The sequence below is a fragment of the Cibotium barometz genome, chromosome 11, assembly GCF_041138505.1.
Source record: "Cibotium barometz isolate CiBa-2024 chromosome 11, ASM4113850v1, whole genome shotgun sequence".
Lineage (NCBI taxonomy): Eukaryota > Viridiplantae > Streptophyta > Polypodiopsida > Cyatheales > Cibotiaceae > Cibotium > Cibotium barometz.
Genome location: NC_141056.1, coordinates 36,216,991 through 36,361,169, shown reverse-complemented (window position 1 = coordinate 36,361,169; position 144,179 = coordinate 36,216,991). Strand labels below are relative to the sequence as shown.

The window sequence follows — 144,179 nt, the reverse complement described above, 5'->3', positions numbered from 1 at the left end:
TTGGCCAGGAACCCAGTATTTCATGCTCGCACGAAGCATATAGAGGTCCACTACCATTTCGTCAGAGAGAAGGTCTTGGTGGCAGGAGACCTTGACCTTGTTTATGTCAGCACACAGAGGATCAGGTAGCTGACATCTTCACCAAAGCATTGGGTACAGAGAAGCTCTGCAGATTCAGGGCTTCGCTTGGTGTACATGAGATGGAGTTGAGCTCGAGGGGGAGTGTTGAGATATCGAGCTCGTCTAGTGAGGCGGTGGACACTGATGACCCGCCTGGGGGATAGGCCCCACACTTACACCACTGGCATGGTTGGTGAAATCATTGGGAGATATGCGGCCAGTGGGATGATAGGTTGTGTGACAGCCATTCTAGAGACTGGCATAGTTATAGCGCCAGCTCATTTAGTTGGGTTCACACTATAGAGAACCCGTGTATGTATTGGTTGAGTACCTTTCATATTATGAGTACTCTTATCTTGTATATGGTGTGTTGAGTGTTGAGTGAAGAAGAAGAAGATATTCAGCCTCTCACCTTGTGTGTTCTCTATTAGGGTTTTGTATGTGTGTGTGTGCTTGCAAGAGCTCAAGCTCTCTTCCCCCTTGCATCTTTTCAATAGCTTGGTAGATAATGAGACAAGAAAGAGGCTAAAGAAGTTTTGAATAGGTCAAGAAGGAGAATTCATATCAAGTGAGTTTAATACTACTGCAAGGAGCACGGGATTAAGAGAGATTTAACATTTCATTCTTTGCACAATAAAATGGTGTGGCAGAGAATCACCACATAGTTGTGGAGAGAATCACCACATAGTTGTGGAGATGGCACATAGTATGCTCAAAGGTAAAGGGTTACAGGTGGCACATAGTATGCTCAAAGGTAAAGGGTTACATAGTTGTGGAGATGGCACATAGTATGCTCAAAGGTAAAGGGTTACAGGTGGGCCGTGGTAATTAACACTATAGTGCATATCCTTTAAGAGTTACATAAAGGAAATAAAGGACATGACACATTAAGAACCTTATTCGTGTAATAAACCCTCAGCTGCATATTTAAGGACATTTGGTGGTGACTATTTTGTGCATATTCTAGACTCATCTAGAACCAAGTGGGATTCTAAGAGTAGAAAGCATATCTTCTTAGGGTACAATATGGAGTCAAAGAGTTACCAACTATATATATATATATATATATATATATATATATATATATATATATATATATATACACACACACACACACACACACACAATATGGAGTCAAAGAGTTACCAACTATATATATATATATATATATATATATATATATATATATATATATATATATATATATGGCCCAGATGTAAGGAAGATAATTATCAGTTGTCATAATGTGGTGTTCGAGGAACAACCTCATCAAGTGGAGGAGAAGGCTAAGTCCACATAATATTTCAAACAAAGAAGTATCCCAACAAACACAACCACTAGTGACAGTAACTCCATAGAGGTGGATTCATTACATGATGAAGAAGAGTGTAAGGTTCCTGTTATAGGTATTTCAAGGACTCATAAATGTTTTTGTTTGTATTATATTCTAGAGAGATGGAGATTAATTATGTGCTTAAATCCCTCCAAAAAATCATAAACTCAAGTTAATGTTGGCCTAGAATAAGTAAATAAATCATTTTTTGTGAAATTAATAATAATTAAAAATTTATACCTAGGGCATGTGCATGCATATGTAGTCTAGTTAGACTATAAGGAGTTAATTAACTTTTGTAGACTCCCTCCTCATAGAAAACCTAAGGTAAATTAGTCAAATTAATGGGAATATTAAATAAAAAATTCATATATGTGCTTTTAAGTCTAAATGTGCAAAATGTGCACGTGTATATGTCAGTTGTACCTAAATTCATGATAGTATGGAGAAGACTAGTATCTAGATCATACTTTCTCTTGAGCACAGATAAGTTTTATACCAATACACGTTTCTAGACTACGTGTTGTATGTAGCGTGTTATCTACAAACTGATAAGTGGTAAAATTGACGTTACTTTTAGACCCAATATAATTTGATAAAACTCTCTTACATGATGGGACTAGTGCATTATTTAAGAAAATAAATTTTCTTTGTATACAAAGTTGATCCAATGGTTGAATTTAAGCATATTTTGATATTAAGGTAGGTAGGTATATGGAGTCCATGGCCATAGAAGAGGTTTATTAAAGACAAAGATATCTCTAGATTTAGATAGAAATCCAATGATCTAAACGGTCAATTTTCAGATGGTAGTGAGTATTACAATTTATCACTTTACTTTATTTTGATCTAATAGTTCGATTGTGAGTTATAGTCTTTGCAAAAACACAGTTTTTAGTTTATAATAGTTAAATTTTAAGCCATGAAAATGACAATAGTTGTTGGTTTGAAAAATTGATGAAAATTAATCCATTTTGTTGATTCTGGAATCCAAACTTCCGAGACAAACTGATGTTTGTATTGTGATAGTGAAATTTTCATCCAAAAAAAGGAGAAATTTTGGTCCATAATAATTTTACTTTTATAAGACAAAAAATTTAGGCCATCGGTGGAAAACATTTTGGTCGACGGAATTTTTTTCGTTGATCAGAATTTGGATTCAGAAAATGTTTTCCTTCAAAAATTTCATTGATGACAGGAAAATTCCATCGAACGAAAACAAATTCGTTAAAAATTCCATCAACGAAAAAAAATTTCGTCAAAAATTTTGTCGACGAAAAAAATTTCGTGGACGAAAACAAATTCTGTCAAACTTTTTTTCCGTATGGAAAAAATTTCCCTCCAAATGATGAAAATTTCCCTCCAAATGATGAAAATTTGGATTCTAGAATCCAAATTTTGTCAACAGAATTTTTTTTCGTATAAACGGGAAAAAAAATCCATTGATAAGGATTTGGATTCTAGAATCTAAGTGGATTCTAGAATCCAAATTTTTGTCGACAAATTGAAATTTTCGTCAATGAAAATTTGGATTCCAAAATCCAAGTGAATTGTGGAATCTAAATTCTCATCGATGGAATTTTTTTCCCATCGATGGTTTTTTTTCATCGACGAACTAAATTTTTCGTCTTATAAAAAAGAAATTTTTGTTCATTATGGACCAAAATTTCTCTTTTTCAGATGAAAATTTCACTGTCTCATGATAGAAATGTCAGTCTTTTGGATTCCAGAGTCTACTTTGTTAACAAAGTGGATTCTAGAAACCAAATTTCCATCAATTTTTCAAAATGACAACTGTTGTCATTTTCATGGTTCAAAATCTAAATATTATAAACTATAACTCTAAATTGAACTACTAGATCAAAATAAAGTAAACTAATAAATTGTAGTACTCACTACCATCTAAAATTTGACCGTTTGGATCGTTGGTTTTCTATCTGAATCTAGAGAAATCGTTTCTTTCAATAAGCCTCTTCTATGGCCATGGACTCCATATACCTTCTTATCTTAATATCAAATATATGCTCTAATTCCATAATTGGGATAAAGTGCAATGATTAGAATGAAGTTAGTTAAATTCTTGTAGAAGAAAAAGCACATTTTTGTAATTCTAAGTAAAGAATGTATTATAGATTACATAGACATGTGTGAATTATTAGTAGTTTTAAAGAATATTAGATCTTGTCATTGACCTTGTTTTTTCCATTTTGTTATTTGACATGAAAAGTGGAAAAAATTTCACCTTTAAATTAGCAATATGTACATTTTTTTTAAAAGAAGTTTGAAACTATGCTTATTTTACAAAAGTTATAAAAAAAGTTCTCTTCAATGTCTCTAAAAGATTGTAAAATTGATCAATATTTAGGACTAGTGAAAAATCAAGCAAATGACTACTCACCACTCGTGAACATTTTTCATGACTCGCTATTTTAGGAACAACGCAAAATCCAGGGGATTCTTCAAAATGTCAAAATCAAGACCTTTGGATTGAGTTAGCACAACTCGTTTATGGTGGACTTCTAAAAAGAATGGGGTCTTCAATCCTCAAAAGGCCTTACAAGATGCTAATCACATTTACATACACAAAGGCAACCAGACCTTGAAAGTGAAATTAAAATTAAAAAGGAATCACCCCATGGGTCAAGGTATTATTATAGAGAGACAACTTTGATCAAATGTCTATAGATCCTATAAAAAAAAGTTATTGGTGGAGAGTAAAGATGAGGACCCGGAATATAATACTACCTAGAATATGATCCACTCCTTGATCCTAATGTCTCTGAGGACTAGATTCATGTCTTCGCAATCATGGAAACTCTCCCACATGTGAAAAGTGTGGCCATTAAACAAACCTTAACATGCACAAATATCCAGCCACCAAATGTGACAAGAGTGGCCCAACAAACGTGACAAGAGTGGCCCACCAAACGTGACAAGAGTGGCCATCAAACGTAGTAAGAGTGGCCTACCAAATAAACTTTAACACAGTCATACACCAAGACAATTGTGGCCAACCAAACATGACAAGAGTGGCCCACCACCACCACTAAATCGACCAAAAATGACCAGAGCTGAGTAGCTTTGAACAAGCAATCTTTGCCAAATCATTAAGATGAAAGCTCAACAAGCTTAAGGAAGAGGTAGCTAGAATCAAAAGAGCTTGTTATAAAGAAGATCTGAGATAAGTTTTTTATTATCTCAAGCTTTATAACATTAGGAACAAATTAGTACCTGGTAAAGGTCTTAAACAAGCTTGAGAAGAGAGTCTCATACCTCATATGATGACCCCACTAAGGTTAACGTTGTTGGTCCTCAAGGAGTAGTTAGGATAGAGAACCTACATGGAGTAGTTAGGATAGAGAACCTACATGGAGTTGAAACAAAAGGTTATCTTAATGGTAGCAAACTCAAGTGCTACCATGGACCTCTCACCTAGAATTCTCTACAAGATTTATAAGAAAAAATAAGAGAAATAAATAATATCTTAATGGTTCTAAACTCAAATGCTACTAGGACATGCTATATCACATTCATAAGAAAAAACAGGCTAGAAAACAGAAAACACAACGCTTTCCTTGAGCCAATTGCTTAGCATAAAAAGAACCACATGTACAAATTTCAAATTTATGTACACACAAAGCCAACCTTCAAGGTGCACGACTGAAATAAAAACCACAGTGAAGCATGCTCATCTCAAGCTGGACATTGTGTGGCCACCCTTTGTTGACACTAGGGCCAATCACAAAATTACTTTCTTGGGAGATGTGGACCTCAATAGATACCATTATTATAGAAAACAATTGCCAATCCTTAACTATCAAATTGTTTTGAAACTGAATTTTACAATGGAGTTAAGCTTGTTTCTTGCAAGCTCTATGTGACTCTAGTAGCACAATAATGGATAAAAGAATCCTCATTGGTCAAGGATGGATCACTGCTAATTGATGCGTTAGTATAGGCAAAAAGTACCACAATTCTTGAGCTTCACAATGGAGAAGCTATATCATATGGACAAGGATATCCTAAATCCATTAACATCTAATGCCTCAATGCATTCTATAAACTCATGTAACTCCCAAAAACCAACAAACTTCTCACCTTGCCATGCTGACTACCGAGTATATTTTTTTGACAAGCATTTTTTGGCGAGCGCTTTTTGGTGTTTAGGCGAGCATTTTTTTAGCGAGCGCTTTTTGGTGTTTAGGCGAGCGCTATTTGGTGTTTAGACGAGTGGTGTCTCTCTCTACACTTCTAAGTGTCTATCAGCTCTCTATAGTCTCGAACATTATGGTGTCAGTAGAGCAAAGGAGTGGATGGATATAAGAGCACTATACACATTGCAACTCATTTACAATTATCAATGCATATCAAGTTATAAGTACCATTGCAACTCATTTACAAAGTAACCATATTATGATCTTAAACTTCCATTTTATACTCCCTCAAAAACTTACAAGGCCACAACATTACATGGCAAACATCTACGCCTTTTCCATCTACCCTAGCTTGCGAATGAAGGTGAAAAGTTCAACTCTTAGAGGATTCTCCTTTGCCTCTTCATCACAATGATGCCAAAAGCTCTCCACATCCCAATTGGCTAAAGCTGCTTTCACCTCTAGCATGTTCTTGTCTGCAAGGTCTATTGCTTGGCATGTTTTCAGCTTCTTGTAGAGCTCATTTATTCAGAAGTTGTTGTCCATGCCTCCAAAATGGTATCCAATCTAGGTTCCTTTTCTTTGAGTTGTGTGTTTTGGTTTCCCATAAGGGCGCGACGGAGGTGATCACTGTTCGAGCTCAAAACTAAGTGCAGGGGCTTCACCACCACGATGGGATGGTAGTCTACATTTACACAACACCAAATACATGTTATGAGCGTTGATGAATAAATGATCTAATGAATGCTTTAACATGCTAAGCTTACGTACTAGATCCCAAGAGGTCCGCCTCATCTTGAGTGATAGATAGGGAGTGATCTTGCCTATTTCATTGGGAGCAAAGCATGGTTGCCCACACAACAAAGTATGTGTGTGTTACATCTCAAGGAGAGCACAAAGAAATGTGTGAGAAGTGGCGCATGGCTCCTACCAGTGAAGTTGCATTAGTGGAGGCTCGATTGATACGTCAATTTGGTGGCGCAATCACCTCATTGTAGAGGGTTCTATTTTGCAATGTCTCCTTCAAATACATGCTTGCTCTTTCCCAAATAAGTTCAAAATATGCATTTTTTATTGTGGTGCCAAAATTTGAGGAAAGAAACCTTTATAACCCTTATAAATAACAAATTAAAAAAAACAAATATAGTTTTTTATTTTGAGTGTTGAACCTCTCCCACTACTATAAATATAGAGGCAAGCTCCAAAGCAATTTGTTATACAACATTGCCACTAAGCCTTGTTTAGAAGAGTAAAACAACCCAAACCCTCCTTCTTTTTGTTTGTGATGGCCTCATCAAATGTTAGCATTGAAGTTGTTGCTACTACGCGTAGTATCGAGAGAGAGGCCACTGATGTGGAGATCAAGCAAAAGACCATAGATGGTGCACAAGCATGGAAATGTCTTACATCCTTTCCACTTCCTGAAAATGATGAAAAAAATTCTCAAGTTAAGAACAAAGTGATGGGCTTAATTTCAATAATTTGTAGGCCCTCTTTGTCTTAGGGGGGAATCTTTTTGGAGTCCGTTCGCCCGATTCCCAAAAAGCGCTCGCTCAAAAATGCTCACAAAAAAATATCCCTTGGCTACCCCCTTAAACCATTATAGAGACACAAAACCTTGCCAATGGAGATGAAGGCTACCTCCCAAATACCAACCTTAACAACACCCAAGAGGCACCACCAAGTGTGCTAGAAACTATGTCCTAGAAACCAACTGCAATCGGCACCACCAACTGCATTCCCAAGGTACTAGTGAAGCACCAAGGTTCCATAAAAACCCCATGTGCCATAGCACAATACTAGTTTGCTAGCTAGAAGACTAAGACAATGCATGATGATCATGATCCTAAGTTCACTCAACATTTCTGGCACAAGATATTCAAGAAATTGGACACTAAGTTGAGTATGAGTTTATATGACCATCTTGAGTTAGATGGGAAGATTGAACATATGAGAAACCATAAGCTAAGTATAACCATCTTGAGTAGGATGATGGGAAGATTGAACACATGAATCAAACCATCGACGAGTACATGCTACGTGCATATGTCTTTGTGAGACAATCTAATTGGGAAGAGCATCTTCCATTACAATAGTTCTAAGCATTTTGTATTGAGATGAGCCCTTTTATTCTAATGTATGGATATCAGCCTAAAGCCCCATGGATGATTAGCTTAAAGAAACTCTAGATTGGTATTACAGTTGAGACCCTTCCTGTTGCATCCTCACATCAACCCAAGTTGGTGGTGAAGTTATTACCAGGGTGGAAAGGTGTGGATGGTTCAAGATATGCCATGAAATACAAGCTTAAGTAGTATGGTTTCAGGACCAATCCACAAGTGGATGTAAGGCATATTAGTGAGAAGCTTTGGGTAGCCCTAGTGTGGCAGTAGGCATCTTGTTGAGTGGCATGAAAGGTATAGGCAATGTAGAAGTTCTTTAAGCGAGGTCTCCCTCTATTATGGAAATAATTTAGACCCTTCAAAATTAGTTAGTTTGGTAGAAGTGATCTGCACCCTGTGATTGGCAAAATGAGTGCCCGGACCACCATGGAATGATTTGAATGGGTAGATGATGGCAATCTGAATCGTCTTGGTGTAACATCATATTATACCTTGAGCTCATAGTCAGATGCCTAGAGATTGGGCTTCTTCATGGCAAATACATTCGCTAAGGCAAGGTTGTGTTGATGTTGAATTAGAGTCAAAGCAAAGTTACATGCATTGAAGACCTTTGGAGGTACTTAGAAGGTCAAGGGTTCTCTAAGTGATGGGTTATACCACGGGCCAAGCTTGTTTCTACCATGCTTCCCCTCCCATCTAGAGATGTACCTAGAGGGTTGGCATTGACAAGATTATTTACAGAGCTGCATATGTGTTTGTGTGTGCTGTAAGATGTGAGATATGAAAAAACATGTGATGCTCGTAGTAAAATATGTGATGCACGACATGACATGAATGGGCAATGGAGCAAAGGTGTGCCCTATGCTCCTCCACTCCTTTATTCGACTTTCTTTGTTGCTTTCTTTGACATTTTCTTGACATCATTTTTCTTAAAAAATCAAGATAATTAGATTGTTGATGGATGGCAGTGGACTCTACCCATAGCTCTAGGATAGAGATAGCAGTCTCTGTGGCTCAAGAGATTTGGTGTTTAGCGAGCACTGGTGGGGATAGAGACAATGTGGATCAATGGGTGGTGGGATCGAATACAAGTCTATCAAAGGTTCTTGCTTATTTGTGTTAACCCATTCCTAAGGTTAACAAGAGCTACCGCCATTATCTTACATCAAGGAGTCACTGTAGATACACTAAAGGGTCATACATTCAATATATGAAGCAATGGTGTTCAAAGCTACAACTTGGACGGGCGCCCGTAATGGTGTAACGGAGTATTTATGGCAATTTCCACTTCAAGAGCATGTCGTAGCAAGTTAGGATGAAGTCCTAAGTGATGTACTTCATGGATGTATTATGAGAGTAGTCATTGTAATAGCATTAGGCCTCTTATAAGCCTAGAGTGCCCGGTCGGCCATAGTTTAAGTGAGTGTGAACATTTATGGCCATGTATATAAGTGTATCTCTCTCATAATACATCATACTCTCCCATTGTGCAATTGAGTCTTGCTCTTGCTAATCCTCTTGCTACTCTGTCTCCCTAATGCATGCTAGTGAGTGTGTGTGAGCGAAGTGAGGTGAGAGAAGGGACGAGTACCTGTAGAGAGTGCAACGCGGTGGTGTGACAACACTCGTGCTGGAGGCGCGATGGAATTACTTCTCAAGGAGTTGTAGAGCTTGGAGACCTCAAGGGTTACAAGCTCGGCCATTGGTAATATCCTCACACGACGGTTGCGGTTCACCAGGTAATCTCTTATTGGATGTGTTTCAAGGAGGGGGATTAGGGTGAGCCATAACATTTTTGACGCCATTGGCAAGAAGCCATCCCTTGGCTTTTTCCATCATTTTTCCTCTAATCTACGCATTACTCATTGCCCATTGACTTGATTAATGGTTTTCCATTAAAAATATGTGGATTTGATGATGATTAGTGTGATTTAGTGTAGAATAGCTCTCTTTTTTTGTTTTTGTAAAGAATATTTTTTGCTTAATTTGTTATTTTTGTTAATGTTATTGTGGTTTTTATGTTCTTAGGACTTGCACATAGGTTGTATTAGGCTTATGTGTTTTTGAGTGTTTTGAGAGCATCTAAATGCATCAAAACACTTAATTACACCAATTTCTTTATCAAGTGGAGGAATTTGACTCTCTTTGCTTAATTTTACCTTAAAAGAGGAGATAAAATTAAGAGTCTAATTAATCTCCTATTTTAGATTAATTTACACATTTGTTGATGCACATAGATTAGCATTTCCTTGCTCTATCCAATGATGTGCTCAATTATGTGAATTAATTAGAGATTAGTGGTTAATTAGAGTCTTTGATTAGTATAAAAGAGATAAAGATTAGTGAAATAATTAATCTTTGATTAATTTTTAATCACTTTTTTACATAACTCTTTAAAGCTAAATGAGCATTCAATGAGTAGATTCTCATGAGTTGTCAAATTGTCTATTTTGGGAGTCATTTATGAAAGGGTGTAAGGGGTGTCATAAAAAGGTTGACTTTTTTTATTTCCACTTACCTTTTTGGAAAATACCCATATCTCCTTAATTTTAAATTCAAAAAATATTCCCCTCAACAAAGAAAATTCATATTTTTCACTAGACTCCAAAAAAAAATAAAAAAATGGTTCACACCGTGAACCATTTCTGCACTTTCATGGCCTAAGGTTTCACACCCTAAGAGTCCGTGCCAAAAAAAAACAAAAAAATGGTTCACATCATGAACCATTTCTGCACTTCCACGCCTCAGGAGTCTGAAAATTTAATTTTCCCGTGAAACCCTAAGGTTTCACGGCATAAAGGAAGGTTCACGCAAAAAAAAAACAAATTTAATTTTCCCATGAAGTCCGATTTTATGGCATGAAAGAAGGTTCATGCTAGAAAAAAAAATCAAATTTAATTTTTTCGTGAATAAAGGTTCACGCCCGGAAAAAAAATCAAATTTAATTTTTCCATAAAGTTCAGTTCATGGCGTGAAAGGGGGCTCGTCGGCAAAAAAAAAAACACCCTTATTTGAAGACTCGTATCTCCTAAACTGTAAATCCGATGAAGGCGCTCTAGGACTCATCGAAAAGCTGACACCGAGCTATTCAACTTTGTTCTTGGCCGTACGTAGTTAAAATTGATCGTTTTGGCCTCCAACCAGTAGCCTAAAAATTCGACTAGAAAATCGAGGCAAAAACCGGCTCGAAATGCACAAAAAACATGAAAGAGACTTCGAACCATATTCGGGCTACTTTTTGAGGATCTAAATGATAAAATCACGAACTACTCAAGCAGACAAAGTTGTAGTACTCCAAAAATACTACAACTCTCTTCCTTTTGGGATGAACACCCTCAAAAACGTGTTGCAAAACAAGAAAAAAATTCTTAAAATTTTTTTCGTCTTAAAACAGTGATGGAAAAAAGGTTTTAGGACCTCCTCTTCCATCTGGGAAGTTACTAGCATGAACTTTTTTCAAAAAATATCTGTAAGGTTCACTTGTCGTGTAGAGCGCCTAAGCTAATTAGGGCAAACGGACACTCGTTTGACCCAAAGAAGAGTACGCCAGGCTTCTTGAGGTTGTAACGGGCCATGAGAAAATATAAAAAGCAAAAAAAAAAACATTTGCTTGCTTATTAAGGAGAAAATAGGCAATCAGACATGGCAACGATAGAGAGATTACCAGCGATCACACAAAGACTGAACCCAATGGTTGACATTTTTGAGCCATTGAGATTTATGTCCCAAATGCATCTCCTAATACCATTGGCCATGCCTATAACAAGCGTGTCATTAGGTTTTACACCCCCTGTCACTTCAATCCCACCGGGCGGCATTAGTCCCTTATCTAACATTTCCACCAATCTTATAGGTACCAATCCTTTTTAACCCTTGGATGCCCACACCTTAGATATACTGACTAGTCTAGGAAGGGGGGTTGTCCAAGGACTGAGTAAGTCCCTACCATCAAGAGCACTCACATATGGCCTCAGTGATTCATACAGAAATACGACCGTATAAATTTTCACAATCATGGGTAAATACGACAGAACAACAGATCCTGTTCAATTTATACAAATGTTTGAACAAAGATGTGAAGCCTTTGGAAATCCCAACTGTCTCACCAAGGTACATACGTTGAACCTATGTTTAAAGGGAAAGGCTAGTCGATGGTTCATCACATTAATGCCGGAGATCAAGACCAACTTCAAAACCTTGAAAACACCCTTTATCCACAGCTTTTCAAGACAAAGTGATTGGTAGAGTGTAGCAAAAGAACTCTATTCAATTGAGTGGAGTGTAGCAAAAGAACTCAATTGAGTGTAAACCAAATGAATCCATTAGAGACTTTATCTTATGGATAAAACTCTTGGACTCACGATGTAAGTCATGAAAGAAATTAAACGATTTTCAATTAAATAGATGTTTTATGATGGGCTTAAAGAACAGCTTACACAACTTGATCATTATATCCAACCCAGAAACATTTGATCAATATTGTAAAGAGGCAGTACGTTTAAATGACAACATGCTAGAAGATTATTATGCTACGAGGTGTCCCTCATCTAAACCAAGTGCAGCAATGGCAAAAGAAAGATTAATCTCAGAATTGTCATTCCCTGAATTCTATGCAGCCTTGCTTAAAAGTTTTCAATCGGCATCTCTAAGAGAAGACGAGCTCCTTCAAAAACCAACCATCCTTATTGCCTCTACAAGTGAGGAGCAAAATGCCTTATGTGTTGAGTGCAATCACTATGACCATCCCAATCCCCATTATACATACAAGGCACCTGTTTTTCTATATTGCATATATTGTAAGTCCTTTGATCATGATACTAAAAAGTGTCCCAATTCATCAACAGTTGACTCAAAACCTCTATCTCTTGTACACAAACACAAACAATCCAAAGGGTAGAAACCACTAAAGAGGCAGTTAATCAAACACTTCAGTGTTTCTATTGTCGTGGACCTCGCAAAGTGGCAGACTGCACAGTTTGGAATACTTCCATGTCCATAGTCACTGACACTTTGCAACCCATGTGTGAACGATGTGGCATTGATCACATGTACCAAGATTGTCCAAGACGAGCTGCTTCAATGCAACTTGTCTCACAAAATACAACTCTTAACATCTTAAGTGTACAAAACGGCCACACGGTACCCTTGAAGAATGTTCTTACACGCTTACAAGCCAAGGCACGAGAAACAATAAAAAAGAACGTAAAAGATAATACCTCAACATGGGTAGAAGAACATTCTTTAAAGCAAAAACCAAAGGAGAAAACAAAACCTTCTAAATCCAAGAAAAACAAGAGACAACAAACTATCGAAACCAAGGTTGAATTAAAGGACAGAGAAAAGGAGCCTGTGGAGAAAAAGAGAAATAAACCCAAAAGCTACACATGATGCAGAAGCATCCACATCAAAAGCCACCACATAAACCACAAAATCCATATGTGCGACACAAGATACAAAAGTCAAAAAAAAAATTTCAATCTCGTCGCATGGGCAAACATAATAAAAAACTGATGATCCAAAGAAAGTCAGAAGATGAAACAAGTTCTAGTATGTCACTTAGTGAGGATAAAACAAGTTTTGACTCTTCACTCAGTGCGCCTCATAAACTAATCAAGAAACTAGAACCCACCCAACCACCCCAAATTGAAAATCATGATCACGTGATATATACGTAACGCAAAAAGCAAGCTAGGAGAGCATGCTTAGCATGGTTAAGTGTCTTACAGGATCACCGGTTGTGATTGAGCCTAATAATGCCAAACCAAAAGAAGCAACCAAAATACAAAACCCAGAGGAGTATCGCTTCCCCTTTCAAAGAGGAAGACATACTCTTTACAAAAGATTCATTTGAGACAGATTGCACGAATTATGCGGTTAAGAAAGCACGTGAGGAATTCAACAATTCCCTTACCAAATTAAAGCAGTCTCTTAAAATCTCATTTAGAGGAATGCTCTTCTCTCATGGGTGAAGCCAGCATAACATCAGCACTTGAACGCTTAAGGGCTCAACATGAGTTATACCAAGAAATAAAGAACTGCATAGAACAAGACTATCAGGATTCCTAAGTTTTTAAACAGACCTCATTTAGAATTGTCAGAGGACCAAGTGTGCCAGTGTACACATTGGGTACTCTTGAAAAAGCCAAGAGCCAAAAAGAGGATAAAAGTAAATGGGAATATGAAACAGAAATGGGATTTGAAGCTCAAACAAAAACTAAAACATCCATGGTTCCTCTTGAAGATTCTATCATGATATGATTGGATTTTCCTACAGACAATGATGTTAAGTGCAAACGCGTATTAATTAGCCCTCGAGCTAGTCATAACATTATGACAATATACACTTGGGTGTCATTGTTGGACAACCTAAACTTATCCCTACACAGACAGACAATGGTCTTGCAAGAGGAACCAATGGACAAAACATTGAAGTTCTAGGTTACTTTAGCTATGCTACTCAAATAATCGGTGGAGATGTGGAATTTACATTCCATGTTACCTTAGATTCCCTTGAGTATTATGTCATCTTCTTGGTGGAACTTGGATAGGTGAATCATTGTATTCAATAATGAATCCATATAAATAGTCACCTTGAACACTCCTGCGAGCATTGTACAATTGCTATTACGAGAGGAAGAGACCTTGGAGGAGTTGGAACTTTCAACATATCTTACTGAAAAGATCCCGGGAATTCTGGTTAGATTGAAACTTTCCAATAAAATCACCACAGCTCAAGCACAACTTTATCCAACAACATGAGAACATAATCTCATGACCCTCGAGTTATGGGATTTGTTAGATCAACCAACACTCACGGCGGCTCATCCTAAAAGAATTCCCTTTACACCAAGACTTGAACATGCTATGTTTGGGGTACTGTGAACATACAATGTATATTGAAACTAACCCCCTTACTTGTAAGTTTTTTTGTGGTTGAGTATGTGTTGGAAGCAGATTTGATCTTGGGGTATAAATAGACTATTGCTTCCCAAGCACCACTGTACTTTGCTATAGCGATAGAGTCATCATGATGATCAACGATAAAAAGTTGACAATACCATACTACAAGGAAGAAGATCCAACTTTAATGGATTTCTATGATGCTGAACGCAAAAGGTTACAAGCCTCCATGAAAGCCCCTCTACACAATGACTTACTATCTGCGTCAACGACCAACTCCGATAAAGCATCTACTCCTTCAATCCCATCATCAATGAAGTTCGAGGCAAAACCTCGCAATCAATACTTATTCTCGTGGAAGAAGTTCTCCCCACACAACCATCTATGCTCGAAAGCCTCATCATCGACAGCCACTCCATATAAGAGACTCTAGCCTCATTATCATCAACAAGGCACATGAGTCCCAAATCGGTAGCCTCAGCGCCACAACCAATGTGAAGGAAGGCCCAAAACCTTCCACTTCCACCAAAAAGAAAAATCCACCAAGACAACACAAATCAAGGTATCTTAATGGTATCAAAATGTGGGTGGAGGAGCAGCTACTTGTTGCTCAAGGCTACTACAAAGGTGCCAATCAAATTTGGGTGCCTTGATCATTAAAGCCTCTTCCTCAACGCAGCACTTAGAGTCTAAGGAAAATAAAAGTACTCAACACTGTCTCCAAAAACCTATGCAAGTTCCTCAAAGAACTCCACCAAGTCAACAAGTATGGGTACCCAAAAGATTACTACAAGCATAAGGGTACTACAAAGTAATACCAAATCTTGGATTCCCAAGCACATCATAAAGTCCCCTCAGCTTGCACAAACAATGAAGCCTCAGTACCAAAAGCATCAGCCACCCATCACATTATGATGTTCATCAAAGATGGGTGCCTATGGAAGTGCTTCAACAACAAGGATACTATGATGGTAATCCCATCATATCATTGCCAAAATTGAACAAAGTGAAGACAGCCTTGCTATCGACAAGAATGGAGACCCAAACAGCACCAAGCAAGTCATTCAGACACTCTTGTGCATTCAGCACTTTATAAAAGAGCTTGTGTGTTCAAGCAATCCCAATGGTAACGAATCAGTAGTCTTACCTACCGCCTCGACAACATTTGAGCCAAAAATTCAAGAATCAATTCCCATGTCTATAACAACGGAGACTTATGAGCGCATCAAAGACAAACTTACAATTCTCTTTTCACCCCTCTGGATGTGAAACATAAGTGCAAAAGCTACGCGACAGACATAAGACCTATTCTCTCAAAATGGAGAGTAGCCACAAGATCCTGTTGCGCGCGCAAGGAGGTAATTAAAAAAAACACACAAAAACAAGAGAGTAACACATATTACAACTCCCAAGGATCTTCAATAGCCATTATATCTTGTTAAGCTTATCCCTTACTATTCTTTTGGCTAAGTTAATGTAGCAGCTACTCCATGAGTACATATCCATACTCATGCATTAGAGGACATTTGCACCCAAGCCTCACCATCAACAACTTTTAGGTACATCTCTAGATGGGGGAGCCATGGTGGGTGAAAGCCTGGTCAATGATGGTACAACCTAGTGCCTAGAAATTTTTTTCAAATTTCACCTCTCCAAACGATGCTACTGTCTTCACAAATTAATGATCTCCAATCCTTAGTGAAGATATCTATATATTAGCCTTGTAAATCGATTTAATTCTTTCAATCCTCACTAACTAATGGCTACTTCAACACACAGAGCAATTCAATAGGAGTCTATTTGACTCAATTCTTGTACTTCATGTATATCTGATTCATAAGAGCACTTAAATATATATAAAAACATAAAAAGCATATGGAAAGAAGCATGTAAGAACAAGTCCTAAATAACATTTGACAAGAATCCTGCCACACAAAGGGACATCATCGAAGGCTAATTTCTTTAAATGATGAATGTTGCGTCAATGTTACAAATGAGGAATTGAGAACCATCTCGTTCTGATGGTTATGTCTACATTTATCCGGATCCTTGCCTCTCTTCTCTCCCATTATTAACATCTCTTAGCGTCCCTACTAACACAAATCGCATGTAACTTTGCATATGATTGCCAAAAAAAAGGGTGAGCAAAAAAAAACATGCTCACACAAATATAAAAATGCAATCACTCGCAAAAAACCCCATCCCCCTCCACCCCGTTAGGAATTCCCAATAAGCAACTAACCTTTTCATTTGCTAACTATCTTTTCTTATTCCTTCCAGAGGAACAAAGACCATTGAGCGCGTCAATCAGCATCAAAGCCATCGACAAAGCTTGTCCATTCTCTCCACAAACACAAAGGTCTTTAACGCGATCGCCATCATCACGAGTCCGAGCCTAGGCAATGGGCATTATAGGCATTAACCGAGTCCAGTAGTTTGAGAGTCGAAACTAAGAGTTTGTAATATGTACACGTGGTGAGAGAGAGAGAGAGAGAGAGAGAGAGAGAGAGATTTTATTAATGTCTTCCAAAAGACTGAACTCGGCCTATGAGACAAATCATTGTACCTGTGTGGGGTATCCTCTGTCATCCCAACAAAATGAAAAAGTGCTAAACTAAAAAGCTGAATCTGGGTGTGCAATAAGTATAATGAGTGGGGGAGGGGATGGAGCTCTACTACTAGGAGAATGCAAAGCTATATGCATGGTATACAATCATGATATGCAACCTAGCTAGCTCCATCCTGTACCACCATATTGGGTGTATAAAATGGCATACATCAATGAAGGGGGTGTCCACAGCTCCCTGAAGAACATGCTTGGGTCTGCTCTAAAGTGAGCCAGTCGTCGTTCCGCACCCTCCTTGTGAAACTGAGCTATGATCTTTGTCATCTCTCTCTTAGGCGTGGTGTCCGAAAGCCAGGTGTCCTCTGTCAACTACGGGCTCTGAGTGTCTCTGCTCTCTGGAGAGTAATTCCCTGCTGTGTAGGGGCTGGTAGTGGGATGGATCTCTGAAAAAATGTAGTGATCTATGTTTGTCATCCCCCCTCTCTGGAGTTGTCTGAGCCTGTAGTAACGAATGTTAACCCATTCCTTGGATCAACAAGAGCTACCACCATTATCTTACGTTAAGAAGTCACGGTAGATACACCAAAGGGTGATACATTCAAGATATGAAGCAATGGTGTCCAAAGCTACAACTTGGACGAGCGCCCGTAATGGTGTAACGGAGTATTTATGGTAATTCCCACTTTAAGAGCGTGTGGTAGCAAGTTAGGATGAAGTCCTAAGTGATGTATTTCATGGATATATTATGAGAGTAGTCATTGTACTAGAGTGCCCGACCGACCACAGTTTGAGTGTGTGAACACTTATGGCCATGTATATAGATAAATATCTCTCATAATACAACATACTCTCCCATTTTGGAATTGAGTCTTGCTCTTGCTACTCTCTCTCCCTAACGCATGCTGGTGAGTGTGTGTGAGTGATGTGAGGTAAGTGGAGGGACAAGTACCCATAGTGTAATGCGGCGGTGTGACAATGCTCGGGAGGCGTAGTGGAATTACTTCTCAAGGAGTTGTAGAGCTTGGAGACCTCAAGGGTTACGAGCTTGGCCATTGGAAAGATCCTTACAACAGTTGCGGTTCACCAGGTAATCTCTTGTTGGATGTATTTCAAGGGGGGTTAGGGTGAGCCATAACAATTTGACGAAGGTCGTACCATGGACCATGCGATGGGTTGTACCATGGGCCAAACTTATGCTTACCATGGTCTCCCCATCCAGAAATGTACCTAGATAACTCAACGATCAAACTTAATGTCGGTGCTTGAGATAACAGTGCCCTATTAGTGTGTCTACTAGATGTAGAGCCTGTGTGTATATTATAGGTGTCGTGCATGGGCATTGGAAAAAAGGTGGGCCCATGTAGAAGCTCCTTTTAAATAAAAACACATCGCTTTCTTGGAAATGTATTTGTCTCCTTTCTTTAACACTTACACATCGTTTTAGATAGGTAATTAAGGGTTGATGGGTCACGCGAGGTTGGCAGATAAGGCAGGTGTGAATAAGGTTGGGTTATCCATGATAATAGACGAATTTAGAATACCCAATATGACATGTAGGTTGGTAAACAATGAGTGTGATGGGTGGCCTACTTGACAATGCCGATTGTGGGATGCAGCTTTGCAGTGACCTCTAGGCATATCTACCTCGTTTGATTAGAAAGGTTGAGCCTGGTTGTGATTCTTGGGCTTTTTTTTCACCTCGATTGCATTGCTAGCTCTTCTCCCTGGTTAGGTTCTTCTCAGGGAATTTTTTAATGCACCCTCTCTCACTCTCACTCTCACTCTCTTTCTCTCTCTATGTCTCTCTTCTTCTCTTCTTTTCTCTGTCTCTCTTCTTCTCTTCTTTTCGCTTTCTCTCTTTCTCTCTCTTTCTTTCTCCTCTTTCTAATTTTTACTTTTTTTAAATTTTTTTTAAAAATTAAGTCTATTATTTTTTACCTTTTAATTTTTTGACATGCTACACACGTGTAATTTATTTTTTTCTCATATTTTTTTAAAACGCGTCGTACACATGAGCCTACGACACCACATGTGGCACGCGTGAGCCTTAAGACAACTAGCAAGTTAGTGTTGTCGTGTGGCGCACATGGGTGTTGTGGGGTTGTGGGTGATCTTTTTGATGGAGCTTCAGAGAGTGGTTGCACAAAACCCTATGTTTCAGGCTTTGGGATTTCTTGTCTCATAGGGTTGGGTTGTGTGGTTTCCAATGGCACCTATCCTCCGTCGGCCAGGCATTGAGGTTGTAGGCTTACTGCTATGGCACATTATATGAATGATCTTAAGGAACCCATGGGTTTGAGATAGTCCTTGACATCATTAGCTCTTTATTCTTCCCTGTATTCCATGTTCCTCGTCCAGAATAGATAATAACTAGAACTTGGTTCTATGATAAAGATGCTTTTACAGTGAGCTCCTATGGAAAGTGGGGTGCATGCTTGCATTGTGTGTGCTTATTATGTCTGTTTTGAGAAACACTTGTCCTAATGTTATAGCAAGAGAGATATATTGCAGTTGTCGTAAATTGTGATTGTTGAGTTGTGCGGTTGTTGTGGTTGGTCAGCTTAGGATAATCCCATCTCAAGATCAACACCAAATGTTTAAAACATTATGGCATGACATAGTTTGGTCTACTTCTTGAGCGTCATGATCCTGCTCCCACTCTTTCACTAGAGTCTTTCCCAAAAATAGAGCAGCTTAATGTCATTTTCATGAAGTTTATGGCAATGTTTACAGAGTTAGTTGGTGAATTTGGGACTCGACGTACCACTGACGGCTCTTTCCTCCACTCACGTATGTGTTTAGTTAGCTCGTATCATCCCAAAGCTCCTTACTTGAGGTGGATCCAAAGGAGTTTTTCATTCTTAACAAGGAAGCCCTCTATTGAGTACATTGGTCATTTTGTAGAACCAAAGACAAGGTGGGTTTGATACAGTGTTATTTCATGCACTACAGTCAATTGTATTATCGTTTTCAACACTTAGTCTGAGTTTGCATCAAGGGTTTCACTCTAGTGAAACGATCCTTGAAGAAGTTCTGAAACTGATTTTATGGAATGACTCTTTTTCTAAAGAAGTGTGTGTGTTTGAACTCTTGTTTTTAAGTGGTGTGTGTGTGAGGAAAGTGACAAATTTCAATTACGGGTGTGTGTCACACCGGCTACATAGTCGTGGAGGAGGGCAGAAGGCTAGAGCCATGGGATTGGATGGGAATAGGCTGAGCTTATGGATCTAGTCAAACTAGAAAAAGAAATAAACATTGAAAAGTGGGTGGTTGGGTGTACCCGAGATGCAAGTACGTTTCAAAATGAAACAAATCTATGATATTAGAATGATAAAAACCTGGGACGAATAACTTAGCTAGCAAATCATGAATAAAAAAGAAAACCTGGACAAATAATTCACCTTTCTTGCGTAAGGATTATTCTAGTAAGAGTGAGGAACTAAAGTAATAGCCATGCATTACGACATTGTGATATGAGGCCCCGAGTGAGTCACTCTACCTTTAGTGTGATTCCGTTGTTGCCATACCTAGAGTGGCAGGGGTCTCACAAAGGCTCATGTAGTCTTAATAAAGCATGTACATGAAGTCCTTAGATTTTTCCTATTTGATATTAAGCACAAATTTTCCAATGTTATCTTACAAAAGATAAGCGCCCATTCAAACGGGTAAGATATAAAAGCATGTTACGATAGGCTAAGCAAATCAAAACAAGCTCACCTATGGTAAGAGCATGCATAAAGCATGTATGAGGCTGATATTTGTCTCCTATATGACATGAAGTCTTATAGCATACATAATTTATTTATAATAAGAATGTGGCAGTCCTAAAGCAAGAGTGACTATTATAAAAGCAAAAGCAAACAAGAAATTACTATAAAGCAATCATAGAGAATGTGCATCACCTGTTACATGTCAAGTAGCATGCACGATTGCTATAAAAGTCAAAGAATACAAGAGACCATTATTTGTTGCTATGAAAGAGACTACTATATTTGATTGTTATAAAAGTCAAAGCATGCAAGAGACTACTATTTGATTGTTATGAAAGTCAAAGCATTCATTCAAAAAGCAAGAATGCTTGCAATTAAAGTAGAAGCAAGCAAGTAACTACTTTAAAGAAATCAGAGAGTATGTATATGATTGCTCCTTTATCGCTATATAGCATGCATGACTGCTACAAAATTTAAAGCACGTAAGAGAGTGTTGTGTTTCACTATTATAAACGTTAAAGCAATTATAGAGTAGGAATGATAACTGCTTAATAGTAAAAGCAAGAGAGAAATTGTTATAAAGCAATCAATGAGTTTGTATATGATTACTCTTTTACTACTAGTCAAAGCAAGTAAGAGACTATTTACTAAAAAACAACCATAGAACATGCATATGACTACTTTCAGTACTATATAAATAACAGCCATAAAGCAGGTAGAACCACTATAAGTAGAAAAAATACTTATATTTGACTATTTGAAGGTGAGCTACAATGGCTCCGAGAACACGAGTCGCGAGAGAGTGAGAGGGAGATAGAAAGAAAGATATGTTAATGTCTACAAAAGACCCGAGGGGCCTATGAGACAGTGTATAGTACAATGATACGATGGGTATATAGTGTCATGGAAATGATACGATGGACGTGAAAACTTGAAATTGAAAGATGACTCTATAAGCCTCGTGATGGAAGATGTGGTTATAGTAGTGAGGGCATGCCATGTCATCCAAGAATCTCATGATCTAACTATGTGGTGGTTGGAGATTCTCAGTGCTCAAGAATCTCATGATCTAACTATGTGGTGGTTGGAGATTCTCAGTGCTCGGGAGTGGGAACCCTACCACGTAAGAGAGAGAGAGAGAGAGAGAGAGAGAGAGAGAGAGAGAGAGAGATTTACATCTTTCAAATTGCCCAACAGGTCTGAGACAAAAGGTCTAGGATGTGTCCATGGACCCTACCACGTAAGAGAGAGAGAGAGAGAGAGAGAGAGAGAGAGAGAGAAGAAGGAGATATATATTTACATCTTTCAAATTGCCCAACAGGTCTGAGACAAAAGGTCTAGGATGTGTCCATGGAATCTCATCATGGAAAAAAATCCCTAGGTAAATGTAAGAGATCATTCCCCAACTTCACATATTTGGTACCAATGCTGATCATTAAAGAGAAGAATTTAGGTAAAGATCAACAGTCTTCACAAAACAAAAACAGTTCAGAACAATAGGCGGTAGAGAACGAGGTAGAGGTCGTGGACATGGCCAAGGTGGTGGCCGAACAAGTAATCAGAATTATGATCAGCAGCAACAACAATCCTAAGATTCGCAACAATACACGAGTGGAAGAGGCCACTTTAGAGGCAGGGGGAGTCAACGAGGTCATGGTAATTAGCAAAGGCAGCATGATGATATACGAGGTTGTTTTTACTGTGGGTAAGCCTGGACATATGCAGACATATTGCTATAAGAAGCAAAGTGACATGCACAATAGAAGAGTGCAGTAAAATAACTATGCGTCCTCTAGCAGAAATAATGAGGATAATGAGAGGTTATTTGTTATGCAACATGTAGTTAATGTTGTCTGAAAATGATGTAGCAGCATGTAAGAATGATGTATGGTATGTTGATTCATGTGCATCGAATCACATGACAAGTCATGGGGTGAGTGGTTTAAGAAAATGTAGAGTCTTGAAAGACCAGGTTTTGTTGAAACATGAGATGACACTGCTCATCCGATTGTCCATGTTGGAGATGTGCCATTGTCTATATATGCAAGATGGTAAGGTGAAGTACCTTGTAGATGTACTTCATGTTCCGAACGTTACAAAGAATCTGATTTCAGTTGGCTAGATAATTGAGTACGGTTTGCAGGTCCGATTTAATCGTGATGATTGTTATGTAGAAGACTTTAAAGATAAGTGAGGCAACATAGTGAACTTCTGTTTACATTGAATGTAAATATGCCTCAAGAAGTGAGTACTGCAATATTTGCAAATTGTTCAGGAGTTGTTGCAGATACAGACATTTGGCATAAGAGAATTGGGTAAGTAAATGTGCAAAGAATGAAGCCTGTGTAGACTAAAGAAATTGTGACAAATTTGCCTAAGTTTAAGATTGAAGGTATGCAGAAAGTATGTGAAGCGTGTCAATTTGGAAAGCAAACAAAGAATGTATTTCCACATGATAGAAATGTGAGCAGGAATGTACTAAATGTTGTGCATTCAGATGTATGGGATCCTGCGAAGACTATATCTATGTGAGTGGCTACAGGTACTACGGAACATTCATAAGGAAAGTGTGGGTGTATTTCATGAAAGGAGAAGAGTGAAGTGTTCACTCATTTTCATAATTTCAGAGAGTGATGACTGAAAAACATACAAGAAAGCATGTGAAGTGCCTAAGGTCATATGGAGAGGGAGAATACTTCTCCAATGAGCTCTCTGAATTCTTGCAAAAGAATGGTATTCAGAGACAATTTACATATAGATACATTCTGCAATAAAATGGAGTTGCTGAAGCAAAAAAATAAGCACATTGCAGAGATAGCATAAGAATTAATGACAGAGGAGAATATGCCACATATAGCTATTGGACTCAGGCTATGTCTATAGCAGATTATATCATGAATAGACTCCTACTGCATCCATACATGATGTAATGCCAGAGGAGAAGATTACTCACAATAAACCTGATTTATCTCACTTGAAAGTTTTCGAAAGTATTGCAGATGTGCATGTGTTAGATGAGTTACGTACTAAGCTAGATCCAAAGGCAGAAAAATGTGTGTTTATTGGGTATTCCCTTGAGTAAAAGAAATATAGATGCTATAATCCTGCTACACGTGAATTGAGGGTAACCATGGATGTTGTATTTGATGAGATGAGTAGTTGGTATGCTGCTGACAAAGATGTTGAAACTGATGTAAGTGAAAACCTGATTGCACAGAATGCAAGTTAGCAATCACACTCATTGAGTGGACGAGGAGAGTCCTCTTCCAGCACAGCTCTGTTGATAGACCATGGAGTGGAAGGCTGCTTCATGATACCAGTCCTGAAAATGTAGTTGAAACATCACATAAAGGCAAAGAGAAAGTGGTTGAACCCCTTGGTATGATATTTCTGGCAGGGCATTCTCTTGTTGGATAGAGAGTCTAGTGGCTCCGAGATGAGCCTTGATGAGAAGCTTGGGATTCCAACAATAAGGACACCTAGTGTGAAGAAGGCTATGAAAGCCATGAATGCATAGTCATGAAGATCTGGAAGAGTCAAAAACCGTGTGCACATGTTGATTTATGATGATTATGTGAGACATCATTATGCTTGTATGTGGCAAAAAATGTGCAGGTTATAAAACCCACATGTTTTGATGAGGCTATTGAAAATGTGTGTTGGAAGAAAGCTATGGATGAGGACATGGATACATTGTATGGAAATGAGACTTGGGATTTGGTCATTGCTTGAAGACAAGAAAGTTATTGGTTGTAAGTGGGTGTATAAGGTGAAACATAACAATGATGATAGCGTAAGCAAATACAAGGCTAGATTGGTAGCCAAAGGATATGCGCAGACACATGGGATTGATTATTATGAGAAGACATTTGCCTCGGTTGCAAAGATGACAACTATGAGAGGTGGCTGCAACCAAAGGCTGGTTTTTACATCAGATAGATCTAAAAAATGCGTTCTTGCATGGTGACTTGCCAGAAGAAGTGTATCAACCATCTAGTTTTGAGGATACAAGTCACTCGAAGTATGTATGTAAGCTTCGTAAGGCCTTGTATGGACTGAAGCAAGCTCCACGAGCATGGCATGACAAGATTGCTCAGTACTTTCTCACTATTGATTTTCATATGACAGATGCATATCACTCTTTGTATGTGCACGAGTGATAAGAATATTATGATCATCACCATCTATGTAGATGATCTTATTGTTGGGGGTGACAACTTGGATGAGATTGTGGGGAGTTTTATCTGTCTCACGATTAGCAGGCCAGATTTGACATGTTGTCCAATACATACTGTAAAAGAGATAGTATGTATTAGACATGTTGTCCAAGTATGGGATGGCATATTGTACGTCAATCTCGGTTCCATTAGATCAAAATGGCAAGCTTAGTGCGGATGCAGGTTATGTATTATTGGAGGATCCTACTATGTACAGGAAGATTGTGGGAAGTTTGATCTATGTCCCGATCATCAGCAGGCCAGATTTGAGTTACACTATTGGCTTAGAGAGCCAATTTATGCAGGTTCCCTACAAACCACATCTTGACAGTGTGCGACGCACATCGATATTTGAGGGCCATGTTGATTATGAATTGTTTTATGCAGCACGTGTACTATTGAAGCTATATGGGTACACAGATGCAAATCAGGCAGATAGCATCTTAGACATGAAATCTACCAATGGATTTATGATTTCATTAGAGAGTGCTATTGTGACATGCAGAGTAGCAAGAAGCAGTCCACAGTTGCCTTGTCGAGTACAGAGCCAGAGTACAGAGGAGCTACGGTGACAGCCTGTGAGGTAGCTTAGTTACGCAAGCTACTTGGCTGATTTGGGATTGCATGTGGAGATAAAGGTTGTCATATATTTTGACATTTTTAGCAATATACAGTTACCAAGAACCCAATTTTCCATGCACGAACAAAACACATTGAGATACATTACCACGTTATTAGGGAGCAAGTCTTGGCATGCGACATCGACTTGGTCTATGTCAACACACAGGATTAGGTCACTAAGATCTTCACGAACGCCTTAAGAACTGAGAAGCTCCGCAGATTTCCAGATACGCTTGGAGTTCATGAGCTAGAGTTGAGCTTGAGGAGGAGTGTTGAGATGTCAAGCTCAACATGAGTTGACACTCACGAGACGCCTACATGACCATTCAAAATTTAGATCACTAGCGGGTTTGGTAGCTGGCACTAAGATATCTTCGCCAAAAATTCTACAACTGGACTACACCGACTAGTCCACAGCTACCCACTCCACTTAGCGTGTTCACATTTAGGACCACTTGTATATACTCTATTATGTGTGTTAGTCACTTTATCTTCTTTGTAGACCTCTTTTGTTGTGTGAAGAAGAAAAAGAATTTTCAACCTCACCTTGTGTGTTCTCTTCTACGATTTGTGTGAGTGTGTGTGCTTGCATCTTGCTCAAGCTCCCTTCCCCCCTACATCTTTTCAAACAGGACGAGTCCAAGACCTCTAAGAGTCTTGGCTCCTCACCCTCCCAACCACTGACTCATATAAAGCAAGAATGCCCCAAATCATGTCCGATGGAACCTTGAGGATCTGTAGTTTCTGTACTAGGCGATCACGTGGCACCGTATCAAAGGCTTCACGAAAATCCGCAAAGCAATAGTAGACATCACCCATCAGCCTTGGCGTGCTCAACAAGGCTCTTGCGTGTGCAGATCTAATCCAAGGTAGAGATGCCACTCTATCAATAAAGTTTAAGACCTCCTCAATCTATACGGGGAAGAGGGTGGGGGATAGTGGGCAACCCTCTTTCACCCTAATAGTTCTAGATATCTCATCTAAGAGTCCTCCAGGGCATCTCATCCTCCCAACCATTGACTCATATAAAGCAATAATGACCCAAATCATGTTTGATCGATCACTAGGCATTTGTAGGCATTGTAGTAGGTGGTCATGTGGCACCGTATCAAAGGCTTTGAGAAAATCCACAAAGCAACAATAGAGGCATCGGCCATCATCCTTGGCTTGCTCAATGAGGCTCCTACATGAGAAGACTTGATCCAAGGTGGATAAGGTCCGCCTAAACCTTGCCTGGCCTCATGTGCTACGCTCCTCTTTGCCATTGAGAGACTGTCTCCACCACGGATCCATATAGCTTGGCCAAGGTATAGATAATCATGATGGTCTTGTAGTTATTGGGCTCCATAGTGTCCCTAGCTTTATAGGTGAGATGGTGTGAGAACCAAGTGTGGGAAAAGCCCTCGGCCAATGCATTATTAAACATCTAAGCGAAGACGAGTGCAAGGGTGTTGGCTGCATGTTATAGGTGCTCCGAACAAATCCCCTCATGATCTTGGGAGCAACTCTTTTGGAGTTTCCGGATGGACCTTTTCACCATGATTGATGTGAAAAAAGTTGTACTGGGGCGAGGCTCGGGTGGGTGCAGGAGTCGAGGCTGATTGGGAATTTCGCAAAGTGAGTGTGCATAAGTGTGCCAAATATAACGATATATGATGTGTGGGTGGGCATCATTTCCTCAACCCATGCCAAGCCTCCCTCATAGTTGCCGCTCAAGAAGAGTTGGTGTATCTCCCAACATTGCTCTTATCACATACGCACATTGTAGACGAGTGCTCCGAAATGTTTGTTATAAAGTGTATGATTAAATCCCTGAGCATCATGCTCAAGGATTTGACCAGTCGCTACCTCTGGCTTGAGATGAGCAGGTGTGGTGTGGCACTCGTCATAGCAACCATTTAGGAGCATGTCCGTTCGAGGCTTAGGACTGGAGGAGCGAGGGGTGTATGGACAGTCACCTATGGCTGCAAAATGTATGGTGTCAATGAGTTGGGAGGTGAGGGTGGCAAGGGGAGCTGATGGGGCCATATCTTCCAAACCACGATCAATGTTGGCATATATGTGGTCACACTCGTGTGTGAAGTGGATTTTGGTACAGTAGAAGGTGTGTGGGGCTAGCAGTGGACTAGGCGAGACTGGGTGGTGTACAAGCAATGGAGAAGGAGACAGGTGTGGTCAGCTCCAAGAAGACGTGTGGGGATGATGAACTCAAAGATCGTCTTTATATGAAAGCCAAAAAGTTCCTCCTCTTTACAACAGCTCCAGATTCCAAACTCACTCAAGCCCCATAAAAGCACCACACAAGGTGAACATTGATACTATGTACTCTGTTCATGGGGATTGTAAGACATGATGAAATCTGCCTATTTCATCGTATATACAAGGTTCAAGTAGTACGAAGCACCTGTTCCTGAGGGTAAATGGGTATTCTTTTTCTTTCCATGTTTTTAGACATTCAGTCTACCTCATGGATCACATATATATTACAATTCGGCCTAACAAGCCCTTTGGGCCTTTACTAGATTTAAATATTATGTTTCTTCTTTTTCTAGGCCACTCGTGATCCCACCACTCATATTTGTACCTAGACAACAACTTTAATAGATTTAAATATTATGTTTCTTCTTTTTCTAGACCACTCGTGATCCCACCACTCATATTTCTAGGCAAAGTGTACCTTTCTAGGTACACTTTGCCTTGGTGGTTAGGCCTTTGACACCCCTAAAAAATGCAGGAGGGTACCCTAGGTATCAACAAGTACAAAAGCGCTCGTGTTTGCCATAGGATATTCCTGCCTTAGGATATCCCCTCACTACTACAAGAACATATGGCACATCCAAGATTCTATAATTGCATGATTTCTCTCGAGACACTATGAACTATCTGTAAATGGGGATTACAAACTACATAAAAGAAAACAAGAACCTCAACCAGCAAAAAATGTAAAACTATAAATAGTTGCAGGTTTCACAAACTAAACACAAGCTTGGCCAAAAAGGACACTTCTAACTGACCTTTCTTATCCTAAGAGTTGGTGAATTCCCACAGAAGGTTTCAGGAAGAGAAATTCTATGCAACTAAAACTCAGGGTGCAGCCTCCAATACATCAGCTCCCTCCTTTAAAAACTCAAGTGAGGGATGTCCTCAGAAATGAATGAATTTTTTAGAGAGAACTATTATACACCAGGGCACCCATTTTTTGATCTCACTACACAGTGCGCCCTACGATGAATGAGAGCTTATAAGTGAACATAAAACCGAAACAAATTATAAGCATGCAGGCAAGGACAAGGCAGAAGATGACGCGATCTCTTCTTGGCTTGCGGTCAATAGCTGCTCAAATCTAAAGTTAGTAAAGCATTCTGTCTCATGATTGGAGAGGACTAGGAAGCAAGCATCAACCTCGTTGTTGCTGCTGCTCATGATGACTATACTTCAGTGACTGACTGGCTGTAATCGCTTCTCCAATAATTAACATCATTGAAATCGAGATCTCCGTTCACATCCACATTGGTCCTAGGTTCAAGGTCATTTTGGGAGAGACTCTTCGCTGGATGTATCGGCCCAGCCTCCCCAACTATGCCTTCCCGTAGCGCATGCTCCATAGCTTTTGCCGTACCCTCAACCTCCACTCCTACAAACTGTACACAACCATCAAATAGAGGTTTAGATATTTGGTCACACCCGCTGTCATCCTCGGGGTCTGGGAGAATGCCCCCATCCACATGATTGGAGAAGGTGCCCACTGCACCCGTCTGTTGCATTCGCTCTTCATCCTGTTCAGTTTCTTCCCCTGGTAAAGGCACCGAGCTTGAGGTGCCCAATGCTTTAAGCTGGCCCTCTGAGTCGTCTTTGAATGGGTTATTGTCACTAAAAGCTATCCTTCCAGACGTTCCTTCCAAAGTGGAAGGCTCTTTCCAGCTTGCCCAGCCAAGTGGCCTTGCAGAAAACGAATCCGCACTTAAGTTCTCATCTTGAAAAAATGATAGATTATCTGAGACTCCGAGTTTTTCCATGTTCAAAGATAAGTCATCTACTGAATTGGCCCCCCCATCTTCATGTGTGACTCCTACCTCTGCACTGTTTGCATTCAGACTTTTTCCAAGACCAGCTGAGAAATATGCATTATCAGATGAGGTGGCTGTATCCACCAGATCATCATCCTCACCGACCACTACTTCATCATCACTGCTGCTGCTATTAGGAGAAGACACGTTGTTTCCTTGCCCATCTTCGAAACGTGGTGCTGGATTAGAAACCAGAAAAGAACCCATAGATTGACTGGACCTGTCATCTGGAAATGCAAACCAATTGGGCCCAGAAAGGAAACTGTCCTTCGACCTCCCACTGCATGGAAAAAAAAACATCTATATAAGCTTTGTATAGACCAGAAACAAATTCAACAAAAAGAACTTATACAGCACGATTTGCTTGACAGGAATTACATACATATACGCATAGTATGTATGTGTATACATGCATGCATACATACATACGTATGTATGTATGTGTGTATGTGTATATCCATACACACATACACACCATAGTTGCATGAAACGGAATCCATTGAAGTCTATGCAACAGAGAAACGGCTAGGATATGGCAATTCTCTAACATATAAGTTATACACTAGGGGTAAAATTGTAAAGTTGAATGGAAACCTGAGAAAAAGTTGAGAGAATAGAGTAACATGAGGTGAATCACAATTGGGAGGAGATGGCGATAAAATTTGCAGGGAATTCTTAAAAGGATATTAGGAAACGGGAATCAGTAACACAAAAGAAACGGCGTTTCTGCATCTTTGGCTAGGAAACGCCCGTTTCATACATTACACACGCACAACCCTCTCTCTCTCTCTCTCTCTCTCTCTCTCTCTCTCTCTCTCTCTGGGGCTCAGGTGGCACACCTGCTGGAAGCAATGGTGACAGTTCATGAGGCCCACAAGGCAGGCAAGTGGGTGTTGTCAAGACATGGTCGGATCATTCTCACTAAGCGTCGCCCCAAATAGCGGCACAAGCCTATGAGACCAACCGCTGGAGGTCCGCAGTAATGGCAGCCTGTAGTCAGATCCAGGATGGATTCATCCAACAGCCGAGCTATCTGACAATGCGCCGTGCGGATTGCAATTGGCCAAATACGGGTTTCATCCCACAGCCTCAGAGTGGAGACAACATGTAGAGCTAAGCGTGTCTTCAAAGCCACAAAGCTCATACAGAGAATCGGGGAGGAGAGGATCTGCCGATTATGCCACACAGAGGTTGAGACAAAGGAGCATTACATATGTCACTATACTATGAGCTCCTCCGGAGGTTTCATTGTCTGGTCAATGAGGGGTTTGGCTCACTTTCCGGGATCATTGACTTCCTAGAGTACTGTTGCCTAGGGCTCTTCCTACTCAAGCTTCACAAACACGGACACATTCTTGAGAGAGCTTAGGCCCCATGCACTCCGCCCCCTCCCTCACCAACCAACCAGCATCAACTTCTTCCAGATCCACGAGGAGGACACCCACACAGTGGATCCCGTGTTGCAGACCCACCTCGCGTGAGAGGAGTTAACCTCAAACCAAGCATGTGCACTCTAGCATGCCAGGTGCCCACGGCCTCTCCCGACAGCAACCACGATCCAAATTCCACTCATGAGCTCATGATCCAGGACATGCTCCACGGCCATCGAACTACCTTTCCACATGATGCAGCTGAGGGAGACCTCTCGGCCATACTCGTTAGCCCCATGCTTGAACCTGGACATCTATTGGGGGCTAATGCTCCTCTCATGATTAATGTTCCTTGTATTATATAATGAGATTTCCATGGACATTTTTGTATCACTCCAGTGAGCTAGTTTTCATTTGTTATATTTTATTTTATATTCCATGATGAGATATGTCATGGACATTATTGCACCACTTAGGTCTCATAGGCCCATTGGGTCTTCAATAGACACTTAATCTCTCTCTCTCTCTCCCTCTCTCTCTCTCCACACTAGATCATATCTTTACACTATGAGGGATCATTGAGGGGGGGGGGGGGGGGGGGGAGAGAGAGCTCACGGGCATCGGATGTACTGCTGCTTTGTGGATTTCCGCAAAGCTTTTGATACCGTCCCATGGGCCAGTCTGATGAGGAGATTGATGAGGAGACTGCAGGATATGGGAGTGCCAGCAGAGATGCTTTGGGGGATCATTACACTCTATGAGTCAGTCACACAGGCAGATTACGGGCTCCAGAAGGTGACTAAAAGATCATACACAGCACTATTGGGGTGAAGCAAGGCTGCCCCTTGTCTCCTACTCTATTTGGTCTATACATTGATGAGATCTCGGATTACATAGACAGACAGGAAGGACCAGGAGCACATTTAGTAGGAGTCCTGATACCGATCCTCTTGTATGCAGATGATATTGTTCTTATTTCTGATTCACCAGAGGGGCTGCAGAGGCATTTGGATGCATTACAGGCCTTTTGTGTGAGGACTGGGACCTCACTGTGAACCTTGAAAAGATCAAGGTCATGATCTTTAACACCTCCTTGCACTGGATAAGTAGATCTGCAGTACAGTAATTGACTAAAGTTATGCTAAAAATATTAAAAGACATTGGCCCCTTCGGTGCAGTGAAGTTGTTTGCTTGGCTACGTGTGCAGAGATCTCTTCTCGATTTGTTGTGGTGGCTAAATTTATCTCAATTTTGTCAGTTTCTTGCAAAGCTATTAAATCTTCACACTATTCCCCCATATGCAAAGAATTAAGTACTTGCAAGGGGCTTACACAAAGGAAAACGATTACCCATCTCTCTCTTTCTTTTTTATAACACCGTATGTGTCTCTTTCACATTCCCTACATGCATAAACCATTTATAAGCTTGATTTTCTTGCCAAGGGCACAATCCTCTTCATCATACACTTATCAAATCGTGCAACTAACATTTTACATAGCTGCATAAAACTACCTTGAGTAACACTTCTTTCTTCATAATACAGTGGAGAACCTGTGGAGTATGTTACCTCATATGTATACCTTGGGATCACTTTTGCTGGACCTCAGTTCTCCATGTGAAAGGCGGCCGAAGCTAGATTGAAGAGCAAATATGCAGCCCTTGGCTCGCTAGAGAGGCAATGCTCACAGACACAGTTTCAGGAGATGAGGATGAAGCTTTGGCTATTTGATACTCTAGTTACACTGCACTACTGTATGGTGCCCCCATCTGGGGTCCCAGCTTATACCACAAGAGGAGAGAGAGGAGAGCTGGCAGAGACAAATACAGAGGAGGTATATGATGGGTGGAAGCCGATGAAGAGACCCCTAGTGGCGATCATTTCATGCATGATTAGGAGTAAGCCATCAGTACCACACGAGATTGTGCGGGTAGAGATGGGGGCTACACCGATAGTGACAGAGGCTCTATTCCAGACAATGAAATACTGGCACAGGCTATGGGAGCTTCCACTAGATAGATACCCTCGGCTAGCCTTTAATACGATACCGTACAGGAATTTTTCGTACGATATAAAATTTTCGTATACCATAAGATAAAAAACGATTTTTTTTTTTCACTTACAAACTATGGAGCTTCAAGCTTGAATGTGAGGAAAGGTTGGGGGAGGAGGAGTCTACAGTGCTTGAGGAACCAAAACATGGAGATGTGTCTCTCCAAGTTGGATCTCCCAATTGTCTCCAAAAAAGAACTTGCATGGGTAATGCAATACCAAACGTCTCCCAGTGTAGCGTTTATGACTAAGGGACCGTCCTTGCACAAACACGAGCAGTGCATCTAGGGTGATAGGTTTGGGGACTCCTCTCTAGATCAAAATGGCCATGTCCAAATCTTCTCCCTCGTACATAACTTGAGGATCCGACTATCTAGCCTACCTATACCAGGGATCTTCAAAAGATGTAGCAAGATTCTCTTCAAGTGCACACTACCAGTCTACCTTGCCAGATTTTTTAGGTCTCTCAGCAAACCCATATGGAATACTGAGTGGGCACAAAAGTTACGAAGTATTGCAACCATTTGGGAACTCTTCTTAAAGCAAGATTGGTGGCCGCACCAAAGGACTGGATATGCCAGCTCTATCACATAGAGCCCGAGACAAAGGATTATTACATATGCCTATGCCCTGTATACTATGAGAATCGGGAGAGGTTCCATTGCCTCTTCCGAGCTGGGTTCGGACCACTTTCCAAGATCATGAACTTCCCGGATTAGAGATGCCTCGGACTTTTTCTTCTAGAGCTCCGTAGACACAAGGAGTCCTTAGTGAGATATAGATCAGCTATACTTGCTCGAGGACCAGCCTAGAGAGCGCTCACCAATTTCTTCCATACCAGCACTCTGAGGGTCGATCCACCCATCATACCTGGACCACAGGCTAGTGCAGGAGCTCAACCGAGAGGTGTGACACTCGACAGAGCCATTGAGTTATGCAGAGCTTGACACCACAGACCCCATGGCCCTCGCCCACAGCCACGCCACCACAGGAGGATCTGGGCCATCATCTCCCATCGCAGGACCTTCTCGTGCCAGCTCAATTTTACCAGCTTGAGCACCATGTCACAGCGGCCCATGAGGGATGTATTAGGGTGATATGAGAGCTCTCTGCTCATGTACCTAGATCAGATTTTATAGTTCTAGATTTTTGTTATCTTTCTTTATTACTATTTTGTACCCAAGATGATGTACCTCATGGATATGATGTAACCTTTTAGTCTCATAGGTCATTTTGGCTTTTTGAAGACATTAATACAACTTTCTTTCTTTCTTCTTTCTCCAACTTCACTATGTGGCCGGCAACCCACGCTCCTTTGACAAGGGCATATGCTAGCCTGTTTGGAGAAACAATGCTTTCACGCTCAGTTTCAAGATGGCTTTTCCTGTTGTGATGTATGGGGCCTGCTAACCATACGTTGTGGAGGATGACTGGAGGACATAAATATTCAAGGTCATGAGATGTTCTATTTCCACCCTACCCACGCTCCGGTGACAAGGGAATATGCAATTTTGGCCCGTTTGGAGAAACAACGCTTTCACTCTTGCGTTTAGGAGCCTAACACTAAGGGATGACTTTTTGACACACTTGTGACACCTATTGTGATGAATGGAACCTGCTTTAAGCACCATACGTTGTGGAGAATGATTGGAGGAGGAGAAAATATTGCATGTTCTCATAGATGATTTCCGTGTAAGCCCTAAGTGCCTCACCCTATTATTCTTGCAGAGTTTGACAGCCCCCTTGGTAGTGAATGTCCTCTTCCCCACAATGACTTTCAACTACCACATCTACACCCCACACAGAGACAAGAACATTGAAGTCGTCTAGGTGATTTGCAGAGATATGACATGTTAAAGTTTGGTATTCCAGTAGTTCCTCTCACACAAGCTTCATATGGATCGACTGCCTGCTTTCCACTACAGCCAGGATGCACCTCTACTACATCTCACCCAATAGGACATCGACCAACTCGTTTCCGCCAACCTCTAGAGACCCACCTTACATGGCTGGACCCGTCACCTATTAGGATTCGGAACTCAAGTCTCTAAACACCCTCTTAACGTGTGAACGCCCTCTTATGAGAGGATAGGGTAAGTGTGCCATTATGGGGGAAAAAATGCAGCATAGCAGAGGGATGATGGTGACATCTCTGATGAGCAACACATGGAGGACAAGTGAAGCATAGACAAGGTCGCTATGGTGGCTCTAATACCATGTGAGCATTCATGGTGCCAAGATGGAGCATGTGCAAAGAGAGGGATGAACAACGAAACCATGATTATAGTGGTTGGAGGATAGCCATCGTGAGTGTGTGAAGAGAGAGAGAGAGAGAGAGAGATGTGACAAAGTTCGAGAGAGAGACTGTACAACTCAAATAATACTCCATGCTATTAGAACCACCCAAGTACATGCTTTTAGATGCATCAAGCCTTATTTTTTGACCAAAACCTAATAAGGGCTATTCACACCCTAACTCTCAAATACCCAACAAACACTAATGTGCGGGTGTCACCAGCCTACACATTTCCTAGAATGAAAGGGGTCTGGTGGACTCCAGGACATCCAAATATTTAGAAAGAATAAGCTTTGAGAATGGGAGATTATCCTAGAATACAAACAATCACAGTCCTAAAATTTAGGAGAGTTGCTATTTTTGGCCCAACTCCGATCGAAATTATGTTCGCGTCATTACGTCTGGAATTGAGTAGATACCAAGAGTTGCCAAAGTACCTACGACAAATGGACTACCAGTTGGGATATTTTTAGAGAGAAAAGATTATAGGAGAACCCATCTCTTAGATTGAGACATGTGGCAAGAAAGTGGATCAAAGTGAGACAAGTGGCCTCACACTTGTCATTATAGCCTTCTCTTGCCATTTTAGCTCATGAGAGGCCCAAACCTATAAATTGGAGCCCTCTCTCTTCATTTGAAGGAGGCTCTCTTGTTGCTGCTCTAATGATGGCTACTCTCTTTCTCTCTCTCTTGAAGGTTACCCATGAAGAATACCGGCTGTTGGGGACTGTTTTGGAGGCTTCCATCGCGACGAAATACTTAAGGCAAGGGTATTTAATCATTTTATTATGATTTCTAGCAAATGTACTTGTTGTACCAAACCCGGTACTTGCTGCATCTGTTGTACCAGTCCTTGTACTTGATGTACCAACCACTGTACCTATTGTACCAACCCGTGTACTTGTTGTACCAACCATTGTACCTTCTGTACCAACCCTTGTAAATGTACCAGCTGAGTGGAGGGTGTGATTTTTGAGACTCTCTCGTCTTGCCCACTTAATGGGACATGCTAATATCTTGAATATATGGCTTGAAGCTTAAAATTGCGGACAACTTTCAAGAAGTTGGGGAGGATGTCTACATGGGTTTAGATAAAACCCATGATATTGTATCCTTTTTAAAATTTTCAGGTTCATCTAGTAGTCTAGAAAGTAGCTTAAATCTTTGGTTTTGGATAACCAACTGGTGTGACCAGTCAATAATAAATAATCTTTTTGGCTATTTTCCTTGTGCATGTCTATGCAGGATTAATGTTATCACAAGGGCTTAAAGCCAAATCCTGAAGTATTATTCAATATATTATCCATTGTTCTATTGGAAGAATGTTCTATCCAAATGAATTTTTAATATGAAGGATTCTCTATATGGCCAAGTGGAGCTGATTTATGTAGTGGATTTGTTTTGACTCAAATATCTTTCTCATACCTTGGCTATATCTACAGTATTTGTTATACTATGTCTCTTGCGAAGTGGCTTGGGTGTATGGTTGTGAGACTCGATATTGACCTGAGAGTTCCACTCAAGCAAGGCTTGCGTGAGACTTGATAATACTCCAAGAGGCTCCACAACCAATGTTATCCTTCACTGATGTGATCAGTGAGTACTGATATGATCAGTAACTTTGACATGTGACTTGAGCCCAGCTCTTTCTCTACAAAGTGATATAGATGTCCACCTGGGAGTTAAATGGTATATAGTCATTGTTTAAGGCTGGATGGCCTTCATTTGAGGACTCTAGTATGACTAGATCCGGGCTCATCCTTTTGGATGAGAACAACCTTGCTTTCCCGCAAGGGAGCTATCACAATTGCGGTCAACTAATCGAAAAGGTTGGGAAGATGTCACCAGCCTAGACATTTCCCAGTATGAAAGGGGTCTGGTGGACACTAGGATGTCCAAATATTTCGAAAGAACAAGCTTTGGGAATGGGGGATTATTCAAGAATACAAACGATCACAGCCCTAAAATTTAGGAGAGTTGCTATTTTTGGCCCAACTCCGATCGAAATTCTGTTCGCGTCATTATGTATGGATTTGAGTAAATACCAAGAGTTGCCAAAGTACCTATGAAAAATGGGCTGCCAGTTGGGATATTTTTAGAGATAAAAGATTTGAGAGAATCCATCTCTTAGATTGGGACATGTGGCAAGAAAGTGGATCAAAGTGAGACAAGTGGCCTCACACTTGTCAAGAAAGTGGATCGAAGTGAAACAAGTGGCCTCACACTTGTCATTATAGTCTTCTCTTGCCATTTTAGCTCATGAGAGGCCCAAATCTATAAATTGGAGTCCTCTCTCTTCATTTGAAGGAGGCTCTCTTGCTGCACACTAGCCTGTACCACCATTACACACTGCTCTAATGATGGCTACTCTCTTTCTATAACTTTTGAAGACTGCCCATGAAGAATACCAACTGTTGGGGACTGTTTTGGAGGCTTCCATGGCAAAGAAATACTTAAGGCAAGGGTATTTAATCATTTTATTATGATTTCTAGCAAATGTACTTGTTTGTACCAACCCTTGTACTTGTTGTACCTATTGTACCAACCATTGCACCGGCTGCACTTGTTGTACCTGCTGTACCAGCCATTGTACCCGATGTACCAGCCCTTGTACATGCCGTACCAACCATTGTACCTCCGTACCAGCCACTGTACCTGTTGTACCGGCTGAGTGGAGGGTGTACCCACTGCTTCAGATTCTGTAGTTGCTGCTGTACCAGCTCTATTGGTGCTGCCCCGACTTGTTTTGGTTGCCCATGGTGCTGCCTGACTTGTTCATGGTGATGTATATGGTATATTATTTGCTTCAGCTGAGTTTTTCACATATTGCATCTTGAAGACCCGTGGTGATGGAGGAGATCAGTACCCTCACGGGAAGAGGTGGTTTACACACATTCATCGTATTTAGGGGCTTCTTTTAATGATAGCCCGTGTGTTTGGTCCAACGATGGTTGTATATGGATAATCCGGCATCTCCCGTAGGGAGAGTAAGGCCCTCAAAGCTTGTATCTGATATTATTCTCTTTGGGTAATAAAATACTCCAAGGGGGGGGGGGGGGGGGGGGGGTCGGCCCATTCTGACCTCTATGCGGTGTCACATGTGCAAGCTCCACTTTTAGCATTTGTGGATGTTTTGTCCAGCTTTCTATGTTTTATGCAAAGTGATGATGGATATGTGTTAAGGTTATGGCCATGTTTAAACGTTTTAATATGCATTGATGGTATCAACAAGTGTCAAAGGCCCTAGTTCCCCAGGCACCGCGAGCTTCATCACCCATCTCCGCCTGCTTGCAAAGGGCTGCAGCTCACTTGGGTTCGCTGCATTTTTCTGCATCCAACAACTGTACCTACTTGTTGCCACCCAACACTTGTCAATTGTACCTGCACCATGGTGCCCACAGTAATGCAATTCAACATAGATTTGGGGCTTTCCATAACTCAGGTGACATTTGTCTAATTACCCACTCAACATTTATAAAATTTGGGGCCTTTTCAAGTAGAGCATCATGGAGGGATGGGGTCTAGAACGTGGTCAACGGCACATACCTCAAACCAAGCGACGGAGTCGCACATAAAATGACCATAACGACAAGGCCCCAGTGCTCATCGAGCTTGGGTTGTCTGACAACCTCATTCATCACGTGGATTTCACCACGAGCTCAAAGGAGGTGTGGAACAAGCTAGAAAACTTGTTTGGAAATAAAATCATAAATTCCAAATCCTTTCATAAGAAAAAAAATCCCACTTAAAAATAAATGAAAGACAGAAACTTTCTGAGAACATTTGAGTAATCTAGGCTCTATAATACAACAACTCTCTGGATTGGGAGTTTCAATGGATGAAGATGATAAGAAAGGTATGCTTCTATTGAGTATAAAAGAGGTTTCAAAATGTTCTAAAACCTTGACTGTACTAAGGGTGGCTTGGGAAATGACTTATCATGAGATGATTGCAATCCTCATAGACAAAGACCACCGCAAAGAGTAATCCAAGATTTCCTTTGAGTCAAATAGAGTCATGTTCATAAAGGGGAAAGGCAAACAAACTATAAGTTGCAACTTCTCCAAGAATCTCGAACAATGCTTCAAGAAGATGGGCAGAGAGCAAGAGAAGGTGGCATGGAAACTTGGTGGCAGAAGATGAAGAAGAAGTCCATGAAGCATAAGCATCCTCAACAAAAGAACAAGCAGCCAATATCATGCATAATCTTCCTCTAAAAGAGGAAGATTGTGATGGGGCTTTCTAGAAGTGCGTTACGGGTCTCCGAAAATTAATTGTAATAAATATTGTGCGTGTGTGTGTCAGTCTTTCCTACTATGTGTGTGTTCCAACTTTGAAATAAGCCTTGAATCTTATACAAGGCTCCATTTTTCAAACTCACGCAAGCTATCATTTGTGGTCAAGCTCTTATATCACAACTAACATGAGAGTTCGGGTGTTGGTGCCATTGTGTCTCCATTGCGCACATCGTGCAGTCTAGAGTGCAACACACAATGACTATTGGGGGTTTTTCACACATCTCCACCTTCGCTCTAAAGGGGGTTTTGTTAGGATTCGGAGCTCAATGGTGTGAACAACCTCTTAAGGTGTGAACGCTCTCTTATGAGAGAATAGCATAAGTGTGCCATGTGTCATCAGTATAGTGTTAACGCTCTCTTATGAGAGGATACCATAAGTGTGTCATGTATCATCAGTATAGTGTGTGTGTGTGTGTGTGTGTGTGTGTGTGTGTGTGTGTGTGAGAGAGAGAGAGTTCTATGGGTCAAAAGATACGACTACTGGCCATGTACTCCTGATGAAGGGTTTCAACATCAATCAACCAATCATCATTGAGTCGTTCAACACTTTCTCTCTTGAGCTTTGTCGTATCTCTCTTTCTACGTGCACACCATGAAACCTTCTATCCACCATAGCTTCAGCCTATCCTTTGTACCGCAAATGCCATCATTGATGGCTAATGTCATTAGTGCAGCCACACAATACTGAGGAGAAGAGGGAGATGAGATGATAACAAGATAATCAACACAACACTAAAGGGATTGTGGGAGTACAAGATGTAGTGGAAAGCATAAATTCATTATACAAGTTGGTCCTTTTTATAGGAGAGACCTATTCTAAGCATATGCTTGATTTGATGCCACCACATATGCTAAATAAGATTCCACCAAATATTATAAGTATGATGCCACCACATATGCTAAATATGATGCCACCACAGATGTCTTTTAAGAGGCTGCTCCTACACAAGAGACTTATACATACGATCGGTTGTTCACACACATTGAAACCGCTTTATTTAAGGCTTACATTCAGTGCTAGTTTACTCAACCACCTAGCACTTGTTTACTCCCTCATTAATCACTATTAATATTTAACATTCCCCCTCCCCCCATAGTGATAATGTGGCTAGAATTCCAATCATCTAGGACTAGGTTTACTTTCTCTTTTGGCTGCTGCTTCTTGTTGTCGGAGATAGAGGAAGCGGACTTTGCAGAGTCTTCATTAGCCTTTAGCTTTGCAAGCCTCTTCCAACACTCTTCAATGTAGTGTCTTGGCTTGTGGCAGTAGTGACACTTTCCTTTCTTCTTCTTGGTGTCACCCTATGACGAGTCCACTTTGTGGTTAGAGGCTGTAAAAGAGAATTTGTAAATGTGAGAGAACCTGTGAAAAGGTGAGAAGAATCTACTGGGAGAGAATAAAGGGTAGCATGAGAAGATTTAGGAAGTGTGGAGATATTCTGGGAGAGGTGGAGAGAATCAAGCAAAAGAGGTGGAGTGAATCAAGGAGAAATCAGTGGGATTAGATGCTTGGATGTAAACTCTATAAATTGAGGCATTGGCCTAATGAGAATTTGCTGGTTTTTGATTATCCATGCCTACATGAAGCTATTAGTTAATTACTCACTAATCACGTCTTGATTATCGTCTAATCACTTTGTTAATGATGTTGATTCTAGCATTTGATCCACCATAGCTCATCACATTGCTGTAATTTTAACATGGTATCAGAGCCAAGCCTAGAATCCATCAAGTTTATGAGCCCATTATCTAGTTAATTAGGATTAGTAGATAATTAGAAAATGATCAAATTTTTAGTTATTTTTAAGAAGCTTTATGTACCTCCAGCTAGTGGAGGAGTCCCCTCTCCTTGGAGACTCAACATTAGCCCAAACCCTTCTAGCCCAACATAGCCAACTCATCTGTGCTCCAGCCAGTCAAATCAGAAGCGCAAACCGCCGGCGCATCTAGGAGAAATCGCGTTTTTTTCCAGCGCAGTTTTTTCTGAGAAAATTGCAGATCTTGTCTACTCCAAATCAAATTGATCTAATTCCTCTTAGCCCCAGGGGTTTTCAAGCATGCTCTACAAGCTGGTGAAGTCAGAAATTGATTTGATTAAGTCTACAGTGAGATCCAAGCTCTTCATCATATCTGCAGGTGACTTTGGTAAAACAGAGATTAAGCATTCAATGTTTGGTCAAATCTTGTGTTTCTTGGCTTAATTTTCTACTAGACTAATTGCTATTGATGGCCTTGAAAGGATTTGAGCTCATTTGAATTCTAAGGTCTCAGATCTGGGCTTCCCGCATACTCTGTTTTTTGCACACAAAACAGAGGATTAATTTGCTAATCAATGATTAATCAGTGCTAATCACTGTATATGTAGTTCTTGGTCTTCTTCATCCTTGATTTCATTGTGTGATGAAATCCATGTGGATCATATTCTCAATGTGTTCATGATACCTGACATGATGATGATGCATATCCCTTTCAGGTGATAATGCGTTAAATCTCCTTAAGGGGGTCTTAGTCTTACCAATGGCTAGTGTCTTGCTCTTGTACAATCGATTTATGAGCATGATGACTGAGTTACATGAAGTATTCAAGCTCCAAAATTCCATTGTCCCAAACAATGCTAATAGAGATTTATACCCAGTTTTGGATTAACAAATTGACCACTCAAATCAAGGGGAAAATCTGATTCGATGCTTTATTGAGATTTAGGAATACTTGAATGTGAGATATGAACCATTAATGGTCCTAGAAACCTCATATGATTAGCATTAATTAAGGCATTAGTGAAAGCATTTTTTTGTTAATTGAGCAGAAAATATGCTGATTTGTAGAGCACCGTCGGAGGGGCAAATCAAGGGGCTTTTTCAATATGACCTTTGGCAAGCTATGGCAAGTCCCCAATGGTAGGGTTGAACCCTCAATGGTCCAAAAATACTAAGGTTCGTGTTGATTAATCACTGATTAGTAGAGGCAATTTGCTATTTGTAGTGCAGAAGAAGGAGCAACTTGGAGCTTTCACTTGGCAGTCTTCCACATGTTTTTCTTCAAGAAAGCTTCAAGTGGCACTTGTAGCACTAGGTCTAGTTGTGTTTGAAGCCCATAAACATGAGATTAACCATAATATGCATACCTTGATCTCTCTTTGACCAAAAGGATTTGCGAAGCACACAAGGCTGTACCGGTTGCTCCAAGCATTTTTTCGCAAATCTGACCATGCAGCCATGTTCGTAGCTCTCGAAAACCCTTAGAGCTGTGTGGAATTGCATTGATTTTGATGCGTTGAAGTGCTAGCTCGATTTTACCAAAATAGTAGCGGTTTTTTAATCATCTGCTCCCGGCATAAATCAGCTCGAATAGGCTCGAGTGAGGTGACATAAAGCTGCGTGTTTGAGCTGGAAAGAGCCTCCAATCATCGGTTTGGTCAATGGTTTGATGTATGAAGAGCAATCAAGGCTCCAATGACAAGGGGCAGAAGAGCGAGATGACCTAACTAGCAAAAATGGTGAAAAATGATAAATAATTAATCATAATTAGTGAGAATGATAAGTTGAGATTAAGTAAAGCATAAACATTGAGAAGCACATGATTGATCAACCTTGGAGCTATGGAGGATAAAATGTCTCCATGGTTGTGGAGTGAGGAGAACGGAGAGAAGAGGAAGCTTGAGCACACAAGAGAGAGCAAGTTGGGCACAACATAAGGTGATTGTATTATGAATGAGATGAAATGAACCACCATTTACAATACCCTTTTATATGAATGGGAGAAGAGATTAGGGTTAGAGATTCATGTGGGAGACATACACAGAGAGAACAAGGGAGAGAGAGAGAGAGAGAGATTGTGGGGATAAGTCAACTCATGGGAATGAGTGTGTGACTCCCCTATCACACATGTATATTGCACTAGTACACATAGTGCACTTAGTACATTAAAAGTACTAAGTGTACTATGTACTATAACTTATGGGCTTGTACACACTATAAGGGTGGGCATAATGCCTTTACCCCAACAACCTCCCACTTAAAGGCAAAGTGCCCTTAAATGAAGGAAAAGAAAAATCAGCATGTACATGATAATATACAAATATCAAGGCTGAAACTGGCCTCATCCAATGCCCATCAAGTGTCTGCAATGAGCAAATCGCTCCGGAGGCAAACTCTTTGTCAACAGATCAGCCGGGTTGTCATCCGTATGAATCTTAACAAGCTGAATTTGCTTGTTCTCTATCACCTCTCTGATGAAGTGATACTTCACATCCACATGCTTCGTCTTTGCATGAAAGACAGGGTTCTTTGCAAACTGGATGGCACTCTGACTGTCACAATGCAACAATGGAATATCCCCAGTATAACCCAAATCAACCACTAACCGAGATAGCCATAATGCCTCCTTGCAAGCTTCTGTGGCTGCAATATACTCGGCCTCTGTAGTAGATAAGGCTGTGCACTTCTGCATCCTGGATATCCATGACACAGCACCTCCTGTGAATGTAAACACATAACCGGTAGTAGACTTCCGGTTATCTGGATGACCGGCATAATCCGAATCCGTGTAACCATGCACTAATGCATCCTGTTTGCCAAAACATATGCACATATCCTGTGTGCCCTTCAGGTATCTCATGACACCTTGCCAGGTTTAGCCATGTATCTAGAAACTACTCCCACTGCAAATGCAATGTCCGGCCTAGTAGCAACCATGGCATACATGAGACTGCCACAAGCTGAAGCATACGGAACCTTGGCCATATCAGCCCTGTCTCTATCCGACTGTGGGCTGTCCATACCACTCAGTTTCACATATGGAGGCAAAGGAGTACTAGTCTTCTTCCCCCCGTCCATATTGAACCTCTGCAAAACTTTGCCAATGTATTCCTTCTGAGACAAATACAACACATGCTGATTTCTGTCCCGAAGTATCCGCTTACCCAAAATGTGATTTGCATCACCCAAATCCTTCATATCAAAGGTTTGATGCAGCCTCTGCTTCAAGGCATCCATCTCTTTACGAGATTTCCCGGCAATCAACATATCATCAACATACAAGATGAGGATCAATAGACTGCCATCCAAAGCTTTCTTGGTGTACAAGCAGTGATCTATGTCACTTCTCCTGAATTTATGGGATTTCATGAATGTATCAAATTTATGATACCATTCCCTTGGTGCCTGTTTGAGCCCATAAAGACTCTTTTTCAGCTTGCATACAAGCTTCTCCTTTCCACTCACTGCATAACCCTCTGGTTGTTGCATATATATCTCCTCATGGAGATCACCGTGAAGAAAAGTAGTCTTCACATCCATCTGAATCAAGTACAGATCATCATGTGCAACCAAAGCTAACACAGCTCTAAGTGTGGTCATTTTGACCACTGGAGAGAAGATCTCCTCAAAGTCCACACCATATTCCTGCTTAAAGCCCTTAGCCACTAACCTGGCTTTGTATCTTGGCTTTGCATCAGGTGCAACTTTGAGCCTGTAAACCCACTTGCATGGCAAAACCTTCTTGCCTGCAGGCAAATGCACCAACTTCCATGTTCCATTTTTGTGCAAAGAATCCATCTCTGACTTCATGGCACGCTCCCAAAGAGCCTTGTCTGCCCTCTGTAAAGCCTCCTTATAACATGAGGGCTCCCCACAGTCAGTAAGCATTAAGTAGTCAACCCCTGGAACAAACCTGTCAGGGGCTCTGGAGGGTCTAGTGGACCTCCGTACCCAACGACCATCATTTGCAGGTTGCTGTCCAGCCTGCATATCACCTATTGGTGGCTCCTGTTCCATGCCATAAGGCTGAAAAATCATGCCCGGTATCTCCTCTAACTGTGGTATATCCATAGGGATATCTTCTGCCATGTCTGGCTGTCCATTTGGACCATTTTCAGCACCATTTAAGGGCTGGTTTTGCTGCTGTTATGGCTGATTTACAGCCCTTGGTTGTTGTCCATGATGTCCATCATCATCAAAGATGACTCTGCTAGGCTCCTGTTGCCTTGCAGGCTCCTTATACATGCATGTTTCATCAAAAATGACATCATTGCTGCGTATAATCTTTCTATTCACGGGATCCCAAAGTCTATACCCCATTTCACCTTTGTCACCATATCCTAGGAATATGCATTTGTGAGACTTAGGATCAAGTTTGGTGCGCATTTCCCTGCGTATGTGCACGTACGCAACGCAACCAAACACTCTCAAGTGCTTGTATGACGGAGGCTTCCCTGTCCATACTTCCTCTGGCACTTTCCCACCAAGCCTCGTGTTAGGTGACCTGTTTATAAGGTGAACGGCTGTCATAACAGCTTCAGCCCAAAAACCATGAGGTAACGCAGCATGTGACAACATAGAACGGACCTTCTCTTGAATGGTCCTGTTCATCCTCTCTGCTGTCCTGTTTTGTGGAGGATCATAAGGAGTAGAGAGCTCCCTCTTGATGCCTTTAGCATCACAAAAGTCTTGAAACTGTTTGGACATATACTCTCCACCATTGTCGGAACACAAAGCCTTCAGTGTTTTGCCAGTTTGATTCTCAACAAGAGCAACAAACTTCTGAAACACTCAGAATGTATCACTCTTCAAACGAAGAGGATAAACCCACACCTTGCGTGTGGCATCATCAATAAAAGACACAAAGTATTTTGCCCCTCCCAAAGAAAGCTGAGGCATCTCACATACATCAGTATGCACAAGCTCTAACTGAGCATCTTTCTGTCCAAGAGCTTTCTTGTGGGGGCACTGGAGTTGCCTGCCATAAATACAATGCTCACAAAACTGAAAACTTAAAAACTTTAGAGAAGGCAAGTAACCCAAACAAGACAATTGCTCCATTCCCTTGACACTCATGTGTCCCAACCGGCTATGCCACATAGAAATTTCCGGCAGCTCGGTTGCATTTACATTAGCATGGTGACAAACACCTGCATGCATGAAGTAAAGAGTATCCACCTTAGAGCCTCTGGCAACAACCAGTGAGCCCTTACTAATTTTCCACTTTCCACGACCAAATGTGGTAACATAATCAGCATCATCAAGCTGTCCAGTAGAAAGCAGGTTCTTCTTGATCTCAGGCACATGCCTGACATCATGGAGCATAAGCTGTGAGCCATCTGAAAACACAAGCCTCACATCACCTCTGCCAAGAATCTTGCATGCATGGTTATCACCCAAATAAACCACTCCTTCATTGCCAGCAGTATACCTGACAAACAAGTCTCTGCAACCTGTGACATGAAAGGAGACACCTGAATCAATGATCCATGAGTGCATACCATGACCACCTGTAAGAAGTGAATGGGCATCAAGTGAAGACGTAAATAGGACCTCATCCTCACTGCCACCTGCATGTGACACATTGATTTCTTCAATCTTGACTCCACTTTTGCCCTTTGGCTTTACATCTTTGGCTTCATCTTTCTCTTTGTCTTTGCCTTTTCCCTTTTCCTTTTGATCATTTTTCCATTTGTAGCATTGCTTTTTAATGTGTCCCTTCTTGCCACAATAATGGCATTCCAAATCCTTTTTGGAGCGAGACTTGCTCCTTCCCCGTTCTTGGCTTTTTCCCCTTTGTTGGGATCTCCCACGTGCATTCATTGCATTGGACTTTCCAACAGAGTTGTTTTTCCTGTTCATCTCTTCTTGAAGAAGAGCACCCTCAACATCTCCATATGACAGCATAGCATGCGAATTGCTAGTGGCTGTCCTGAATGTGTCCCAACTCTCTGGCAAAGTGCATAACAGAAAAGTGGCTTTGAACTCATCGTCCATTGCCAACTTTTGATTAATGACCTGGCTGACAATACCATTAAACTCATTTAGATGGGCTGTCATAGACGCCCCTTCCTTCATCTGAAGCCCTATGAGTTTCTTCAACCAATACACTTTACTTGAGGCACTTTGCTATACAAGTCCTGCAATCTCTGCCACATTCCCCAAGCTGTCTTCTCTTCACGAATGCTGAAAAGTAAAGACCCTGACACAGACAACATGATGGTGGATCTTGCCAGCTCATCCATATCTTCCCACTCTTCAGCAGTAAGAGAAGCGGGCAGTAAGAGAAGCGGGCATTACACCCCTTTCTTTGATAGGCTTGTGCTGCTTCTTCTGGAGCAACACATTATAGCACTGGGTTTGCCAAATATCATAGTTATGTGAGCCTTCAAGCTTCTTGATGTGAAGCAATGAAGAGCTCTCACCTATGGTTGCCATAGCAAAATGCAACCTGTCAATGCCTGACTCCCTGCAAAATGTGCAAACACTGCACCAAAAGCACACAACGTGCTCACAGTTGTTCTCCCAAGCTTTATCTCCCACTGCGGAAGCAAAAATGCAACTTTTCTCCCACTATATGTGATGAAATCACCAAAATCTGGTTGCTGCAGATTTAGGACAGCACCTTAAATGTGCTCTGTTGCCCTTCCAAAGTACTGTACAGCAGTACTAAGTGCTTACCAATGATGTACCAAACCTGTACCGGCAAGTACAGCAGCTGGAAATGAACCTTTTCCCCACTCAAATCAATGTGCAGCCATGGCAAAACTTGTACAAAGCTGTACCAAATCTGTACCAGCGGGTACAGTAGCAATAAATGCTCTCCTGGCTGTCCAAATGAGTGAAAATCAGACTTTTACAGTCCCGAACACTGCATACAACAGTTCCGAACAGAAATTGGGCAAAAGCCCCTTGACTGCAAGCTGATTTCTGAGGATTCAAGGCATAAATGTCTTGCCTGCTGCTTTGCCAAGCTTAACAAGCATAAAATCTTGAAAAGCCCCTTGATTTAAGATCAATTGCTGATCATACATGGTACATTGACGCACATGAAGGCATCCAGAGTCTTCACGATGCTTCCCCCTGGCCACATATACATCCAATACATGAAAGCCCCTTGATTTACAGGCACATTGAGTGCTTGTAAGGCATCAACACATTTTCCACAGCATCAAATGCGATTGCCTGCATGCAAATCAATCCAATTGGCACAAAAGCCCCTTGATTTGCACTGCAATTTGCTGCAATTTTTGCCCGAATGTGCGATTTCTCACATCATACAGCATGTATGAGTGCTTAATTGCACAATTACATCAAAAGCCCCAAATTTTGATATCCAATTTCCTGCAAATTGATCCTGATTGTGACCAATGTCACCCAATTTTGCCAATTTTGCTCAGAAATTGAGCAATTCGGCACCTGTACCTGCTCAATTGCAAATCCCAAAAAAAAAATTTGAAGCATGTACCTCGTAAATTTCTGAATTTTTCGTTGCAGAAAAAAAGTGGGTGATGAATTTGGTGCTGCTCTGCAGAAATCTGATGTTGTTGGAGGGCTCTTCAGGCGTGCTGCAGAATTCGTGGAGACACAAGCTGTTGGTGATGTTTGCTGTAGCTGTACCTGATGCTCAGATGGCTGGCTGCTATGAAGCTCTCCTCCGCAGGCAGCAACGGGGACACGATTTATGCAGCAGCACCATAGCGATTTCGTAATGAACAAGCCGCTTGGCTCTTACGTGTTCACTCACGCCCAGTTGCCAACGCCTGTGCCTCCACGTTCACCGCACCAGGTATGCACCTGTCCGCCTGCTTCGCCTAGCGCGTTGTGTGCCTTCGCCTAATAGCCTTACGCTACGATGCGCTCGCTCACGCCCAGCAGCCAGTCGACGCCCAGCGCTAGTGATTACGCCTTGCCTTCACGATTACACGCCTGCGTATGGACACCCGCCACCTACTCTTTCCGTCAGGCCTCTATTCGGCTGTGGTCATCGCTTCTACCATGCCGCGCTGCTAACATCTTAATCGTGCTACCCTTGCTACGTTTCTTGGCTATGCCTACATCGCCTACCTTGTATTCAGCGCTTCAGTCTCCTACCTGCTGCTCTTTGCAGAACCCAAGAAAGCTCTTGTAGCAACATGGGAACGCACTCTCAAATTAGAGGAATCGTGAAACCCTAAAACACAGCCTGTTCTGATACCAGTTGAATGGGAGAAGAGATTAGGGTTAGAGATTCATGTGGGAGACATACACAGAGAGAACAAGGGAGAGAGAGAGAGAGATTGGAACCACTTTATTTAAGGCTTACATTCAGTGCTAGTTTACTCAACCACCTAGCACTTGTTTACTCCCACATTAATCACTATTAATATTTAACAATCATCACCCATTGCAACTTCCTACGAAGATGCAATACTATCAAGACCGCTTTATGTAGGTCACAAAGACAAGCTTCATTCGAAAGCATGAAACATGCGAGGAGCATTAGCCCCCAATAGATTGTTGAAATAATACACCAAAATACCATGTGACATTGGGAATATGGGCATCTGGTCATTATGTCTATAGCCAACTTGGTGTCAAGTTTCATGTAAACAACCTCTTAATTAGAGTTAAAAGATAGGGTTTGATGCCTATAATGTTGGGGTAAAGGCATTATGCCCACCCTTATAGTGTGTACAAGCCCATAAGTTATAGTACATAGTACACTTAGTACTTTTAATGTACTAAGTGCACTATGTGTACTAGTGCAATATACATGTGTGATAGGGGAGTCACACACTCATTCCCATGAGTTGACTTATCCCCACAATCACATACACATTCACATCCATTCTTCACATACACATTCACATCCATTTTCACATACACATCCATATCCATTCTTCACATACACATTCACATCCATTCATTCATGTATATCTGATTCACATCGCATTTCATCACATCTATTCACATGACATCTCATCACATCTATTCACATCACATCCCATTTCTATGCAAGTTTTCAGTTTGATTTTCTTTTGAGAACAACCGGTAGTATGTATAAGTCTATTGTATAAGAGCAGCCTCTTAAAAGGCATATGTGGTGGCATCATACTTAGAATATTTGGTGGAATCTTATTTAGCATATGCGGTGGCATCAAATCAAGCATATGCTTAGAATATGTGATGAGGTCTCTCCTATAAAAAGGACCTACTTGTATAATGAATTTATGCTTTCCACTACATCTGTTACTCCCACAATCTCTTTAGTGTTGTGTTGATTATCTTGTTAATTATCATCTCATCTCCCTCTTGTCCTCGCTATTGTGTGGTTACACTATTGACATTAGCCATCATTTGGTATCAGAGCTAGTATTGTACAGCTCATGAACCTTTATGCCCAGATCCCACGCCGTCTTAGAGCCAGGCACCGCCCATCTCCGCCGCTTGCTGTCGATCCAGAGCTAGTTGTTGCCAGAATCTGGGCGGCACTAGTGTGCAGGCAACCAGTGCCATTGGTGGTTGCCTTGCGGCCGCCCGTCCAAGCGGCGTTTCTGCTTGTGCCGTGAGTCCACCTGCACGTGCCGCCTACGTAGTTCCTACCTCCGTTCGGTTGTAGCCTGTGCCCAGTTTCGCGCCGGCTCAGCTCATGCTATGCTTAGACTTGCCGCTAGCGCCTATGTCCACCTCCTCAGCCGGTTCCTTAGTTGGTGCTGAGCTCACTGTTTGCCCACATCTCCAGCTCCATCTCGGTCTGGTTCTCCACTTCCAAGCTCAGCCTGCTCTATTTGAGGGAAAGTTGCTGAATGTAGATGAGGTAGTTGATAATAGGAAATTGATCACCACCTTTCTTAACTCCTTACCTGAGTCCTATCAGAGTTTCCATACTTCTCTGAATCTCTCTAGGAGAGGAGGAGACAATCCTATATCTTGCGAGGAGTTGATTGGATTACTTCTCCAAGAGGAGCAGACAAGGAAGAACAGATCTAGGGGTGATGCAAGCAAAGGAGATGGAATCTACTTCTCCAGGGACAAAGGAGGGCTTGTTCCCGTACACACCCTATTCACTTGTATATTTCAACAACATTGACTCTTCCATCCTACAGGAGTGGTTGGCCCCGATCCCGAACCCTCCACCAGCCAAGGTGGCTAGAGAGAGATTCTGGCAATTGTGGATTTGGAAGGGTCACCCTCTCACGCGACTCCAATGGAACCTGGAGGAGTGAATGTGGCTTGATCCTTATGACAATAAGGCTCCCAGCACCCCTTTTCTTTGCTTACACTGCACGGCTAGGCCACAGGATTCATATGCCAGAGATCGAGGGTACTCCACCAGGACAGCCCGCCCTCCTCAGTTTCTCTCAAATTTCTAGAAGAGGTTGTGGGACAGTTTTCAGCCACAAAAGATTGCGCTCTTTTTGTGGTAGCTCGCACATCGAAGCCTAGCAATTGGCACTTGGCTGGCCATAGGAGGTAGACCAGCAGGCAAGTCGAGATGTGGCCATCTCCAGGAGTCCTAGTGTCATTGCCTTTGGGGTTGCCTGAAGGCCCAGCACGTTTGTCAGCGGTTTCTTTACATTAACACTGTGGACCAGACCCCCTCCTGCTTTGCCCTGCATGTCTCACATCTTCGTATTTCTGCAATGCCGGTCCCAGCTCCATCCACTAATCATTGGACTCCAAGATCTAGCTAGAGATGAGAGATTTGCAGTAGTATTACTACGTGGCACATTTGGAGAGCTTGATGCAACGAGGCCATCGAGGGCACCCTCACCCTGCCAACAAAGTCCATCCAGGGCATCTGGCTTGATATCAGTCATACCCTCTGTCGACAATGGGGGAAGCTTCATGGTGGCTCCAACCGTATGCAAAAGCGCCGCGAGCCCTTCCTAAGGATTTAATGTCACGATCCCTTTGTCACTGACAGTGGTGATGAGCCCACTTGGCACTATAGACCACCTATGTGGTCGTTCCCCCCTCCTCCCATTATATGAGATAGCCTTCTCCTCCAAGAGCCACCAGCCAGAGGAGAAGAGCATCCTACCCCTTCTTTCTGTTTCTTGACTCTCGCTCCCCTCTATAGAGCTGAGTTTGTACTTAGCCATTATGATTGTTTTGCTCGGTACCTAATAGAAGGATCTCTTTCCCAGAAAAAAAAAAGACTAGTAATAGTGTAACCATACCATTTTTAAGTTTTGGCCGACCTATTGCGAGCACTAGTCACTTGATATAAGTAGATTTTGACAATAAGCAATACACATTCATTCTCTTGCAATCGAATACTTGTGAGCTCTTCTCTTCTCTACTCTTCCTTGCATATATGCTATTGAACCTTGCTTGCTTGATGGATGCATGCTAGATAGGTTTAATTGTAGGTTTCCCTCTTGCCTTAGCTTCTTTCCTATCTCCCTTTTGTGAGAGAGACCCACCACAAAGGCTATCTCCTTCTTGCCTCCATCTAGGCAAAGAAAGACCTACCTTCATTCTCTTATCAAAGAAGCTTTCTAGTGTGACAACGGAATGAGGACACAATGAACGAGCTAGCGTACCCACATCAGAGAGTTGCATTGTGGCTCAAAGACAAGACCCAATGACACTTGAGTCAACAAGGATAAGGTAAGCACTTGACTTTAACATATATGTATATGCATGTGTATGTATATGTGTATACGTGCGTCTACATGTATGTATGTATGTATATGTATGTGATATTTGTGTATGTATGCATATGTATGTGTGTGTCCGATGTAAAGCTACTGAGGAGACTGTCCCACATTTACTATGGGGTTGCGTATGCTCCAGATCGTTCATTCGCCGGGTCTCGACTGCTCTTCGCCTTCGTTTCCCTTCGGGCATTTTTCACAGATGCTTTTGGCTTTTTGGGGTGTTACAAGCATCACAGTCTCAGTTTGCTGTATTTTTCAGCTGGGTCCGATTCTGGGTCTTTTGGACCATATGGCATGTTCGGAACAACCTCATGTTCCAAGCCAATGACATTGTTCCCTTCCATTACTTCAAGTTCTCGCTTGGTCACGCGCTTCATTTTGCTTATGATGCTGGGGACATCACTCTTGATGCTTATAGGATTTACTTTGATTGCTTCTAGGTAGTGAAGCCTATAGTTACTCTTCTTTTTCTGGGTTTTCCTCGCTTAGAGGTTTCCCACTTGTAAATAAAAAGTGTGATCTTTTTGGTGGGTTTTCCTCGTTTTGAGGTTTCCCACTTGTAATTAATGACATGAAGCTTTACAAAAAAAAAAAAAAAGTGTATGTATGTATGTATGTATGTATGTACGAATACGTACGTTCCTACATATGTACACAAGTGTGTACGTGTACACATACATATATATAGATGTGCATGTGCACTCGTGCGTATGTATGTATGAAAAATATAATTTTATAAAACTATATGACCTTTTTAATACTTATATTATGTATGTATGTATGTATGTTTTGTCAAAATGGATTTAAAGAGAATATCTATTGCATGCCACCACGCCATCCCACGTGTTTAGCTCCTGCAGATTCTCATGAAGTAATATCCAAGCTCTGTCATATTCTTCTCTATGCCATATAAGCTCCATGTGTGTGTGTGTGTGTGTGTGTGTGTGCATGTATTTTATAGTTGCACGAACGTCCATCGCAGACCCTAGAAACAGTGAAACAGCATTTCCACGTACAGTTTGAGCGAGACGGCAACATATCAGTGGTATTGTACAATGGCAAGAAAACAGCTGTTGCAATTGCACAACTGTCATTTCGTGTTGCACATGGGTTGGAAACAGAACCCACCCATGCATGGTAAATGGGTGGCCCATCCTCTGTTTGCTATTTTCCTAAACAGACACAATGTCCTTCCAATTTTTAAATTCCTCCACATTGACCCACTAACCTTGGAATTATCTCCCAAATTTTACATTTTCCCTTAAATTGTCCTCTTTTCTCCTATATAACCTCCTTAAAACTGTCTCCTCTTTTCTCCTATATAACCTCCTTTTTCACTTAATAATTAATATTTCCCCCCTTATTTCATTGTTTCCTAGCCATTGCCATTTGTCACCTTGGAGCTCTTTCCATATCCAAGATGGTTTGGTCTTTTTTTGTGGCCGTTTCCATGCATGCAACCACGATGTATGTATATGGATGTAAGAACTATGACTGTGTGTGTATAACTATTGTGCATGCGTGGCGCAATGGTACAAACATTCAATAGTATTTAAAAAACTGTAGAGAATGAGACGCCAACCTATCGTGTTCTTCCCCCAATCGCAATGAGGAAATCACCACCTCCGCTGACTCGTCATCAAAGAATACATCCTGCATAAATTAACAAGACTAATCAAACGTCAAGATAATTGGACCTCATAGTGCATCAAAATAGGTGGTGTGATGGTCGGATGCCTGCGGCCTTGTAGTGGTGAGCATGTCAATAGAAAGAAAATATACCCATTTCTCTCTCTCTCTCTCTCTCTCTCTCTCTCTCTCTCTCTCTCAGACACGCACACACACACACACACACACACCCCACAAGATCTAGAGAACCATAGCATTCTTACATCATCATCTCTTTCAGTTATTCCAAGCCCCTGCACAGAGTAAATGGATAAATAAACAACGTATTAATTAATCAGGAGTCCTTCCTCCAATGTTGAGAGCTTATCCAAGGCTCATATACCTCATCTCCATCCTCATTGTCAAACATTCCATATCTGAAAACTTCACGAGTTAGGTTGGATGCCATAGTAGATATATCATAGTCTCTTTCCCGGAAATCATCCTCGTCACTGTCCACAGGCCGATCTCGCACAGTGGTCGGGCGGCTGCAGCAAGCACACATGTAATCATCAAGTACGTATGAGGTGGATCAAGACTATTTGCACAAGCAAAGGGTTCTTGATAGGTCCGTATTCAATGTTGAAAAATGTAAAATAAAAAAAAGGAATGAGATTTTTTTTTTAAAGTCAATCAAAATATCAATGATTAAATAAAGGTTCATCTAGATTTAACTTTTTTAACATTTACTAATACATGTATTTTTAATTAATCTATTAGTTAAGGTAAACTTACTGATGCAAAATTGACAAACACTTTGATACATAAAAAAATTTATTTGTAATTAATCAACAGAATATTGACTCTTTTATTTATTTCAAAATAGTACAAATTAATTAGAAGAGATTGATTTTTTTATGGTAAATATCTCTCTCTCTCTCTCTCTCTCTCTCTCTCTCTCTCTCTCTCTCTCTCTCTCTCTCTCCGTCGGCCACGATGACCTCATTAGCCTAGATCCATGACAAGCTCCACCGCCATCAAGCTACCTTTCCACGTGACATAGCTGAGGGAGACCTCTCGGCCATACTCGTCAACCCTATGCTTGACATTTTGGAGAGTGGTATACCATCTACTCAGAGCTGATGTTGCTCCCATGTTTTTATGTTCTTAGTTTTCCATGACAAGTTCCCATGGACAGTTTTGTATCACCCCAGTGAGATAGCTATATTTAGGTTTTCATTATGTTTTATTTTCCATTCCATGATGAGATATGCCATGGACATTACTGTACCACTTTGGTCTCATAGGCCCATAGGGTCTTTAGTAGACGCTTGATATCTCTCTCTCTCTCTCTCTCTCTCTCTCTCTCTCTCTCTCTCTCTGGATATGGGATTAGACAGACGCTCACAGGATGTGGAGTGCACAGAGTATGGGAGATATTTGGTAGATATGGGGACTGCGCATGGGTTGGCCATACTTAATGGCTTGCAGAGGTTTCCGTTGGATTTACTTGCTTTCCACATAGACATGGTGCTAGCACAGTGGATTATGTTATGGCTATGCCCAGCTTTGTTTCATGCATTGAGGACTTCACAGTTGGATCTCGGCCCATTGGGGTAGTAGTGGATCATGCATTGTTGACATTGACTATCTCTTTTCACTTTACCACAGCTCAGAGGACACGAGGGGCAGATCACACTCGATATACTTTTACCTCAAAGACTGATGCTGTCTACACAGATGGGATTTATAGACGTCTGTACACAGAGGAGCCAGGGAGACCTTTGGAGGAGTTGACCCATATACTGACAGAGACTTTACATGATGCAGCCAGAGAGGCATATCCACATACTCAGCCTGGACAGAGACAGCATTCTAGATGTATGCCCCAAAACAGCTGGTATGATGAGGAGTGCAGAGAGACCAGAGCCCGACTGCAGCGGGAGGTTGCTTTGGGAGTCACTACTCACCGACAGTCACGTATTGCCTTCCGACGCCTTGTGCGAAGGAAGAAGCGGGCCTTCCTTGCTCAGCTAGAGCAGGAATTATACCAGCTGTTCTTGAGCCAGGATTCGAGGGAGGCTTGGCGTCTGTTTCATGAGTCCTCCCCTGCTTTGGCCATCACTTCTACAGAGGTCTGGGGTAGTTATGCAGCATCTCTATATACAGTTCCTGGACAGACACCTTTTCCTGACCCGCCAGCACCATGCCCACAGACATGTACTTTCTTTACCGCAGAGATGGTAAGGAAGGCCATTGATAGGATGAAGACTGGGAGAGCATATGATCACGATGGATTGGTTGCTGAGCACTTTATTCATGCAAGAGACATGCTGGCAGAGCTTCTAGCAGTGATGTTCAATCGTGCTATGTGCGAAGGCTTACCCGAGACTTGGAGTAGGTCCACCATCGTGCCTATCTTCAAGTCAGGGGACCCTATGCAGCCAGGGAATTATCGCACTATTATGATTGGTCACACACTAGCACGATTGTATGCATCCATTCTTGAGCAGCAGTTGAGTAGATGGGCAGAGAGAGTTGGCATTCGAGCAGAGGGACAGGCAGGGTTCAGGAGAGGTTTCTCTACTCTTGACCACATCTTGACTCTGCGGGCCATTATTGAGGAGGGCAGGTCGCATGGGCGACGGATTTATTGTAGCTTTGTGGACTTCCGCAAAGCATTTGATACAGTGCCCAGAGCCAGATTGATGAGGCGATTACAGGAGATGGGGGTACCCACAGAGCTCATATGGGGAATTATGGCTTTATACAGATCAGTTGCAGGACAGGTACGCACCCCAGAGGGGGTCTCTACTTTGGTTCACTCCACTATAGGAGTGAAGCAAGGTTGCCCGTTATCTCCTTCACTGTTTGGTATGTATGTGGATGAGGCTTCTGACTACATTGAGAGATTGGGGGACAGAGGAGCCCAGCTAGCAGGTACATGGATCCCACTATTGTTATATGCTGATGATATTGTGTTGATCTCTGACTCTCCTGAGGGTATGCAGCGTCATCTGGATGCTTTACATGAGTTTGCACATGATAGTGGATTGTCTGTCAACCTTGGCAAAACCAAGGTTATGGTGTTTAACACCACGCCACAGTGGGTTAGGCGATCAGCTTCCACATTTACATATGGGCAGGAGATTGTGGAGTATACAGATGCATATACATATCTTGGGGTAGTATTCAGTGGGCCAGTGTTTTCGATGAGGAGAGCAGCAGAGACTAGATTGACTAGAGCACATGCAGCCCTGGGTGGTTTGGAGAGGATGTGTTCGCAGGTTCAGTTTCAGGAACCTCGAACGAAACTCTGGCTTTTTGACACTCTAGTGACATCAGCTATGCTTTATGGAGTGCAGATATGGGGACCTTCAGTGGGCCATCACAGCGCAAGCGGGTGGAGAGGTATGGAGAGGCCTTTGGTATCTATGATTGCTAGGCTTATTAGAGCCAAGGCTGTGGTACCTCATGAGATTATTCGAGCAGAGCTGGCGGCTGCCCCTCTGGTGATTGAGGCTCTTACGAGATCAGTCTCCTACATACATGGCTTGTGGGATCTCCCCCGAGACAGATATGCACGCCTCGCCCTGGAGTCCTCCCGACAGTTAGCTTTACAGGGAGACACGGCTTGTTGGTATGGACAGATGACATCTTGGTTCCAGGCACATGGTTTTAGCATGGACAGATTGCCTCCCTTCCAGTATTCTCTGGAGGCACCCTCTCTCACTCTTACACGGACAGAGATTACCAGACTCATCCGTCAGGATTTAGTTCAGCTGGACATTAGGAGGACATGGATACAGCCGACTGAGGAGCTGGGCACGAAGATGGCTTTCTACAGAGAGCATTTTCTTCAGCTCACAACAGATGGTTTTGTGATCAGACCCAGTTACATGGATGTACACTTGTCTCATGCAGTACGATGTGCTATTGGTCAGATTCGCACATCCTCACACCAGCTTGAGATTGAGATTGGCCGATATAGAGGTATACCAGCTGAGGCCAGGATATGCCGAGTATGCCATGGGGAGCCAGAGACAGAGCTGCATTATATATGCCATTGTACTGCATACTATGAGATACGTGGTCGTTTCCACTGTTTATTCAGAGAGGGTTTTGGACCACTTTCCAGAGTCATGGGGTACCAGGACCAGAGGTGTTTGGGATTGTTCTTGCTTGAGCTGCGGAGACATAGAGATAGCCTGCTTAGGCGCACAGAGAGCCAGACTCAGAGGCACATTACAGACTTCTTTAGTCCGGCCATCACTGCGCCAAAAGGACCACAGCAGCAGCAGGACATGGATACCGCCCACACCAGGGGTACACTGATTGATCGTGCGATTGAGCTTGGGTGGTCCAGACGCCCACGACTACGGAGGAGGGCATCCCAGCATAGACGGAGGTTGCAGCGGCAGATTCGGATTATTCTTGCGAGGCATGCGAGACACCCAGTCAGGGTGCTGACCACAGAGGATATTGAGGAGATCCGCCAGTGTCCGATGCGGCACATATTATGAGATGGAGGTACCTCCATAGTGTACCTTCCAGTTCCAGTTTCATTTTCTAGGTGCCAGTAGTATCATCTTTATTTTTCATTTTTCTGGGTTTTTTTATCCAGACATTGTATCAGATCCACCATGATGTAACTTTTGGTCTCATAGGTCATTATGGCCTTTTGAAGACGTTAATATAACATTTCATTTCATTTCATTTCTCACACACACACACACACACACATATCATGACGCCAACTCTAGAAGAGGAAAAACGCAGGAAAGCAAAGAAGCTAACTGTAAGGGTCATGCGATTCCATAAAGGCCCCGCACCTCAAGAATATGGAGTGGCATTTTGAGTGTCACAAGAACTCCCGTTGTAGATGCATGGCAAGTTGGAATGGAATAGTTGAGCGAATAACCCCTCGTCCTTATTAGAGACCCCCGAAGCATGGGCTGCTTTTCTGAGAAAAAGAGTAGCTCTCAAAGCTACTAGCATATACTTAGGGGATGGCCTCATGAAACCGGCCTGTACTACTGACTGGGCGGTAGATCTTCTTCAATACACACGGCTTTCACCAGTTTATGTCGTCACTTAATACCTTAGCTTAAACACAGAGCAAAAACAACAAAATCCTGTGAACTAGAATGTCCCCAGGAGCTGACACCGACACCAGATAGGCCCCAAAGCTTGGCGCCCCTTTCGGTATTTATTTATTCTTTAGAAAAAGAGATTTTTACAAGGTATTGAGTTTGCTGAATTTTCTGCACATTCCTGAAAATTTCGCCAGCATAACTGTCCCAAAACTGACCCAAAATATGTCAGAATCATTCCAAACCACTTCTGACCTCTTCAGTACGTCGAAACCCTCTCAACAGAGCATAAAAACCAGTAATTCAGCTTGCTGTAATTTCTGCACAGCACTGAAATTTACTCTGTTTTGCACACATATGGCCCTCTGTTCACTCTGGAATCCATCTGGCTTGACCTTATTGCAATCCGGTACCTTTTCGGGCTCCGAAACAGCCCAAAAACAGTCATAAACAGCAACAATAAATTGCTGAATTTGACACCTGCTTTGTGGGGTTATGACCCCCACAGGTACCTGCTATGGTACGGTGGTTAACCGCGCCTGTTCCTATCAAAGGAGGCTCTTGCCTCAGCCAGGAAACATGAATTCCTCACAGCTGTACATACACATAAGAAAGCCTCTTGCAGGCATAATCATTCTGAGAGAGTAGAGGAGTGGTTTACAGCCACGTATGGCTCACTGCATCAAGGCAAAGGGAGTAGGCAGCTCTCAATAGCCCTTAACCTGCTTCAATCCACCTGCAAACTCACCAAATGAGCTCCCACAGAGAGAAAACGAGTGCTCAGCCTCCCACGAGTGGAAAGTTTTTGTAAAATGTGACAAATGGCACATTAATAAGCAATTTCCTGCTTTGGACTTCCAGCCTAAAAATATCCTGGCCAGCTCATCAGCTCACTGCAGGTCTTTGGGGACTATTGTTCCCCATTTAATTGCCCTCCTTTTGACGCGAACACATTTCAATTCCGACATAGGCCAAAAATAGCAGGTTCCCCTAAAATTTAGGAGATGTCAGAATCGCGTCCCTCTGATCTTCTGGATGCTCTTCTATCTCTAGAGCACTGACAAATTCCAAGTGCACTGCCCTCTAGCAGAGATATTTATCTGTCTTCTTCTTCTTTCGACCCACCCTTCTCTTAGCCTTAATCTAATGTCAATATTCAGTGCCTGTAAACCTTAGGCCATCCAAACTTAGACTCTCTCACTGAACTTTAATGCTGTCCACTCCGACTGAGCAATGCAGACATTTTGGATTCCAAAAGGGGTTTCTAAACAGGAAACCAATCCGATAAAGAAAGCAAAAACAAAGTTAGTCATTGCCACAGGCTCGTGACATACCCCCCTCTTGAAATCGCAAATGTCCTCATTTGCATGCGTCGTATACATGTTTCCAGTTAACGAGATGAACCAACATCAAGTTAAGACATGTATACTACAAGCATGGTCATTGCTCTGTCGATGAACCCAACACTAACAGTGACATTTAGTCACACTGCAACATAGTTCACGTAGAGTCTAAATTCAGAAATACATGTTGACAAAACCAAAACCATAGTACTGAAACATATGCCAAAATTGGTGACTACATGTATCTATTAACTGAATAATCCACAAGACAAAAGATAGAGTAGCTGTACATGATCGATGGAGCAATTGTATTATAACAATCTATACAGCTCCTCAATCAATGGGTCAAGGTAGGCTGCAGACTAAATGCCTCAAGGTAAAGTCCCAATACATTAGGTGACTCAGCGAGTTCACCCTCTTCCATCCACTTAGCATCCAAAGGTGGATAGTTTCTGAACTTCACCAAATAGCGTCTAGCAGCCTTGCCTTTTACTTTCCGTTCCTTATGTGCCAAGATCTGTTCTGGAACAAGAATTTCATCAAGTTCTTCAACTTCAGGTTGATCTTGAGGTGGCATATCCACTGGCACATCACCCACAAAGGGTCTAAGAAGACTCACATGGAACGCATTGTGAATCTTCCACTGCTCAGGCAATTTCAGCCGATAGCATACATCGCTGATCTTCTCTGTTACTTGAAAAGGCCCATAATACCGCATACTCAGCTTAGTAAACAGGCTTTCCTTGCCCTTACGTTTCTTAAGCCGTGCCTTTTCAAAGCGTAACAAGACCCAATCATGCTCTTTAAACATGAGCTCTCGGCGATGCATATCTGCTGCTCTTTTCTGCTTAGCCTGAGTCTTCTCAAGGGCATGCTTAATCTTCTTGTATGTCTCATCCATATTCTGCACAAACTGATCTGCCTCAAAAATCTTATCTTTTGTATGCAAAATGGGGGGCACTTTCTTGCCACCTTCTACAATCTCAAAAGGTGCTTTGCCAGTTGAAGAGTGCACTGTATTATTATATGCATACTCAACCAATGGCAAATACTGCTCCCACTTTGCTTTCTGCTCTGATACATAACACTTTAGCAGATCAAGGACAGTAGAATTTGCCTCTTCAGACTGCCCATCAGTTTGCGGATGAAACGAAGAAGAAAACTTCAACGTGCTGCCCATGTTCTCAAATATGCCTCTCCAGAAAAGACTAGTCATTCGTGGATCACGGTCACTAATCACAGACTGTGGCATCCCATGGTACTTGAAAATGTTGCACATAAACAATCGTGCCATCTGCTCTGGCTTAATCTTCTTTCGAACAGGAATGAAATGAGCCTGCTTACTGAACCTACATATAATGGTCCATATTCCATCATTCCCTGTCTGTGTCCTAGGAAGATCAAACACAAAGTCCATTGCTATGCTTTCCCATGGCTTCTCTGGAATAGGCAATGGCTGTAACAGCCCTGGTGCTTTTTGCCTGTCAAACTTGACCTTCTGGCAAATCACACACTGCCGTACATAATCTTCAACATCTCTTCTCAAAGTAGGCCAGTAAAAGAAAGTTTCAACCGCCTTAACTGTAGCATCTATACCACGATGTCCAGCATACGGAGGAGAATGACTCTCTGTCATCACTTTCACTCTCAGTGGCCTAGTGACACACAGTCTCGCATGCATCAACATATAACCCTCTTTGAGAAGATAGTGGTCATGAGGTTGTCCATTCACAATGTGATCATAGACTCGGGCAAAATCCTCATCAACAGCATACTGCTCCTTCATGTCATCTAACTCATGATGATAAGGAATAGACACTGCTGAAATCTGTGGCTTCCTTGATAAAGCATCTGCCACAACATTCTTCTTGCCTTCCACATGCACAATCTGAAAGTGGAACATAGACAAAAAGTTTGCCCATCTCATATGCTTCTCCGACAATTTTGTCTGAGTCAGAAAATAGCGTAAAGTCTGATGATCTGTCTGAACAATAAAATCAGCACCTAAAAGGTAGTGTTTCCAACTTTCTAGAGCATGAACTACAGCCAGCAGTTCTTTCTCATAGACCTGCATAGTCTTCTCTGGCCCTTGTAATATTCTCCTCTCATATGCCACTACCCTTCCTTCTTGCATTAAGACAGCACCAACACTGCTGCCACATGCATCACACTGGACAACAAATGACTTCCTGAGGTCTGGCAATATAATCACTGGACTAGAAGTCATCTTTTCTTTCAGTAGCTCAAAAGCTGAAATCTCTTTCTGTGTCCATCTGAAAGAGACGTCTTTCTTTTGCAGAGCATGCAACGGTGAAGCAATCTCAGCAAAATTTCTGATAAATCTCCTGTAGTAAGAGCATAAACCAAGAAAACTTCTGACATCATGCACAGTCTTCAAGGCTGGCCATGTCTTGATTGCCTCAACCTTAGCAGGATCCATTCTGACCCCATCCTTAGACACAATGTGCCCCAAGAACTGAATCTGTTCCAAGAAGAACTTACTCTTCTTGCCATTCACAAGCAGTCTATGACTACGTAATTCATTGAACACCTCTGACAAGTGGTCTCTATGCTCCTCTTCCGACTTTGAAAAGACAATCATGTCATCAAAGAAGGTGCCAACAAACTGTCTAAACGGTCGGAATATCCGATCCATCATCCGATTAAATGTGGCAGGAGCATTCGTCAGACCAAATGGCATCACAAGGAATTCATACAGGCCAAAGGTCGTCCTGAACGCAGTCTTATGCACATCTTCAGTTCTAATCCTGATCTGATGGTAGCCACTTTTCAGATCTATCCTGCTAAACATAGACGCGCCTTCCAAGCGGTCTAAGATGTCATCAATCCTTGGAATAGGGAACCTGTTCTTTATGGTGGCCTTATTCAAAGCGCGGTAATCTATACACATGCGCCATGAGCCATCCTTCTTCTGCACTAAGAGCACAGGAGAGCAAAAGGGAGATGAACTTGGCTGTATCAACCCTTTTTCCAGCAGCTCATTCACCTGGCTCATAATCTCTTTCTGCTGCGCTGCACTAACCCTGTACGGAGGTCGATTCGGTGGACTACTGCCTGGAATCAGATCTATACCATGATCCTCTGACCTCTCTGGTGGTAACTCAGACGGTAATGAGTCAGAAAAGACATCACTAAATTGTGACAAAAATTCAGATCTGTCTTTCTCAAGTACTGACAAATTTGACTCACTTACTTCATTCAAATCACGTGCAAATATCAAATACGCAGAAAGATGATTCTTTATTACCGAGGTAATAGCAGAAGCTGAAATTATAGGTACAGACTCTCCTTTGAGCTTAACATCTAGCACATGAGTCTTCCCTCTACTTTCCAAGGTCACAGTCTTCTTGAAGGAATCCAAGATGCCATGCACTCTGTACAACCACGGCATACCAAGCAATACATCGCATCCCTCAAGCGGCATGATATAAAAGTCTTCTGCATCCACATAAGACTGTATATGCAGACGTAACTTTCCAAGGATGGGTGTCACAGACTCTGAATGGCCAGGACATGCCAAACCTGCCTCAGCTGTGTATCCCATCTCATCAGCTCTGATGCCCAACTGTGCAGCCAACTGTGGGGAAATGAAGTTTGCCTTTGCCCCAGGGTCAAAGAAAATGAGAACATGCTGATCTCTGACCTTTCCCCAGGCTCTACACAACTCACTGGCATCTGTCTGAGGTCTATCCCCTAGCATATCTGGCACTAAACCTGCCGAAGGGGTGACCTTCTTTCCTTTCTTGTCTTCTTTCTCTTCTGAGTCAGCTGGCCTTTTCTTGTCAGGACAAAACCTTGATATGTGACCAGCTTTCTCACAGATAAAGCATTTACCCTCAGTCCTTAAAGCCTGTGTTTCCTCTTCAGTTCTCTGCTTAAACTGAGGCTTGCTGCTCTTCGACTGACGCCAAAAAGCCTTGGCTAATTTCTTCTTTGCTGATCCAGCTTTACCTGTCTTCTGAGGGCCCTGCTCATCAACCTTTTCAACCTGTTTGGCTGCTGAAATTCTGGCTGATTTGCCCTCTTTGCTGCTGCCCCCAAAACCACTAGTCTGACCCAGTAACAGTGCATTCCCTGTGTTTGCATTCTCAATCAGCTGAGTCAATGTGGTAACCTTGGTCTTTGTGCAATAATTGCGCAATTCTTTTGGCAGGCCACAACAGTACTTCTCTATCTGCTCAGTTAACGGCACAATTCTATAAGAAGTGACTGGCAACAAAGCTTTCCAGAACTTCTTATTATAATCCTCGAGATCCTTACACTTTGAGGCATCCAAACTGTGCCAGGCTGACATCACATCAACCTCAAACTCATTGGTTAACCAAGCTGCAGCAAACACTTGCTTAAAGCCAACCCAAGTGGACGGTGCCTGACCTTGCATCAACAAAGTGGTCCACCATTGGCTAGCATTGCCTTTCAGAAAAGTGGCAGCCTTTCTCACTTTAGAAACTTCTGTGAAGTTCCCTCCAGCAAAGGCAGCATCAAACTGCTGTATGAAGGAAAGTGCTTTAGTCCTGTCTTCAAAGCCTCTAAAAGTGTCAAACTGTACAGCTGCTCCACCTTCTTTGTATGGCTTCGGTTTATCAACAGTAGGTGCTGGCATCATTAGGACACTATCCGATGGCATCATCATCCCTCTGTCACCCACAAACGGGTTTGACTGTACAAGAGGTGGTGGCTGATTCTGAAAAGCAGCCATGCCAAAAGTGCCCTGTGGCATTCCAAAACTGCTCTGAACACCCTGAAAACCTGGCTGCATGCCAATATTGCCATACATGGGGTTTGGCATAAAACTCTGTGAACCCCCAAACACAGTTCTTTGCTGGTAATCCACTGTTCCTGGCGCATAACCAGCCATGCTCTGAAACACAGAACCGCCTCCAAAATAGCCTGGATGCAAGGTAGGTGGTGGAAATACCTGCGGCGGTGCCTGGAACTGACTTCCCTGTCCAAACTGGCCAACTAATGGCTGCTGTAAGGTGGCGGGCTGCTCAACAAAAGCCGGCACAACTGGCGTTTCAGCCACCTGTTCGTGAACAGAAGGAAGTACTGGTGCTCTTTCCACTGACCCCACAAGCTGCCTTGCCCTTTCTCGTGAGTCGGCAGGATGTACACTGAGTGTTTGAACCTCAACAGGTTCTTGCACTAACTCTGTAGCCCCAATGGGCTGAGTAGATTGAGGAGGTTGCAGAAACTCCAAGAAACGTGGATTCTGCATGACCTGGGAAAACATACCCACTGCTGCTAGCAACTGAGTTCTGAAAGCAGCATCCTCATCTGCTCTGGCTCCCTGTGGTATAGGCATGACAGGAGGTGGCACTGCATGAGACGGCCTAGACGGCTCTCCAGCCTCTGAAACCACTAGAACCTCTCTTCTTTCCTGGGAGGAAGAGAACTCCTCTCTAGCTTCTTCACGTCGGTCAGCCATCAGTGCTCTGTGCTTCTACCCAGCAGGCCCAGGCTCACTTCAATAAAACAAAGTGATGTTTATCCCGGCAATGGAACCATGAAACCGGCCTGTACTACTGACTGGGCGGTAGATCTTCTTCAATACACACGGCTTTCACCAGTTTATGTCGTCACTTAATACCTTAGCTTAAACACGGAGCAAAAACAACAAAATCCTGTGAACTAGAATGTCCCCAGGAGCTGACACCGACACCAGATAGGCCCCAAAGCTTGGCGCCCCTTTCGGTATTTATTTATTCTTTAGAAAAAGAGATTTTTACAAGGTATTGAGTTTGCTGAATTTTCTGCACATTCCTGAAAATTTCGCCAGCATAACTGTCCCAAAACTGACCCAAAATATGTCAGAATCATTCCAAACCACTTCTGACCTCTTCAGTACGTCGAAACCCTCTCAACAGAGCATAAAAACCAGTAATTCAGCTTGCTGTAATTTCTGCACAGCACTGAAATTTACTCTGTTTTGCACACATATGGCCCTCTGTTCACTCTGGAATCCATCTGGCTTGACCTTATTGCAATCCGGTACCTTTTCGGGCTCCGAAACAGCCCAAAAACAGTCATAAACAGCAACAATAAATTGCTGAATTTGACACCTGCTTTGTGGGGTTATGACCCCCACAGGTACCTGCTATGGTACGGTGGTTAACCGCGCCTGTTCCTATCAAAGGAGGCTCTTGCCTCAGCCAGGAAACATGAATTCCTCACAGCTGTACATACACATAAGAAAGCCTCTTGCAGGCATAATCATTCTGAGAGAGTAGAGGAGTGGTTTACAGCCACGTATGGCTCACTGCATCAAGGCAAAGGGAGTAGGCAGCTCTCAATAGCCCTTAACCTGCTTCAATCCACCTGCAAACTCACCAAATGAGCTCCCACAGAGAGAAAACGAGTGCTCAGCCTCCCACGAGTGGAAAGTTTTTGTAAAATGTGACAAATGGCACATTAATAAGCAATTTCCTGCTTTGGACTTCCAGCCTAAAAATATCCTGGCCAGCTCATCAGCTCACTGCAGGTCTTTGGGGACTATTGTTCCCCATTTAATTGCCCTCCTTTTGACGCGAACACATTTCAATTCCGACATAGGCCAAAAATAGCAGGTTCCCCTAAAATTTAGGAGATGTCAGAATCGCGTCCCTCTGATCTTCTGGATGCTCTTCTATCTCTAGAGCACTGACAAATTCCAAGTGCACTGCCCTCTAGCAGAGATATTTATCTGTCTTCTTCTTCTTTCGACCCACCCTTCTCTTAGCCTTAATCTAATGTCAATATTCAGTGCCTGTAAACCTTAGGCCATCCAAACTTAGACTCTCTCACTGAACTTTAATGCTGTCCACTCCGACTGAGCAATGCAGACATTTTGGATTCCAAAAGGGGTTTCTAAACAGGAAACCAATCCGATAAAGAAAGCAAAAACAAAGTTAGTCATTGCCACAGGCTCGTGACACCTCACACCCTTCCAAGTGGAAAACAGAAAAGCTGGAATGGTCTAAGTCAGGGAACCCCACAAAACAGGAAACTGAGCCTAGTAGTCAGGTAAATGCCAATTCTTTTTGATGAAGAAAGGTGTGTGTTTTCTTTTGACTCATGAGATAGCTTGCAACACTGGTTTACCACAAGGGTAGGGCCACAAAAACGCACCCCCCCCCCCCCTGCGGCGGTTGCATGATGGCGCTAGGACTGTCAGGCCAAAGACAAAATTCACATGGCCGAATGGAATTGCAATGGAACTTTATGGTCTGACCCGGGAGGTTTTGTGAAGTTTTGCAGAGACGTTCACAGGGAGATCATCTTTTACACAGACTAGTAGCATGCTTGTTTCAGCTTCATATGCACAGGATGCTCACAATGATTAAACGGGATGAAGAGGTGGGGTTTATGTGGATGTTTTCAGCTTGGCCTGCCTTGAGGTTGATGTACTTTGCACTATGCTACTTCCCACCTGCGAAATCACCTTTTGCATGTGCCTTGACGCTGAAATGCGAGTCCCCATACAAACTATTGTTTGCATACATTGCAGAGTTCTCCCAACAAGGAGATGTTCTCTTGTTTTGAGGACGGGGAGGTGGTGGCCTCCAGCCTGGAGGTGCTGCTCTTTGTGTTCCTGCATATCTGAATCGCAGTTCCCCTCCCCCCTTCTTACAGTTACCTCCATTGTAATCAATGGAGTTCGGAATATGCCTACTCTCGTGCTATGACAGAGTGGCGTCACACGGAGGACATGATCCGGGCCCACTTGGCGCGCCTTCACCCTAGGACGGATTGTGATTATTCCCCATCTAAACCCACGCCTACTCTTCGAGTGGAGGGCAGTTCCAATAGTTCCGCCCTCCAGAGTGATTGATATGCGGATCACCTCACGGAACATTCAAGGTTTAGGGGGGCCTCAGTACTTTCACATGCAAGGGGTCCTCAGAGGAAAGCTTCATAAAACTATAGTTGGGGGACCCATTGACATTCTTTTCCTCAAGGAGTACCACCTTTCCAAGGGGCGTACCCGCCACTGCGGGAAGATTTTACCAGGTAGGAGTCACACTTTTTGGTCTCCCTCTTTTGGCCCCTTGGGGGCACTGGGAGGAGTTTGTATTTCTGTTAGTGAGCAGCTTTTGTCGGCAATGACAAGCTCAGGAGTCATAGTCTCTGGGCGAGCACAGTGGGTTACCATTATGATTGCAGAGGATTGCATGGGCTTCCTCAATGTTTATGCCCCGAACGCCGCAAGCCCTTCCTCATGCTGACCTTTGATGCAGGGGTGGAGACTTTAACATGATTGAGGCAATAGAGGACAAACTCGGAGGAGGCACGGCCATAGTCTCAAGCGCAGTGTACTCTCCATGGGAGGAGTACTGGCACTCAAGGGACAGGATTGCAACTGCTCCTCACTGGAGACCAACCACAATCGGAAACAAATGCACAAGATTAGATCACTTAACTTTAACAATTAATGTACAGCATAATCATCCACCAAATCTGAAAATAACAACACACAACTTGACACCACCACTGGGGCCAGAAAGGGCCGACCCCCCCCCCCCAAAAAAAAAACAAGTTGTATTTCTTGGAGTATTTGATGATTACAAGTTTCACGGGCTTATGACCCAGATTCCTCCATTCATGGAGTGAATACAAGTGGATCAAATACCATAAATGTTGTCGGTGAAGAACGATTTGTTAATGAACACCGGGTCACAATCAGTTTCCCACCTTCACTGGGCTAAGCACCCGCACTACACAGGTCTTCCAGGACCGTGCACCAACAGGCACACACATACTAGCACCTAGCAGGGTGATTCACCACAGAGGGAAGAATACCTAGTACTCCAAATGAAAGCTTTTCTCCCAAATTCCCCGGCCCACTGACCTTCACTGGCTCTCAAAACTTGAGAGCACGGTCAAGGCAAGCACAGGGACAATAGGATCTCATAGAATGCCAAAGTGAGAGAGAAGACACATTTGCAAAAGAAATTCTGCAAAACAAAGTAGAGAGATTTGATTTGCACAAAAATCTTGCTAGACAAGAGTAGAAAAACATGTTTCTACAGTGTGAGCTATTGCCTTCCCACGTTGAGTAGTATGATGCAGCCTATAGGCTGGTACAAATCAGGTTGGGCAGGTACATGCTGTACGGACCTGTAACCCTGTTGCACAAGGGTTGAGAGAGAGAGAGAGAGAGAGAGAGAGAGAGAGCAAGTCAGGTTCTTGCTGCTGTTCACCTTTCTTCAGTCGGCTGGAAGAGAGAGAAGTAAATCGGGTTGTTGCAGCTGTCCACCTTCCTTCAATCGGCTGGAAGAGAGAAGCAAGTCGGCCTTCTTTGCACTTCCTTCAGTCGGCTAGAAGAGAGAGAACCGTACCAGTTCCATTATAGCACGCCGTGTAGAGAGACGGATTCCGTTTCAGCACGCCGGGCAGAGAGGGAGTCGGGTAGGCGAAGGTTCTTTCCTTCTATGTGGCCCCTGTCCAGCTTCTATGCATGTGCTTATTAAACATAGCAAGTATTGTTTACGATAAACTTTCTACAAATGAATTTTTGGGCACCCAATAAGTTGAGCCTTGGTCACTTTAAAATATTGTCCACCCACTTACTATAATGTGTGAACCTGCAAGCCTTGTAATTTCAAAGGTTAGAAAAACAATATGTTCACATGCAACAAAACATGCCATACTTACCATAAATGAATACACCATACTTACCACATGTTCACATGCAACAAAACATGCCAGAAGACAGGGCAAGTTTCACAGCTCACTGGCAGGCGTCCCCACTCAGTAAGTGGCACATCATAGCAAGCAAATACACAAATACAAGTCATGTGAAAACAATTTCAAACATGCAAAGATGGATGCACATGCACATGTAATGGACAAAATCTCCCTTTTATGAAACTTGTACAAAACATTCTAGTCGGACACGAATCTCGCGCGACAAAATGTGAAACCCCTAGCCTTCCTATGGAGTGACAATCCCATAGGCAAGACGCAGTACAAACACGGGTCTTTCCATGGAGTGACAGTCCCATGGACGAAATACCGTCCTGGCCACACACGGGTGGCACGATACAGGCTCCTGTCCAAACAATCATGGTCACACACGGGTGGCACAAAATTGGTTCCTGTCCATGTGACACAAAGTGACTGGCCCTTTCACATGAGACACCAGCCTGGCCTCATGTGAACATGGCACAAATCTCGACTCTCTATGGAGTGACAGTCCCATAGAAGTGGCACCAAAAATGGAGATGGACCAAATGGGCGGCCAAATTGTGACAGGATTCTTGGCATCTTCCAGAGTTTGGGTGTAGCCCTGGGAACCTGTGCTTCTCCCGGTCTAATAGGAGGAGCATCAACCCCAACCTTTCTAGACTTGACAAGTTTTGTGTGGTTGAGTGAGCTTGTGGCCGTGGGGGTATGATTGGTATCTTAGCGGCCACTTCTTTTTCAGATCACGCTCCGGATATTCTCTGCTTAAAGGACCCCTAAAAGCAAGAAAGGCACGCGAGCTCTAGGATTCCGAGTAGCCTCATACAAGACCCTGAGATCTGCAGACATCGGGATAGAGCAAATATGGGCGGGACTGGATTTTATTTCAAGCTCTGCCATGTGCACCTTGGATGCGGGCCTTGGTGAGATTAGCAACTTTTTGCAAGAGGCAACCTAGAGTAGATTGGAGGGAATTCGTGAGCAGGAGAGTCCTTGCTTCTCTTCAGCAACTTTGAGCAGTTCCCCCGATAGCCCTTGGATTGAGAGTCAGCTTGCATCCAGGAGAGGAGGCTGGAGTACAGGTACCATGCCAAAGCTTCCTTTTGGAACCAGGTTGACGATAGAGTCATGGGGGATTTCTTTGAGATAGCCAACCCCCACAAGAGGAGAGATTGTATTCATAGGTTGCATGTCCAAAATGGAGCTATTGTTTCTAATCCCCCCCATGTGAGAGCCATCGCCACGGTTTTTTTCTAATCTCTCCTCACGGGTGCCCCATTATCCCCACAGGTGAAGGATGCGCGCAAGAGGGTCTAGCGGCACATGAGAGAGGTGATTCCCCCCGCTTTTCAGTCCTTCTTATTGACTCCCTTCACTGCAGAGGAGTTGGCAAAGGCGTTGACGGCTCTTCCTAGGAGCAAATGCCCGAAGGCGGATGAGCTTCCAATTTCTTTCTTTCTTCGACACTGGGACCTCATGGAAGGCGGCCTTCGAGCTGCCTTCAATGAGATATGATCACAAATACCATGCCAAAGAGGGGTTGATACACTTGATTCCTAAGGAGGGTGGTGATAGATTGAAGATCCGACAATGGAGACCCATCACCCTTCTTAGGACCCCCTACTAGATTTGGTCAAGGCCATTAACAAGAGACTTCAACATTTCCTCCCTGACTTGATCCATGCAACTCAGACAGGTTTTGTTCAGGAATCAGGATCGGAGCATTCTCGACAAAGGAGGCAACAGCTTCAGCCAAGATGCGGCAACAGGACCTCATAGTGCTACTCCTAGACTTTGAGAAAGCTTATGATAGGGTTGATTGGAGATTTCTGGAGGGCACGATGAGCCGGATGGGGTTCCCCATGGAGTGGATCCATGGTGTTTCACGACTTTACTAAGCCTCTCACAGTCAAGTTCTCATTCAAGGAGCCCGTGGAGACAGATCCCCCCCCTCTCGCTCGATCCGGCAAGGTTGTTCTCTCGCACCTTACCTTTTCTTATTCGTCGCCGAGGCCATGAGCAGTTTTCTCTCAACTCAGGAGACGAGGCTCCAGGGATTGCATCTCCCCCTCCATACTCGGGAGGAGCTGCTAGACTCAGAGTTTGCACATGACGTGGTAGCTTACCTATCAAGAGATGCAGGGAATCTCCAGTGATTCGCTCAGGCGATCGAGATCTTTTGTCACGCATCAGGAGCGCAAATCAACTAGCACAAGTCGTGTGGTTTTTGGGTAGGCTCTGCACCCCCCCCCCCACCTTGGCACCTATTTGAGGCTTTCTAGTGGATTTTGAGGCTTTCTAGTGGATCCCAAGGGACACTCCAGTTCACTATCTTGGATGTCAAGTGGGCATCGATATCTCTCCAGAGCAGTAGCTCACCGCTCTTCTTCTAAGCATTTGGAAGAAGCTTTTGTACTGGAGTTCTGCGAGGCTCTCCCTAGCTGGTAGAGTGGTGGTGGCGAACCAAGTCCTTCTTGCCACCATGTGGCACATTACTTCTTGTTGGGCCTTCTCCCAAGCATGCATTCGTCAAGTACAACAGTTCATCCGAAACTTCTTAGGGGCCGGCAAGCATGGAGAGTGATCATTCAGCCCCACGACGTAGAGGGAGCCAAGCATCATTGACCCTGCTATTCAAAGCCATGCCTTGCTACGCAAGCTGATTATTGGAGGACTCCTTCCCAGTTGTCAGCCTTGGAAGGACTTCCTCTTGGCCCGGATTTCAACCCAGTCTAGGGGACCCTTGGCCGCAGAGTACCAGATGGATCTTCACAAAGATGCAAGCCTGCCAATTTAGCCCTACCTTTGAGGACAGATTTGCAGCCAATTACTCCGAGCTTGGGTTCACCGCAGGCCTTCCCTTAGATAGCTAGCTCCGGTTGCCTTATAGGAGCATCTTCGGCAGCCATTGATCCAGAACCCCTTGATCCGTTTACCCAGTGGCCACATGTTTGGGGCCCGACCTCATGTATCATGGGGCGCATTGAGCTTAGGACCTACCAGGTCCCTTCGAGATTGGCTTGCACACACGCAGTTACCACCGGATGTTTAGGAGAGAGGCCTGGCAAGGATCCAGCGTAGAGACAAGCTCAGCATTGATATCGACTCTACTATTCCTCAGGAGTGGTGACACCTATCCCAACCCCCACCCCCCCCCCCCACACACACACACAAAAACTGTGGCTAGGAGTGTTTACTAGGCATGATATTCTTCTGGCACTCCACGGAGCGGATGAGGGTAGTGATTTGCTCACCTTTTCTATTGGTCGCCATGGCACATTAGAGAGATCTGAGCCCCTCTTGGAGTATTTCAGTGGATGCACCTTACAACGGGTGAGGGTGACTGGATTTCAGTCAGGTGAGTGGCACATAGACCCCCCGCCAACCAAGGTGGCAAGGGAGAGATTCTAGCAGCTATGGATATGGGAGAGCTGAGCTCTCACGCGTCCCCAATGGGACCCGAGAGACTGGACTTTGCATGATCCCGCTGATCGAGAGGAGACTCCGGATGCCCCTTTTTGGCATATAAAACAAGGCTAGGCCACAGGTTTCAGATGCCAGAGATTGATGGCACCCTAGCAGCAACATTACATTAGGGTCTCTCTTAGCGTTTTCTCTCAGATTTTTGGAAGAGGCTCTAGCACAGTTTTTTGCCTCGGAAGATCACCCTCTTTCTTTGGCTGATGGCACACAAGAGCTTGGCAGTTGGCATCTAGTTGGCCATTGGAGGTCGACCAGCAGCTTGCACGAGGTGCAGCCACCCTCAGGAGTCTCAACGACACTGTCTTTGGGATTGCCCGAAGGCTCAGTAGGCTTGGCAACGGATTCTCAACATCTTCACGATGAATAAGGCCTCGACCCGGAACATTACATGAGGCACCATCGCATGGGCCACAGAGGATGAGGTTGCCAGAGCTTATGAGGAGGATAGTGGGGGGCCAGCCCCTCAGGTTTCTCACCTCCGCATTTCAGTAATACCAGTCACAGCCCCATCTACTGACCACTAGAGACCAGGCTCATGTCAGAGATGGGAGATTTGCAGTAGCATTGCAGCCTGGCACATATGGCGAGTGGGTGTGGGAGTGGAGACTGATTGGGAATATGGTGAAGTGAGCATGCATAGGTGTGCCAAATGTGACGACCTATGATAAGTATGGGTGGGCATCATTCCCTCAACCTATGCCACACCTCCTGAGAGAGAGAGAGAGGACAAAAAAAAATGCATCTCTCAAGTCTGGAAGAGGGAGAGGAAAGAGAAAAAATGCATCTCTGCAAGTCAGAGAGAGAGAGAGAGAGAGAGAGAGAGTAAAAGCATGGAGAGAAGGTGGACAAGCTGATGCGCACATAGAGATGTAGGAGGCATTGTGGGAGAAGCAAAGCTAAGAGAGGCATGAATGTCAAAATGGGAAAAAGCGTGAGCAAAAGAGAAAGCAGAAATGAGTGTTTTGTGCAACGTTTAAAAAGCACAAACTAAAAGCGAGGGTGCTTTTTTAAAACTCAATATTTATATGAATTTAACTCTCTTCTTCTTGACTCAAACATACAGGTTGTGCAAAGTCTACATTGTTGGTGTAGACCAAGAAGAGAGGAGCAGCAGTAGGACACACACAGAAAGAGGTACGATTGCCTTTTTAGAGAGGAGTTCGGTCGTATTAGCCATATCATGGATTTGGGCTTGTTCTTGCTGAAGCTACGACCACACACAGAGAGCCTCCTTAGAGCACGCACCTCATGAGCTAGTTCAGCCCAGCTCAGGATCACCACTTTCTTCAAGCTCCAGCATGTTGTACCTACTCCACCAACAGATCTGGCACTTCATCAGACCAAGACAGTATCCAACAGCATAGGGGTCACTCTACCGCGAGCCACAGTGCTCTGAGCTGTGAGACGACCCCGGCCCCCACGACCACCACCAGTCCATTAGGCCCACAGATCGATGTGATCCTTACACGTCACCAACGCACAACGGAGGCCTCTTCTTCTCAGCCTCTCTTCACTATTTCAGATCTTGCAGCCATCCTCTCCTGCCTGATGATGGGCCTATTACCACGAGTCGACTGGGCCCACACAGCCACCTCGAGGAGTCACCCTGGACAGAGCTGGAGAGCTATGTAGAGCACGGCATCCACGACCCGCTAAGCCGCGGGCCCAACCGGGACATTATCAGCGGATACAGGCAATATTGGCACGACGACGTGCGGCACCTCCTCGGTGCTTCAACCTGTCTATGCTGGATCGACCTATGCGAGACATTATGGGATGAGTCCATCTCAGCTGCTCCCATAGCCTACCATTTTTCCAGCTCCACACTTTTATCAGATATGCCTTTTTCTGGTAGTTGTATCAGGCCACTAGTTCCTCTTTGGCCACATATTATAGCTAGTTTTTTTTTAGTTTATGCTTTTCATTTTCTACTCAGGACATTTAGTTTCCTTGAGTTTTGGATGTATTGGTACTTTTCTCTCATAGGCCACTTTTCTCTCATGTATTGGTACTTCGACCTATGCGAGACACCCAGTCAGGGTGCTGACCACACAGGATATTGAGGAGATCCGCCAGTGTCCGATGCGGCACATATTATGAGATGGAGGTACCTCCATAGTGTACCTTCCAGTTCCAGTTTCATTTTTTAGGTGCCAGTAGTATCATCTTTATTTTTTCATTTTCTGGGTTTTTTTATCTAGACATTGTATCAGATCCATGATGTAACTTTTGGTCTCATAGGTCATTATGGCCTTTTGAAGACGTTAATATAACATTTCATTTCATTTCATTTCATTTCTCTCTCTCTCTCTGTCATCATGAGGACTAGGATGCCTGAGTCTTACCCACTCAAGCTTCACGGCTAGGAGACCATGCTCAAGCAGCACTTATGGAGTCGAAAACAGCGAGATGCCCCTCAGACATCCTGATCCATTATAGACTTCTTCAGATTGCATCTTGCCATGCTAGAGAGTACCATCCAGGCTTTACAAGGTCCGAGGGATCTTTCAAGTCAGAGCACCCCCCCCCCCCAAAATGGCTCGCAGGATCCTTTGACCTGTCACCCCACGCACCCATGGAGTCACTAGTGAGATAGCACGATGTCTCTTGAGAGCCAGATGTCCTCACATCCCAGGATCCAAGCCTACGGCCTATCAGCTGCAGATCCACGACATACTCTGCCACCATGGATGTTGAAGAACAAGTCTATCCAAGTACAAAAGGATAAAGGTGTGTGACCATCCTCTAAGAAGGGCTACATGTGTATGTGTGTGTGAACCCACTCTTAGAGGGGTTCACTAAAATATCTAGATATTATTGCTGTAATGACTTAAGCAATGATGTCGTACAAGAGAGGCTCTAAGCCTATAAAAGCATTGTACTTGATTGACGTAATAGAAGTCACATCATTGAGTCGTGCAATTAATCTCTCTTTGAAGCATTGTCTCTCTCTTTCTAGCTCTCTCTCCCTTACTTCTCTATTCATCAAATACTATAGCCATGTTCCTGTTTGATCCACCATAGCCTCCACTTCAATGTTTTTCAACAATGGAGAGGCCAATCCACAGGCAGGGGACACACCATCGCAGCTCTACGCTTGCTTATGGAGGAGGATTGTACTATCATTGGATAAGCAGATCTGGGAGTATCTATGGCCATCTTACTCTAGGAATTTCAGCACATTTTCGGAGTATCTATGGCCATCTTACTCTAGGATTTTCAGTACCATATGTACATGGGAGGCCTGCGAAGTACGCGGATCTTCTTGTCATTTCGTTTTCAGTACCATGTTCACAGTCTACACATGGAACTTTTGTAACAGATGTTTGGTCTCATAGACCCATTGGATCTTTTGTACACAATAATGAAATCACCAGTTTCTTCCCGACCCAAGAGGTGGAGGACACCCATACAGTGGTTTCTGTGGACCAACCTCGGGCTGCTCCGGACCCAACTCGCCCGAGAGGAGTTACCTCGGACCGGGCCTCCGCATTCCAGCGTGCTTGACACCCCCGGCCCCCTAGACATCGGCCATGATTCCCTCAACAGCTCTAGATCCAAGACATGCTCCACCGCCACCGAGCTACCTTTCCACGTGACGTAGCTGAGGGACACCTCTCTGCCATATTCATTAGCCCCATGCTTGATATTTTGGAGACTGGTATACCATCTATTGGGGGCTGATGCTCCTCTCATGTTCCATGTTCCTTGTATTCCATGATGAGATTCCATGGACGGTTTTGTATCACCCCAGTGAGATAGCTATGTTTTGTTTCTATTTTATTTTTCGTTCCATGATGAGATATGCCATGGACATTATTGTATCACTTTTGTCTCATAGCCTGCTTAGGCGCACAGAGAGCCAGACTCAGAGGCACATTACAGACTTCTTTAGTCCAGCCATCACTGCGCCAGATGGACCACAGCAGCAGCAGGACATGGATACCGCCCACACCAGGGGTACACTGATTGATCGTGCGATTGAGCTTGGGTGGTCCAGACGCCCACGACTACGGAGGAGGGCATCCCAGCATAGACGGAGGTTGCAGCGGCAGATTCGGATTATTCTTGCGAGGCATGCGGGACACCCAGTCAGGGTGCTGACCACAGAGGATATTGAGGAGATCCGCCAGTGTCCGATGCGGCACATATTATGAGATGGAGGTACCTCCATAGTGTACCTTCCAGTTCCAGTTTCATTTTCTAGGTGCCAGTAGTATCATCTTTATTTTTCATTTTCTGGGTTTTTTTTATCCAGACATTGTATCAGATCCACCATGATGTAACTTTTGGTCTCATAGGTCATTATGGCCTTTTGAAGACGTTAATATAACATTTCATTTCATTTCATCTCTCTCTCTCTCTCTCAGTTCTTCCGACCACGAGAGGATGCCCCACCAGCTATGGATGACATACCCACAGCCTCATTGAGCCACACATTCTTGAGTGCCCAACCCCCCGCCAGACCCCAATCTGGCATGACTCGAGACCGGGCCACGGCACTACAGCGAGCCTGGCGCCCCAAACTCCCTGGGGCTCGCCAGCAACACAAACATCAACCCCAGCTTGAGGAGATCTTGGAGAGGCACAGAGCCACCTTCCCACGCCCGACGGATCTGCATAGCCTTCTACAGGCTAACCCCATGCTCAATATCCTTGACGGTCCCCTCCCCCCTACCGGGGGGTTAGCTCCATAGGTTGTATGATGATGGTCCCACTTTGTATCATATGGCTTGGATTTGACATTCTCAGCTCATAGCTCTAGTCTTTGTTTTCTTTTGTACCACGATGAGATTACATTGACATTATTGTATCACTTGTGGTCTCATAGACCCACTAGGCCTTTTGAAGACGTTTAATACAACTTTCTTTCTTTCTTTCTTTCTCTCTCTCATATATCTATATAATGTATCCCTTAGACTTACCTTTTACAGAGGTAGGCTAAAACACATACATAATTTGTTACAGAGCGGGATGATTATTGCCTTAATAGAATATTTAACAAATCCGTAAGCATTTTTTAAACACAGCATTACTCACCCACATGTCCACTGACAAACATTCTCAACAGAATTACGGCTTTGCAGAACATCAGATTGCCATTTAACCCATTTGGGAATTCCCTGATACAAAAAAACAGCATTAATTGGAACTATTGACAGAGACACCAATAAGACAGAAAAGCTTGCAGACCTCCAGCACTACTGAGATCAAACAGCATTAGTGTAAAAGGAGCGTGATTGTCAAAGAACCTGTAGGTGAGCCTGTATGTCCGGGTTACTATTGGCAGCTTGAAGCAGCCGGTTTGCAATCCTCGTTAAATGGCCCAGATTGCCTGTCCTTGGAGGAGCCTTACCAAATGCAGGTACTGTAGGCTGTTTGATATTTATATATATATATATATATCACAGCAATATTTAGACTTTACTTAATATTTTAATCCATAACAAAGAAGGTTCTAGGCAAGATTAAAAACCAAGTTACTGCCTAATTATACCTAAGTATATCACCCAAAGCCATAGAGAGGAGGCAAGGAGAACCCCAAAAAAAAAAACAATGGGTGTTTCAGATGTAAACCTTGCTGTCGGTGCTAAGCACGTAGGGGTTCTCATCTGCTCCCAAGAGCCTTGCAACCAAATCACAGTCTTCCAATAGATGATCTATGAGCATCTTGCTATTGCTTTCAATACATGAGGTCACAATGTTTTCCACATGATGATGCAGAAGATTATTGAAAGGATAACTGCAAAAACCAACAAAATGGATGAGTTCAAATAAAAACACCAAACAAAGGCATTCACATGGGCAAAAACTTGACCACCCACACCAGGCATAACGCCAACCATTAGCTCTTTTTATAACAGCAATCCACTCACTCAAAAAATAATTTTAGAATGAGTTGGATGGCGCCCAGTCGGACCAACTCTTGCCTGGCTCCCTCACTATTGGTTCGAAGTAAAACAGCAAGAAACTCTATGATCTGTAAAACAAGAATAAACAGATAAGACCCAATGCAACCCCCCCCCCCCCCCAAAAAAAAAAAAAGAGAGAGAGAGAGAGAGAGAGAGAGAGAGAGAGAGAAAAGGAAAGGCCAGTTGACCCTTCTGTAGATGCCAGAAACAAACTGCTAGTAGCATGAATACCTTTAGGCGATGGGCACCGAGCGGAGGATGTAGCTCTCCATATGTGGTAGGTAAAATCCTCTCATCCGCTAGCACATCAAGCAGCTTAAGCAAGTCTCCTATTGCATTCAAAACACCTCTAACTTAGACACAGCCTACCATGAAACAATGTGAGGTAAAGGGCAGTTGGCTTGCAGGAAATCACACAAGAGGTTGATGGTGAGTTAGTCAAACTAACCTTTTAACTTTTTGAAGATAGAGGCATCAATACACTCTCCCCTACTTACATGCGCTAGGAAGTTACAAACCCAGAGCACATTAAGAGCTATCTTCTTTTCTTATAAGACTTGCTCTAGCATGTTTGTATTGTGCTTCCCTATTCTTTTTTATATTTTCTCTCTGGCGGTTCTGAACACGATGCACATGCCTAGACCAAAATCCCCCCTTTCCCAATGGCTCCCAAGTGGCCAATCACTTCCAGAGGGTAAAACCCCTTTTGGGCATACTTCACTTTAAAGGCATCTCTAATTGATCACATCAAACAGAAGGACCAAGTTTCTGTGCAGAATAAACCAATGGCATTCTAGGTAGGCTGACAATACATGCTCAAGAAAAAGAACTGCACCACTGACCTAGTCTCTGCAGCATGCCATCGATGGTCTCCGGATTAGCAGTCGCCAGGGAATCTGGGATGTGTTGTCCTCTGCCCATTCCAGCCATCACATACCTCTTTGGATCAAGCAACGAAATGCATACCGTCAAAGAATGGACTAACGTGGATCTGGAATCCTTATCTTCCAAAGCATGATGGAATAGCCTTGCAATAAAGCTGCAAATTATAGGACACAACCATTAGGATTGTGAAACTGCACACGCACACAACACCCAATGCCATTGTTACCACCAGTGCACTCAAGAGAGAGAATTTAAATTGCTTGCATGAACACGATCATCGAGTCCCAAAAAAACAGTTGGCAAAACACAAACCTCGGGCTAGAAAGCTTTGTGGTCAACTCTGACTGAGACAAACGAGAGACAGCTGAAAGAGTGTCGGCAGCATTAGCATGTGCTTCTGAGGAGTTCTGATAGAATTAAAAGACACACAGAACATGACTTCTATATGTGAACATCATCAAGTTTGTAGATAGTTTCAAAATGAAACACCTAAATTTAAGACTCACAGGAGGGTTTAGTTTATCCACAAGCATTTCAAGCAAGTCTGTATCAGCTAGCCAATGAAGGGAGTCCTCATGAAAAGCATGATTAGTGTCGTCTGCTCCCACAAGTCGTATCAGAACCTGGTACATTAATAATTAGACTTTGCATAAAAGAAATTGCAAAAGAGCCTCCCCATTTTTCTTGGACACAGTATTTACAGACAAAATCCCTGCCTGTGAAAAGGAATCTCTCACCCACACATCCCTCAAGGGCAAGGGATCTTCGCCATCCAACACCCGCCCCCATCCGATGGGCGGGAGCTGTCTGTAAAGACCCAAATACCCAGAATTCACACTTCATGTGGAATATGACTGCATAAGCTCACTATCCCTCCTTGACTAATTTTTGAATGAGTAGCAAGCAACATCAAACATGTTGGCCAGAAATTCCACCTCCATAATGGATGTAATCCCAATCAAATCAACCAGTTTCTTGAGGATTTCTTGATGTGCCTGTTGATAAAATCCATGCAAATTAGTGACAGAAAAGACCACGCAAAGGTATGAGTGAGACATGATAGGCTTTCCCCCACATTCCCCATGCAAATTTCTCCCTAAAGATATAAAAATGAGCACATGCGCACCCATATATGCTAGCTTTTAAAGCTTGCAAACCATTGTAAGCTTGCATGTGATTGAAAAAACATAAAAATTTTGTTGCATCTAATCGGATCATAATCAGCAAATAATTCCATTTTACACTTGGAAAGATTCATAACCAATTCACTGTAGGGATGTATCATCCACGCACTGTGGCCCAATTGTATAGACACAGAGACGGAAGGAAAAAAGGTGTCCTAGAGAGAGAAAACAGTGGCAGGAGAGAGAGCCTTATTGTTTTGAAAAGGGCTACAATCTTATAGCATCACTGTAGCACACAATCTGGTGCATGCACATATAAAAACGCAAGTTCCATATGACACTAATACATACATGCATAATGTTTCGAATCTTCACTTCACATGTCACATTCAATCTCGCATACCTGCAAGTAGCGCATAACTGCAGCTGTTTTTCTCATTAGAAGACAAATGACCACCTGTGTTGAGAAGACAAATGAGATTCCATCCGCAAAGAGATCTAATTGCATTAAAACTAAGCAAAATGAGGAAAGATATGCATTCAAATAAGCAGCAGTGTGTACCTTGCTGAAATATCCAGCTAGCAAAGTCCCATGTGGCCGGTCTGGATCCAAAAAGGAAAACAGCAAGGCCATTAACTGCAAACAAGAAAAACCTCATAGTCAAAGACAGTTCATATTTCCTGTCGTTTCCTTAGAGAATAGGGATGCTCTTGATTCTTTTCATGTATGGTATAATCCTTTAACGTTTCAAAAGTCACGTGCTTGCAAATCACAATGAGAGCTTGCTCAAAAGAAGTAATAGCATGCAATGACGCACCGATATTGATGCTAGAAATTAGTGCAGCAAGAATAAATTGTTCATGTCAAGATAGCTAAATAATATATCAAATACCATAAATCAAAAAGATGCCCCTATCATAGTGTGAAAGCCTCACGAAAGATCATTTAAGACCATGTGATGTTGCTACCAGGCCGGTGATCACTTCCTGGTCAACCTTGGAGCCTGGGGCCTACTGGGGGGCTAAGCATTTACAACACGTTGCCAGGCATTTCCTGAAACACATTTCAAAAACAGTTTATACCTATACGAAATGTTTCTAAAATGTTTTGTACCTTTGTGAGGGAAGAAGTGCCAGAAACGTTTTAAGGCTTGAGGGAGGGGTTAGAAGTCACAAAATAATCCCATGATTGAACATACTAAAATCCCTATGAATGTATAGAACGTGCAAAACTAGCCTATCTTTGGCATTTTCCATCGTGAAAATCAGGTATTTTGCATTCCAAAACCTGCTGGACCGGACAAGGGCCATGCCTGGGCACACACGGGTGGTTGTCTGGCCCTTGTGCAGCCCCATCAGTAGGCTGACCTGCCAATTGGAAGCCCCCCCCCCCCAAAATTTATCCATCTCCAGTCTTGCTTCCAGCCCTCATCTCCAGCACTCCAGTGCAGCCCATAGAAGTAGCATTCAGTAGCAACCAGCATCCATCTGAGATGAGCCTCATGGTGACTTGGGTTGCGACTGGGTTCTGGTGGGAGAAAACAAGAATTTTCTTTCAGCTCAGCCTTGGCCTCACCTGGGCAGGCTTGTATATAGAGCTATTTGCTACCAGCTGATGCAATGCATAGTAGAAATAGGTATTTCTTTATGAATGTATTTTCTCTTAAGTTTTCCTTTGCTATATTTTCTCTGTTGTTCACCTGCACTCTAGGCAGAACGATCCCATAGCTCTCCGGCCCCCCTTTTCTCACATACAAAGTCTGCTACCTACATCTACAGTGCAGCACCAAGCCTAACAGAGTCTCAACTACCTAACAGCAAAGGGACAAATAGACTGGGCAAAACAAAGACTGGCCCAGAACTGTTTCCTGCTTGCACACACCCGACTTCTCATAAGATAGTCAATACCTAAACTTCCAGAATACACTCAAATAAAAGTTCATGCAAAAGTTGAAAGAACTTAGTGTTGACTATAAAAAGCATGCCTGCTGTACAGAGCAGACCTTCCTTTCACAAGGGTGGGAAAAATTGAAAGCAATCATAATAATAGAAGCATCATTCAGTTATATTACCACAACTCTCACGTTACAAAAACTGACCTCTTCATCTTCGACCATGGTTTTGATTATGACCTCAATTTCACAGGTGAAGATTTCACAAGCAATGAAAGGAAACCTGCAAAGAGGGTCATGTTCTTCGTCATCAGAGGCCTTAAATAATATCCTAGCTCAATTGAAAAGAAGGAAACACGACCTACAGCCAGCAAGATGCACCCAGCATATTACTCACTTGAAAGCCCTCTTATTGTCAGCTCCCTCTGATGGTTCTTCAACAACATATTTCACAAGCTGCTGGATCTGTGCCTTCCCTCTAAGGCTGCAAAAACAGAGTAGCAGAAAGACAAGTCTTTTAACAAAACCAACTACACCAGGGTGTTGAATCCTGTTTGCTCACCAGGTTAGATCAGCATCGAGACAGTAATGTGGTTATGAGAGCTTACAAATTTATCAAGCGAGTGTTCAGTGATTTGCACTCTTGGATGAGCTCGTCCTCGTCCAAAAGCTCTTCAAGGGTGAACCCATCTCTATCAAGCAACGACTCCACCTAACATTACCAAGTTTACAAAAATAGGAAAATTCATCAAACAAATTTTGGGGCCATGTGCGTGTATGCATGTGCGTGCAAGTGTATGCATGTGTGTGTGTGTGTGCGCGCGCGCGCGTATGAAATACAACAGCTGATGTCTATGCTACAGACACGGCCTGAAACTGGGAAACAGAAATGACTAGAAATCAGCAAGTCTTTAGAAATGAGGAAAGAAATGAGGAGGCAGTGTGAAGGACATTTCAAATGTGGAAAGCACCGTTCTATATTTGTAAACTACTGAGAAAGGAACCAAATAGGTTTGAATGAGTAATTACAATGTTTGGCTAAGATCCAAAATAAATCTAAGCCCTAAATGCTATGCATAAATTGAAGCTTATTGTCCTCCTCTATACGTTAATGGAAATCGTTGATACGGAGGTGTACTTGGCTGATCCAAATGTCGTAGTTGCATGCCCTTGGTCTTGGCTCTAAACCTCTATCTCTAAATGCTTACAGATGACCCATGACCTGCTCCTTTATAGGGATCTTGATAGCAAGCCGTATTTGTTACGTCCCGACAATCCTAGGAATAGGGCTAAGGGTGTGTGCTAACCTAGGATTAGGGTTAGGGTTAACCCAAGATTAGGGTTAAGGCTTAGCTGGGGCATCCACAGAAAGACCTTACTGGTTCTAGGGCGGAACTTGGAGGGTTCACACATGGGCCAAAGGCACTAGCAAGAAGAGATCTAGATTGACTAAGACCTTATAATTAATAGCCTAGGGCCGATAATGGTTGTAAGCTTATAAATAAAGCAAGGGCCACTAATAGCATATGAATGAGGGTAACAGCATGTCAAATCACTTGACGAAGATCCAAGATCTTCTAGATTGACTAAGAGCTTATAGTTAATAGCCTAGGGCCAATAATGGTTGAAAGCTTATAAATAAAGCAAGGGCCACTAATAGCATATGAATGAGGGTAACAACATGTCAAATCACTTGACGAAGATCCAGGATCTTCGTGAGCAGTTGTTAAATATTGATGAAGTGATTCCGGACAGCCAGCTAGTGTCTACAACACTTAACTCTTTGCATAAATCATACTTGAGCTTCCACACATCGCTCAACCTATCTGTGAGCAAAAACCCTAACCCACTCACATTCCCAGAATTGGTGGGACTTTTGTTGCAGGAAGAGCAAAAAAGGAAGACCATGTCTATGGGGTATGCGTGACCATGATTAGGCATTTATGGCACATAACAAAGGCAAAGGCAAAACATGTGGTTATCAGCCAAGGTCTGATTCCGGAAAGCCATCAAACAAGGAGAAGGATGATGAAGACAAGCCAAAGAAAAAGGGCAAATGTCATTGCTGCAAGAAGCCAAGGCACTATTTTCATGAATGCAGAAAGAGGATAGCCAAAGAGAAGGAAAAAGAATCTAGTGTGGTTGTTGGTGACTCTTCTACTACTCTTGTAGGTAAAGATGAATCATGAATCATGATACATGAGCAAATTATCTGCAGGATGATTGGGCTTTTCTTGTATGTAGTTACGATCATTCTCAAGAGCATATGTTTCTCAGTGGAAGAGACGGATTGTATGATATTTTGATAGCCGGGCCTCTTGTATGTAGTTACGATCATTCTCAAGAGCATATGTTTCTCAGTGGAAGAGACGGATTGTATGATATTTTGATAGCCGGGCCTCTAGACACCACCTCCAAGAGCAATTTGTTAACAAAGCTAGGGGCTTCCCCAAACGATAAGAAGGTCTTATGTGCAAATAATCATTCTTATCCTGTCAAAGGCATTGGTGAGATTATACTCACAGCAGCTGATTGTACAATTTTATGCTTGCCAAATGTATATATACTATATGTAATATGGTATATATACTATATTATATATGGTATATATACTATATTATATATACTATATGTAATATAGTATATATACTATATTATAGTATATAAAACATAGTATAGTATATATATAATATAGTATATATTATATACTATGTCAATGCTCGAACAAAAGTATTTCTAGAAAAAGTAGACAACCCTTAATCTAAAATTTTAAAAATTATCACTTGAGAAAATTTTAAAAATTAAAAAGTATTACTACTATAACCCTTGAAAATTTGAAGGTATTCATACCTTCAACTCAAATTTCAAAAGGTAATTTTCAAAATTTGAAGTTGGGCTTACACTAAACCCCAGTTTTTTTAGTATTGTACTATATTATAGTATATACTATATATACTATACTATATATATATAAAGTATAGAATATATATGTAAAAAGTATGGTATATATATAAAGTAAAGTATAGTATAGTATACTATATATAAAAATTATATATAATTCTTATTGTATATATACTATATATTAAGTATATACTATATATACTATAATTAGTACATACTATATATACTATACTATATATATAAAAAGTATAGAATATATATGTAAAAAGTATAGTATACATATAAAGTATAGTATACGAACCCATTCATACCATACGTTTCGTACGGTACAATACCGTACGATATCGTACGGTATGAGGTCCCCCCCCCAACCTTGAGAAAAAAATTCCAAATGCTAAAAAAATATAGAAATCTTGGTTAACGAAGATCCCAAATGCCCGCAATACTTCGCAACTTTCGTGTCCACTCAGTATTCCATATGGGGTTACTGAGAGTAAAAAAATCTCGCAAGGTAGACTGGTAGTGTACATTTGATTGGTAGGATGAGAGAATCTTGCTACATCACTTGGAGATCCCTGGTATAGGTAGACTAGACAGTCAGATCCTCAAGTTACGTACGAGGGAGAAGATTTGGACATGGCCATTTTGATCTAGAGAGGAGTCCCTAAACCTATCACCCTAGATGCGCTGCTCGTATTTGTGCAAGGACGGTCCCTTAGTCATAAACGCTACACTGGGAGACCCTTGGTATTGCATTACCCATGCAAGTTCTTTTTTGGAGACAATTGGGAGATCCAACTTGGAGAGACACATCTCCATGTGCTGGTTCCTCAAGCACTGTAGACTCCTCCACCCCCCCCCCCCAAACCTTCCCTAACATTCAAGCTTGAAGCTCCATAGTTTGTAAGTGTTTAAAAAAAACCGTATTTTATCGTACAATATCCAAAAATTTCATATCGCACCAAAAATTCCCGTACGGTATCGTATTTTCGTACCGTGACAACTATGCTGACAAGGACAAGAAAAATCAGTTCCTTTATGACCTTGACACGCAAATCCAATGGGAAGTGCGTATGTTTAGGCCAGCCACCTTCGAGGATGCACTCTCGCGTGCGCAGAGTGCTGAAATGAAGTACAATGGCAGAAAGCCCAAGACTTCCCAGCCTTCCACTCCCAACGCACCAGCCTTAGGGGGGGAAAGGCCAGAACCAGACGGGGTCTTCCCCAAGACAGAGCAAGGGAGCCTCTTGCTCCAAGAACTCGACAAATGTGCCCAAGCGATGTGGTCACGGAACAGGCCACTCGGCGAGCTTGTTTCGTCTTGACCTCAATAGACAAGAAGGCTGAGGGATTTAGCACAGGAATGACAACGAGCATCAAGTTTGAAGCTCAGGGTCCTAAATTAGTGATTCAAGGCATAGTGTTTGTGCGAGATTTTCGCCAGAGGGTCGTTGTCTTGTTTGATAGCGGGCAGCATGGAGAATGTGGTCACGAAACACGCCGCTCAGCGAGCCCGTTTCGTCTTGACTTCGGTAGACAAGAAGGTTGAGGGATTTAGCACAGGAATGACGACGAGCATTAAGTTTGAAGCTCAAGGTCCTAAATTGGTGATTCAGGGCATAGAGTTTGTGCGATATTTTATGGTTGCTCCTCTTGTAGGAGGAGACATAATTCTGGGAATTCAATGGTTTCACAAGTTCCAGCCAAATATTGATTGGGACATGTACACCTTTCAAATTATCCGGAATGTGACCAAAGCCCCAATGACCATTAAATGCGAGCTAGGAAAATCTTGAACTTTCCTCTCATAAGCCCCTTGCAGTCTAAATGAGAAATTAGGAAAGGTGCACAATGTGTGATGATTTACATCCAGACTGCCAAGACGATGGCCAATGCTTCCGAGAAGTACCAAGCTCTCCATGAAAATATCCATAAGATATTTCTTCGGGACAGTCTCCCTCCCCAACTCCCCCCATCTAGACCGGAGGACCACAAGCTAGACCTCCTCCCAGTCTCGGATCCCCCGAGCAAGTTTCCATACTGCCTATCCAAGGCAATGGAATTGGAGTTGGACCGCCAACTCCAAGAAATGTTGCAATCTGGCTTTATACACCCTAGTGTATCGCCATTTGCAGCCCCGATTCTGTTCATCACGAAGAAAGATGGGTCTTCCCGATTGTGTGTCAATTATCGGACACTCAATAAGCTGACTATCAAGAGTAAGTTCTTGATGCCTCGAATAGATCACATTCTCAAGACGTTGAATGGAGCCAAGGTGTTCTCAAAACGACATTTGAAGAATATGTACCACCAGGTTAGGATTGTTAAGGGGGACATCCCCAAGATAGCCTTCTGTACGGAACGGGCTCACTATGAATTTGTGGTCATGCCTTTTGGCTTGACGAACGCCCCAGCCACATTCAACCGCATGATGATGCGGATCTTCAAGGACTTAATAGGAAAGTGTGTGTTCATATTTTTGGACGACATATTGGTATTTTTCAGCTACGGTTGAGCAGCATGGCATTGATGTGGAGAAAGTATTGAAGTTGCTGGAAAGCAACGAGCTCTATGTCAATGAGAAGAAGTCAAAATTTTATCTATTCAAGGTTCACTACCTTGGATACATAATCAGTGCTGAGGGCATCCAACTTGATCCGGCCAAGGTGACCGAGATTGTCAATTGGGAGATACCACAGACTGCCTACGACATCAGATCCTTTGTGTTCATATGCCAAGCATATTCCACCCACATACACAGATTCTCTGACCTCTTGGCGGATCTCACCGATCTGCTTAAGGGTGTCAAGACTAGAAGATAGCGGATCCGAATGACTCCACAAGCGTTGGAGGCATTCAAGAACCTCGAGGTGGCTTTGTCAGAAGCTCCTTGTCTAGCGCTTGCCTCATGGAACAAGCCATTCCAAGTAATCACTGATGCAAGAAACATCGAGATTGGAGCTGTGTTGCAACAGAATGGCCATCTAGTAGCTTACAAAACCCATAAGTTACTTCCCGCAGAAAAGAATTACTCGGTCTACGATCAAGGACTCCTAGCAATTATTTAGGCCTTGAAACATTGGAAGCATTTCCTTTATGGCCGGGAATTTGAGGTTCACAGTGACCATCAAGCATTGCGCTAGATTCAGACAATGCCAAGTGCATAGTGGAGTGACCGTCAGTACCACTGGAGCCAAATCTTCCAGCAATTTGGTAGTATGATCGAGTACCTTCCAGGAAAGGACAACCCAGTGGCCGATGCTTTGAGCAGGAAGGGAATAGTGACATTGATTTAGACCACTAGACTCGATCTTGTTGGTGTTAGCAGTCATCTCCTGCCTGTATATTTACATCAGGGCCTCTATTGTGGGTGTGCCCACCCGGATTAGGTGTTTTCTCATTTTTCCCCACTCTCCATATTTTTCCCTATTTTTTATGTTGTGGGAGGCTGTCCTGTGTATGTCGGCTACCTCTGTATGCTGGCCGACTGCTGCAGGACTGTGTGCTCTAACACTGGCTAACTACTCCTGCTTCTCCCTGAGTGCTAGCCGACTGTATGTAGCTGGCCGACTGGAGACGTAGCAAGTCGGGTGTCTTTATGGCTGTTATCGGCTGCCTTTTGAGCAAGCAGACCGACTGGCTGATGGGGCCATATAAAATGGCCCCATGGCCCCCCACACTTTGTATTCAATTTTCGGGATTTTCTTGTGTATATAGAGCAGAGTTACACGCCTCTCTCTCTCCTTCTCTATTGCTGTTTTTTTGCAGTGCACTTGCTCTTGTGTTCTCGGATTTTGTCTTCATCTCCACTGCATATTCTGACAGTTGGTATAGGACTAGATGACATGAAGCACACAGACGTGGATAGGAATTCGGTACACAGTGATAGCAGGCAGTGGATGCTACGGGACCATGCCACTTTTTGACACGAGATGGTTGGCTTTTCTACAAAGGCCAACTTTGTGTCATGAAGTCGTCCAGGGCAGCTCTTCTCCATGATGCTCATGACGCCATCACTCATGGTCACCGAGGCATGAATTCAACTTTGGAGACACTAGAAAGACAATATTACTGGCCAAGAATGAGGCGAGATGTGTTCACTCATGTGCTCGTATGTCAGAAAGTGAAAGCTCCTCGTGGGGAGAAGATACAGTTGCTACAGCCTTTACCCATTCCCGAAGGACCTTTCCAAGATATATCGATGGACTTTGTCACAAATCTACCTCCCAATCCAGGTAAGCGTAATACTCAATTTTTAACTATTGTTCAAGTCTGCCTCCCAATCTGGATAAGTGTAACACTCAGTGCTTAACTATTGTTGATAGATTTAGCAAATTTGTTATGCTTATTCCATGCAGGGCCAATGTGACTTCCGAAGATGTTGCCCATTTGTTCATTTGACATTGGAACCCGATTGGCAGGATCCCTAGGACCATAGTGTTTGATAACTTTGATACTAAAATGAATTTTTCCAGTGCATTTCACCCATAGACTGATGGCAAAACAGAAAACTACAACTAATTGGCCTTTGATGTGCTGAAGTGTTATGTCCATGATCAACAAGGTAAGTGGGAACCATATTTGCCTTTAGTTCAAGCAGTTTTGAATGATTCATTTTCTTCAACTATTGGCAAGACTCCATATGAAGCAACATTTGGAAGACCATTCCGGTCGCTATTGACCAGAACCTCGTCTTCACTACCTGAAGCGAATAGAATAACGGAGTCTTACCCAGAGATTTTGGAATTCGTTAAAAACAAGTTGGCTAAAGCACATAAGACCTACACTTGACAGGCCAATAAAGACCGAAGTTCTCAGAAGGAGATTAGGCTCATCTTCGGATTATGAAGCAAAGACTGAAACAGGTGGGTAAGTGATGTCCAAAGTTACCGTTCACAAGCTTCGCACCTTTTCCTATCCAGAGAAAGATCAACGAGGTTTCAATGAAGTTGAAGCTACCTCCAAGCTAGACCATGCACGATATGTTCCATGTTAGATGGCTAAAACCATATGCAAGTCCAATCCCTTCAAAAGTGAAAGACCAAGCGGAACCAAACATAGTTGATACAACTGAAGTGATGGTTTCGAAACAGATCCTTTGCACTGCTTCAAGCATGGCTCAAGCCAAAGACAAAGACAGTTCCTCACGAAGTTTCAAGACCGAGGGACTCACAAAGCAGTTTGGCTTCACAAAGAATTCTTCGAAGACTATCCGGCTTTATTAACGGACTCTTTGGAGCCTATGCGACTTCCGTCAAGTTAAGCAGAAGAGGATTACACGTGCATCCCGCACTTGGATGCCACGTGGACATATCTGAACAAGGAGGTGCAGGACCTAGAGTGGAAACTGGTCAGGGACGAGTCAACCAGGGTTCCACTCTACGTGTCCAAGGTCAGACGTGAATTGTCTTGGACATGAAGCAGTGCCAGTCCGTACTACGAGTCTCCCTCTAGAATGATGTCATATGATCTGAGTGTTGAGTTTCCAACCGCACACCACGCGTCTGTAGAAGCATGTAAGATTGCATGTAGAAGGGGTCCACCCTTTAGGGCCACCCCAGAACAGAGTGTCAAACTCTTGATGTGGGCATTGGGTAGGCCTTAGGCCACCCAAGAAGGGCCAAGACGGCCCTAGGCCTTGTCCACCAGCCCATAGAAGGGCTGGGCATGCTGTCGCCCAGCCCATGGGGCTTGGCCAGGCAGCCGACAGGCCCTAGAGCCTTGCCCAGCTAGGCGGCCAGTGCCCAGGGGCTGCCCACGCAGACCTGGACAGCAGCCAATAGCAGGCACAAGGTGGCCAGCCAGCAGCAATGTAAAAACGATGACTTGAAACGCTGACCTCACCTCTCAGCTCACCACAATCTTACACACCTCTGCCGTAGCCGCATTTCCATCCACCAACCAATCTACCACCAGAACCCCCACCAGCACCATGCCCTAGAATGATTGGTATGACAAGGAATGCAGCACAACACATGAGCGAGGTTGCAACTGGCCAAATCACAGAGAGAGATGCTCAAAGGATTAACCAATACACAACCAGACGTAAGAAACGAGCACACGTTAAGGGCCAATACAAGGACTTATACCAATCTCTCAAAGGTGTGAACTGTACTAAGGGCTGGAAGAAAATCCAGGCGAAACGCCCACCCACACCCATCACATCTCCATCTATATGGCACACATATGCACTATAGTTTATCCCTATACGAAGTACCAGATCAGCCCCCATCCCACCACCATTCCATCCATGTCCCATCACATCCACCTTCTTCACACCCAACATGGTAGCCCGAGCCATCCAGAGACTCAAAAACGGCAGATCACAAGACCACGACGGCCTCTTGGCAGAGCACATCTCCCATGCACGGGAGACTTTGGCACCCCTCCTGGCCCATATGTTCAACCGAGCTCTTTCGGAAGGCTTACCACCCACCTGGACAGCCCATATCATCACACCCATCCATAAAGCCGGAGATCCCGTGGACCCCAACAACTACAGGACTATTATGATTGGCCACACACTAGCCAAACTTTATTGGTCACTACTTGAGCTTGGGCTCAACACACTAGCAGAGAGACGTGGGCATAAAGCACCAGGGCAGGCAGGCTTCCGCATGTCATTCTCTACTTTGGATCACATCTTCACCCTCTGAGCCATCATAGAGGAGGCCAGAGCACGACACCAACGGGTTTACTGTTGCTTTGTGGATTTCGACAAAGCATTTGATACAGTGCCTCGAGCCAGACAACTGCAAAGACTCTAGGATTTGGGGGTACCATCAGACATGATTTGGGGGATCATGGCATTATATGAGTCGGTCATAGGGTGTGTGAGCTGCCCAAGAGGATTATCAGAAGAGATCTCCAATACCATTGAAGTGAAGCAAGGAAGCCCTCCCACTCTCTTTGGCCTCTACATCAACAAGATTTCGGCCTTCATTGATAGAAGAGGGGGAGGAGGCGTATCACTAACAGCCTTCCTTGTTTCCATACTATTTTATGCTGACTACGTTGTGCTTATTGCAGATTCTCCAGAGGCATCTTGACACGTTGCATGAGGATAGAGACAGGGTGTCACGTGCATCCGTTCATCCCAATGCTCATAGACATGTATATTCTCATTAGCAAATATATGGGTAGATTTAGGGCCAGATTTAGAGCAGATTTTGCAGCCCTACAAGCTCCCGGAAGTGCCCAAAACATAGCCCAATGGTTGGGACACCTTTTGGGCATAGATTGGACACAAAATATGACTGTTTGGACAATGTTTTGTGGGAAAAATAGGCAAAACCGACTTGATTACGAATTCATTCCTTTTTCCTATAAATAGGATCATTAGGCATTCATTAGAATCATCATTCAAAGATCAAGAGGATCCATTTGTCAGAGTCTGCAAGGCAGCAAGGACACAGTGGTGGATCAACAGGAGCTTCTCTTGTTCGATTGCAAGTAGAGGGTTGCAAGGATCTTTGGTATGCATCATGAAGCTGTGAATCAGCAAGATCATTGTATATATAGCATGTTTTGGCAATATACAGTAGATTAGGTCTCTCTCTCCCTCTCTTTTGTGTCTTTGCTAAACATAGGATTAGCATTATCTTCTTTGCTTAGCATTAATCATGAACACGCTTTCGCAACGCATGTTACAGGGAGAGCCATGCAGATACCTCGTGAGGAGAGAATATGCACTATGTGCCACCAGGAGGTCGAGTCAGAGGAGCACTTCATATGCAGATGCACCGTATATTATGAGATTCGAGGAAGGTTCCACTGTCTCTTCAGAGAGGTGTTTGCACTGTTATCTGGGATCATGGATTACCCAGATTAGCGGTGCATGGGCCACTTCCTACTAGAGCTTCACCAAAACAAAGACTCATTCATTAAAGGCCCCATGGGAGACACCCACCCCGGCCCAGGCGACCATCACTCCGTTCTTCTGACCACGCGAGGATACCCCGCCAGCTATGGATGACATACCCACAACCTCATCGAGCCACACATTCTCGAGTGCCCGACCCTCCACGAGACACCACTTAGGCGTGACACTAGACCATGCCATGACACTACAACGAGCCCGATGTCCCAGACTCCCTGGACCTTGCCAGTAACACAAAAACCAGCCCCAGCTTTGTGAGGACTTCTTAGTCTATTAGTGATTTAAGACATGATTAAAAAGACTTAACACTGAAAAGTAAGATGCTTAGAACGAAAAGCTGTGTTGTTGTATTGAGACACAAGGCCTTGTTAAAGAGGGCCTGAAGAGGTACAAATGAAGAGGCACATACATGATAGAGATGTGTCCTTTAATCAATAGATGTGTCCCTTTGAAGAGACGTGTCATTTGGTGATGACCCATGTGACAGGGTGTGACCCATCACTAGTGTCCCTTCAATGATTAAGAGTAATTAAGGGTAGTTAAGAGAGATTAAGTCACAATCGTGACATTCCCTCCCACTTAAAATAAGACTCCAATTAAATAAGAGACTTCTGATGTTGCTAAAGATCTTTGTCATTAGGGCATTTATGCTTGTAGTGAAGCTTGCACTGAGAAATATTAAACAAGTTTCCTCTATTGTCTTGCTGAATGCTTCAAATGCTAAATCCGAAGTTGTAGCATCATTCTTTAATGTCGGACTTGAAGTGGACTTGGCTATGTTGCAATGTAGAATAATCTAAAGGTTCAACCATGAATTCTCTCAATGATACTTGAATAGTATCTGCTGAAGTGTTCTGCTTCATAGTAGTGAAGTACTCATCCAAGTTGTTAGAAGAATTCTTGAGTTTCTCTGTAGTGTTGAAAACTTTATCCTCTTTCTTGATATCAACTATGTCATCCCATGTGAGTAAGGCTGAAACAAGTGTTATATCCGCTTTTGTAATCTCTGTCTCTTCAAAGAAGTCTATCGTTGGTGACTCATCATATTGAGATAAAGAATCGAATGACTTTTCAACATCACCTCGATGTTCCTCTGAAGTCATGCCGGAATAATCCTTGATGTCATCATCAACTGACTCAATAAAGTTTGTCATAGATGTCCCAAGGTTAAGATTAACATGAAGTGCATGTCACATGAGCTACTACATTTTTTCCTTTATCGGCAGTCTTCTGAAGTTAAAGATTCCACATTACAGTTTTGAGGAGCATTGGGTCATTTAGAGCATTCAAACCATACAAGGTTTTCTCCCCTCTTGCTCGGGACATGTATTCCTTTTGGTGATGATATCGAGAGCTGGTTCTCACCTATGTTTCCTCTCCATCTCTTTCTCTCACTCTCTCTCGTGTTCCACTTTCCCTTCTTCCGCTGCACATTCTATCACATTCAAACCATCTATGGTTGCCATTACAAATTGTGCACAATCTTGTCTTTTCCTGTTCACGAGAAGGTGAAACTACTGCAAGAGGAGGAGTGCAAGATTGGTCACGTCCAAAGTCCCGTCCACGATCTGATCCTCATGGTTGATAAGACTGCTGACGCTCATAATGATTAAAAGATGACATGTCCTGTTGGCAAGGCTATTCGAATGACTACCACTGAGAATTGGGTCGAGGTTGAGAACCACCAAAAGATTTGGACCCATCACAAATGAGTTTATTACCGTTGCCGAAATTAGAAGAGTCTGGGTGACCTTGTGACGAAGATCCTCGTTGTGTGACTGAGATATCGGCTATGCGTTCAACATAAGCGAATAGCAGCTGCGAGGTTGACTAGGTCATATTTGTGAAGATCTGTGCCCAACGTGGGGGTAAGTCCCTCGACAAAAGCATGTAGCTTGTCTTCTAGGAACAATGTTGAAATCTCCAGTACCAAGCTAGTAAACTGCGAGATAGAAGAGGTCAATGATCTCATTTGGGTCGAATAGCATAAGCGAGATCGTGCTTGAAAATTCACATTGGCAAGTATGAATTGCTTATGGATGACACGCTCGAATTTTTCCCACGTGCCGACGGTCTTTCCATCAGACAATCGTCATTGCCACCATAAGAATGAATTGTCTTTCAGCAAAGACGAGGTGAAGGTAATCTTTCTTGCGTCAGTGAGGTCCATGGAATCAAAGTACAAGCGGAGCTTGTGCAGCCATTGGTCAAGTGTGCGCCTATTGCGTAGCCCGAAAAAGAACTCAAGAGGTTTAATGTCCAATTTCTTAGCTTTTGATGCTTGTAACAAGCGATAAATAACTTTAAGTCATCGGCTTCTACCTCTAGGGAAACCACGTTGGTATCTAGAACTGGTAAGTTGATTGAGCCATCGAACTTATAGGTTGAGAATGTCGGGACTGCATCCGCGACGTGAGAGTCCAAAGTCTTCTGTAATTGACTTTGCATAGTTGCCATCTGGATCTGCATCTCCTACTGCCATCGAGTGAGAACAGGTTCATCCTCAATGATCGGTTCATCCACCATGGTAGGAGATGGAACTGGATTACGTTGATGCAGCTCCTGTTGGGGTGGTTGTGCCCTAGTGAGAACCATCACCTGGAGGACGAGTCAATGCCATGGAGGAAGAGGGGGGGGGGAGGGTCAGGTACCATGTTTGGGCTAGGACTGTCAGGTACCGGTGTAGGTGTCCAAGGAGAATAATCCAGCGAGGCAGCACGTACAGTAAACAAGGAAGTTGGCCCCTCTTGACAGAGACCAAGCTCGTGGAAGAGGGTTTTGCACACCGAAATGGAGAGGCCCACGTATGGATACCACCACAGAAGAAAGGTATAATGGTGCAGGTATTACTCGGGAGTTGTAACCGCAAAGATCCACACGTCATACTAGCAAGGCTATAAGGTAGGTGTAGCTACATGTACTCGAAAGGTGCAAGGTGGGGGGTCAGATACATACGGGAGAAGGCACTGGAGGTGTCACCGGAATAGGTGCCCAAGGAGGAGAGTCCTAAATGTAACTAAACTCGTAACTCCCCTCGTCCATAAGCTATCGTAGATGTATCCATTAAATGTGAGTAGGTGTCTCCAGCCCGTAGAAGGTAATGTTGACTCCCGAAGAGTGTTGTACCCGGAGAAATATGAAATGCCAAGTTTCTTGAACACGGAAATTTCTAGCTCTTTACGCAGGTAAGAGATTTTTGCCTCATTACGACCTGCATACAAACCAGCTAGAATATCCCAAGCCTGTTTTGCTGTTTTAGCTGAACGAATATATGGAGTGATGTTACGTTCGACAGAAAGTGCAATCAAGGCATGAGCCTACGCATCTTTACCATCCCAACGAGCTTGTTCAACAGTGGGTAAAACAGCAACAACAGTAGAGCTGCTAGAACCTGCAACATCCTCAACAGATCCTACATCCACAGAACCTGGACGTACATCCATACCCTGCACAATGTTCCACACTCCTTTTGCAACCAAAACATGCTGCATCATGTATGCCCAAAGTGGGTAGTTGCTGTCTCCATCCAATTTGTCATCAGCAGACAACATGCGAAATACATCATTGTTGTTATCAACCATGGCCACTGACTGAAACTAATGCAAAAGCTACCTGTAATGAAGCAAAGATTGAACAGAAAATAACTCGTGCTACGTAGCACGGTCCACAATAGAATACGTATGCTTGTTTTGCAGAAAACTGCACTGTCGAAATTTCTGCACAAAATGACGAAAACACCTGTGCAGAACTTGTAATGCAAAAACGGAGCCCGAAACGACCTGAGATGCAATTTCTGAGAACGCAAAGCCCAAAGGGTTTATTTGCAGAGTATAGGGACCTGCAAGCGCTCGTGAAAGCTCACCTCAATCGGAGAACGTGAGTCGGAGGGTGCTAGCGACGTAGCCCTAGGAGCCGATGCCTGCTCTGATACCACTTGTTGGAATTAGGGTTGCAGGAAAGCACACAAAACTTGGAGAAGAAGAAGCAAGAATGCACACAACACACAATCCATGCATGCAAGATTCTTGGCAGAGGTGATGTGAGGCTTGTGTTTTCAGATGGCTCACAGCTTATGCTCCATGATGTTAGGCATGTGCCTGAGATCAAGAAGAATCTGCTTTCTACTGGACAGCTTGATGATGCTGATTATGTTACCACATTTGGTCGTGGAAAGTGGAAAATTAGTAAGGGCTCACTGGTTGTTGCCAGAGGCTCTAAGGTGGACACTCTTTACTTTATGCATGCAGGTGACAGTCTTGTGAATGAGGTCATGGAGACCTAATCTATTAAGTTGCAACAGCGACGACGGAGAGTCAATGGAGGACGTCTCACGTAGCAAGGTCGGCCAAGGTCTTGACCAGCCTCGGTTCGATTAAAATGGTGAGCTTTCGGTACGATGAATGAGGGACCAAGGAAGCGGCCTATGAGTGAAGCGCTAGGTCACTTGCGAAGGATCCTAGAGGGTGCTGACCATACGGTGCTCGGGCTCTAGGTCGCCGACGATACCCACATGTGCGTCATACATTGTGTGTTGTGTGCATTCTTGCTTCTTCTTCTCCAAGTTTTGTGTGCTTTCTTGCAACCCTAATTCCAACAATTGGTATCAGAGCAGGCATCGGCTCCTAGGGCTACGCCGCTAGCACCCTCCGACTCATATATATAGGCAGTGGTGTGTGTGAACACACTTAGTACCGCCGGAACACTTTTTCTCTCTTTAGGAGGTTTTTTCCCCCGGCTTGTATATACGCCCATCATTCTAGGGCTAACTTATCTTTTGTACATTGACACAATCTAATACATTGTGTGTTGTGTGCATTCTTGCTTCTTCTTCTCCAAGTTTTGTGTGCTTTCCTGCAACCCTAATTCCAACAAAGCGCCGTATCAAGCTAGAACCCAATACCACTTTTGACCTTGTACTTTTGCTTTGTCCCACGAGACTTACTCCCAAGAGTAAGTGGTGTATCAGGGATCTTGTCCAATTCTTCATTGTTCGCTAGAGATGCCACTGAAGAAATACGAGGTCACTTCTTTTCAAAGCAAAAGTGAGAATCCATGCTACCTGGTCTCTTGTTTCTGTACTGTCGTGGAGGATATGAAATCATATGTTGATGGAACAAGTATCTGTATGCCAAATCCATGGGGTTCTCAGCATACATCTAAGCCAAGTCTCCAAATATGTCCATCACCGACCTGTCACGAGCTACCTTGCCAAATAGTAGCTTTTCTACATAAGGGTAGCGACGATAGCGGCTCAACAAAGCCTCACGCTCAGCCAACTGCTCTAGAAGTTTGTCCAACTGTCCACTGCAGAACTCCTTTTGAGCGGCAAGGGTCTTTTGAAACACTCTAGCCATATGTTCAAACAATACTTTCATATCATACCCCAATAAAGCTGTTCTATCCATGAGATAGATGTATGGGAAAACTATGAAAATGGTCCTTCCAAGACCTTTGCTCTTATCCAATCAAGCAGAGAAGTTGAGCTCTAATACCACTGTAACCGCACCCGGACTAATAAGGAGAAACATTTCAAATACAAAATAGAGTATACAGCAAGAAACCACAAAATAAATAGACAACACAATGAGCCGGAACAGCCGGCCCCCCATAGGTACTTCTTTATTGCGTAGAAGCTTTACAAAGAAGCCAAGGTGAGGGTGCAACTTTCCACACATGTCCTGGGCAGCTTTCTTCACAAAGCACTCATGAGACTCTAACAAAGCTCTCAAAGCCAACCCAAACAGTCCAAGCAATCCACGAACACAGTCCGAAATAGTCTCCAAATCTGCCCCAAAACAGCCCTCTGTTCACAGCCTATTCTGAGTAAGAGAACTCAAAGGACAACTGTCTTCCGTACGGCCATTATTGAGAGAAAAACATTGCTTTACAACCAGTTTGAAGAGCAGCCAGTAAAGGAAAAGACTCGCAACTGTATGGCCTGCTCCTCAGCAGCATCCAGTCAACAAGAGAGCTAGATATAGAACCAGCCTCTTTTCTATACGGCGAGCACACTGATGCTGTAGTCAGCCAATCTGTAGGCGACCAGCAGAAGGCAGGTGCTACACAGCTGCAACCACCAACTCGAAGGCGGCCAGAAGAGAGAGAGAAACAGTCCCTGTCCTTTCAGAGTGGAGAGCAGCCTGCAGGCAGAGAAACTCGCAGCTGCTGTGCTGTTAGCTTCTGTGGCAGCCAGTCAAGAAAGGAAGGGAGTAAGCTGCAGTTGAAGAGCTCAAAGGTGGGAGAAGAGAGAGAATCGGCTGCTGCTGGCCTGTATACTTGTGCACCACCTCTCCCACAAGCAGCCTCCCTTGCTCCTTTTTAAGGATTCAGCCATCCTCCTTTAGATGGAGTCGGCCAGCCTAAAATTAAAGCTCATGCTTTTTCTTTTCGCCAAAAGTGGCCTTCCTTGCTAAAGATGTCCGAGCCTTTGCTTTGTTTAGCCATCCACTCCATAAATGACAAAAAGTAGGCCTCTTAGTGAAGGCAACAGAGGTGTTAGGGTTAGGGTTTAGAGTAGCTTCAAACAGGCGTGGAAGCCAAGAGAGAGAGAGAACACGACTTCAGTATTATGCTTGATGAAAAGTGAAGTACAATAGCCACATAATAGTGACCTAAAGATATGTGTTCACATGTCCGGCCATAAAATGTGCCGGGTGGACCAAAACACCTATAAACTGAATATAGGTGAAACTAAGCTAAAGTGGGGGAAAAAACCTCCACTAACTGAAGTAAAAAGTGCCCCAGTAATCTACTGATGATCACTAGCACTCCTCTGGGTGCATACACAGCATAAAACCCAACAAACCCCCCTGGAGTGATATGTGATCACTGTACATCATCCACCAAAAGGAAACAAATTCAAAGCACTGCGGAATGCTTCAAATTTCGGACGTGGTAATGCCTTGGTGAAGATGTCTGCCACATTCTGATCTGTAGGATAGTAGATCAGACTGATATCTCCTGCCTGGAGTCTCTCCCGAACAAAATGATAGTGAATCTCAATGTGTTTCGTGCGAGCATGAAACACAGGATTCCTGGCCACAGCAATGGCACTCTGACTATCAGTATAGATAGGTGTAGGCTCCTCCACTGAAATATCCATATCAGTCATGAGACGACGCAGCCAAACACACTCAACAGTAGTAGTGTAGGCTGCTCTGTACTCTACCTCACAAGACGAAGTGGCCACTGTGGTCTGTTTCTTGCTTAGCCAAGAAATGCATGAAGAGCCAAGAAAGAAACAATTTCCACTAGTGGAATGTCTGGTATCAAAATCACCAGCCCAATCTGAATCACTGTAAGCGTATAACTGCATGTCACCCCCCTCAGGATAAAGCAATCCAAGAGACAAGGTACCCTGCAAATAACGGAATACACGCTTCACAGCTTGCCAATGTGACAACCGCGGACTGTGCATAAATCTGCTCAACTGAGAGACTGCATACTGAATATCTGGCCTTGTATTACACAAGTAAATAAGGCACCCAACAGCCTGAGCATATGTAGTGGCATCAAAGGAAATATTGTCATCTTGTAGTGACAGTTTCATCCCAGGCTCCATAGGAGTACTAATAGGCTTGCAATCCTGAAATTTAAACTTCTCCAAAGGTTTAGCAACATAACGTGATTGCAACAACCCAATGCCTCTGTTATCCTGCACAAACTGTATGCCCAAATAGTAGTGTACAAGCCCCAAGTCAGACATGTCAAATGTCTGTTGCAGTATCTCTTTAAAAGCTGCAATTTTGTCATCATTTGATCCCATGAGCAAGAGATCATCCACATAAAGACTGATGACCAGCAGATCTGTCTCTTCTTTCTTTACATACAGAGTGGCTTCTGATGGACTGTTCACAAATCCCTGAGTGAGTAGAAAAGCATCTATTTTTGCATACCAAGCTCGTGGAGCTTGTTTCAAACCATACAAGGCCTTTTTCAGCCTGCATACTTTCCCCTCATGACCATGTTATGCAAAACCCATGGGCTGAAATACATAAACTTCCTCCTCGAGGTCCCCATGTAGGAATGCAGTCTTTATGTCCAACTGGTGAACAACCCAACCACGATGTGCAGCCAATGCAATGACACACCTAAGTGTCGACATACGGGATGTAGGAGCAAATGTCTCCTCATAATCAATGCCCTTCTTCTGTGCATAGCCCTTTGCAACTAGACGGGCTTTGTACCTGTCAATGGATCCATCTGCATGTCTTTTCAACTTATAGACCCATTTAGTACCAATAGCTTTCTTGCCTTTGGGCAGATCAACCAAATCCCATGTTTGATTCCTTTTAATAGAATCAAGCTCATCCTGCATGGCTTTGTTCCAATGCACATTATCTCGTGCATCCACAAATGAATCAGGCTCATCATCATCCTGTAAACTGGCTGCCATAACCAGATTCAAATCCATGATGTGTGCATGCTCATTGGTCCTTGTCTCCCTACGAGTACGACCAGCAAGAGGACCCTCTAAATGGCTGTCCTGTAATGTCCTCAAATACCATCTAGGTATGTGTCTGACCTGTGGTGCCTGCTGCCCCATATTTGGTTCAGCTTCTGGCTCATTTTGCTGCTGAATTTCTGCACCACCTACATCATTTGATGGATGTCCTGTACCCTCATGAGTTGGATCACCAACTGTGGAATGAAACTCCATAGGTAGTAGACCTTCAAACACATCATTTTCAGCCTGATTTGCCTCATAACCAGCCATGGATATTTCTGATTTTTCATCAAAAATCACATCCCGACTAGTGAATATCTTCCTGGATAGTGGGTCATATAACCAGTAGCCCTTGCTCTCACGGCTATACCCAACAAAAATGCATTTTGTGGCTTTATCATCCAGCTTCCTCCTCAACTCTTTGGGTATGTGTGCATATGCAAGACACCCAAAGATAAGAAAATGCGATACCAAAGGCTTGCGGCCATGCCAAGCCTCAAAAGGAGTAATAGAAACCAATGCCTTTGTGGGACATCGATTCAAAATATGACAAGCACACATGACAGCTTCCACCCAAAAGATATGTGGTAGCCTTTTTGCCTTTAGCATACATCTGGCCATCTCCATGAGTGACCGATTCTTCCTTTCTGCAACCCCATTCTGCTGTGGAGTGTAAGGAGTAGTATACTGATGTTTTATACCTCTACTCCCAAGAAAGGAATTCAGCATATTTGACATATATTCTCCCCCTCGGTCAGAACGGAGAGTCTTGACCTTGCATCCTGACTCTGTCTCAGCAAGTGCTACAAAGGCCAAAAATGCATCATATACCTGTGATTTCTGTGTCAAAGGATAGACCCAGCATATACGAGAGAAGTCATCAATAAATGTTGCAAAGTAGAAGCAACCACCTAATGACTTCGTCTGCATGGGACCACAAAGATCACTGTGTATAAGCTGCAACTTTGCAGTTGCTCTTAGAGCCTGATCACGTGGGAAGGAAAACCTATGCATTTTTCCCAAAATACATCCTTCACAAATGTGATCTGGAGGCTTCTCCATGAGAGGTAGATCTGTAAACATGTTATGTCGCTGCATAAGCATAAGACTACCAAAATTTACATGCCCCATGCGAGCATGCCATAACTCCGCATCAACCATAGCTGGAGTAAGAGTGAATGCATTATAAGCAGACTGATCCACTGGCTGAAATGCATCCAACTGATAAAGTCCATGACATAATGTACCAGTAAGCATCAAGGTCAAGGCATTAGCTTTGTCTCTCACCATGCATTTATCATCATCAAAGTGGACTTGCATACCACAATGTGCTAAAGAAGAAATGGACAACAAATTCTTCTTTATCCCTGGTACATATAAGGCATCTGTAAGGCGGAGAATGGAGCCATCAATGGCTGTGAGCTGAATCTCCCCAATGCCACGAACTGGATATGAAGCATTGTTGGCACACTGAACAGTTTTGCCAACACAGGGGCAGGGCCAACATGACTAAACAAATCCCTGCGAGATGTGATATGTTTTGAGGCACCACTATCAAAATACCAAGTACATGCATGCTCTGTCATACTGAGTGCCTGTGAAGACCAAGAGGCATCATAGCTGCATGTATAAAAACAGTAATCCCTGTCCTCAACAAAAGAAGCAGTCTCTGGAGGAGCTTTAGAAGCATCATTAACAGACATCCCAGCTTCCTTTGCCTTCTCTTTGGCAATCCTCTTCCTACATTCAGTGATGTAGTGACCTGGCTTCTTACAGTCATGACATTTGCCCTTCTTCTTGGGCTGTCCATCACCTTTCTTGGTATCCTGTGAAGAACCACCATCACCTGAATTTTGATTTGAACTCTTTGGCTGAGTTTTTCCTTTCCCCTTTTGACCTGTAGTAAATGCTTGTTCAGCATTTGTGTTCATATTCATATTCTTCCTCATTTGCTCCTCTTGTAGTAAGAGAGCAACAAGTTCTTGATACTTGAGGGGTTCAACAGCATTCCTCATGCTGAGGTTCAAAGAGGTATGAAAAGCCAAGTAAGATCTTGGCAAAGAGTGCAAGATGGTGGACACAAGCTGTGTCTCAGGAATAATCTCATCCACATTGATGAGTTGCTCTCTCAAATCCTGCAGCTTGTTTAAGTGGCTAGACATATCATCTCCTTCATTCATTTTCTGATTTTCCAGCTCTCTTTTCAAAAATGAGATCCTAGCCTCATTACGAGCAGCATACATCTGCTCCAAAGTCACCCATGCATTCTGTGAAGAGCCAACTGAACGAATATGAGGTATAATAGACCTCTGTACTGACAATGCAATGAGTGACAAAGCAATACATCACTTTGCTGTTGATTTGCCATTATGCCTACGCACAATGTTGTACCTGTGTATCAAAAAACCCAATAGCAAGAACCCTGAAAACAACTGTACTCCACTGAATACAGTTCACCCAAATATGCCTGCACTCTCAATCCTCTGAATGTGCAGCTCAAAGCACCAATGACTAAGTAGAGCAGCAAATGGCGTACACAATGCCAAAATGCCCCAAAAATGCCCAAATTTACTGCACCCAAACTGTGCAAAAAACCTGTATAGTTCTTTGCTAGAAAGTCTGCCTGTATTTGCCTGTAGATTTTCACAGAGAAAATAAAAATGCCCGATATTCAAAACTTGTAATGCTTACCACAGTGTGATGTTAGCAGGTACAAGTTGACTGCAATGCGAATGACTTGACTGTTGTACTGTGCAGGTACAGTTTACTGTACAGAGCAGGCTGCAGGTACAGTTGAAGTACAGTGGATGTACTCTGACGGAGCACTGTACTGAACAGTGCGAACAGGTACTCTGCAGGTTGGGTACAGTACGGGTACAGAAACAGTCGAGTGTAGGCAGTTACTGGTCAGGTACGTAACAATGTGCGCAGGTGTGTACAGAGGACTGTACTGAGCAGGGCGACCACAGTACCGTACAGAAAAAGTCGACCAGAGCTGTGTCGACTGTATTCAGGTACAGTCGGCGCTGTCTTGTACAGTTGGCGCAGGCAGGTGACAGTTGGCGCTTACAAGCACGGAGGCTGCAGTACAGCGGCGCTGTCAGGTAGACAGACGTATGTAGCAGGTACAGGCGGCGCTGAGACAGGCGCAGTCGTTCGAAGCTGGTACACGTGCGCTGACAGGAACAGAAGCTACAGTACGGCAGCGCTGTCAGGTACGGAAGCTGCAGTACGGCGCACAGGTGTACGGGCAGCAACAATAATGTACGGAGTTGTACGGGCAGCAACAATAATAACCTGGCAGTGTACGGGCAGGGCAAGGCAAGCCTTCAAAGCTCTGATACCAAATGAAGGCAACAGAGGTGTTAGGGTTAGGGTTTAGAGTAGCTTCAAACAGGCGTGGAAGCCAACAGAGAGAGAGAACACGACTTCAGTATTATGCTTGATGAAAAGTGAAGTACAATAGCCACATAATAGTGACCTAAAGATATGTGTTCACATGTCCGGCCATAAAATGTGCCGGGTGGACCAAAACACCTATAAACTGAATATAGGTGAAACTAAGCTAAACTGGGGGAAAAAACCTCCACTAACTGAAGTAAAAAGTACCCCAGTAATCTACTGATGATCACTAGCACTCCTCTGGGTGCATACACAGCATAAAACCCAACACTTTGTGTGTCCAGACTAAAAATATCTCATAAAAGGTGGGCGCCTGGCTTTTATTGACTATGTGGGCCATAAACTGTCTCGCATGTCCATGAATCCACGCCCATATATTAATATGTCTGGCCAAACTTGAATGATGTCTGAACATATTGACTTATAAACCATATAAGTCACATAAATGATTAAAATCCCATGATGCTGATGCTTCGTGACCATCTTTCAGGCCTATCCATGCCAGTGAATAACCCCTTCTTTTGTGGAAAATCCCCAATTCTCAACTTGGTTCCTTTCTGTGTGTGGGCTTGCCCCAAAACACTAATCAAAGCTCGTGAAGGGACCAAATGGTGACAAGCAAGCCTAATCCAACAGGGTTAGGGGGGCCGTGGGATTAGGAGATAGCATGCAGATACAATGGGCTAAGGTTCAAAATTAATAAACTAGGCTATTGGCTATCTATAGCAGGTTAGCTACTTATAGCAACAGATATCACTATGTAAGTGATGCCTTGGGTTATTATTTGTGAGTCAATAGCATTGTAACATTTTGGGTACTTTTAATTATAAATATCTTTGAATTATAATAAATCTATTAAAAATACCTCCCACCTCTATGTCGAGGTGGACGAAGAAGATTTGATTGTCGTCATGCTCTATGTGGATGACATGATACTCACTAGAACAAATGTGGATAAAAACGCAGCATTCAAGATAGATTTGGAGCCCTCATTTGAGATACCAGATCTCGGCCTATGGCACTTTTATTTGGGCATACAGTTTACACACACAGATGAGGGCATTGTGCTACTACACTCCAAGTACATAAAGGGGCTGTTGTGGAAAGGTTTAAATTTCACGATTGCAAGCCTATTTCTACTCCTGCAAAACCCAGACTTAGGCTGAGCATGTATGATGCCGGAGAGCCTTTTCATAGCACATATTACAACCAAGCTGTGGGTTGCCTCATATCTTGGTTGAGCAAAAAGCAATCAACTGTGGCCACTTCATCTTGTGAAGCCGAGTTCACAGCACCTTTCACAACTGCAATTGGGTGTATGGTTGAGGAGATTGATGGCAGATCTTCATGGGTGGCAACACACAGCCACTCCCATTCTCACTGACAATTAGAGTGCTATGGTTGTGGCAAGGATCCATGCTCGCACCAAGTGTAACTTGGTTGAACACAATGCTAATCAATACACTTAAATACACTAAGATTTTATGGACACTTGCTCAAATACAAGAAGTAAATTGCTGAATTGACAAGAGACACACAATGAGCCAAAACAGCCGATCCCTCTCTCAAATAAAGTATATTAATCCTGGGAGAATCAAGTACATAGTGTCATGGGCATTTCTGACCAAATTTCCATACCAATGCATATGAATACAGTATTTCAAACAAATGGTTGTCGTTGTAGACTTGCAATCCACACTACCCTCTCAAGTGCCCATGTTCCCTACCATCTGCTCTCTATTGTTCCACCAACACATGGTAGCAACAATCTGTAAGAGTGCACGTAGGACAAGAGAACACTACACAGGGTATGTGATCTTGTAATCCGGTTCCCCCCTCTTGCTACTTGCTTCCATATTTAATAATTAAAGCTTACCAATTGCAAGTAGAGTCGATGACAGCAGAAGTCTTCGCGATGGAAGTCCTTGGAGTGAAGAGATCTTCCATTTGTCGCAATTCTTCGCGACAAAAGTCTTCAACAGGATACACGGAACCTTGGGAAAGCTTTCCCTATGGTTCAGCTTGAGAAAGGAGGGCTGAAATTCGGGTTTTCAACAAAAAGACCAGAAATTACATCAATAAAGAGAGCTGTTTTGCTGAATTTCAGTCATTGGGAGTGTGTAGGAGACTGATTAGCATCCGGAATCACTCTTGGAAGCTTGAAAATCACCTTAGCAAGCTTGGAAATGGAGTTGGGAAGGAGAATGTGCAAAAAATGCAGCCCAACAGCCCTCATGAAAGAGGCGCCAATCTCTAGAGAGAGGAGGAGGAGAGAGGTGGTAAGTTGTCCAGTGTAGATGGCAGGCAAGTGCTTTGTGGACCAAGCTAGAGTGGACACATGGCTGGTTACACATTGGTCAAGCAAGCATGAAAACAACATGCAATTTCAATTGCAAGCAAGCACATAAAGATGCTATGCAATGCAGCATTGGTATGGACAATCCCCGTTCATGAGACTATACCAAAATAGACGTACTCCAAGCAAGTACACGAGGTACCAGACCCAATGGAACACCAATCCACCAAACATTTCCGGGCATGTACACGAAGGTACAAGTCCCAATGGAAAGCCAAGTCCACAGTATCAGATGCCTTTGAAGGACATGCTGAAGAAGAATTCCTATAATTCAAATGGTGCAGAATATGAAAATCAATCCCCGGCATATACAACTACCATGGACACCAGTCCAATGTACATACATGATAAGAAAGCACGGGTGGACCAATTGGGTGGCCCAACGGTGACAACCCCCTCGCCTTCTAAACAGTTGTCCGCAGCTGAAAAGTATCCAAGTATGTCTGAAGCACATGCAGGCAATCTCTGAAGAACTCTTCATCTACCCATTTAGCATTAATGGGAAGATAGTTCTTAAACTTCACAAGGTAACGCCTCACAACTTTGCCTACAGTAAGCTTGCATTCCTTGTGATACACAATCTGCTCTGGCTGCAAGATCTCCTCAAGCTCATCCACTTCTGGTGGATCCTCAATGACCGTTTCACTGGGCTCCGGCCATACATACTTGCGAAGGAGACTCACATGAAAAGCATTGTGTATGTGCCAATGACTAGGTAATACCAATCTGAAAGCCACTTCATTGATATTCTCAATCACTCGAAAAGGCCCATAGGACCTGGTTGCAAGCTTAGGATATGCACCCTCTTTGCCAGGCCTCTTTGCAAGTCTTGCTTTGTCAAATTTCAGCAATACCCAATCATTCTCTTTAACATCCAATTGCCTTCTATGCTTGTCGACAGCCCTTTTATGCTTGTCTTGTGACCTTGTAATGGCTGTCCGCACCTGAGCAAAAGCAATATCCAAGTCTCTTACATACTCATCAGCTGCAAATATTTCATCCTTTGTGCGAAGGATGGGTGGCAAAACCACCTTACCATAAACAATCTCAAACGGGACCTTTCCCGTAGATGCATGCACCGTGTTGTTGTATGCAAATTCCACAAGCAGTAAGTACTTCTCCCAAGAAGACTTCTAATCTGCCACATAGCATTTCAAGAGATCCAACACGGCTGATTTTGCAGCCTCACTTTGCCCATCCGTTTGAAGGTGATAAGCTGATGAGAAGTCCAATTTGGTGTCCATATTATCAAATAAGGCCCGCTAGACTTGTAGTCCTGGGATCTCTATCCCCCACAATGGACTTCGGCATTCCATGATGTTTGAACACTTGTGCAAGATATATTTTAACCATATGCTCAGCTTTGATGGTCTTTTTGATCAGCAAGAAATGAGCTTGCTTGCTAAACCTGTCCACAATTATATCGAAATTGCATCATTACCCTATTGGGTCCGTGGCAAGTCCATAATGAAATCCATTGTTATACTTTCCCATGGCTGCGTGGGAATAGGCAATGGCTGAAGCAAACCTGGTGTCTTTTGCCTATCAAATTTCACCTTTTGACAGGTGATACATGCACGTACATGTGCCTCTATATTCTTCCGCATGCCTGGCCAAAAGAAATACCGCTCAATCATGTGCGTAGTAGGCATTATGCCTCTATAACCAGCATATGGAGGAGCATGGCACTCATCCAAAACCTTTTGCCTCATATGTCAGACATCACACATAGGCAACTATCTTTCATGAGATAGCCCTCTTTGATCACATATGAGGCACGTGCGTGACCAGCCATCAAATCAGCCCAAATAGTGGCAAAATCAGCATCCGTATGATACAAATCACGCATGGTAGACAAGTCCCCATGAGAGGCAACCGAGATAGCTGCTACATACGGCTTTCGTGACAATGCATCGGCCACTACATTCTTCTTTCCCGGGGTGTGCAAGCTCTGAAAATGAAACATAGAGAGGAAATTGGCCATCCTCATATGCTTCTCTGACAACTTAGTTTGGGTAAGAAAATATCTCAAACTCTGGTGATCTGTCTTCACAGTGAAATCAGTCCCAAGAAGGTAATGTTTCCATATAGTAAGTGCATGAATTATAGCCAAGAGCTCTTTCTCAAAAATACCAAGAGATGGCTCTGCATCATGCAATCTACGGCTCTCATAAGCCACGGCATGTCCCTCTTGATTAAGGACAGCTCCTATGCAATTTCCAGATGCATCACATTCCACACACAGAGGCTTTTGCAAATCCGGAATGATCAACACTGGACCATGAGTAGTTGCATCTTTCAATTTGAGGAATGCATCCCTCTCTACATTAGTCCATTTGAACACGGCCTTCTTCTTTGTCAAATCATGCAAAGGAGAAGCAATCCAAGCAAAGTGCCGAATGAACCTGTGATAGTAACAGCATAATCCAAGAAAACTACGGATCTCATGCACCAAACTCAATTCGGGCCAATTCCGAATTGCATCAATCTTTGCAGGATCCATCCGCACTCCATCTTTGGACACAATATGCCCAAGATAATGTATCTCTGACAAGAAGAACTCACTCTTCTTTGCATTTATGAAGAGTTTATGCTTACGGAGTTTTTCAAAAACAATGACCAAATGAACTCTATGCTCTTCTTCGATCTTTGAGAAGACTATGATGTCATCAAAGAAGACACCTGTAAATTTCTTGTACCCACGGAATATGCGATCCATCATTCTATTGAATGTAGCCGGGACATTTGAAAGACCAAAAGACATAAATAACAAGATACTCATAAAGCCCAAATGCTGTCCTGAAAGCAGTTTTGTGTACATCCTCAGGCACTACACACACTTGATGATATCCACTCTTGAGATCAATTCAGCTAAAGCATGCCGATCCATCCAACTTGTCAAGGATGTCGCCTATGCATGGAATCGAAAACCGATTCTTGATGGTAAGCTTATTCAAAGCTCTATAATCCACACACATACGAAAGGATCCATCCTTCTTTTGAACCAAGAAGACGGGTGAACAATATGGGAAAGAGCTTGGCTGAACCAAACCCTTCTCAAGAAGCTCATTCACTTGCTTCATGATCTCCTCTTTTTGGGATGCACTTACACGATAGGCTGGCCTATTAGGCGGTGAGCTACCTGGCACAAGATCAATGCGATGATCTTCCGGTTGTACGGGTGGCAACTCATTTGGTAACTCATCAGCAAAACAATCACTGTGCTCTTGCAAAAATTTGAGCCTATCATTACTAAGAGTGTTTACATGTACATTATTTTCCTCAACATGATCTCGTACATAAATCAAGTACGCCAAAACACTCTTTTTCATTACTTTCTTAATTTGTACATGAGATACAAGGAAAATGGTATCACCCTCTTCACCAGCATCAATTACATGCTCTCGGCCTTTATGCATGAAGAGGATCTTGTTGGTCTTGTGAGCCTTGCACGCATCAATACGTGTATGCCAAGGCTTTCCAAGCAATACATCACAGCCATTCAAAGGCGCCACAAGAAAATCCTCATGATCCACATAGCCATGAATGTGTATGCGCAACTTGCCAAAAATAGGCATGACCTGCACTTCTCTACCAACAAAGGCAGCCCTTGCTTCAATTTGAGAACCCATGTCCTCCACTTCAATACCCAAAGCAGCCGCCATCTGTGTGGATATGAAATTTTCAGATACACAATCATCAAACATGAACAAAGCGGGCTCATCCTTGAGCTGTCCCCAAGCTTTACATACAACCCTGTCTTTGCTATCATGTAAAGTGTTGCCCTGCACATCTGGAACCATACGCACATTAGGCTTTGATGCATTTGCACTATCACGCTTCTTCTTGTTTGAGCATGCCTTTGCAATATGCTCGGTGCTACCACAAGTAAAGCATTTCCCCTCACTCATATATTGCTTTTTTTGCTCCGGAGTGAGACCATAGTCTCTCAGTTTGAAGGGACGCTTCTTGGTAATGTTATTTTCAGCCTTTGGACCATTTTTATCTTGGTTTTGGTCCTTTTTAGGTGGCTATCCATTATTTTGCAGATTTTGGACAGCCCTCTCTTTGCCTTGAAATGAGGGTTTAGCCTTATTGGATCGACTCAATTTGAGTTCCAATTGCTCGGTGGCGGTGGCGGCTGCGATTAGTTGGTGTAAGGTATGACCAGGATACATTTGTAGTCCCGCTTTGTATACGGGTTGCAATCCTGATTGAAACCTTCTCTTCCTTTCCGCCTCGGAAACATGCATAAATGGAGACACCTCCAAAAGCACTTTCCAAAACTTTTGTACATATGCATTTACCGATTCCCCCTCATTTTGCTTCACCCAATCCCACTTCATTGCTATCTCGTTCAATGCATTGGGAGGCAAGAATTGAGCATAGAACCTCTCCTTGAACTCTTCCCATGATCTAACAGGACTCGGTGAGAGCTTCTCCATGAGCCACCAATGGACAGCAGTGCCTTTCATAAACATGTTTACATGCCGGATCATGGATTTCTGAGTGAAATCCTCGTCACTGAAAGCAATATCAAACTGAAAGCAATATCAAATTGGGCAATAAAAGCAAGTGCCTTTGATGCATCATATTCCCCATGATATGTGTCAAACTTCACAGATTTGTCTCCGGCTTTGAAGTCACGAGACTTTGATGCATATGCGTACATCTCAACATATTTTCCCCCATGTTTGTCCATTGGGACAGCCCCTATGACTGGCATCATTTTAGGACCAAAAGGTGATGCACAAGGCATATATACATGAGCCCTGTAAGCATGAGGCATGGCGGCCTCATGGCTGGCTGCTCAACATGCATTGATACATTTTCTGCCATAGCTTCTCTCTCACGAGCACACTCAAAGGCATGAGTGGCATGAGAGATACGCGGAATACCTGCACCAACAGAAAATTGCAGTCCATGATGCATGTGATGTGCATGCACATTTTCAACCGGCAATGGCATTTGACATACATTTTGACCACTGCCATAAACATTATATCCTTCACGGGCTACATGAGGTATTCCTGCATGGCGTGAAGTCACTGATTGTTCCTCTCCCATAGCATGGACATTCATCCTCTTATAGACATAAGTTCTTGTTCGGGCACCTGTGGTGGGGATTCCAAGACATGTGGGATGGTTGCCTTTTCTGCATAGGCATCCACGGTACGAGCCAAGTATGCACGTGCTTCATCCCTCGGTTGCATCTGCAACTCTTAAGCAATCATTGCTATTGCATGATCCATATAAGATTCAGCTTTCTTGGCCTTCAAACAGTTATGTACCGATCCTCGCGGCGGTAGAGGTTCAATTCTTCTTGTTGTGCATGGAGAAGAGCCTGCATATGAGTAAGTTCGACCCTCAAGACTATGGACTCTTCTTCTTGCATCTTCTCTCTGCCAGGGACGGCTGTCCCACATATTCATGTTCCCTATTGTGCACCATATGAGTTTGCTCATCCTATAAAGCATTGGAAGCATGCATTTCATTGTCCCTACCTCTTGTGTTAGCATCTCCAACATTCATTGTATGGCTGTCCATAATGTTCTAAGTGTAGAGATAGCTAGTGTTCACGGTAAAGTGAAAGAGAACAGTAGGCTCTAATACCAATGTAACTTGGTTGAACACAATGCTAATCAATTGTAATATGCGGAAGCTTCGGAGAAGAATCGGTAACTTCAATACTCAGAATTCAGCACTCTTTTCGCAACAGAAATTAACGCACAAACTGAAAGGAGATGTGCAGAAAATAGAGAGAGAGAGAGAGAGGGAGAGATGGAGAGGACACAGTATTGGGTCCCAATTACCCTCTGTAGGGCCCCCACCACGGATGGTGTATTTGCTTTATTAGAATGATGAGAAATCTGAAAGAAAATACAGCAATCTTGGACCTTTTCTTGGCTAGGAATACCCACCACTTGACCTGAATCCTTCACCCCTTTGCTTAGCACCCTCTTGGCTTCGTATAGCCTCTTATGCTTGAGCTCTTGGTGGAGAATGAAATGAAACAATGGGATTGTGGGCTCCCTATTTATACTACTCCATACAAGACAGTCGGCCAGCTGTAAATCCAGGTGGCCAACAATATTCTGTCCCACGACTGTAAATCCAGCATTAAATGCTGGAAAAATCCCATTAAATGCTGGAAAAAATCCCATAAAGTCTGCGCATCTCTTCCTGGCTGGCTGGACATCAGGCGCCTGCTTTAAGTCAAGTTTGGGCACCTTTTCTAGGCTGTTTGGGGACTGGGCAGCCTGTATGGGCTGCCCCATACTTGCCCTATACCCCTCCCATGGCTGGATAATCAGTCGGCTACCCCTGGCCTGCCCCTAGGGCTGTCCTACAGCCCCTCCATGGCTGGTGGGTTCTGCCAGGGCCTTCCTGGCCCTCATGGGGGTGGTTCCACACTATCCCCATGCCCACACAAAGACCCGGGGTAGCCCTATGGGCTGGCCCCTTGTTCTAAATGCAAACCCTAACTAACTACTCAGTGATCTGGCATCCGGTACCATACCAAATACACAGAATCACTGACATCATTCCAGAGGGAGACTCACAGCGCGGACTGGCACTGTTTCATGTGCAAGACAGTTCACACCTGACCTTGGACTCATGTGCAAGACAATGCACACCTGACCTCGGACGACTGAGATGGATCCCTGGGTGGCTGACTCGTCCCGCACTGGGCTCACATGGGACTTGTTCACCATCCCAGGTTCTGCACCTTCTGTACAGAAATGTCTATGTGGCATCCAAGTGCGGGATGCACGTGACATCCCCTTCTACTTAACTTGACGGAAGCTGCATAGCCTCCAAATAATCAGTCAATAACGCCGGATAGTCTTCGAAAAACTCTTTGTCGAGCCATACCGCTTCATGGGTTCCTCGATCCTGAAACTTCGTGAGGAACTGTCCTAGTCTTCGGCCGGAGCCATGCTTGAAACGGTGCAGAAGGATCTGTTCTGGAACCATAACTTCTGCTTCATCCACAATGTCTCGTTCCGCTTCGTCTTTGACCTCTGAAGGGGGTGGACCTGCATATGGCTTTAACCAACTGACATGAAATACATCGTGCATAGTCCAACTCGGAGGTAGCTTTAATTAGATAGACACCTCATTAATCTTTTTCCTGATGGGAAAAGGTCCGAAGCTCCTGAAAGACAACTTTGGGCATCGCTTGCCCACCTACTTCAATCTTTGCTTCATAATCCGAAGATAAACCCAATCCCCTTCTGAAAACTTCATATCCCTTCGATCTTTATTGGCCTGTCGAGTGTAGGCCTCTTGCGCTTTAGCCAATCTGTCTTTTACTGACTCTAAGATCTCCAAGTAAGACTCCATCACTCTGTTCCCCTCCGGTACTGAAGTCGAAGTCCTGGTTAGCAACGACTGGAAAGGTCTTCCAAACGCTGCCTCATATGGAGTCCTGCCAATAGCTGAAGAAAAAGAGTCATTCAAAACAGCTTGAACTAAAGGCAAATACGATTTCCACTTACCTTGCAGAACGTGGACATAACACTTCAGCACATCAAAGGCCAACTGGTTGTATATCTCTGTCTGGCCATTTGTCTGTGGGTGGAATGCACTGGAAAAATTCAACTTAGTACCAAAAAAAAAGTACCAAAATTATCAAACAATGCCCTCCAAAAATGACTGGTAAACTTGGCATCTCGGTCTGACAATATGGTCCTAGGAATCCCGCCAATCGGGTACCAATGCTGAATGAACAATTGGGCAATATCCTCGGCGGTCACATTGGTCCTGCAAGGAATAAGCATAACAAATTTGCTAAACCTATCAACAATAGTTAAGCACTGTATATTACGCTTACTCGGACTGGGAGGCAGATTCGTGACAAAGTCCATGGAAATGTCTTGGAAAGGACCCTTAGGAATTGGCAAGGGCTGTAACAACCCTATCTTCTTTCCACGAGGAGCTTTCACCTTTTGACAAATGTCACAGCGTTGTACATATGTAAACACATCACGCCTCATCTTTGGCCAATAGTATTGCCGTTCTAATTTCTCCAGAGTCAAATTCATGCCCCTATGACCACCTGTAATGGCGTCATGGGCATCATGGAGAAGAGCTCCCTGAATGACTTCATGACACATAGTCGGCCTTTGTAGAAAAGTCAACCATCGCGTATCAAAAAATGGCATGGTCCTGTGGCATCCAATGCCTGTTCCCACTGTGTACTGAATTCCTCGGAATCCGCGTACGTGTGCTTCATGTCCTCTAGTCCTGTACCAACAAGATATATTCTGTCCCACAACGGTAAATCCAGCATTAAATGCTGAAAAAAAATCCCATAAAGTCTACGCATCTCTTCCTGGCTTAATGTAGAAGGGGGAGGTTGAGGTTGTTTGCGCCTCTTAGACCTCTCAAGGATCCTCTTGCACAACGTGAGAATGAGTAAGTCTTCAACACTGCCACCAAGAGCTTGCAAGGACTTGAATGTAGGGCATTGCTTGCGAGGGGAAACTTGTCCAACGTCGCGGCGTTCACGACCGAGTACTCGACTAGGGTCGGACACACGTGCCACTAAGTAAGCCCATCTTGATATGGCTGATTTCTTTCCAAGATGTGATCCTTTGGAAGCTTCATGTTGCTGCTTCTGTTTGCTGATGATTCCAATAAGAAGTTGGTTGCTTACAACCGTAACATTTCCAAGAATATCCATGCTGAGGCTTGCGTTGCTCGCACGAAGATATTGTGTCTGGTTGTCTCTGAAGAACCATGCTTAGGGTGAGAGAATTCTTGTTGAGAAACATGTTGAAGCTCATCGATAAGAGCTTTTGGTTGTTGATGGAACATGGCTTCAAACCGCTGGAATGCAGCTTGTTGCTATGCATTTTGCTACTCCAAGGATTTGTTTATAGCCATCAATATGGAGGCCATCTCTTGATCATAACATTGTTCACCGCATCTTCCCCGCACTCAGATAATCCTAGGACAAATGTGATGCCTGTGGTGCACGAATTGGAACTGGTGCAGGAACTGGAACTGGTTCGGGAACTGGTTCGGGCGTCGAAGCAGGTTTCAGGACGCGTACTGCCTCTGGAACAGGTTCCGGCTCTGGATCGGAGAATCGGGAATAATGATCACCTCTGGCTCAGACAGGGGTGGATCCGGGATGACAATAATCTCCTGTGAAGGGAGAGGATTCGCCAGCAATTCATCTTTGGGAACCTCGTCTACATACGAGAGATACGAAACAGGCACATCGAAAACTTCGTCTGCCATTCCGCGCGCAAGATGGTGCTTGCAAATGGGCCAGCGCTGGAGGAGAGAGAGCGACCCTAGGAAGTGGCTGGCAGAATTCGCAGATGAAACCACAGGCTGCCGTTGGCCTTTTTTTTTTTCTTAGCGCTGGTCGCTGGCCGTCTCTTTTTTTTTTGAATGCGCTGGTCCGCTGGCCGTTGGATTCTCCTTTTTTTTTTGTGCGCTAGTCACTGGCGGGTTTCCTTGCGCTGGCGGGTTGCCCTTCGCTGGTCGGGTGGCCGTTCGGTGCTGGCTGCCGGCTGCTTCACGTGGCTGGTGGAAGCCACGTGTATCAAAAGGCTTAAGTATAAGCCTTTAGTTATAAGGCTTTGTTTTTGTTTTTTTTGTGAAACGTCACGTTTTTAAAAAAACCTGAACCGGTGCTTGTGAACAAGAAAGGTCGCACCCCACAAGAAAGGTCGCACCCCTTGGCTAAGAGAACGATTCAACCCGAAAGGATGCGCTCAAGACCATCCGTAGAGGACAGGCAGTCTACAAGCACTTCGATGGAACCCTAGTGTGAGTCTCTGCTTCCCATCGTTCTTTTTTTAATGAAATTGAGGAAAAATGCTTAATCAAGCAAAATTGGCAAAATTGGGTAAAATTAAATGGGGCATTCTCTCCTGCTCTTCCATTCAACACTTGCTACACCCAATTTTAGGGTTTGGGCGGGCTGATTTTAGGGTTAGGGTTTGGACTGATTTTAGGGTTAGGGTTAGGGTTTGGGCATCTCACAAGGCGGAAAAAAGTTTGCTCTGATACCACTGTAAAGCTTTTATAGCTTTATTAACATGATTAAGACTTAATTAATAAACATAAGACAAATGCTGATAGAAAGATTGAGATGTTTGCATTGAGACAGGGGCCTTTCTTAAATAGAGGCCGAAAAGGTACAAGTGAAGAGACACATCACTGGGAAGGGGTGTGGCTCTTGAGTCAACGGTTATGTCCTTAGAACTTAGGGGTGTGCCTTTTAATGAATAGACATGTCCTTTGATAGTGACCCATGTGTAAGGGTGTGGCCCTTCACAAGTGTCCTTTCAGTTAATAAGAGATTAATGAGTAATTAAGGAGAAATTAAGAGATTTAGTCACAATCGTGACAATGGACCTATTTATTAATAGGTGTGCTTTCATTACACCCCTCTATATGAGTGATCTATTATCTCAGAAGTGGTTATTCCAGACATGAAGGACATGAGGTATCAAGACCCAAGCAAGGCCTTGGCCATGGCTCTAGCTAGAGCCTTGGATAGTGGACGTTGATGGTGCGGGATGCTAGGGCTTGGACAACAAGCTTGGTCGTCGTGTTGGTCTAGCCTCTAGCTCCGGAGTGCTCTCAATGGGGCCATGGTTGGGAGGTGAGTCGCCAATAACCTCACCAGTTGGTTTGTGGGTGTGAGTTGGTCTTGCAAGAGCTGCATGGGAGTAGGGGTCTGTTTCAAGCAGCTCATTAATCGTAACAAGTATAGAGTTTGGATGTAGCAACTAGCATTAACCATGTTGATAACAAAGCAAACATGCAAACACACGTCCCAAGGCTGTCCACAGTACGGACACATCTACCCTGATCCTCTACGGTTAAAAGCCCAAATGAAGCGCCTGCAATTCACAATGATGTTGTGTATCTCCAAAGCAAGATTTCATGCTAAAGGTGAGGGCTTATGAGAAGATCCATGTATGGGAGCCTTCACTGCCTGTCGGGATGGTGCTTCAAGCAGCTACGACCAGCAGAAGCATCTAAAACATGCAACTCCATGGACAGAGTGCTTAATCTGGATATGGTGACAGTAGATCTGGTTGAAAATTTTGGCAGAAAGAAGGCTGAGAGAAGCATCCATTCCGAACGGAATCCACAGTCCCATCACAAATATATACATACATACATACATATGTATGTATGTATGTATGTATGTATGTATGTATGTATGTGTGTGTGTGTGTGTGTGTACATACATACATACATACATATATATATATACCATGACTCAGGACAGAGTCATCGCAGATGGTTACCTGTACTGAGATGTGTTCTGCAGAAATGGATAGATAAAACTTACAGGGGAGGTCGTTGACAAGCCGGCCATGCGCCAAAACATCTTTCTCAGGTAGGAATGCACAGACGAAATTGGTCCTGAATTGACAGCCGCAGTAGTTGGCAGACCTTTGGCTCCCGAGCTATGGCGAGCTGAAGATGAAGAGGCCGTGTCTGGAAATCCTCCAGCTGTTGGCAGCAGCTCAGTGGAGAATCCAAGGTTGCCCTACCGGTTGCAGGGCAGCGAACCTGAGGATGATACCCTAACCGGCAGGCTAAGCGGCAGGTGAATTAGGGTTACGCAGAGGAATGGGAAGGGCTGTTAGGGTTAGGTTTAGGAGAAGGGCAAGGATCTGAGGCTAGGGTTCGGGATACCCTAGGGCAGACACGAGGAGTGAGCAAGCTACAAAAAAATAAGGAAGAATTGAGAAGGAAGGGTGTTTGCCGGGCGATCGATCCGAGGGGAAAGAGGAGGAATACAGAGAAGCAGTGAAAACTCCAACACACACAAGGCCTGTCAAAGATCCCCGCCGGAGCAGTTGGCAAATGCTGTATAGAGCAAAGTTTGTGAACTCGGGGCATAACCCATGAGAGAAGAGACGACCCACAGGTATCTTTTTACCTTAATTACGTTTTAACCATGCAGTGACTGACTTCCTAATTACCTTCAACAAAACGCGACACACGCGCGCGCGTGTGACAGAGAGAGAGACCAAAAAACAAAAAAAAATGATATATCGTTCAACTCCACCTCTTGTGACGCAAGCACTCGTCGATGAACCCCTTGAGGCAAATGATTTTGGACATTTAAAGAGATTGTTGTGAATAGCTGCTATATACGTATAGGCTCCCCATCTGATTTTTTTCCAAGGTCTCAATACAATATCCCTTTTTGGGGAGGAGCTTTAGGAAGAAAGCCTAACAGAAGCGTGCCCTATTTGGGTGGAGATAGTGGGCTTGCCAATTGGTTAAGGCCTACATTGAGTGAAATAGCTCGCGTTATTGGTCCGGTCCTATGCTTGCCTAAAGACGATGTTGGAGGCCATCAGGCCAATAACGTATGTATCTCTTGGAATACCATGGTTGAAACCCCCAAGACCTTGGAGGTTGACTTAGGAGAGCTGGGTAAACTGGAGCTAAACTTGAAATTTGGGCCATTTTCGGGTGTTTGTTTTAGATGTGGGGGCTTTGGGCACATAGCAAAAAACTGTGGGTGGGGCACATGTAAAATCAAACAATGAAGTAAAGGAGATGGGAGAGACTGGTGGAGATAATAGGGCTAAGGGAATGAAGACATGCACTAACAAAGGTGAAGAAGGGAAAGGGAAGGAGACCTTATTTAATGAAGGGGAATCTTAGGGTGAGGGTGTTTGGAAAAAAGTTAAAGGGAAAACTAGTCTAAGGCACGCTAAAGATGAGGCTAGGAAATCTCCCAATAAAGGGGCTCTTAGGAGATAATCAGGGAAATAAGCCTCCAAGTAACTTAAGTCCTCTGTTATACTCTAATCCTTTTAGTACCTTGGGTGATGAGGATAGTGCGACCTTATCTATTCAAAAATTTAACTGGCAAGTGGAGGAAGCTAAGTAAAGAGATACGGAAGGATGGGGATCACAGAGGGAGTGAGGAGGAAGTGGACATGGTGCATGAAACTGCTTTAACATGAGTAAGCCACCACTAAAGGTTAATGGATGTACATGGAATGTCAAAGGAACCAAGAACATTTTTGGGGGGATAGTTAAGGAGTGGGGACTCTCTATTTTGGCTATACAAGAACATAACTTGTATGGCTCAAAACTATTAGAAAAGATAGATTTAAAGATTGGATTGTAAAAAGTAGTTTAAAACCTAATATTGTAGCCAACCACCCTAATGGTAGGATTTTGGTTTAAAGATAGATTTAAAGATTGGGTTGTGCTATATGGGGGGATGAATGAGGGATTTAGTGGAGTAATGACTATTGTAAAAAGTAGTTTAAAGCCTAATATTGTAGCCAACCAACCCTAATGGTAGGATTTTGGTAGTGGAGATTCGAATAAATGGGAAAAGAGTGTGGATAGTGAACATTTATGGGGCCCATAATCATAAAGTTAGAAGTGGGATGTGGGAGTGGATTGCTAATCTGGGGGTCAATAAAAGATGAGGTGGGAGAAATTAAGAGGGAGAATGTAATGAAGTAGATTTCGTTGCACATGCACATGGGGAGTGGGGCCTAGGCACTTGGGCTTAGGAACATTTACATGTGTACTTTTGGGAGGCCTTAGGGCTATATTAGGTATAGGGCTCATGACATTGTACCTTTTGATCATATACATTTTCATGAGTGCACTTACTCTTTGGAGCTCTAAGTTTCCATGGTGACCTTCTCCCTCTTGAGAAGCTATGTGTGTACTCTATTATGAGTGCAATAGGTGCTACTCCTCCTATGATTGTAAGATCCCTGTCCCCACCGCGCAACAATTTCAGGGGTACTAGCAGCGGAAGTAGCACTTCTTGCGTGAGGCAGGGTCCCACACTCGGGGCCTCACCCACCATGGATATCTGGACAAGAGACTAATCCATCGGTTTTTTCAAAACCAATCCCGGAAAAACTTCCTTTGCCCGGAAAGCACGGGCGATTCCACCAGGATAACTTTTCCCTAACGTAGTCAAAAGCCTTAACTAACTGAGCTCATCTGACCGAACCCGTAAGTCCCATAGTCAGATCAGGGAAAAAGACTGTACTTGGATCATAGAGACCAACGCTTTTTTCCTCATTGAGAGGCACAGCCGTTTTCCATAGAACAATTTTTGTCCGAAATTTACTTCATCTATCGAACTAAACAGAAATTGAGTCTCGATTTACGGATCCATCAGTCCAGCCTAACCCCATCCAGTCCCATGGGTTAGCCAACCGCCCAACCACTGTAGTGATGGGATCCAATTAGGAATTTGGTTAAGTTTTGTCCCGGGTACCAGGGAAAAGAGTTCCCAGGCCCCCTAGCCGGATGTTCATGCAAACGTAAAATTAGTCACACCACTTACACACCCAATATGAAATTGCCTTTTTTTCTCAGCATCAGCTATCTTTAAAACAATCCTTTAATGAAACCATTGTGTCACTGATCACAATCTTCAAAATCTCTGGTTGAATCCTTATTTCCAAAATCGGTGTACTTATGGCATCATTGGCAACAAACCCTCACCACCTGTTCACTCATCAGGGGCCTTTTCGATAGTTCCTAGCTCATAGTAACCGGCAATATATTCACACAACAAAATGGAATCTCCATGGAAGATCGGCAAGATCAACCAACAGATCCATATAAAAGAGCCATGGACTCATCCGTTGAGGACCAGCAAGGTCAATCAACCAGATCCATGCCCGATTTTAGAAAACAACTCTTACTCCTTGTTACAATATCTTCCACGACGCACATGTGGGTATCTTCGACGAGACCCAGAGCCCAAGCACCGTATGGTCAGCACCCTCTAGGATCCTTCGCAGGTCACCTAGCACTTCACTCATAGGCCGCTTCCTTGGTCCCTCATCCACCGTACCGGAAGCTCACCATTTAAATCGAACCAAGGCTGGTCAAGACCTCGGCCGACCATGCTACGCGAGACGTCCTCCGTTGACTCTCCGTCAGCTGCTGCAACTTTATCAGTTAGGTCTCCACGACCTTAATCACAAGACGGTCAAAATGCTTCCCCAGCATTCTTGACATAAAACAGTCATTTACAAACAGGTCACAATTATATTTTCTATAATAAACTCTCGTCTTTCCACATTATCCCTCATCACAGTCCACATTACTTATTCCACATTCAATTCATATGTGTACCCATTCTCATCCAATCACATCAATTTCCATCCATACATCCACATCCATATCCGCATTCATACATACACATCCACATTCCATATCTACATCCATACATCCGCATCCACATCCACATTCATACATCCACATCCACATCCATACATCCATTTCCACATCCACATTCATACATCCACATCCACATCCACATTCATACATCCACATCCACATCTACATCCACATCCACATCCACATCCATACATCCACATCCACATCCGCATCCGCATCCACATCCATACATCCACATCCACATCCATACATCCATTTTCACATCCACATCCATACATCCACTTCCACATCCACATTCATACATCCACATCCACATCCATACATCCATACATCCACATCCACATTCACATCCATATCCATACATCCACATCCACATCCACATCCACATTCATACATCCACATCCACATCCACATCCACATTCATACATCCACATCCACATCCACATCCACATTCATACATCCATTCCCACACCCACATTCATACATCCACATCCACATTCCACATTCATACATCCATTTCCACATCCACATTCACATCCATACATCCACATCCATATATCAATCTACATTAATCTACATCATTCACACATCAAACCACATCATCCATTCATCCATCTACATCAATCCACATCATTCACGCATCAAACCACATCATCCATATATCCATCCACATTAATCTACATCATTCACACATCAAACCACATCATCCATTCACATCCGATTCACATGTTGTCATTCATTCACATCCCTTATCATTCATTCATATCACGATTCACATGCCATCACATTCCTTCACATCCTATACCATTCATTCACATCCTAATTCACAGGACATCCCATCCATTCATCCAATTTCATTTATATGATTCATATCACTTCCATCCATCCATTTTCATCTATCTGATTCCTATCACATCTCACCACATCTATTTATAGAATGTAAGAGAATTCTAATTTTTTGATGTAAAGATTCTTTACGCATCTAATTAGGCATAAAGACAACTTTAGTAGGAATAACACTTTTATAAAAATCCTTTTTTTGCATCTATTTAGGCATAAATTCAATTTTAAGGAAAATAACACTTTTGAATTAAAAATAAACCTTTTATGCATTTTACTATGCATAAATTTCATTTTAATGAGAATAACACTTTCAAAATAAAATTAAATCTTTTATACATCTTCCTATGCATAAATTCAATTTAAATGAGAATGACACTTTTGAATTAAAAAACAATCTTTTATGCATCTTCCTATGCATAAAATCAAAATTGATGAAATAACTCTTTTGAAATAAAAAAAGATTTCTTTATGCATCATTCTATGCATAAAATCAAAATTGATGAAAATAACTCTTTTGAACCAAAAATAGATTTCTTTATGCATCTAATTTATGCATAAAATCAAAAATGATGAAAATAACTCTTTTGAGATAAAAATGGTTTTCTTTATGCATCATTCTATGCATAAAATCAAAATTGAAGAAAATAACTCTTTTGAACTAAAAATAGATTTCTTTATGCATCTAATTTATGCATAAAATCAAAATTGATGAAAATAAGTCTTTTGAGATAAAAATAGATTTCTTTATGCATCATTCTATGTATAAAATCAAAATTGAAGAAAATAACTCTTTTGAACTAAAAATAGATTTCTTTATGCATCTAATTTATGTATAAAAATCATTTATGATGAAAATCACACTTTTAATATAAAAAAATATCTTTTATGCATACAATCATTTATGATGAAAGTCACTCTTTTAATATAAAAGAATTTCTTTTATGCATCCATTTATGCCTAAAAATCATTTATGATGAAAATCACACTTTTAATATTAAGAAAATATCTTTTATGCATATGTTTATGCATACAAATCATTTATGATGAAAATCACTCTTTTAATATAAAAGAATTTCTTTTATGCATCCATTTATGCATAAAAATTATTTATGATAAAAATCACACTTTTAATATATAAAAATATCTTTTATGCATATGTTTATGCATACAAATCATTTATGATGAAAATCACTCTTTTAATATAAAAGAATTTCTTTTATGCATCTATTTATGCATAAAAATCATTTATGATGAAAATAACACTTTTATAATCAAAATAACAATTTCAATATGCTTCCTTCAATGCATAGAATTTAATTCTAAAGAAAGTAACACTTCTTTTTATAAAATATTTTTAATACGCATTTTTCCATACCTAGGATGAAAAGTGGCTTTTTAAGAATACATATACGATGGGAATTACTCTTTTTGAATTAAAAAAAGTAAAACTTATTTTACACAATTTTAGAAAATTTTGCCATAACCTCCTTTGTATGGCTGACCATTTTTCAAATTTTAACTCTCTAAAATTAATTAGAATTTCACCAAGAGTATTTAAATCATTCAAATGTAAACATTTTCTACTTATTTAAGAGAAACATTATGAAAAACTTGATTTTATCCATTAATCATTCATCTAGGATAAAGAATGGTTGGATTTACTAAAGAAGAGAGGGGAATGTCTTTTTTCAATGAGGCATAACATCATATTCATTTTAGAGAAGACAAAAATCATAAAAACCATAAAATGAAATAGAAAAGAGAAGAATCTCCAACTTACAAAGGAATTTGAGAGCTTTCCTTTGGCTTGATGGTTTGAGGGCTCTACTGTTGTTTAAAACAAGAGTGGCCACCAATCTTTAGAAGAGGGAAGGTCAAAAACTAATGAATTATGAGTAAATTCACAGTTTTTGGCTCTTGGGAGAAGCAAGGTAACAGTGCAAAAAACACTATTAAGCTTCAACAAAGGGGAAGGCTTCTACTTATAGAAAAAAATGAGCCTCTAACCAAGCAAACTGATTCTAGAATTTTCTAGATCAGTTTGGTCAATTTTTGACCAAACTGATTCTAGAATTTTCTAGATCAGTTTGGTCAATTTTCTAGATCAGTTTGGTCAATTTTTGACCATTTTTAGGTCAGTTTAGCTTACATTTTAGAACTAGACTTGAATTTGGAGAGAGGAGAGATGAAATATCTCAATTGATTTTAAACTCCACCACACATGTGAAGTAGGCGCCTGATTTGACTACAGGGGAAGGTACTGGACATCCTGAGAGGCTGGGGAGGAATCTTACATTCTACCCCACTTAAAAAACGTGAGATGTCCTCATCTCGCAGGTGGAGTATGATCTCTTTCATCTTTATCTTCTTCTTCAATCACTTCCAGCGTTACTGCCTTGGAAGTGGACGGCCGATTTGGAAACAACTTTCTTTGACTTCCCCTATTCTGAGTTGGAGGTCTTACATTACTTTGGATTGAAACTGCAAGTTAGATAGAGGGTCTACCTCTGGGATTTCCCTGATTTTGGCAGATAGAACCCTGATTACTCTGAACGGAAGGGGCGGGAGTCTAGACTCTCGATCCCTGATTTTCTTACCCTGAAAACCTTGATCCAAAAGGAGTTCGGCAATCCATGCTGTGATGTCCAAACCCTTGACAGTTATAGCATTTCACTCTCTTGTTCAAAGGTGGAACTTCTGAAGTTGAAATCCAGGGGGATTGAGTTTCGGGAAAAGGACATTTCTTCCATTCTGGAACTTCCCATATCTTGGGTTTGACCCTGATATCTCTTAGGCGGAGGAAGGTTGGAATAACCTTCTAGGAATAAAAACCTTTTGAAAGGTGATGGTGCTGGCTTTGGCGGGACTTTGATATCAAAGGGTTTGGCAAAATCCTTTGCCATTCGAAGTGCTTCGGCCATGGAAATTGGCTTGGCATTCTTCACCAGGATATTCAAAGGTTCGTTCAGTCCCCGAATGAACTTGGCCATCAGCTGTTCTTCATCCAGCGGAGGCGAGTATCTAAGGAGGAGGGCGAATGCTTGGTGATATGTCAATAGATCTACTCCCCTGGGGTTAACTCTAAGAATTCGTTCATCTTTGTTTCTAAAAAGCCGGGAGGACAGAACCTCGTCCTTAGGTAAATTTTGAGATCAGTCCAGGTTTGGATATTTCGATCGAGACAGTTTGTCTCGCAGTGGTTTCTCCATGCCACTCTAGCTGTCTCCACTATCTTCAGCCTTGCAAGAGCCATTTTGCTCTTCTCATTGTACCCGATGACATCAAAGTATTCTTCCATCGATTCAATCCACTTCTCCACAGCCTCGCCCAAGTTTCCCCCTTCACCCTTGAAAGGTCCAGGCTGCGAACTATGAACAATTTTACGAACATCCAAGTCGAGCTCTTCTTTATCGAGTTGGGGGTTAACATTTCTACCACGGCGACCTCGATCCATGTTCCTAACAATACAAAAATTCTTGTTAAGTCTCTTTATTTATGATTCCATCCGATTTTTGATTCAACTTATTCCGGGGTTCTCTAAATAGGTTGGCTCCCCAATAGAATCGAGGGATAAAGATACTCATATAGAACGCAATATCAGTTAACAATTCATTCAGAATATCTCATTCATATTTTTAACACAATAATGGTCCATCATACTAATTTTTTCCATCTGAATAGTCCTCCATGGGATTTTTTCCATCTGAACAGTCCTCCATGGGATTTTCAAATTTTCAGATTTTTAGTTTATCATCCCTTAACTTGATCCACTGATCAAAAGTTAACAATAATAATCTGCCAGCACAATTCACTAATCTCATAGTGATTTGCTGAAGTCATTAACGTCATTCTAGCTATACGATCATTATCACAGGGACTTGTCCCAATCATCCTCGTTTTGAGGTTTTGCTTAGCTTATTACATTTCAACCAAAATTTAGGAATCTTCATTTTTCAATCAGAATCCAAATCAACTCATCAGTTCTCAACCAGAATTTAAAAATCATATCAACCACATTCGAATTCATCATCTGGATAGCATTAATGCTTATAATTTCAAGTCTTAGATTTACTCGTATATACTACCAGTAAAGAGCTGCAGTTATACCCTCGGTATATACGGGTAGTCATGGTTCTTGGAACTATAAGGTAAATACCAATATGTCTAGGCCTCAAGCAAGTCAAGGATCCCATACAATTGCGGTACTTCCATCTGAAGACCCAATTACCAATTTACAAATTTCAGTTTGAATATCAAATTGTATAAATTTTATCACACAATTACAACCTTTTAGTGCTTCTTGATAAATTTTTGACATATTTGGCTTCTCGGTTGATCCTCATTAGCCAAATAGCTCTGATACCAACTGTAAGATCCATGACCCCACCGCGTAACAATTTCAGGGGTACTAGCAGCGGAAGTAGCACTTGTTGCGCGGGGCAGGGTCCCACACTCTGGGCCTCGCCCACCACCACGGATATCCGGACAAGAGACTAATCCATCGGTTTTTCCAAAATCAATCCCGAAAAAACTTCCTTTGCCCAGAAAGCACGGGCGATTCCACCAGGATAACTTTTCCCTAACGTAGTCAAAAGCCTTAACTAACTAACCTCATCTGATCGAATCCGTAAGTCCCATAGTTAGATCAGGGAAAAAGACTGTACTTGGATCATAGAGACCAATGCTTTTTTCCTCATTGAGAGGCACAGCCATTGATTCTTTTCCATATAACAATTTTTGTCCGGAATTTACTTCATCTATCGAACTAAACAGAAATTGAGTCTCGATTTACGGATCCATCAGTCCAGCCTAACCCCATCTAGTCCCATGGGTTAGCCAACCGCCCAACCACTGTAGTGATGGAATCCAATTGGGAATTTGGTTAGGTTTTGTCTCGGGTACCAGGGAAAAGAGTTCCCAGGCCCCCTAGCCGAATGTTCATGCAAACATAAAATTAGTCACATCACTTACACACCCAATATGAAATTGCCTTTTTTTCTCAGCATCAGCTATCTTTAAAACAATCCTTTAATGAAACCATTGTGTCACTGATCACAATCTTCAAAATCTCTGGTTGAATCCTTATTTCCAATCATTCCTTCATCGGTGTACTTATGGCATCATTGGCAACCAGAACGCTCACCACCTGTTCACTCAGGGGCCTTTTCGATAGTTCCTAGCTCATAGTAACCGGCAATATATTCACATAACAAAATGGAATCTCCGTGGAAGATCAGCAAGATCAACTATGGCATCATTGGCAACCAGAACGCTCACCACCTGTTCACTCAGGGGCCTTTTCGATAGTTCCTAGCTCATAGTAACCGGCAATATATTCACATAACAAAATGGAATCTCCGTGGAAGATCAGCAAGATCAACTAATAGATCCATATAAAAGAGCCATGGACTCACCCATTGAGGACCAGCAAGGTCAATCAACCAGATCCATGCCTGATTTCAGAAAACAACTCTTACTCCTTGTTCCAATATCTTCCACGACGCACGTGTGGGTATCTTCGGCGACCCAGAGCCCGAGCACCGTATGGTCAGCACCCTCTAGGATCCTTCGCAGGTCACCTAGCGCTTCACTCATAGGCTGCTTCCTTGGTCCCTCATCCACCGTACTGGAAGCTCACCATTTAAATCGAACCGAGGCTGTGGTCAAGACCTCGGCCGACCGTGCTACGCGAGACGTCCTCCGTTGACTCCCTGTCAGCTGTTGCAGATTTATCAGTTAGGTCTCCACGACCTTAATCACAAGACGGTCAAAATGCTTCTCCAACATTCTTGACATAAAACAGTCATTTACAAACAGGTCACAATTACAGTTTCTAAAATAAACTCTCGTCTTTCCACATTATCCCTCATCAGTCCACATTACTTATTCCACATTTAATTCATATGTGTACCCATTCTCATCCAATCTCATCCAATCACATCAAATTCCATCTCATCACATCAGATTCATTCATATCATCGTCACATCATTTCACATACACATTCGCATTCATTATTCCACATACACATACACATCCACATCCATACATCCACATCCATATCCGCATTCATACATACACATCCACTTTCCATATCTACATCCATACATCCGCATCCACATCCACATCCTTACATCCACATTCATACATCCACATCCACATCCACATCCATACATTCATACATCCACATCCACATCCATACATCCATTTCCACATCCACATCCACATCCACATCCATACATCCACTTCCACATCCACATCCACATCCACATCCATACATCCACTTCCACATCCACATTCATACATCCACATCCACATCCACATTCATACATCCACATCCACATCCATATATCCACATCCACATTCATACATCCACATCCACATCCACATCCATATATCCATTTCCACATCCACATTCATACATCCACATCCACATCCATACATCCACTTCCACTACCACATCCACATTCATACATCCACATCCACATCCATACATCCACTTCCACATCCACATTCATACATCCACATCCACATCCATACATCCACATCCACATCCACATCCACATTTACACATCCACATCCACATCCACATTCATACATCCACATCCACATCCATACATCCACATCCACATCCACATCCACATTCATACATCCACATCCACATCCATACATCCACATCCACATCCACATCCTTATTCATACATCCATTCCCACATCCACATCCACATTCCACATTCATACATCCATTTCCACATCCACATTCATACATCCACATCCACATCCACATCCATACATCAATCTACATTAATCTACATCATTCACACATCAAACCACATCATCCATTCATCCATCTACATCAATCCACATCATTCACGCATCCAACCACATCATCCATATATCCATCCACATTAATCTACATCATTCACACATCATCCATTCACATCCGATTCACATGTCGTCATTCACTCACATCCCTTATCGTTCATTCATATCACGATTCACATGCCATCACATTCCTTCACATCCTATACCATTTATTCATATCCTAATTCACAGGACATCCCATCCATTCATCCAATTTCATTTATCTGATTCATGTCACTTCTATCCATCCATTTTTATCTATCTGATTCTTATCACATCTCATCACATCTATTTATAGAATGTAAGAGAATTCTAATTTTTTGATATAAAGATTCTTTACGCATCTAATTAGGCATAAAGACAACTTTAGTAGGAATAACACTTTTATAAAAATCCTTTTTTGCATCTATTTAGGCATAAATTCAATTTTAAGAAAAATAACACTTTTGAATTAAAAATAAACCTTTTATGCATTTTACTATGCATAAATTTCATTTTAATGAGAATAACACTTTCAAAATAAAATTAAATCTTTTATGCATCTTCCTATGCATAAATTCAATTTAAATGAGAATGACACTTTTGAATTAAAAATCAATCTTTTATGCATCTTCCTATGCATAAAATCAAAATTGATGAAAATAACTCTTTTGAAATAAAAATAGATTTCTTTATGCATCATTCTATGCATAAAATCAAAATTGATGAAAATAAATCTTTTGAACTAAAAATAGATTTCTTTATGCATCTAATTTATGCATAAAATCAAAATTGATGAAAATAACTCTTTTGAGATAAAAATAGATTTCTTTATGCATCATTCTATGCATAAAATCAAAATTGAAGAAAATAACTCTTTTGAACTAAAAATAGATTTCTTTATGCATCTAATTTATGCATAAAATCAAAATTGATGAAAATAAGTCTTTTGAGATAAAAATAGATTTCTTTATGCATAAAATCAAAATTGAAGAAAATAACTCTTTTGAACTAAAAGTAGATTTCTTTATGCATCTAATTTATGCATAAAAATCATTTATGATGAAAATAACACTTTTAATATAAAAAATATCTTTTATGCATCCAATCATTTATGATAAAAATCACTCTTTAATATAAAAGAATTTCTTTTATGCATCCATTTATGCCTAAAAATCATTTATGATGAAAATCACACTTTTAATATAAAAAAATATCTTTTATGCATATGTTTATGCATACAAATCATTTATGATGAAAATCACTCTTTAATATAAAAGAATTTCTTTTATGCATCCATTTATGCATAAAAATCATTTATGATAAAAATCACACTTTTAATATAAAAAAATATCTTTTATGTATACAAATCATTTATGATAAAAATCACTCTTTTAATATAAAAGAATTTCTTTTATATGCATAAAAATCATTTATGATGAAAATACACTTTTATAATCAAAATAACAATTTCAATATACTTCCTTCAATGCATAGAATTTAATTCTAAAGAAAGTAATACTTCTTTTTATAAAATATTTTTAATACGCATTTTTCTATACCTAGGATGAAAAATAACACTTTAAGAATACATATACGATGGGAATTACTCTTTTTGAATTAAAAAAAAGTAAAACCTATTTTACCTAATTTTAGAAAATTTTACCATAACCCCCTTTGTATGGCTGACCATTTTTCAAATTTTAACTCTCTAAAATTAATTAGAATTTCACCAAGAGTATTTAAATCATTCAAATGTAAACATTTTCTACTTATTTAAGAGAAACATTATGAAAAACTTGATTTTATCCATTAATCATTCATCTAGGATAAAGAATGGTTGGACTTACTAAATAAGAGAGAATGCATTTTTCAATGAGGCATAACATCATATTCATTTTAGAGAAGATAAAAATCATAAAAACCATAAAATAAAATAGAAAAGAGAAGAATCTCCAACTTACAAAGGAATTTGAGAGCTTTCCTTTGGCTTGATGGTTTGAGGGATCTACTCTTGTTTGAAACAAGAGTGGCCACCAATCTTTACAAGAGGGAAGGTCAAAAACTAATGAATTATGAGTAAATTCACAGTTTTTGGCTCTTGGGAGAAGCAGGGTAATAGTGCAAAAAACACTATTAAGCTTCAACAAAGGGGAAGGCTTCTACTTATAGGAAAAAATGAGCCTCTAACCAAGCAAACTGATTCTAGAATTTTCCAGATCAGTTTGGTCAATTTTTGACCATTTTTAGGTCAGTTTAGCTTACTTTTTGGAACTAGACTTGAATTTGGAGAGAGGAGAGATGAAATATCTCAATTTTTGATAATTTTAAACTCCACCACACATGTGAAGTAGGCGCCTCCTCCATGATGGGGAATCCCCATCTTGAGGTGTCAAAAATTCATCATTACACTAAATATATCTTCTTTTTTTAACTAATATCCTTGTCCTTAGTCAACTCTTCATCTTATGTGAGTATTTACTCATTTTTGGGAAAAATTTTCTTTATTTCTTTCATTTATCTCCTCCCCACATTTGGATGAATCTGATTGACCCCTTAAAACCTTAATTTATAATTTTTAGAAAATCTGGATCCCTAAGATAAGGCCTTTTGAACATATTATAATTTATTTCGAAAAATGCACCTTTTGAAAATCTTTTTGGACTTTTGTTTCGGGGGACTTATTTAAATACAAAGAGATATTTTTCCATCCAGAAATATCCAAAATCTGAATAATCTCTCTCTAGAATATTTTCTCTCTCTAGGCCAAAACAGGTAGAAACAAGATCTTTTATATTTTTGAAGAGGGATTTGACTACAGGGGAAGGTACTGGACATCCTGAGAGGCTGGGGAGGAATCTTACATTCTATCCCACTTAAAAAACGTGAGATGTCCTCATCTCGCAGGTGGAGTACGATCTCTTTCATCTTTATCTTCTTCTTCAATCACTTCCAGCGTTACTGCCTTGGAAGTGGACGGCCGATTTGGGAACAACTTTCTTTGACTTCCCCTATTCTGAGTTGGAGGTCTTACATTACTTTGGATTGAAACTGCAAGTTGGATAGAGGGTCTACCTCTAGGATTTCCTTGATTTTGGTAGATAGAACCCTAATTACTCTGAACGGAAGGGTCGGGAGTCTAGACTCTCGATCCCTGATTTTCTTGCCCTGAAAACCTTGATCCAAAAGGAGTTGGGCAATCCATGCTGCGATGTCCAAACCCTTGACAGTTATAGCATTTCACTCTCTTGTTCAAGGGTGGAACTTCTGAAGTTGAAATCCAGGGGGATTGAGTTTCGGGAAAAGGACATTTCTTCCATTCTGGAACTTCCCATATCTTGGGTTTGACCCTGATATCTCTTAGGCGGAGGAAAGTTGGAATAACCTTCTAGGAATAAAAACCTTTTGAAAGGTGATGGTGCTGGCTTTGGCGGGACTTTGACATCAAAGGCTTTGGCAAAATCCTTTGCCATTCGAACTGCTTCGGCCATGGAAACTGGCTTGGCATTCTTCACCAGGATATTCAAAGGTTCGTTCAGTCCCCGAATGAACCTGGCCATCAGCTGTTCTTCATCCAGCGGAGGCGAGTATCTAAGGAGGAGGGCGAATGCTTGGTGATATGTCAATAGATCTACTCCCCTGGGGTTAACTCTAAGAATTCGTTCATCTTTGTTTCTAAAAAGCCGGGAGGGCAGAACCTCGTCCTTAGGTAAATTTTGAGATCAGTCCATGTTTGGGTATTTCGATCGAGACAGTTTGTCTCGCAGTGGTTTCTCCATGCCACTCTAGATGTCTCCACTATCTTCAGCCTTGCAAGAGCCATTTTGCTCTTCTCATTGTACCCGGTGACATCGAAGTATTCTTCCATTGATTCGATCCACTTCTCCACAGCCTCGCCCAAGTTTCCCCCTTCACCCTTGAAAGGTCCACCCTCGGTATATACGGGTAGTCATGGTTCTTGAAACTATAAGGTAAATACTATCATGTCTAGGCCTCAAGCAAGTCAAGGATCCCATACAATTGCGGTACTTCCATCTGAAGACCCAATTACCAATTTATGAATTTCAGTTTGAATATCAAATTATTGTATGAATTTTATCACACAATTACAACCTTTTAGTGCTTCTTGATAAATTTTTGACATATTTGGCTTCTCGATTAATCCTCATTAGCCAAATAGCTCTGATACCAACTGTAAGATCCCTGTCCCCATTGTGCAACAATTTCAGGGGTACTAGCAGCGGAAGTAGCACTTCTTCGGTGGGGCAGGGGCAGGGGCAGGGTCCCACACTCGGGGCCTCGCCCACGGATATCCGGACAAGAGACTAATCTATCGGTTTTTCCAAAACCAATCCCAACTTCCTTTGCCTGGAAAGCACGGGCGATTCCACCAGGATGTTGGGAAGCTCTAAAAAAATTGGGCAAGGAAAAATCACCAAGTTGGGATGGGCTATTAGTTGAATTTTTAATAGCCTTTTTTGGGACTCTTTGAAAGACTAGATATGGGATACTTGTAAGAAGGCATTCTCTTTAGGAGAGTTAGATAATGATTTGAGAGAAGGTATGGTAAAGTTAATCCCTAAACAACCTACTTGTACCTACTTTAATCATCATTAGAGGCCTATTACCCTACTCACATTGATCTACAAGATCTTGGCAAAGGTCATAGCTTTGAAAATCAACCTAGATCTACAAGAGGTGATCTTCTTTAATAAAGACCATGGGTTCATTGAGGGTAGATCCATTTATGATGCCTGCCTGTATGCAGTTGGGTTTTCATTTCTCTTGGGAAAGATCCTCTTTTGTATGGGAAGATGAGATGTGGGACATGGTATGAGATCTGCTTAATAGAAAGTGAGGTTAAGGGAAGTTTTGTAGCAAAGAGCCTTTTGTAAAAACCAGTGACATTATTATAGATATTAATATATTAATAAATTATTATTAAAAAAATAATATCTCTTTTTTTCAAGTTCTGTATGGTGTTTTTAAAGGTTCATATTCTCCCTCTTTTTTTATAAAAATATTTTCCAATGTTCTCATTTTGGCAACTTTGACAAATTGGTTATATCGATCTATACAATTTGATGATCTCCCTATATTATCCTCTCCATAGGCATAAGGATCCTATTCTCTCTCTCTCTCTCTCTCTCTCTCTCTCTCTCTCTCTCTCTCTCTCTCTCTCTCTCTCTCTCTCTCTCTCTCTCTCTCTCTCTCTCTGCATGTATGCCATGCACAATCTATCGAACTAGATAATGGGGGGTAAGACTACTGGAAGTGGGTGGAGGAGGGTGGCTTCAGGTGTGTGAGGAGGAGGAGGAGGAGGGGCTAGAGGAGAAGTAGGTCTAACATTTACAAGACCCTTAGAAGAATTTTTGGCCCTTATGATTTTAGTAAATAGGATGAATGCATTCACATAGAATTATACTAAAATATTATTTCCTCCAATTGGACCTAGGCATCAACATGCTGTAATTATCTACATAGAAATATGATGAAACATTCTCTTTTTGATATCAAGATTAACTTATGCATTTTCCTATTTAAAGATACGATGGAAGTTTCTCTTTTGATAAATAAATAAAAAAAATACCCATGTATATACATACCATGAATATACCTATTTTAAAATATGACAAAAATTCCTCTTTAGACCATTTAGACATTTATGCATACATACTATAAATGTATATTTAAAAATGTGACAAAAATCCATCTTTTAACATTTAGAATGTTTTATGCATAGAATATCATGAAAATTTCTCTTTTTGTATTCTTAAAATTATGCATAAACATAATTACATAAAAATATGGTGAGACTTCCTCTTTTAATATAAAAATTCTTTATGCATAATTTGCATCTAAGCATTTTATTTATTTTAAGAAAAAATACCCAATATCACTTTTCGTATGAAAATAAATACAAGAATGTGAGCATAAGCTCTCTTTCATTTTAAAATGAATAAATATGAATTTTCTTAACATCAAAACAACCATAAATGAATTAATCTCATTTTTAAATAAATTAAAAATTATAAAAATGCTTAATCTCCATCTCTAGCTTGTTAGGCCTAGCTTAATTATAAAAATGCTTAATCTCCATCTCTAGCTTGTTAGGCCTAGAGTTTTGGGTAAGAAAATGAGATTAGAACTAAGATCTATCCTTCCAAGAAGGATTTATCCATATAAGGGAGTATTCTTTCAAAAAGAGAGATTTATAAATCAAAAATATTATATTTAAGCATAAGAGATTAACATTAATGTATTTAAACAACATAAATCAATAAGAGCATCGTTTTAAGAAGAAACCATGGATTAAAATGCTTCTGAAGCATTAGAGAGGTTGGAAAGAAGATTACCATTCAAGAAGAGAGTAAAACACCATTGTTTTAGGCTTACCCTTGGTTTTTGGCTTGATTCTTTAGGGAGATATGAAGCCCTCAAGAAGAAACTTGGCCACCAAGTAGAAGACGGTAATCTCCAAGAGAAGAAGAGGATTAGTGAAGCTCCAAAGCTTCACAATGGAGAGGCAAGGTAGAGGGATAATAGAAATACACTAAACTGAAAATTACACTAGCATGTAAATACACTAAGATAAAAATACAAAGGAATGGGGTTCTATTTATAGGAGAGGAGACCATCAACCAAGTCCAACTGGGATCTAGAGGCTTCCAGCTTCAGTTTGATCCAATTTAGACAAGTTTTGGACCAGTTTGGCTTACTTTTTTGATCCAAATTGAAAGAGGAGAGATGAGAGATGAAATGTCTCATTTTTTTAATTAAAAAATTAGGGGTAATGATGAGATTCTAGGCACCTCCTTCATGAGCTCCTGAGGTGTCAAAATTTTAAATTTTTACTAATAATAAACCCTCATTTTTTTACTAGTACTAGAGTCAACTCTTCATCTTATGTTGAGAATCTACTCATTTTTGGGGGGATTTTGTTTTATTCTTACATTTTTCTTATTTCAACACTTGGACTGACCTTATTGGCCCTTTAGAACACTCTTTGGACCTTAATACATAATTTTCTGAAAATGTGGACCCTTAAGCTAAGGTGTCTAATGCACATATTCAATTAATTTCTAATGCATATTAGAAAACTCTTTTTAAACTTCTGTTTCAAGGGAATTCATATTAAATTTAAGGGATAACTTTATATCAAAAAATATCTCAAAATCGTATTATCTCTCTCTAGAATATTTTCTCTCTCTAGACCAAAAACAAAGGAAAACAATGTTTTCTTGCATTCTGAAATAGGGGATGATTACAGGTGACTAAGAGGAGAACTTATACATATTTTAGGGGATGATTAGGAACCTTACATCCTCTCCCACTTGAAAAATGCAAGATGTCCTCATCTTGCAGAAGTGGGGGTAGTCCTTTATTAGTTCTTCCTAAGAGCCTTCTCCCAAACATCTAGGATTTCTTCGGGTTGGAGTTCCATCTGGCCTTGAGTCTGAGAAGTTAACTGTTCATCATCCAGCACATGACTCAGGCTGGGTATATACTTTTTAAGTAAACTAACATGAAACACATTATGTACCTTGAGATGGGGAGGTAGAAGAAATTCATAAGCTAGATCTCCTACTTTCTTAGTAACGGCGTACGGCCCACAATACTAGGAGATAGCTTTTTGTACTTCCCTAGAGATAAAGAACTTCTCTTGGGTGTCATACACAAATGAAGACCATATCTGATTCTTCAAACACTCTCTCTGTTCTCTTCTTATCAGCATACTGCTTTTGTCTATCCTGGACAGTCTCAATATCTTTGCGGATTGCCTGCATCCGCTGCTCCATATCATCAAGCATCTGTCTGGACATCCCGACCTTGATCAATGGGTCGGACCAAGTTAATGGTGTGAGGTAATCTTGTCCGTACAGAGCTTTGAAAGGACTCATCCCAATACTTCAGTGATGATAAGAGGCATTATAAGTAAACTCGACTAGATATAAGTAGCTTAGTCACTTCTTGGGTTCTCTGCCCATAGCATGACCAAAGAATATCTTCAATTACTTGGTTAACTCTTTCAATCTGGCCATTTGTCTCGGGATGATAAGCTGTACTGAGATCTAAAGAAGTTCCCACTGCTTCGAAGAATGCAGTCTAGAACCTCAACGTAAATTTAGGATCTTTGTCGCTCACTATCCTTTTGGGTAATCCATGCAGCCTAAAAATCTCTTTGAGGAAGACTCTGGCAACATCCACTGCAGTGTAGGTTTCTTTTACTGGAATATCAGATGGGCAACCTTGGTTAGTTTGTCAACTACCACAAAAATGGAGTTATAACCTGATTGCACTAACAGTAATCGTGAAGGAACGTGGCTAAGACCTGTGTAGAGCTTTGCAAATGTCAAGGCTAAGCTCATCCTCATCTGTGTGAGGATCTAGCTGTCTACCATGATTCGCACATCTCATGATTCTGCCAAAACGATACATTGTTAAATATTCTATTCGACTTTGTTCTGAGATTCTAAGACTTAAGAAGTTCAAAATTAATTCATTCGACAAGGTGATCATTCTATTATAGATCCACAACATATGTACTGAGAAAACAAAACTTATTCCTTTAAACTCAATATTTGGTGCTCATAATCACTTAGACAACTTGAATCTTTGCAAAACATTCTTTATTTACATAAGGTTTGTAATATATACATAGAGCAACATGGCTCCAAAAAGTCATTGCATACGCATGAAGTGGCGATACTACGTTGTGGACATGCCGTGATGCAATTGTGTCCTTACCCCACCATTGGTGCTACAATCCTACTCCTCAGAATAAAACGGCTTAAAAGCTTGAAAATATGAGAAGTGATTCTAAAATCTCGAGGTGAGGGGTGATAAAGTATAACACCATGAAGTACCCCTATCCTCAACAGAACCATAGCTAGAGAGACGTTCTAACTCAGCCTCTGTCTTGCTGATTGCAATAGGCATGGACATATTGCCCTAAGTACCACATATGCAGTCGTCTGTCCATTTATCTTATAAAATAATTGTGGTTTCTAATCGTAAGGGTAAATTCATTCTTCCTTGGACATAATAGAACTATAAATAATTATACTCATGAATAATGGAATTTAACAAGGATATTTCTTTTTTTTAATGATCCTTTAATAAATATGCATACATCATTTTATTAAAATATTCACATAGAATTATAATAAAATATTCTTTCCTCCAATTGGACCTAGGTATTAACATGCCATAATTATCTACATAGAAATATGATGAAACATTCTCTTTTTGATACCGAAATTAACTTATGCATTTTCCTATTTAAAGATACGATGGAAACTCCTTTTTTGATAAATAAATAAATAAAAATACCCATGTATATACATACCATGAATATACCTATTTTGAAATATGACAAAAATTCCTCTTTAGACCATTTAGACATTTATGCATACATACTATGAATGTATATTTAAAAATGTGACAAAAATCCATCTTTTAACATTTAGAATGTTTTATGCATAGAATATCATAAAAATTTCTCTTTTTATATTCTTAAAATTATGCATAAACATAATTACATAAAAATATGTTGAGACTTCCTCTTTTAATATAAAAATTCTTTATGCATAAACCTAAGCATAATTTGCATCTTAGCATTTTGTTTATTTTAAGAAAAAATACCCAATATCACTTTTTGTATGAAAATAAATACAAGAATGTTAGCATAAGCTCTCTTTCATTTTAAAATGAATAAATATGAATTTTTTAAATGTCAAAACAACCATAAATGAATTAACCTCATTTTTAAATAGATTAAAAATTATAAAATTGCTTAATCTCTTGTTAGGCCTAGAGTTTTGGGTAAGAAAATGAGATTAGAACTAAGATCTATCCTTCCAAGAAGGATTTAACCATATAAGGGAGTATTCTTTCAAAAAGAGAGATTTACAATAAAAAACATTATATTTAAGCATAAGAGATTAACGTTAATGCATTTAAACAACATAAATCAATAAGAGCATGGTTTTAAGAAGAAACCATGGATTAAAATGCTTCCCAAGTATTAGAGAGGTTGGGAAGAAGATTACCATTCAAGAAGAGAGTAAAACACCATTGTTTTAGGCTTACCCTTGGTTTTTGGCTTGATTCTTTAGGGAGATGTGAAGCCCTCAAGAAGAAGCTTGGCCACCAAGTAGAAGATGGTAATCTCCAAGAGAAGAAGAGGATTAGTGAAGCTCCAAAGCTTCACAATGGAGAGGCAAGGTAGAGAGATAATAGAAATACACTAAACTGAAAATTACACTAGCATGTAAATACACTAAGATGAAAATACAAAAGAATGGGGTTCTATTTATAGGAGAGGGAGGCCACCAACCAAGTCCAACTGGGATCTAGAGGCCTCCAGCTTTAGTTTGATCCAATTTGGACAAGTTTTGGACTAGTTTGGCTCACTTTTTTGATCTAGTTTGAAAGAGGAGAGAGGAGAGATGAAATATCTCATTATTTTAATTAAAAATTTGGGAGCAATGATGAGATTCTAGGTTCCTCTTTCATGAGCTCCTAAGGTGTCAAAATTCTAATGTTTTACTAATAAACTCTCATTTTTTTACTACTAAGTGCCTGTACTAGTCAACTCTTCATCTTACGTGAGAATTTACTCATTTTTGGGAGATTTTCTTTTATTCTTGAATTTTTCTTATTCCAACATGTTTGGACCTTAATCCATAATTTTCTAAAAATGTGGACCCTTAGGCTAAGGTGTCTAATGCACATATTTTTAATTTCTAATGCATATTAGAAAACTCTTTTTAAACTTCTGTTTCACGGAAATTTATCTTAAATTTAAGGGATAACTTTATACATAAAAATATCTCAAAACCATATTACCTCTTTCTAGAATATTTTCTCTCTCTAGATCAAAAACAAAGAAAAACAACGTTTTCTTGCATTCTAAAATAGGGGATGATTACAGGGGACTGAGAGGAGAACTTATACATCTTTTAGGGGCTGAGGAGGAACCTTACACCCTTCATGCTGTTTTCACAGCCATCACTATGGCTACCTGACTCACCATTGAGCTCACATTACACATGATTCTCTTCTTTGCATGCCAAAAGTTCAAGGGTTCTCTTCATAGGTTTCCATGAGAAACCAAAGGTGCAAATCCAATATGAAAGCCTTCAATAGCTTGCTCCCCTTTTTTTAGCAAACTACAAGCCATGCCATTTTCTTGACAAGCTCCAACATGGACTGCAAATCAGCCCATAACCACCTGTCCACCACTTGAACAAGTATGTGTACCTTCACATGCTCTTTGTCTATTTTTGCAAAGAAACATGATGGGATCTTCTTGTCCCATAAATCAACAACCCTTCTTTAAATTAAGCATTCTCTAATGCTCAAACTAAAAATTAATGAGGCGAAATCCAAAATACCTTCACAAATCTTTTCTTGGTCGCTTCCTTGTTGACACCGAAGACTCCATAGCCTTTATACTTGTTGAAATCTCCATTTTCAAATTCCATGATGATGAGCAGGCTCTCCATGTTGCAAAACTCCCATTTGCAACTCTCTTAGGCAACTTCTATGCAACCTCCTTATTTTGAAAATCTCATCTCAAACTTGAGAATGGCACCTCCAAATCTCTCTCAAATCCTCACAAATGCAAATCCAAATGATAATATGAGTGTGCTTAATTTTTTTCATAATAAACTGAAAATAATGCTTAATCAAATGAACACATAACCAATAAAAACTATACATAGATATTCACCATGACACCAAGAGCCCACCCAAGCTCTGATACCATGTTAACAATCCTAAAATGGGATTGATCATGGTGATAAACATAGATTAAGCAACATAATTAGGGTGGATTAAACCACACTAAGAACTCCATGAGAGAGAGAGAGAGAGAGAGAGAGAGAGAGAGAGAGAGAGAGAGAGAGAATGCACACTCAACACTCAATTCTATTGCATATCACAAATGAACCATACAATGATATAGGCCCTCTAGCCTTATCCCACTTTATATGTCATCATCCAAGTGGCAACTCCTTTTCCACTCTTTTGGTCAAACACCATACAATATTACATGTGGCATTCTTATCTTTCCACAATAT

General features: G+C 42.2%; 2 protein-coding genes across 3 annotated transcripts; both read right to left on the bottom strand.

Moving 5' to 3' along the window:
* Window positions 1-28,796: 28,796 nt before the first annotated feature.
* LOC147634128 (uncharacterized) lies at window positions 28,797-121,272 on the bottom strand. 2 transcript variants are annotated; one of them, XM_086805259.1, is made up of 19 exons: window positions 120,568-121,272; window positions 84,863-84,966; window positions 84,652-84,738; window positions 84,462-84,537; window positions 82,925-82,999; window positions 82,766-82,819; window positions 82,174-82,233; window positions 81,745-81,861; window positions 81,551-81,645; window positions 81,196-81,392; window positions 80,585-80,682; window positions 80,318-80,421; window positions 80,019-80,184; window positions 79,694-79,816; window positions 79,482-79,564; window positions 55,242-55,386; window positions 55,123-55,152; window positions 54,813-54,883; window positions 28,797-30,091 (listed from the first exon to the last, which is right to left on the bottom strand). In XM_086805259.1, exons 1-19 carry the CDS (start codon window positions 120,604-120,606, stop codon window positions 29,173-29,175), a joined length of 2,643 nt encoding a protein of 880 aa, XP_086661385.1. In that variant the 5' UTR covers window positions 120,607-121,272; the 3' UTR covers window positions 28,797-29,172. The 2 variants fall into 2 exon arrangements, with proteins under 2 accessions (XP_086661385.1, XP_086661386.1); XM_086805260.1 differs by lacking the exon at window positions 55,123-55,152.
* Window positions 62,852-66,528, bottom strand: LOC147634129 (uncharacterized). The gene is made up of 3 exons (XM_086804595.1): window positions 63,193-66,528; window positions 63,022-63,102; window positions 62,852-62,929 (listed from the first exon to the last, which is right to left on the bottom strand). Exons 1-3 carry the CDS (start codon window positions 66,526-66,528, stop codon window positions 62,852-62,854), a joined length of 3,495 nt encoding a protein of 1,164 aa, XP_086660721.1.
* Window positions 121,273-144,179: the final 22,907 nt, after the last annotated feature.

Coding starts and splice junctions, on each gene's coding strand:
- LOC147634129 (XM_086804595.1), bottom strand. CDS start 66,528: ATGTTTTCCCAGGTCATGCAGAATCCACGTTTCTTGGAGTTTCTGCAA. Junction 63,103..63,192: donor CGGAGAAGCATATGAGATGG/GCAAACTTTTTG, acceptor AGGAAGCCACAG/ATTTCAGCAGTGTCTATTCC. Junction 62,930..63,021: donor TTGATGAGGATTTTGCCCGA/GTCTATGATCAC, acceptor GTGTGTCACTAG/GCCACTGAGAGTGAAAGTGA.
- LOC147634128 (XM_086805259.1), bottom strand. CDS start 120,606: ATGTTTTGGCGCATGGCCGGCTTGTCAACGACCTCCCCT. Junction 81,862..82,173: donor GGATTACATCCATTATGGAG/GTGGAATTTCTG, acceptor TTAATGTACCAG/GTTCTGATACGACTTGTGGG. Junction 55,387..79,481: donor GTTTGTCAGTGGACATGTGG/GTGAGTAATGCT, acceptor TGCTTGCTGCAG/CCGCCCGACCACTGTGCGAG.